We start from the raw sequence: 144,179 nt of genomic DNA on the forward strand, positions 1-144,179 counted from the left end.
ATATATATATATATATATATATATATATATATATATATATATATATATATAAAGGTGCCTTCCTTGCTGAGTTCGAATCTCATGGCCCAGTGATATTGCTATCTTGCACTGATGATTGCGTAAACATGAAACACTAGTGTATGTAGGTAAAAACGAATAATTATTATTTACTTAAATTTTTATATATGTGGCCTAACGAATCCGCACGAGGATGAAAAGCGGAGAATTCTGTGTGGCTTAATTGCCATATATATATATATATATATATATATATATATATATATATATATATATATATATATATATATATATATATAACGTTTTCTTTGACATTTATATTGATTGATTCATTTTATTTTATTTATTTATTCATTTATTTTTCACTCCGCTTTCTTCCGGACCAGGTAGTATCCGCTGAAGTGCACGCGAGTATTTCCCGGGATTTTTTCGAAATGACTTGGATGGCGCAGCGCTTGTTAGGAGAGAGAGAGAGAGAGAGAGAGAGAGAGAGAGAGAGAGAGAGAGAGAGAGAGAGAAGGGGGAAGGACAGCCAGGCGTATATGGTAGAATAGCTATGAAGATATATATATATAAAACAAATCAAATATTATCAAATAATAAACAGTAGAAAGAAAGAGATGTATAGCGGATGCGAAGAGGAAGAGACTGGTGCCCCGGGACGAAGGGAAAATAAGGAAATAGATGGATTCATGTTAGGAGGTGCGCGTGTGTGTGTTTCTAAGAGAGAAAAGGGTAGAAAAGATATACAAGGAGGAACAATACAAAAGTAAAGGAAGAAGCAAAGGCTAGTAACAGAAGAAGCTGCGATGAAGAAGAAAGATGAGGCATAAGCCTTATGCCGCATAAGGAGGAAAGAGAAAACAAGATGGGGAGAAGAGGTGTGGGCAAAGTAAAAAGTAAACAACGGTAGGAGGAAGAAGAGAGAAAAGAGGGATTGGGAATGAAAGGGCCACAAAAAAGGGATACTTGTTTATATTTTTACAGCAAGTCAAATTTTAGATCATCTTGATGCGGAAACTGAAAATAATATCCAGTTTGATAACCTTCAAAAACTGCACACACACACGCTCGCACACACGTACACATGTATAGATGAAAAAATACGAAGGTCTTATGTACGACGTGAAAAGAAATTGGAAGTATAGGAAGATCTTCATCATTCCAGTAATTATAGGGAAAACCGGACTCATGAAAAAGAATTTCGAAAACTACCTGGTAAATATACCCGGTGAATCAAGTGCAAGAGACATACAAACACTTGAATTTAAAAGGACGGTTAGAATCTTTAATAAGATCTCTTGGTTGGAGTATTTGAGATAGCAAATGAATGTCTGGCATCTGATAGGATGCCCCATCCCAGCTAGAACAAAATAACAAAATTGAATACACACGCATGCACGTATAGAGAAAGAACACACGTATATATATATATATATATATATATATATATATATATATATATATATATATATATATGAGACAGAGAGGAAACAACAAGAGTGGAAAATGAAGTCATAAAAACTAGATATTGGTGAACATAGAATGGTTCATTTATTTAATAAAGGTACACAAACATTTAGTGGGGGATAGAGGGGACTCTTTATACCAAGATATTTCGAAGCCTAATGCTTCTCATCAGTGTGTAAGATCTCTCTGTACAGGTGTCAGAAAAAACTGAGATGGCGATACTTTTCCCTACAAGTAAACCCTGACTAAATGTTGTGGGGATACAAATCACTCCTATTTGAGAACTAAGTGGAATCAACCAATCCTATGAATACCACTGGTTTCAGAGACAAGATGGAGACATCCATACCATGTTTAACCGCATGCTACGAACACGTTCCTCTCATACCACTTTAGTGATTCCTGTATTTTTTATGATAAATACATATTATATTTTATACACTTTACACTACTTGTAGTTTCTACCATTTGTAATCGCTAGCACGGGTCTACAACAACTGGCGACGAGGATGATATAGTTGTTGTAGACCCGTGCTAGGGATTACGAATGGTAGAAACCACAAGTAGTGTTAAGTGTATAAAATATATGTATTTATCATAAAGAATACAGGAGCCACTTAAGTGGTATGAGAGGAACGTGTTCGTAGCATGCGGTTAAAAATGGTATGAATGTCTCCATCTTGTCTCTGAAACCCGTGTTATTCATAGGACTGGTTGATTCCATTTAATACTCAAATAGGGATGATTTGTACCCCACTTGTGGTTTCTTTCATTTGTGACCCCTAGCACGGGTCTACAACAACTGGCTGACGAGGACGATTCAAGAACTTCCCGGATCAATCTACAATACATTCCAGGAATGATGTTTTAGATAACGGGTGAAGAATTGCTGTTTTTTTTCAATCCAACACTAGATAGTTTTTAACTTTGAAGTGTTTCTTTTTTTTTTTCTTAACTTTTTTACATCAAGTGGCTTCATGCTTTGTCTGGAGAGATTTCCATTGAGAAAGAATAACATTAGTGTATGATTCACATTCACAATCTTGGCCCGCCAGTAAGGGTCAAAATTTAGTATCTGTTTTGTTCTCGGTCAGGATAGAAAAGATACTTTTTGACTGGAGCAATTTTTATTTTTGCTCTATCAGAGTGCCCCTTTTTGGCGAGATGGCTAGCGCCCCCTAACCCCCCCGCCCCTACATAAACATCAACTGTTTACCCTTATGGAGAGGAAAACAAATAGAGACAACCATAATAGATCGGAGAAGCTTTGAACACTAAATAAACTCGAAAAAAAAACTGCAGATAATGGCGATGAAAGCCATTTTTAACCAGATAAGTGCCACACTGTCTGCCAAGCTCCAACCCTTGTCACATCACTGTCTTGCTGCATCTCTGTGCTCGTTTCATAATTACTAACTTCGAAAGTGCTCCAATAGACTTGCTGCATTTGTAGTCCCCCTCCCCCTCAACATAAATAACCCTGATCCACCTAACTTGCAACAAAATACCACCCTTTCATTGTAAAGGTCCCTAGATGCCAGAAGATTTTCCACTCTGGCGACTTCTTTATACTTGCATCACTTTCATATGGAATTCTCTCCCTGTTCCCAGTTTCCCAAACTGTATAAACATGCAGAAAGTTAAATGTAATGTGAACAAAACATCTTACTACACAATTCCTCGTATAAACCTGGCCTCTATTAATAATGGGACGATTCCAATATTTTCCTGATTCCGATACAATTTCTGATTTTGTACTAAATTACCGATTATGATACAATAAGTGATTCCGATTCATTACAAATATCTAAATATTTAATTATAAACTTGTTATTTTTTGCCGATTACAAAAAACACGCACATGTTAAATATGCAGATGTTTTCTTAAACGTAAAAACACACTTGTGGGGGATGATCTAAAGATTTTAGTTTCCCATTAATTTAAAATCAATAAATATTTATTTTAACATTACTATCAGCAGTGTTACATTTTGTTTGAAATAAAATCAAATATAAAAAGACAATTAAAAGAACCATTTGGGGCATCGGGAAATGAGCACAAATTTTCCGATTCCGATATCCTAAAAAGTTCTGATTTTTTTTTTCCGATTCCCAATTCCGATTAATCATTCCAACACTTGGCCTTTTGGCTAGGAATAAAGTGTAGTATCTGTTCTGGTACTATACATCACCTTTTCTGTTCTAGGTCAGTGGAGGAGAAATCCTTCATAACTTGGAGAATTTTTATTTTTGTTCCTATCCAGAGTGCCCCTTTTTAGGGAGCTGGATTTTTCCCACATTAAAAAGTAGCCTTGTGTTTAACTTTGCCCTTTTGGGGAGGCAAGTGAATAGGAACACTAGCATTTATTACAGTAGCCGCCCCCATTGTGTCAGTGGCGATGCTCCTTATTGGGAGTGAATAAAAGCTGTTTTTTCGCTTGTTTTTTTTTTTTTGTTTTTTGTTTTTTTTTGTGTGTGTGTGTGTTTTTTTTTAAAATTAAGTGAAACTGAATTAAGCGCTGCAGTGAGTTTTCTAGTTAAGGGATTGGGAAGAAAATAGATTAGAAAATATAATTAGAAAATAATTAAGAAAAGCACATAGGAAGACGTTGAAAAAAAAAAGTCAATTTAAATGACAAACAATGAGAAGAAGCGATTGATAAGGAAAAATGAAACACAAGAAAACAAAGGGTGAAAAGAAAGAGTGCATGCGTAGATATCGTTAAAGAGGCGAGAGAAGGAAGTGAGAAGATAAGAGAGAGGAAGATAGGTGATGAGGGAGGAGAAAAAGAGAGAAAGGGGAAAGAAAATGATAGAAAGGAAAATAAAGAGAGAGAGAGGGAAAATGGAAAGACGAAGGGAACGGAGAAAGAGAGAGGGAAAGAAAGGGAGAGAGAGAGAAAATAAGAAATAAATTGAAACTGCATGATATTAAAACTAATTATATATGCAAAAAAAAGTTAGTGTAAAGAGTTAAAATGGACAAATATATTGCATATATGACTAATTTTCGTATAATGTAGTTTCAATTTATGCCAGTCTAAGCACATTCATAGCTTCGCTATAATAATCATTTGCTAATATCTTTCCTCTGATGAAAAACACGCATTCTTTGAAATTCCGCGGATTAAAGAAATCTTAATATTTCTTTTTGAATATCCTGTCGAATAATAAATCCTTGTAAATTATAATTTACAGTCTTGAATTATCTTCTTATATATATTAATGGCCTTGCCAGGCCACTAGGGAGACAACCATGCAAAAAAAAAAAAATTAAATAAACGCAATCAAAATTCATCTCAAAGCAGCAAAACTAAAGCTGGCTTGCCAGGACACTATATATACAAATGTACACAAATTTTGGCATATTTTTTTTTGGTTTGAAAATATAGATTCTTTTTTGTCATAAAATTTTAAACATAAAATAGTATTATAATCTTCAAAACGCTTGCAAATTTTTATGTAGTTTCATCCCATAGAACTAAGGGTATGAGCATTTCAATATTAAATTTGGCTACGAGTATATATATATATATATATATATATATATATATATATATATATATATATATATATATATATATATATATATATATGATAGATAGATAGATAGATAGATAGATAACCTTTTTTTGACAATTTTATAAGTTCCAAATCTCAACGACTATTGATCAGAATGTAACAAATGAAGACTTGTTGGAAAGCTAATGACCTGACCTGTGTAGTGGGCTATCTGACATTTGCCCTTAATGTCACACATTAAGGAGATCATCAATCATCCAGAGCCTATTTCTGGCACTTTTTTTACAGCTATGAAATGTTTCAATCATAGTCATTGGTTTTCCTAGTTTTGCATATGAATTAGAAAATATCTTATATTTCTCCAAAACCTCTGGCCTTGATGGAGGGGAGACTAAAACTTGGTAGTATGGTTTCAAATGATCTGAAATAACAGTAAATGGGAGACTTGATTCCGAATATTTCTCATATGTTATATCTCTCTTCTTTGGGTTTCATACATAAAGTAAATTTCACAGTGCTTAAGGATTATTTGATATTGAAGATATTCATAATTGTACCTATTTTCAAAAGAGGGGAGATGTAACATATGAGAAATATTTGGAATCAAGTCTCCTCTTGCTGTTATTTCAGATCATTTGAAGCAGCCAGTTTAAGTCTCCCTTCCATCAAGGCCAGAGGAAATGTTTTATCTCTATCTATATAATTATATAAATTCAACTGTCTGTGTGCGTGAGTTCGTTCCTTATAGACTCCGAAACGGCTGGACAGATTTTCTTTAAAATTTACAGAACTTCAGTGTAGAAGTCTGGAAGTGATCTTAGTTAAGTTTTGTCTCAGAATACCTCCGATGTTTACCAATAATCGAAACAGTTATTTTAATTTATCTATCATCGATATAGCCATTTTTTCCATGTCATCGCTTAGCAACAATGATAAACAACAACTGTAAACTACTGTTGTTAAGTTGAAAGCATTTTTTTTTTTTTCGTATAACGCGATCTGTAGGTTCAAACCCCGCATGTAAATGTCTTAATGTTTTGGATTTGTTTTTGTTTTTTTTTTCGTTAACCGGAAAGAAGTTTGTATAAAATAATTTTATGAAAGAAATAGTAGGTACTCTAGAGTGCAATGTAGAATAACATATATTTTGGATTAAGTTACTGCATGAAAGCATGTGAAGCTTCCTCCAGGGCGATTTCACGGATTTCGATGACATATTTGTTGATCATCATTCAATCCCGGGCAACATTTCTCTCTATTTTTTTTTCTCTCTATTTTCTTTCTCTATTTCTTTCTCTATTCCTTTTTTTTTTCCATTTTCAATCACTTTCTCCCCATTGTAATCTTTTAACTTTATTTAAATTGCCCCTCCCTTTTTACATTTTTTAATTAAAGTTCTGTGTTTTAAGTTTTTAACTCCAACTTTTAAAGAGTTCCTACCTAAAATAAAAATCCATTATTCATTGAACTTTTGAATAGTCAAGTCGCTGCCTGATGATATCTGTTGTTTGATTGAAACAAGTGGCTATTTGTAGCAGCGGGATGTGAGCATGTTTATATAACAATAAACAAGTATTATCAGCTCTTTTTATTGAGCACTATCTAACAACCTCGTTGAATTCATTAGTCCATTACTTTTGAATATAAAAAACCCGAGTATATATATATATATATATATATATATATATATATATATATATATATATATATATATATATATATATATATATATATATAGGTAAGGGAAGAATCCTTAATTAAAACTGTAAAAACCATAAAATCAATTATACACGGTGACTTGCTTTTTCTTGGTCTTGTAAACACAGAACGATAAATTAGTAGTCTACGTGTGCTATTAATTTTATGTCTTTGCCTTTGAAACTTTTATTGAACTATTGAACTAGGCGAATACCCGTCCCAGGAAGGACAAAATTAACTTTCAAAACACAAAAGTTTCGCACCACTTTTGATGAAAATCAAAGATAAAATATGACGATATGTCCAGCATCCTCATTCCGATTTTGATTAAAACACATGACGTCATTTTGATCCGGGAAAATGTTGGAAATGTAAAGCTTAAGTTTAAGAGACCTTGAAAAGAAATTGAAATTCAAACTATAATTATAATGATTAAAGATTCAATTTAATGCAAACCTGAAACATTTGGATTTTTAATTAGCAGGTTCTACCCATATTATGTCTTCTAAACCGCTTTAGAATGTCTCAAACTAGCTGAAAGTTGGGGAATATTTTTAATGGTGTCTAACATGTATTATTCAAATTTCACAAAAAAAGAAAACTGTTTGCAAAGGGCTTCGTCACCGACTTTGACACCTTGAACAAAACTAAATTAAAATATATGATCGGTCCATTAGTTTAGGAATCCTATAAATGCAAATATATTTACTAATATATATATATATATATATATATATATATATATATACAAATATATAAACTAATATATATTTATATATATATATATATATATATATATATATATATATATATATATATATATATACAAATATATATTTATATATATATATATATATATATATATATACACAAATGTTTAAATTTTTATTTATAGAAATATTATGATCTTTTACTCCTTACATCTGTGTTCCAAAGTTCATAATGATCGGTTCCTTAATTTAGGAGTTACACTGATATAGAAACAAACTTATATATCAAATTAATTTATACAAACATTAATGGCTACATATGTGCATACATGTTTTTGTAATCACCCGTTTCTCTTAAACGGGTGATTACAGAAACATGTATGCACATATGTAGCCATTAATGTTTGTATAAATGAATTTGATATATATATATATATATATATATATATATATATATATATATATATATATATAGAGAGAGAGAGAGAGAGAGAGAGAGAGAGAGTGGGAGATGTTGTTTGTTTTTTGGGGTTTTTTGCGATACGTTTTGAATGAATTCAATTATTTACGAAAGTGCATTTTTGCCTAAATGCGAGTTGGGAATAATTTTCCCTTTAACCAATTTGGTACCCACACCTGGGGAGCGGTATATATATTTATTGTTTTTTAAAATATAATTATCCACTGACACGTGTTTCGTCGTCTACGACTCATCAGAGTGGCTGAATTTAGCGAGATTCAAAATCGAGACCCCACGTTAATGAGCCTGACTTCTTTATCCGCTGGTCTATCTCGCCGACTGTTTTGGATATATCGCGATTTATTTAGATGTTATTCGTTTTTGTGATACGTTTTGAATTCAATTATTTACGAAAGTGAATTTTTACCTAAATGCGAGTTGGGAATTTATTTATATATATATATATATATATATATATATATATATATATATATATATATATATATATATATCTCAGCATACACACATATCTAATTATATATAGGTGTGTTTTTTAGTTTAACTATCTATACAGTAATCTATTATATGCTCTCTCTCTCTCTCTCTCTCTCTCTCTCTCTCTCTCTCTCTCTCTCTTTCTCTCCATGGAATAAAACAAGCACAGACAGTATAGCTCCCTGATATATTTCATCACTCCCAGCTGGTGACAAGAGCTACTAGGATCTCCACCTCTAAAGGAAATGCGTTAACATAAAAGCAGACGAAACGCAGGGTTAACAACAGCAATGAAAAAAGGGACACAAGGGGGGGTGCAAGATCGAAGAACGTAAGGTGGTTTTAAATAACCTCGTTTGGAGATCACATGTTCACCGAATAACACAGGCGCACGAGCGCGTGTGTTTTTCGCTTTTGTAGTAGCAACGGTAGTAGCATCATCGTTCAATTGTCAGATGTCGTTCGGTGAGTTTCTCTTACGGCATACCGAAACATTTTAAGGGTCATTTCATGTCGAACACAAAATGCCCATCGGCGGCCATTAATATAATGAGTTGAACACAACAAGTCGCTATTTAAGTTCAAAGTGTAGTATCTGTTCTGATACTACACTTCAGATTTTCTGTAACCCACTCAGTGAAGAAGCAAATCCTTCTAAACCGAGTTGATTTTAATTTTTGTCCCAATCCAGAGCGCTTTTTTTCAGAGAGCTGGATTTTTCCCCACATTCTAAAGCGACATTATGTCTAACTCTGCCCTCGTGGGGAGGCAAGTCAATGGTGACATTATTTCACCAATAGCTTGGAGAAGGTCGTTCAGTTTATAGTTTTAACAACAGTATCATTGTATAAAGAAGGAACTTCATCTGATAGGATTTAAACAAACCATCGCCGAGTCGAATCACCCTAATTGTGTTGGGGTTTTTTGGGGGGTTTTTAAAATTTGTTTTTTTGTTTTTTTACGGCATATCAACCCTTTTCAGGTTATTTAATGCCGAATCCAGTGGATTGAAGAACATTTTTTTAATAGAATATATTTGTTTTTGTTTTTTTTTGTTTTTTTTTCCAAGTCGGTTTCTATTTAACCCATAGTTGAGATCTTAACAGGTACTCCCACTCCGGATCAAAGTGGACCTGGGACCAATAGCAATTAAGGGGTGGCTCCACATTCCCCAAAGCCCGCAAGCTTGGGCCTCACCATCGGATATAGTTTAAGGTCATATCCAGGACCCCTAATTGTGTGTGTTGACCTGAAAACGACATTCTTCAGTCAACAGAAAGAGAGTCGTCTTCTATCATGATAACGCTCGTTCTCCCAGAGCACTACTGACTAAAGATATTCTAGAAGAATTTTGTTGAGAAATCTTATCTCATCCTGTATATTCTTGTGGGCTAGCTCCCCTGGATTATCATTAATTTCGGGGATTACAAAACCATTTAGATGGACTTAGATTATCATTTTAACACTTTTCGTACTGGGTTCGATTCTAACCTTTTCCAAATATCATTTTCAAACTTATCTAGTTTGCTCTTTCCCTTACTGGGGTCTGCCCCTTTTTACATAACAGGAAGATAAAAATGAGTCCAATATTTAAAAGGTTACATTAAAAAAAAAAAAAGCTTTCGGTGAATTATAAAATTCATGACATGATTAAAAGTTTAAACATTATAATCAAGCTCAAGGGTCTCCTGACTACGATCCGCAGGCAAGATCTGACCCGCTAAAGTTTTTAATTCAGTCAGCATAGCTTTTATATAAAACATAAAAATATTCAGGTGAAATTTTCCTCATATCCTAAATGTCTATCTTAACGGCCCGTGACCTTTCTAGTTTGTGTGTGTATGTGTGTGTGTGTCAGAACATATAATACATGAAACGAAGACGACATACATGTCTGCTGTTAGCCGCCTCTGTCTTTTGACCGCTGCCTGGTGGGGGGGGGGGTATTGCTCAATTATATTGGGTGGAGCCGGACCTGTTTAAAGGAAACGCTTCAAGACAGTGACCTAAGACGAATGAGTATTTTTAATATATATTTTATTCACTCCGCAGGCATCTCGTCACAGCAGAACTGGAGTGAATCTTGGCTTGTGGGTTCTCTATTTGAGATCGTCACCTCCCCCATATGGGTTACCTTTTTAACCCATCTTGCATGTTCGGCGTCTTACAAAACTTAACTGAGTTTATTCAAATCGGAACACCTGACACGTCACGTGACGTCTCCATTCGGATCATTCTGGTGCAATTTATCGGTCACAAAGTTTGATACACGGCAAAACATGTTACCATTCAAATTTTTATTGTCCACTCATCGCTAGATAGATAATTACATAGATAGATAGACAAATATATAGATAGACAGGCAGACGGACAGACAGATAGATGGATAGATAGATAATTAACTACTTCTACCCGCCTAATATCTAACACAGTATAAAACACGCCCACGTCATTTTAAATAGTTTTATTTTGGCCCGCGTAGCTCTAAAATATCAGCAATATGGCTCCCTGTTCTAAAACTCTGGAGACCCCTGATCAAGCTCATAAAATCAGGAAAATGAATTTTAAAACCCGTGAACAGTTTTAAGTGCTGATTTTCGGAGCTTGATGATAACACATGAAACTAATTTGTCACATATTTGATAACCGACGAATCGATAATGCTTTTTTATTTATTTATTTATTTATTAAAGACTTGCCACATTTAAAGGCTAAAAGCCACCTGAGAATAAGGGTTCACGAGATGGATGGATTGCCAGTTGAATTCTGAAAAATGTTATAAGTCCATACTCAATTACAAAGAGGAATTGATCATCCAAGAGGATAGCTCAAAAAGTATTTGGTTACATGAGACTTGAAGATGACTGTGTTCGAAGAGGAACGGAGTTAACGAAATTTTATTATTTATAAAGACTGTTTATAACAAGTATTGGTTGCCATTGGATTTGAATACAACCATGATGCAGCATGCAGGGAAGCTCTTTTGATATTATTAAAAAGGTGGCAAATGAAACACTTACCAAAGTCTTGAATATCAAAATAAGTAAATCACGTTTTTCTCACAATCTTCGTGAAATTCTGACAAAAGATGAAGAAAACTTACCTGAAAAGTAAAAAAAAAAAAAAAAAAGAGAACAAATATTTAGTGAAACAAAAATAAATATTTTCTTGCTTTAGAAGGTATAAAATTGGATATACGTATGATGACAATAATATGTTGATGAATGTTTCATGTTTGCACGCACGTTATCGCCCAGCACCCATTTATTTTCAAACATTAATTACTCTAGCTCTATAAAAGCAAAAAAAAAAGAAAGTAATTTTTCAGTTTTATCTGATGACGTTATCTCATTAAAAATGAAACGCTTACTAAAATAAACTTGTGAAAGTGAAAGATGAGACACTATTGTAGTGAAATTGAATCTTAATAATTATAAAACTCTGTAGAACATCCGGGTGTTCTTGCTTGGATATTATATATATATATATATATATATATATATATATATATATGAAGTTGTTAATCTAATTCTGAATAACCTCCAAATAGGTTGAAATGCAGTCTCTCAATTTTTATCCTTTTTTTATCCCCCCCCTTTTTTTTAGAGAGCTCGCAACTTTTTATGATCTTTTTATGTTTTTTTTTCTTTTGAAGAGCTCCATTTTTTTTATTTTTTTCAATTTCTTTCATTTTTTTTTTTTTTTTTCATTTTCTTTGTGGCGTCGAGGCTTCCGGGTCGCCTGAGGAAGTCTCATTGACTGAAACAGATAGCTGTTTGTAGCGACCATATGTGACTGTTTACCCTCAAATAATTAATAATAATATATCATCACAGTTCTCATCACATTTCAATCAGCGGCCGATTTCTCGATTGGATAAACAAGAAAGGTGGAGATTAATGAGCTCCTGACGATCACTAAGAGAAAATCGTAGCATATGGACTAAACATTAAATTGTATAACTTGGAACAACAACAATGACGCTTAGAGATGTTTTGTTGCCTGTGTGTGGATATTTTAAACTGATTTAGAGACGATAATTTAAGCTGGTTTTAAGTGAATTTGTTGCTGTGGACTTTCTTTTTGCCTCCTCAATTTGAAGTTATTTTTTAAAATTTACGTGAACACGAGAATATTTCAATTAAAAGTCAAATATGAACAGGTAAAATTATAGAGGAATAAAAGGCGAATCAAATGAGGTGTAGGTTGTTTAAACAGTTACATTAAATTTAGCTTAAATTTGCAGTTTTTGAAAAAATTCTTTTGTCGGCACTGTATATGAATACTTCATTTAATCACATAAATTAATATACAAAAATATTTTAAGCGTAAATTTTCAGTATTTACTTCAAAGCCTGGCGAATTTCTCACGATAATGAAACGCGGAATATTTTGGGTAGCTTAATTGCCATATATATTTCAATAATTTATATATATATATATATATATATATATATATACATAGAGAGAGAGAGCGTTCATGAAGTTTAGAGACTATTTTTGTACATTTAAAAATTGTTGAAGACTCTTTAAAATTCAGTATGTTATTGCTATACATCTGATGAAATGACTGACCAAGTTTTTATGATTTTAGGTTCAAATAAACAGCTACGGCAGAAATTGGAACATACCCTACTAAAACCTGATTGTTACAACTGGTGAATTTCAAAAATGCAATCTGGATGTGAGGACACTTTAGAAGAACGATATGCAATAAATTCTATTTTAAATTTGGGGGGAAAATGCCACAGAAACGTATGGATTGCTCTAAATTGCTTTTGGTCCATCTTGTATGAATCGAGCATCAGTTTTTGCATGGCATAAGAGATTCAAGGAACGCAGGAAGTCTGTGAGAGATGATGAGAGATGTGGGAAGAGTAAGGAAGTCAGAACACCAAATAAAGAATTTCATGGATAAGATCCATCGTGTGTCTATAGAGACAAAAAGGGCACAGTTTGATGTCAGTGTGGGAACTGTACAATTATTTATGAGGAATTTAAGATGTGAAAGATTTGCGCAAAGTTTGTCGCAAGGGTGCTCACTCCATGCCACAGACTATTTGACCAAGATGGGCATCAAAACCGATCCTCACCCTCCCTATAGTCCGGATCTTGCTCACTGTGACTCTCTAAACTTCTCTAAACTCAAGGAAAACCTTAGAGGCTGTTGTTATGAGACAGTTGGAGAGATGAAAGAGGCTATGATGGAGACCAATGACATGCTCACACAAGAGGACTTCCATGGGACCTTTCAGAAGTTGTTGAGACGGTACAGCAAGTGCATTGCAGCCAGAGGAGATTACTTCAAAGAGGACTAGAGTTTTATGTGTGCACTATCAATAAAATGCCCATACAAAAAAGTCTGAAAACATTGAAGGTACCTTGTGTATATATATATATATATATATATATATATATATACATATACAGATTAGAACGATAAAATTTTCGCCCTAAAGAAAATACTACCACAGACAACTTTCATCAAAAAAATCAATTTCGGTAACTTGATTATGTAGTAGAGCTGACATTTATACCTTCAACCTTAAACCATGCCTTGATATGAGATTCGAAACTGGGAGCATGCCTTTTCTACAAGCGCTGATGGGAGCTCATCGAATACTCGGTAGATGGCAGCAATCAGACTGGCTTTGGTGTTGTAGAAGGTCATGTTGGTGATGTTCTCACCATATAACCAAACGAAGTAGTCCAGCAGGTTCAGATCGGGTGAGGAGGGGACCAGTGAAAGAAAGGTACAAAGACAAGCCTGGGTCTCTTTGGACTTGTATGCCAGCGCCACGTCCTGCTTCCATTCCCAGGGACTGCCAGTGGGAGCTCAGCGAATACTTGGCAGATGGCGACAATCAAGCTTGCTTTGATATTGTGATAGGTCATATTGATGATGGTCTCAACATATAACCAAATGAAGTAGTCCAGCAGGGTCAGGTCAGGGAAGGAGGGGACCAGTGAGAAAAGGGTACAAAGTTATAGCACTTCGTCTGAAGCCAAACCTGAGTCTCTTTGGACTTGTGGGCTGATTGCACCAGGGGATCACGACACTCTTCAGCAGGTCTACATACACTTTGCTGTCGACTTTCAAGCCAACTTCGAAGATGTGAAGCGGCATGATGTTAGCCTCACTTGAAACCACAACGAAGACTATAACCGTGGCTGAAAACATTGTTTTCATCACCTTGAGCATGTCCTTTTTTGTTGCAATCCAGCAATCCATTTTGAAGGTGTTGGCAAAGATCCTGTTGTCAAACTTGGATCAGTAGAAAGCAGGAGTCATACAGCAGTGCATTTCTGATCTCACGTGCGTAACTTTCAAACATGATAGTAGGCTCCTATCGCTTTTGGGATTTGTACACAACTGGCCAACTAGAAGATGGTCTGCAACAAAAAAAGAAAACCCGTTTTCATCAAACGGAAATGGAATCGTGTTGTTTTTTCTCGGGCAACAATTTTATCGTTTAACTCTGTATATACAGGGTGTCCCAAAAGAAGCTGATGGATTTTAAATTTAATTAATTTCCTCAATATTTAAGTTATGCTTACCAATTTTCATATCTAGATAGATGAGCCTATTCGTGAGTTTTCGAGATATAGTAAGCTATCATAGTCTACTTATTCTAATTTTATTTACACAACTTAATCTAGGGTATGTTTTTCACAAGGTCTAATTTTAGTTATGAAAAATGATGTTACTCAAATGTCCACCATTTTCATTTTCACACTCTTGTGCTCTCTGCAGGGCATTGTCCATTGTCATTGGCTGAAGCTCTTGCACCAATTGAATTTTATATGGAAATTTGCCCTCTGGATGAAGCATTCTGTGAAGAGATGGTCGAGGGACCTCAATTTGGCTTGATCTCCTTCTTACTGATGTGGATGGATCCTCGGCAACACTTTCTGCTAATCTCTGACGATTTTCATCATTTCTTGCTGTACGGGGTCTACCAGATTAAGGGAGATCACATACAAACCCTTGCTTATGAAATTGAGCCACCATAGCTTTTATCGCGTTGAGAGCAGGGGAATTTCTTGTGTTGAATTTTCATCGAAATTCTCTTTGAGTTTCTGATACTGACTCATTCAACCGAAAATACGACTCTACGATAAATATCCGCTTCTAGGTATTGTAACGATTCGTAATGACCTTGGATGTTGGTTGGTTGTTTTTGTTTTACGGCATATCAACCCTTTTCAGGTTATTTAATGCCGAATCCAAAGATTTTGAACAAAAATTTTTTTTGATAAAATATATTTGTTGTTTTCAAGTCGGTTTCTATTTAACCCATAGTTGGAACCCTAACAGGTACTACCACTCTGGGTCAGAATGGACCTGGGAGCAATGGCAATTAAAGGGTGGCTCCACACACCCCAAAGCCCACAAGCTGGGGCCTCACCACTGGATATAGTTTAAGGTCATATCCAGGACCCCCATTGAGGGACTTTTACCCTCTGCAGGGGGGCAGTCGGTGTATTCTAATGCCCCACCGACTGGGCCAAATGACCTTGGAAGGGTTACTAGATGATCTGAAAAAAATAAAAGGAAAATATAAAAAATTAAGAAAGTTATGAATTCACTTTTTCGCCATCAGCTTCTTTTGGGACACGCTGTATATATTAGCAAGGTTACTTAAACGTTGTTTGGATTAAAGTATGTGGTAGAAGCATATGCAACATAATATTAAAGGAGAGTTTACTTTTAAAGCAATCCTGATGTCGTCAGCAAAGATATCTTAACAACTGAGCTGTTCAAATATATGCTAACGCTCTTACCCTAACACTTACCAATAAATTAATTTCATTGCATATAAAAATGTTATGCAATGTAAGTACCTTTATATGAGATACACATTCGAATGTTCCATTACAGGTCTCCCTTTACCTCTCAAACACTGTGTTAGTAAAAATAGTTGGCAACATAATTTCTCTCTCCCGAGTTGACCATTTAAATATTTTATGTTTTTATGTTTCTTGTGGCCTCTTTGTCTTACTGGATTCCAGAACAAGAATTCATCTAGTCTGGTGGAGTGTCCTGCACCGCGCTGTTACCGGAAGTAACATCACTTGGAGAAGGTGCGCCATTCCCCGTAAAAGCCAATGTAGGTTAGACATAGTGATGAGATCTTACTTATGCTGTGAATACTGTTATGGTGAATATTTATCCAAGGTTTCCTTGTACGGAAAGTATCCTTATGCCAGGCTGCCCTGGCAAACCCCTACAAAGGGAGACATTAGACCCTCGAGGATAGTGTTTAGTAGACATTCAAATATATATATGTATACTATGAAATAAATAATGAAGAATAAAATTTATATATATATATATATATATATATATATATATATATATATTTGTTTTTGCGATACATCTTGAATGAATTCAATTATTTATGAAAGTGCATTTTTACCTAAATGCGAGTTGGAAATAACTTTCCCTTTAAGCAATTTTTACCCGCACATGGAGAGCGGTATATATATTATTTTAAAAATATAATTATCCACTGACACGTGTTTCGTCGTCTACAACTCATAGATTCAGCCACTCGGATGAGTCGTAGATGAGGAAACACATGTCAGTGGATAATTATATTTTAAAAATAATATATAACTTTATCATCTCATCAGTACAATAAGGTAAAAGGAAAGGAGAAAATTAAGAAAAACCTCTTTAGGTTTTTTTGGAAAAGAAATTATAGATGAGATAAAATAAATGTAGGTATATACAAATTTATTTGTTGGTTCAATAAGGAAATATGTTATATAAAAAGAGGGTTATAAACGCTATTTAAACACCTAGGTATTTCAAGGGCTAATGCTTCTCATCAGAAGAGGAGAAGGGGACTAGGTAATGAATATAGGAAAATGCGACATTTAGCTTAGGCTACACTAGGATGGAAATGTATAATAATAATAATATTAATAAATAAGCGGCATAACATTTGGGATGTCTCTTGTTGCTACATAAACACGCTATAATCTTATATATCATAAATATTATTAGAGAGACCCAACGTTCTCAGAGATTGAATTATGATCAACGAATGTTTTACAGCTCTGTATTTTTATTGATATTGGAATCGATGAAATCGCTCATTTTTATATCAAATCAGTTGATTGCCTGCTCGGGTTAGGGACCCATTGGTGTGCACCAAGAGGAAGCTTCACAATCCTCTCCAGCATAAATTAGTTTACAATACAATGTTCTCTATTTTGATTTATAAAATCATTTTTTATATAATGGCTTGAAGGAAAGTTTAAAATGTAAAAGTCAAGTATTATGGTTCAGTTGCGCTCTACATAGACATATACATTTTTACGCCCCCCCCCACTGTCATATCAAAGAACCTACTGTTGTTTTTCTATGACTGGCCTTTTCGATTATATTGTAATGAAACTTCTCAAATGCACTCGTGATGTGGCTGTATCAGTTATTAACTGGTCAAAATCGCCTGTTCCTTCTTTCATGGGAATTTTTCGATTACAGTAGAACCCCGAGATATGGTGGCCCTATGATACAGTTTTTTCAAGATACAATGTGGAATATGATATTTTTCTGGCCCCTTGTTACGGTATTTTCCCCTCCTTACATTGTTATTTATAATGACATTTGATTATATACATGTGTATCATATACTGTACTGTATTTTGTTACTATTTTTTTAATATATACTGTATAAAATTGTGCTTAGGCCTCACCATAGAACAATTTCATCTTACAGTCCCAACTCCAGAACAGATTAATGCCGTATCCCGCGGTTCTTCTGTACTTATTATCAATACTTATCAAAGGCATTCTGATACGAAATCTTTCTAAGAACACTGCCAGGCACTTAAATGTGTGAAATTTCATAACACTCGGCTTAACCGTTTTGGAGTCCATAGAGAACAAACTGGCATAGACAAAATTCCTTTTATATAATAATAGAGAATTGCGTGTATAATTATTCACCGAAAATAACTTTCATCACGTATCATACAGAGAATCATATCACACAGTTATCTCCCCCTTTTTTTCATTTTATCCTAGAGGGCCTACATTTCATGTCAGTGCAAAATATAAACACACTAAGATCGTGACCTGCATACATTGAATATACATGCAACGTAGAAGGAAATCTGAAGCACCTCGAAATATCACGTAGAGATTTTTTCTTGCATGATTGCCAAATAAAAATCTGAACGCTGGAAGGAGTTTGACTTGGAATTTTCACTATGAATAAAAAAAATATAATTCTTCCAATACTTTTTTTTTTTAATTTAATTTTTAATTTAACTTTTCTCTTTGTCTGTTTTGATAAGTTTATTATTTTTAACAGGTTGATTTAGTTAACTTGAAGTATTGACTGTAAAATGAAGGAACAACTATATCACCATCAAAACAGCTCACTGTTATTTAACTCAAGAAGACAAATATTCATTTGAAATAGTGTATACACACATCCGTGGCAATTGTTTGATGACCCTGACGTAGAGGTTCAGAAAATGGAGCGTTAGGTGGCTTCATGGCTGAGTTCGAATCTCATGACTGGCAGGAATTGCTACCTACACTGATGATTGCGTAAGCATGAAACACTAGTATCTGTAGGTATGAATAAATAATTTGGATTTAATTACAATTCTTTCATAGTCAGGGGGTAGAACTGCCGACTGTCATCACGACGGTTCTAGGTTCAATCCTCGGCTTGGGATAGGTGTTAGTCTAGCGGCACTGATGAGTTGTGAAACAACGAAACAGGACTGTATGTCGATGACTAAAATATATTTTATAAAGCCCCCCTCTTGGGTTGAGCACTATCATAAATAATCTCACCCGCTACTTAATTTAGCTGAAAAAATGCGATGCTCGCGGTTTGTTTACAAACAAACGTTTGAGCAATTTACGAGTGGCGAACGGATATTTATTTAAATAGACATTCAGACAGATTAGTTGTGGCCACCGCTTCCGTAGTCAGGGGGTAGAACTGCCGACTGTCATCACGAGGGTTCTAGATTCGATCCTCGGCTTGGGATAGGTGTTAGTCTAGCGGAACTGATGAGTTGTGAAACAACGAAACAGGACTGTATGTCGATGACTAAAATATATTTTATATATATATATATATATATATATATATATATATATATATATATATATATATATACACACAGAGTACAAAATAGACTTTGTGGCTTAGTGAGGGGATGCCTTTTTCTCTACCCTGCAACCTCTCTCCCACAGAAGAGACGTTGCGAGCCTATCCTTGTTTTATCGTTATTTCCATGGCAGGTGCTCGTCTGAACTCCAATCTCTGGTCCCCCCTCACCAATCTTTCACGAAAAATACCCGTCTAGCTGAATCCACTGTGAAAAATTTCCCCCACTCTATATCTGTGCCTAAATCAAAACGTGGATTCCATGAACAAAGCTTCTTTCTCAGAACTGCAAGGTTGTGGAACTCTGTTCCGTCTGCCTGCTTCCCACCGGACTACAACTTGGATGTCTTCAAGTCCAATGTTAACAAATTCCTAATGAACCGCCCCTTAATTGAACACTTCATCAAATCTCAACACTAACGTAATGTAGTTGCAATAACTCTTATCCCTGAGTGGCCTCTGGGCCTTGATAAGTGGTGATCACCGTGAAAAAAAAAAAAAAAATATATATATATATATATATATATATATACAGAGAGAGAGGGAGAGAGAGAGAGAGATACACACACACATGGCACGATCACGTTAGCAGATCGGTTCACGCTGGATCACTGAAGTTAAGCAACCATAAGCCTGGCCAGTACCAGATGGGCGTACCGCACCGAGACATAGAAATTTCCAGATTGGTATGTGGGAGCGCATTTAATTCACTGAGAGAATGCATCCTCAATCTTTGTAAAGATATGCATCAAGGGGAAAGAAAACCTAAAAATTAAAAGGTGTAAAAGGTGTACTGTATGCTCTTTTTTGTGGCAGCTATTGCATATTGCACCGGCTGAGATTAGCAGTTGTACCAAAAAGTGTGGTTGGTTCTACACAAGCCTTTATCACTACCACTTTACCACTATAAACAAATCGTCTGCACAGTTTTCTAAACAACTTAGTTGTTGTGATAGAGCTTAAACATCGAAATTAACGGGAGGGTTCATCATCATATATATGGTTCAGAAATTAAAATTTATAAAATGAATAATTTCCAGATATATAAATATGAATAATTTTCATTTGGTTCGGATTGTCCGATAAGTATTACTAGCCAGGGAGGTGTTTGGAGGTGTGTGTTTAGCAAAAAAAAAAAAAAAAAAAACAAAAAAACGTGACGTCTTTGCTGTTGCTCCCATCGCCAAACTGGAAGTAGTGTAGGTTTCAACTAAGGCTAGTCAATCCAAAATAGGGGATGATTTTCAAAAATATCAGTGAAAAAAGCGACCCCTCCATGAAAAAAAGTGCCCAGTTGCGGGTGAAGAAATTAATGTTTTAGCCAATTTTTCGATATTTGACGCCCGAAGAGTCGACCTTCAAAACAATACAAATCTTGTGAAAATCCATCGCCTCTGTCGAAAGTTTTAGGCAGACATGATGGTAGCAAACTTATTCTCGAGTATTACCATTATTTAATATATCTCTGGCTCAAATGAGGCAGACATGAGCGTCACTAGCAGCACGCCCCAGACGGTCACTTCTATGAACCTTCTACAGTCCTGCACATCTGTTGATGACCAGGTCCAGGCTGTGGTGCCCCGAACACCTGCCGGTCCAGACCATAGATGTTCCAGAGCCTTTATTTCCATTGACGCCCATATCCGCATCAGTCCTCTGAGTGTCTGTTTGCCGTTTTAGACTACAGCCAGCCTTTTTATTATCGAGATACACACTGATGGTAAAATGTGTATTCCTTTGCATATCAAGTAATGCCTGAGCTTGAAGCTTTTTATAGTGAGGAAAGATTTTGCACCGAGACAATCCTAATCTCGAAACAACTTTCACATTGAACCAAAAAGAAGAGCAAGTCAACATCATTGGAAGCAGCAGTCGCCGCAGGTTTTATATCAGGGTTTTCCTTCTGCTAGAGAGGTTGCCTTCACCACGGCTTATGGAGCCCTCTCCACCCATCATGCCATTTGATCCATGACTGGGACTTAGGTTACTGGGCACCAGAGCATATTCCACATGTCGGTGGGTCATGTATTCCACAGCTTGTAGGGCCTAAGGCATACATACATGCATACATACATACATTTAAACAGAAAGGTGAGATTTATATTATAGATTATTAATATTTATAGAACAATCCTAACCAGATGAAAATGCTCAATATTCGAGATAAGGCATTGATATTACAAGAAAAAATTAAAATTTTCTAGATTAGGATTTACAACAATTATTGTTCGACACAATGGTTACAAGTTGAAAATTAAAATTTCCTTATTCCATGGAGTTACCAAGAATGGCTTTTATTGTTCCAAGGAAAAAATAATTAGCAAAATGATATTGATAGGCTAGCTATAATTTTGCTGGTTAGCACATAATTTGAGAACTTCAAAATTTGCGAGAAGTCTATATATATATATATATATATATATATACATATATATCAAAATTTAGTAATTTAAATTTTATGGCATGAAGTGGTTAAATTTCAAATCTAGAAATTTTTATTATATGTAAGACAATATAGTTTCAATTAGGAGATATACTAATTGAAATGTATTCTTTGTCTTACATATAATAGAAATTTCTAGATTTGAAATTTTACCACTTCATGCCATAAAATTTAAATTACTAAATTTTGATATATTTGCTCTATCCGGTATATTAAGCAATTTTTATTTAGCTGGGATTGTCTTTGTAATATATTACAGCCAATAATATTTTGTAAGACTAATAATCACTGAATTTCAATATCAGTAGATCTATTGCATTATATTATTCTGATTGTTTTTTTTTTTTAATATTTTAAAAAAGCAATACATATGTTGCTCCCCATTTGGGGGTACCAAATTGGTCAAAGGGAAAATTATTCCCAATTCGCATTCAGGTAAAAATGCACTTTCGTATAAATAATTGAATTTATTCGAAAAGTATCGCCAAAACAAAAACAAACAAAATAACATCCATATATATATATATATATATATATATATATATAGTAGAGAGAAAATGCCTAGACACAATCATTTGTATGCCTAAATTGCATAGTTATTTTTTTTCAAAACTGTTTATAATAAACGTTTGGTCTTATTTATTTGTAATTTTGTTGTCCTATTTCCTATAATAATTTTGTCGATATTGACAGTAATTAATTAAAGTAGTTTAGTTTTAAAAAAAAAAAGGATAAATTACGAAAACCTTTATCAAAATATTATGTTCATTACTTATTAAGAGAGGTAATTCAAATGAAAACGATTCGTTTTTAATGCAATAGATTTATACTAAAAGGTATGTAAGGAAAGCCTAGACAAACCTCAACGACCTACGGCGTGGCGATCAACGTAGAAAAGATCAGAATCATGACCAACGACACCACTGACATCGTCAAGAACATAAAGGTCAGAAGCGAGAAACTGGACACCAGAAACAGTTTCAAATACCTCGCAAAGGTTGTAGCGGATGATGACTTCAAGTCTGAAGTACTTGTGAGAATTGTATAGACAATTACAGCACTGGTAAAACTAATTATCATACGGAATGACATCACATTCAGCTGACAAACAAAGCTGATGCGTTTGTTGTTGTTTTTTTGTTGTTTTTTCCCCCTTTTTATTCAATTTTCTCACCATTTGCTTTTTGTTGATGGGGATGGGGTATTCTACCGGATGCCAGACATTCACCTGCTATTTCAGATACTCCAAACGAGAGATCTTTATAAGAGTCTTACCATCCGTTTAAAATGCAACTGTTTGTATCTCTCATGCACTTAGTTCGCAGGGTATATTTTAGTGTTGGGACGATTAATCGGAATCGTAATTGGGAATCGGAAAAAACATCAACAAATTTGGGGGTATCGGAATTGGTATCAGAATCCAAAAAATTGGTGCCTATTTTCCGATGCCAAAACGATTTTTTATAATTGTCTTTGTTTATTTGATTTTGTTTAAAGCAAAATCTTCCATTGCTGGTAATAATAATAATAAAATAATAAATATTTATGGATTTTAAATTACTAATAAAGCTAAAATCGATAGATCATCCTCCATATGTGTAATTTTACTTTTAGGAAAATATCTGCACATTTAACATGTGTTTTTACAGAAATCGGGGAAAATAACAACTCTATAGTTAAATATTTAGAGATTTATAAAGAATTGGAATCGGTAATTGTATCGGAATCGGGAAAAATATTGGAATCATCCCATCACTAATATATTTGCAAGGTAGTTTTTGACGTCTTTTTCATGAGTTAAATTACTGCTGTAATTACGGGAATGATGGAGATCTTCCTAAGATTCCAGTTTCTTTTCATGTTGTACCTAAGACCTAAGTATTTTGTTTATCTTTTCCCGTCTCAGCTTTGTTCAACCAAACATCATTAGGGACACTGACTTCTACAAGGGTTGTTACATTCTCTTCCTCATTACTTATCACTCTGTCGTGTTTAACAGCTTTGTTTTCGAGGTACTTAGCCATATGAATTGCATAGTTTTGTATACGCGTAAGTCAAGTACTGCGGACCTGGAGAGAAGGATGCAAGCCACAGAGATGAGATACATCCGAACGATCCTCAGCATCTCTGAGATCGCATTACTAATGAGGAAATGAATATCAGGCCCAGACAAGCAGTCAGCCCATATTAAGATTTCTACAGACCATTTTTAGCATGATGGAAATTAACTCATGTTATCATGACCTGAAAGTTTAATGTCTTTGTTGCAGGTATGCAGGATGTGAGACTCAAAGAAAACAATCCCTGTCGTGGACGTGCGTCAGAAGCAGAGATGCGTCATTGAATTCCTCGATACAGAAAAAAATTGAACCGATCAACATTCGCCAGCGTCTGTCGAACAGTTACAAAGCCGATGTACTTTATGTTAGCAGTTGGAGATGGTTGGTTGGTTGGTTGGTTGGTTGGTTGGTTGGTTGGTTTTGTTTTATGGCACATCAACCCTTTTCAGGTCATTTAATGCCGAATCCAGTGATTTGAAAGAAAAAGTTTTTAATAGAAAATTTTTTTTTTTTCAAGTCAGTTCTATTCAACTCATGTTACATGATAAGGGCTGTCCCCTTTTCATGTAAGTATAAAAATAGAGAGATTTAGTTACATGTAAAAATGAAATAGAATAGACGAAATTCGAACCTCGTAATTTAGGTTTAGAAATAGATTACGAGAGATAATTAGCAAATGGAATGTAAAAAAACAAACCATTGTTTAGCTTAGAGATAAAATAGTTTTAAGGAAAGAATGTGCATTGTCAATTTTGTTATTAAATTCAATTGAAGAATGCAACTATAAGATAATTTAATAAACATGTTTTTAACATATTGGAAATATAGGTTACTGGGAATATAGGTTAAAATTCCTTTTGTAAACGAAGGAAAAAGTTTTGGACACGCATTTCCAGAACACGTGAAAGAAGACACATGTTTTAACATGTGTATGGCGTCATGGAAAATGGGAAGTTCTCGATATAGTTAGAAACTTTAGAGTTAAGCGGAGGGAAGTCTGAGAGAGTCTGAGAGAGAGAGTCTGAGGACGACAGACGACAGTCTGGAGTCCAGAGATGGGAGTCGAACTTCTGGAAGCGAGACGCCAGACGGTCACCTTTGAAACATAGAATGTAAAACTTTGAATTCCTGACTAAGAAAACCACGACGGGTCGGAGAAGAAATAAACCCATCATGTGTTTTTATAAACGTCATCTTTGTGTTGTAATTCTACTAAAAGGTTAAGTGATTATATGTTTTATATATCATGTGTTTTAAAATGTCTTTATATGAATCTCTTCATAACACGAACACAGAACGCAGCATCACTCTTAATAAGACTCTAAGACTCACTTCAATAAGACTCCTAAATATAACACCCATAGTTGGAACCCTAACAGGTACTACCACTTCGGGTCAGAGTGGACCTGGGAGCAATGGCAATTAAGAGGTGGCTCCACATTCCCCAAAGTCCGTAAGCTGAGGCCTCAACATCGGATATAGTTTAAGGTCATATCCAGGACCCCGTTTAGAGATGGGCTCGTCGATTTCAGAGTACCTATTTACAATACCTACCCATGGGACAGAGTTAGACACCAGGGTCGTATTATTTTAACGGGGGGAAAAAAAGGAACAGAAATTAAAAATTGTCTCAGTCGTAAAGGATTGCTCCTCCACTCAGAGAGCACAGAAATTGAAGTGCAGTTTCTAAAGAACAGATACTACACTTTAAGTGATATATTTTTTTATTCACATGAAAAATATATAAAATACAAAAAAAACAAATGAACAAAAAATTTAGGCACAAGGCCAACTCAAAAAAGGGGGGGATGGTGAGGTTGGTTAATCAATCTCCTGTCTTTGGGACTTAAACAAAAAAGATTTCTCTTAGTAGCATCTTTTACCGTGTTTACCCATTCGTAATGTTGGAGGTGGGATTTCTACTCAACCCAATTTTTAAAAATTTTTTATTTACACGAAAAAACAAAAATCATGATGATGATAATAATAATAATTCATTTGTGTCGAGGGTGAGGGGAGGGACAAAAAAAAATAAAAGTGTGGTTAGTAAGATCCTCCCCAACCCGTTTAAATTGATAGACCGCCCGTTTCACCCCGGTTTGTAAAGAAACCGGGATTTCACAGGCAGCCTCTTACTAGAGAGGGCGGGGGGGGCTCTATACGGGGGGAAAAAAGACAGGGAAGAAAAGTAAAAAGTGGTGGATGAAGAGTGGGGAATGTTAGTGTTTGATTTCTCCTCCAAGATGGGTCGAATTTCGAGGGGGGGGGGGCAAATACTACACTTTGATTTTGGCCCGAAGGAGCGACAGAGATGTGAGTGACAAAGCACACTCCAGCCATTTACAATCAAGGCATCAAAAGAGGCTGGCAAAAGTGCGTTGAGAATGGTAGTGACTACGTCAAAAAAAAAAAAAATATGAAGTACAAAATGTCGCCTGTTCAAATGGTAACACTCCCGTCTTCATAGCTTTTCAATTTTTTTTATTTTTTAGTTAAAGAAAAGGTTGTATTACTTCCAATAAGTGTTGGCGTTTCTTCTTCATTTTCCATCCTTTCTTCAACCCCGCCCCCTCCCCTTTTTAAAAATATATTCCCCGATCCCCCGTACGTCTCTACATCATTTTATTAGAACCGCCTTCCTTCCGTTCCAATCCGTTCCTCCTTCTTTTGTTGTCAATATCACCTTCAGACTAGCTGATTACAATCTGTTGCATTCCCGCCTACGCAATTTTACCTATTTTCAAACCGTTCGCTTCGATCTCCGCTTTGATCAACTCTCATTTTTTAACAATTACGTTTTTATCTACTTCCAGAATATATTTTCCTTCATTTCTTCGACTCTGCTTTTACGCACGAGCGTGATCAGTTGACTTGGAATTTGTCATACATTTAAACTGTGTATGTAGACCTTGCTTGCGTCTTGTCTTCGACGATCGGGCGGTCCCACCTTTTGAAAAAAGATGACATGTGTGTGTGTGTGTGTGTGTGTGTGTGTGTGTGTGTGTGTGTGTGTGTGTGTGTGTGTGTGGTCTTGGAAGTTTTAACCTTTAAAACTATACAAAAAAAAAAAAAAATTTTATCATTCGTTAGAAAACTATTTAGTCAGTAAGTCATTTAATCACCTGCAATCAATGCATCAACTTGCTCTTTCGAATTCACTGTAGTACCAGTAATAATTTATTTTTTAAGGACCATCAGTTGTTTACCATGAAACACTGTTTCGGGATTTATATTATTTTTCTTTATGTAAATACAGTCATATCTTGCTATGATGTGCAGACCGTTTCCATTATAATTGATCTCATCAGGCAAGAAAATTCAAGAATTAAAAATTAACACGTATAAGAACATTAACTTTGCCTCATGTCAGTCAGTATATTTTCTCTCCCCTAAAATTGAAAATGGTCTTTAACCTTTTTTAATTTTCTTGCCTGATGAGATCAATTATGATAGAAACAGTCTGCACATCGTAGCAAGATATGACTATATTTACATAAAGAATAATAAAAATTATAATTTGCTCTCTTTGATTGAGCACTATCAACGACCCTTGTTGAAATTCAATTAAATTATTCTTAATTTTTTGTCTATCTTTCAACCTGGAATATATATATATATATATATATATATATATATATATATATATGAGGTCCAAATTTCGAATCTCACTAAATTCAGCCACCCTGATGAGTTGTAGACAACGAAACACACACACACACACACATATATATATATATATATATATATATATATATATGGGCGTGGCACAGAGGCTAAGGAATAAGGGTGGAAAGTTGTATGTTTTGATTTCGATTCTAGCTGATAGCACCCAAGTCATATATATATATATATATATATATATATATATATATATATATATATATTAGTTTGGATCTCACTACCATATATAAGGTTCACTATAATAATCAATAGAGAATTGTCTATAATAATAAATACGAAACCTGCATGAATTAAAATATCATATTTAAGCGTATCTTACGACCGGGCAACGCCGGGCGGCCTGCTAGTATTTTATTAAAGATATAATCTTATAAAACTGACAGATGGCTAATGATGATGCTTTTGCAAGAAATTATTTTGAAATTATTTGAAAATCCATCACGGCGTAAAGGATGAATAGTAGCTTTTGGCAACATTGGTGTTTTTTACTTTTTTACTTCCACCTGGACACACGGACACATAATTGCACTTACAGCGTCTGTTAGAATCTTTAAAAAGAAATCTCTCGGCTGGAATGTATAAGATAGTAAATGAATGTCTGGCATCCGGTAGGATACCTCATCCCCCAACTAGAACAAAGTAAGAAAAAAATATGGGGAAAAAGATAACGTAATACCAAGGTCTTGTGTATGACATGAAAAGAAACTGGAAACTTAGGAAGATCTCCATCATTCCAGAGCTCCGGACTTATGGAAAAGAAGTTCACAAACTACCTGGCAAATACACCAGGTGAACCAAGCGCAAGAGAAATGCAAACGATTGCGTTTTAAGGGACCGTTAGAATTTTAAAAAGATCTCTCAATAACAATGTATGAGATAATGGGTGAATATCTGCATCCAGTAAAATGCCCAATCCTCGGCTAGAACAAAATTTTAAAAAAAGAAGAAAAAAAAACAAAAAAAAAAACGAAGCAATGACAGGGTTCTACGACAAACATATACAAGCCATAAAACCAGGTATTCTAAGTCGGAAGACACCTGAAAGGACTGTTCTCTTTATCGATGTAAAATGACCTAAATAGAGCCAAACGAGTAAAACCAACGAACTATCAGGACCTAAAAAACGAGCTATAAATGAAATGGTCCCTGAAAGAAATAAAGATTATACCGACTGTGATAGGGGTAACTGGTCTAATGAAAGAAAAAAAAAATCAAATAAATTATTTAGACGCAATCCCTGGAAAACCAAGCGAAATATAAATAGCAACCCATAAATAGACAGCGTCTATTCTCAAAAGAGATCTCAAATATAAATTTAACGTTTTTTGGATGGCATCAGAGATTCAAGGAAGGTAGGGAGTCTGTGAGGGATTATGAGAAGTGTGGGAGGAGTAAGGAAGTCAGAATACTAAAGTTGATTGGCCAAATAAAGAATATCATGGATAAAGACCGTCTTATGTTTATAGAGACAATAAATGCAGTTTGATGTCAGTGTGGGAACTGTACACACAAGTATTCGCGAGTAACTGAAAATGCAGAGGACTTGCATGAGGTTTGGCCCAAGGGTGCAGTCCACAACTCCATCTTTGTCACAGAATATTTAATCAAGATGAGCATCAAACCAGTTCCTCACCCCCCCCCCCTATACTTCAGACCTTGTTTTCTGTGACTTTTGCTTATTCCCTAAGCTCAAAGAAAACCTTAGAGGCTGCTGTTATGAGACAATGGAGGAGATAAAAGATGCTGTGACGAGGATTATTGACACGCTCACGCAAGAGAACTTCCGTGGAGCCTTCCAGAAATTGTTGGAACCATACAAAAAGTGCATTGTAGCCAAAGGAGATTACTTCGAAAGGGACTAAATTTTCATGTGTGTACTATCAATAAAAGTTTCCAAAGGAAAAACGTCTGGAAACTTATTGAAGGCACCTCGTACAAATAGCAACCCTTAAAGAGACAGCATCTACTCTCAAAAGAAGCCTGAATATAAATTTAATACATAGCAGAATAAAGTATTAGCCCCAGAATGGGGGCCAATTGATCTCTTCAACCTAACTGAAGTAAAACAAACAAACAAACAAACAAAAAAACTGGCAATTCTATTTTGTATAAAAGATTGTACAAAAAAAAAAAAGAACCTACAGGTTATCATTATTGTTTGATTAAATACAATCATTTTTCTAATTGACTCTTACGCTATCTCATCTTCATCAATTATTAGCAAACTCTTATAATCTCAGTCATTCTTCTTTTGTAATATTTACAATGGCTAGAAATGTTCAAACATTATATCAGTATTGTTGTTGCGAGGGTCCTAGTAACAAAGAGATTTAGATAATTGTCTTTCATCTTTGGGTATATAATGACCCATGCAAACAATTAAAATATAAAATGTATAATGACCCATGCAAACAATTAAAATATAAAATGTATAATGACCCATGCAAACAATTAAAATATAAAATGTATAATGACCCATGCAAACAATTAAAATATAAAATGTATAATGACCCATGCAAACAATTAAAATGTAAAACTCGATGTTTGAAATGAAAGGGGTAAAAACCATGATTAAAATATTTATATAAATACTAGCGGGACCAGTTGAAATTCCACAGCAGCATCTTTCATATATAATATATTGCTACTGGGCATTCTGTGGACGTTCAGCATGAATGGAGACCACGTGATATTTCTTCAACCCTTTTCTTAAAACGGTAACAGTATTTATCTAAGTAATCTAGTTAATATAGTGTCAGAATATATCTGGTTATTACTGTTTATCTCCAATATCCTTATAGTAGTCTGTGACATATTTCCATTGTATGGACACCCGGTGCGAATGAAGACCCCACAATATCATTATAACTAATTTAGACAGAACAGATGCTACCATTTGGATTCTAGCTAGAAAACCAAGGAGGTATATTTTAGTTTCACGTACGGCTCAAAATTGGCAGCATTTTTTTTTTTTTTTTATAATTAATTTTTTTTTTTGATATTGTGTCTTCAGTGATCGGGAGATCCTATTTATGAAAAAGGAGGATAAAAGGCGATAACATAGTACAGACATTAAATTAGCATATCAATATACTAATAATTTAATGTTCGTAGTATATTATTACCTTCTAGCCTCCTTTTTAATAAGCCATCAATATATCTAGCATATATCATTATTTATGTATTTCATGGGGTACGGCATAATCATGTTGACACACTGGCTCTCGTCAGATCACTGCAGTTAAGCAACGTTGAGCCTGGCTAGTACCAGATGGGTGACCATTTGGGAATTCTTGGTGCCGTATGTGCTTTCCGCTTATCTCGGCATTGTTTTCAGTCGTCCTGAACCTCCACTTGCCACGGGTATTCAATAATGTTGACTCAGGAGACATGTGGTTGGAGATTGTGCAACTCTTGCCACAAAAATTTCATGTGCAGGCACCCTTACCGTGAGTATCCATAGTCTGTCAAGACTGAAGGAAGCCATTATATTTCATGGGCTAAGGAAAGATTGGAATTCTCACAGTTTTAGGGGAACCATATTGCAATATTTTTCGCATATTATAAGGATATGATCATAATAATTTCGACGATTATATTTATAGCCAGGGGTGATCGGAACGAACCAATCAGATACTAGAATCTATTTGAATTCTCAAATCTTAGCTTTTCTTTTTAACACAGAACAAGCTAGGTAACATACAAATATCCGTGCTTAAGGTCGCCAAGCTAATAAAGAACCTAGATTCCAGTAAAGCAACTGGCCCTGATGGCATCCCAATTATAGTGTTAAAAAAGCTTCAACCAGAACTTGCTCCCATACTTACGAAACTATTTAAGCGCTGCCTTAAGGAGAAGTGCTTTCCGACTCCCTGGAAGACCTCATCAGTTTGCCCTGTATTTAAGAATTCCGGTGATAAGTCATCTCCCTCTCAGTACAGACCAATAAGTCTCCTGTGTGTTATGAGTAAGTTGCTGGAATCCATATTAAATAGAGAAATAGTCAACCACCTCAGCAGGAATAACCTTCTTAGTGACACACAATATGGTTTCCGCTCTGCAAAATCTACCGCAGATGTGCTGACGGTTATATCCCACAGGATTAGTGAATCTCTTGACAAAGGCTTCTTTTCTAGGGCAATTGCTCTTGACATATCTAAGGCCTTCGACAAGGTATGGCATAAGGGTCTACTTCACAAGATTTCCAGCTACGGTATAACTGGAAATTTTTTCTCAATCATTGAATCATTTCTCTCTGATAGGCTCATAAGAGTAGTGGTAGATGGACAAAAATCGGAGGCCTGCAATATAAATGCTGGAGTCCCTCAGGGGTCAATCCTGGGCCCAACTCTCTTCCTGATCTACATCAATGACCTCCCTAAACACATACTTAAATCATTCGTTGACATCTATGCTGATGACACGATCATCTACGGCAACACATCAAAGGCTGTAAATGACAAAGTTCTCTCTGATTCTCTCTCCTCTGATCTCAAGCGTGTGGTTCAGGGGAGGAAGATGTGGCTGGTTACCTTTAATGCATCCAAAACCAAACTCCTATCCTTACATCATCAACGCTCTGATCCCCAGCTGGCATCAATTGTGATGGATGGCTCTCGTCTGGGTGAGACCCCGTGTTTTGACAAGCTTCTGGGTTTGACCTTTACTCCTGATCTGAAATGGAACACATACATCAAGTCTGTTGCCAAGGTCGCTGGAAAGATGGTGGGATCCTTCTACCGCTCCAGAAGATATCTCCCTACTGATGCAATTCTCTATCTATATAAAATCCAAGTACGTCCAAGGATGGAATACTGTTGCCATATCTGGGCAGGAGCTGCTAAAAACAGCCTATCCTGCCTTGACAGAGTACAAAATAGACTTTGTGGCTTAGTGGAGGATGCCCTTTTCTCTACCCTGCAACCTCTCTCCCACGGAAGAGACGTTGCGAGCCTATCCTTGTTTTATCGTTATTCCCATGGCAGGTGCTCGTCTGAACTCCAATCTCTGGTCCCCCTCGCCAATCTTTAACGAAAAACACCTGTCTAGCTGAATCCACTGTGAAAAATTTCCCCCACTCTATATCTGTGCCTAAATCAAAACGCGGATTCCATGAACAAAGCTTCTTTCTTAGAACTGCACGCCTGTGGAACTCTGTTCCGTCTGCCTGCTTCCCTCCGGACTACAACTTGGATGTCTTCAAGTCCAATGTTAACAAATTCCTAATGAACCGCCCCCTTAAGTAAACACTTCATCAAATCTCCACACTAACGTAATGTACTTGCAATAACCCTTATCCCTGAGTGGCTTCCGGGCCTTGATAAGTGGTGATCACTGTGTAAAAAAAAAAAAAAAAGAAAAAAAAAAAGAAGGAAACTACACTCTGCTGATCGTAATTGGATTAATATTACCACTGTTTTCCCCTGGCTATCTTTACAATTCCAAACTTCTCTGACTGGATTGATGCTGCCAATTTTGTTTTTGGACAACTACATATATATATCACAATAGAAAAATGCGAGCATAAAAAGTAATATGGTTAAGCTTTAACATGGAAAAGTAAAGGACTAGTTATTAAAACTGGAAAAGAAAAGGACAAGATATTCTCGTAAAAAATATGATAAATTTATAACTTAAAATATAGCAGCACTAAGAACTGATTATATAATGTCATAAATTGAATTTTTTTAAAAATTCTTAATGCTGCAACATTTTAAGTTATAAATCTATTATATTTTCTATTAGAATATCTTGTCCTTTTTGCCCAGTTTTAACAACTAGTCCTTTATTTTTCCATGTTTAAGTTCAACCGTATTACTTTTTATGCTCGCATTTTTATATTGTAATCCATGATTTTTTCCAGGCTTCCGGTAAATTCACTTGTTCTTTGTTTAATTTCAGTCATTTTTTTTTTGTCCCCATAAACATAACATACACATATGTAATAACAATGTACGCCACTCATCTGCTTTCAATAAAATCATCCACTTACCTCCCTCTCATTCTTTCATTCTCTCTGTTTCACTTGTTACTTCTCTTTTTGCGACAGCAATGAATTAATAGCAACAGTAATCGCTGAAGAGACGCTGCTGCTATGGAAACCAGTCATAAAATCTGTGCCTAAACCTAAATATAGATTCCATGAACCAAGCTTCTATCTTAGAACTACACGCCTGTGGAACTCTCTTCCGATTGGTTGCTTTCCAGCTGACTACAATCTGATTGTCTTCAAGTCCAACGTAAACAAGTTCTTGATGAACTGCCCCCCCCTAAGTAATCCAATTTACAAAATTCCCACTACTTATGTTTACTACGCTATAATCACATTGACTAATGTATACCCATTAACACTTATCCTCGACTGGCCTCCGGGCTTTGATAAGAAATGATTCCTGTGTAAAAAAAAAACCCAAAAAACTGTACTGAACGAAAATTGAAAAATAGATTTTTTACAATATAGCTGAGAAGGTGATCTATAAACTGTAATAATTGTTTGAAATTTGGTCGAAAAATGACTAAGCAGTGAAGCTTTAAAGCAGTTCGAAATGAGTATACTGCCACTTAACCATGGTTGGTTGGTTGGTTGGTTGTTTTTGTTTTACGGCATATCGACCTTTTTCAGGTTATTTAATGCCGAATTCAAAGATTTTGAAGAAAATTTTTTTAATAGAATATATTTGTTGTTTTCAAGTTGGTTTCTATTTAACCCATAGTTAGGACCCTAACAGGTAATACTACTCCGGGTCGGAGTGGACCTGGGAGCAAAGCAATTAATTAAGCTGGGGCCTCAGCACTGGATATAGTTTAAGGTCATATGCAAGACCACTTAACCATGAACTCAAACTCTACCGTGTTTGAATGATAAATAATTGTGTAATTTTCTTTTCACTGCCATAATTATTTGTTCTGTTATTTCTTTTTGGATCATTTTTCAATTATAAGAATAAGTCTCCACTCATGGAGGTCAATCTGAAGGTTGACTTAAACAGCATCAAATCGCCGCAAACCTCGGGATTTTGCTTTCTACTCTTGACTGGATTATTTTCCAATTCATCAGAAACAGAAAATAATATCTCGCCTGGATCCATCAGGACCCTCCGACAACAATCTTCATTATTAATGATAATAAACGTTGGTGTTTTCAAGATTAAGGCCAATAGATATCTCCTGTCTTTGCAATGATCGTCTTTCGTTCTTGATAGCCCCTTACATCAAGTGGCTTCACACCTTGTCTCAAGCGATTTCCATTAAAAGTAAAAAAGAGTGTCTATTTACTTTTTTTTCACGCATATGTATATATGATTGCTTTCTGTTAGTGTGAATATGCAGGTGACAGTTTGTGTAAGTACAGTAGGCTATGCAGACAGTGTGTGTGTGCGCGCGCGCGTGTACATGCTTTCCTTTGTTTAGTCAGTACAAGAGTAAATACACGATATTGTACGCATAAAAGTTTAGTAGGCAGCATGTGTATAATCTACCTTTTGTCAGTGTGTAAAGATATGTGAATAAGTCCATGCTGGACATTACGTTCTCTCCCTACTGCACTATAGCATCTCCACTACTTCCTTCTTGATATACGAAATTAGTGTTGAAATTTTGATTTTATAGGCAATCAGCGGCTCACACTAACGTATTTAATTTTTGAGAGCATGTGGAAAGGATTTTGCGTTTGGCATGGATTTATCCGTTAAAAAATGATTTATATTATTACCTTTGCCATGAGTGTTATGCTTCTTACAGAGTTTATGTACAACCTAGCATCGCTTGACAAATTGTTACTAAACTTGGTCATAATATCAGTCATGGGTTAACTTAAAGCCGATTTTATTTTAGAATATATAGATAAAAGGTTGAAATCGATTTCATGAGAAAAGATGAATGTCAAACTTTCGGCAGATTTGTTCAGCTTAGAGACTTGCTACTTGACCCATATTGTAGCCAATGAAGTCCCGCATTTTATATGATCATGATATTTGACCATGACAGGTTCGGTTCCGTTCATGGTAGAGACTTACTACTTGATCTATATTATAGCCAATGACGTCCTGCAATTTTTATGACTTTCACCTTATTTGACCATGAGAAGTTTGCTCTTGGCGCAAAATTTTATGGAATTCTGACTTTTCCAGATTTGATGTACGGACGCGTTGTTCTTGATAACGGTAATCACCATGCAATTTTCAGTCGGATCAGATTAATACATTTTGGGTTAACAATATTTCTATGGTATAACTTTAGGAATACTTAACACAATATGGATATGATTTTGACCCATCCTTACGTTGCCAGGCAAAAGTATGGGAGGGGGGGGTGAAATCACCCTCTATTGTTAGTTAGAGGAAAAAGAGAGTCACCAATCTTGTAGCAGACGAAGGGTGCCAGCAGTTTGTTAATTAGAAGATTTGAGAGATAGTTGCATGGTCCCCTTAGCCAAGAAATGAGTACACGAAATTTGCTGAAATTATATTTACAACCAATGTATATTTATTTACAGAAATTGATGCAAGTGTAATGTGAAACAGGTCAATACTGAAGAGGTAAAAGCGTTGTGTGGTTATTCTGAGTCTCTTTGCAGGAGTGCAATTGTCTTTTGCAGGAGTGCAAAACAGGAGAGTAGTTTCGACTCGTCTGCATGATTCCAGTTACAAGAAAGAAAGAGAAAGAAGCATACGAATCGGATACAGAAGTGAGATGTGTCACCCCCTTGTGGCTTAGAATGGCATTGCTAGAAGTAAAGGGCGATAACCATGATTACCTTAAAGTCACCGGTTTGTGTTTGTGTGTTTGCTTGCATGTGGAACTTGATTCGCTTACTATACAGTCTCCCAATTTGCTTATGATTTTGTTTAGATATTAGTTTTGACGTGTGACTTGTGTATAACGAATATACAGAACTTAAAGAAACGTTACTCCTCAACGCAAAAGTTTTGGGTGAGGGCTTACAAATCTGACACAAGGACTGAATATTTTTATTAAGCTTCTTGCAAGAATAATTCGTACATAAACTTGTTTTGAGTTGCATATTTTTAAGTTAGTTAAAGATTTAAACAAATGAGTAATAACTAACAAAAAATGTCAGAAATTTCTAGAAAAAGTTGTAAACTCATTGATTAAAGCAATCATTAGAAAAAAAAAACGGAAGACAATCATTAGAAAAAACAGCCAGAAAATTCTAGAAAAATTTCTGTAAACTTAGCGATTAAGAGAATCATTAGAAAAAAAGCCAGAATATTCTAGAAAAAAATTTGTAAACTCATCGATTAAAGCAATCATTTAGAAAACGCTAGAATATTCTAGAAAAAATATGTAAACTCATCAATTAAGACAATCTTTAAAAAAAAAAAAAGCCAGACGACAATTATTAGAAAAACAACCAGAAAATGATAAAAACAAATGTGTGAACTCATCGATCAAGATAATCATTGACTAATCCAGCAGTCAGTCACATGACTGATATTCTCTTTGGGTTTTTTTTTGTTTTTTAAACCTATACTGAGAACTTTCATTATGTGTTGCATATACATTACATTAAAGCCAAATCTATCAACAATGATGGATGGGACCACCAAAGACTCTTTAGTTTTCTTCATTAAAGTCGATTACATCTCAAATCGAAAAAATATCGACGCAAACATAACTTAATGTGCCACATCATTTTAAATTCACCAAATGCCACTTTTTAACATGGCGAGCAGCAAAAGCATTTAACACAGCATTAAACAATGTTATGAGCTCACCATCAACATCATATTCAGTTTAACTTCAGTGTTAGACGTTGACTCTCAGAAATTGACTCTGAAGGAAGCCTATCTCTGGCCAGGTCTTTATTTATCCTTCTTTGTCACAAGTCATCCTCATCACTTTATTCCAGGTTTTTCTTGGCGGCTCCCTGCTACCTCAACTGTTGTACTTCTACTCACTTAAGAAATTATTGCATTGTAGAATGACTGAACAATGCATAATCATCATCGTTTTACAAACTGGCGCTGGCATTGGCATATGATCGACGGCCTTTAAAAATCGACACCTATATGAACCTATCTCTGGCCAGGTTTTTATTTATCCTTCTTTCTCTCAAGTTCATTATTATCATTTCTTTCCATGCTTTTCTTGCCCTTCCCCTGTAATAGTTCGTCCTGCTACCTCAGTATGTTAACCATCTGTTAAACCAAAATCTCTCAGCCAATCTTTGAATGTTACCATACGATCGGACTCTCCTGTTCTGGACACATCTGTCTTTGCTGTTCGGATCTAATCTTCCTCTGAGGTCATCAGATCTAAGTCTGTCTGTAAGGTTCAAATCCATTGTATCATTTCTATTCATCTATAACGTTGTACACTTTTACACATGCTCTAACCAAGGTGTGTGTGAGGTGACGTCACAGCAAGGAAGAAGGAAAAATATTATAAAAATGAAAACATGTGTGCGGACCGAGTATCATGTTAGAGAGAGGACAGGGATGAACGGGTTATGCATGGTGGCCTGAGAGCAATAGGAAAAGATGCATGCTAAATATGGCCAGACAGGGGCAGAGTATCACCTATTTAACATGGCAGAATCTTGTTATGGATATTGGAGTACACGAGTATTAAAATACAGCAACACCAGAGGAAAAGATGGACAACATTACACATGGACTAAAAGCCTGAGTGTACCAAGTTTGAATCCAATTTGTTCCATGGAAATATTTTCATCAAACCGCTATTTGACCTTGTGTGTAATGTAGAAGAGTATGTCGCAAGGAACATAAGACAAGCAATAACTCGACTAGTTTTTTTTTTGTAACAACGACATTTATTTTTCATTCTCCCACCATGCGTGACTTCTCGTTATGGCTATGACGTCACCCACGTCTCTAACGTGCTCTTGTGTCTGTGCATATGTCTTTTTTTATTATCTTTTTCTTTTTCCCTACTGTAATGTCATTTTGCATATGCGTGTCCACCCTCTGTTACACATCTCCATTGTCTCACACATCTTGCATACAAACTGGTTATCATCTCTTGACCTACAACAAAAAATATTAACCTTGTTTTGTTCATTAAATAATTATAGATGTGCTACTAAAATCAACAGTTGGAGTAAAAAACAAAAGACTGATGAGCAGCAAGAATTTTATGACTAAAACCTTATGTAAAACGTAACCAACAAAATTCTATGTTTGGAAATAATTTTTTTTTTATTTTTAATTTAATTGTTTGGCATTACAAATCTTGGAAAATGCAGCATCTGAACGCGAAAACTTTTTTCTAAACTTTAAGCATATACAATCTTGAATTGAAAGCCATGTTTAATTCCAGAAGAGTTTCCGATGGGTAGCTATTCTGTCCAAGTCCTAGAGATGAAGAATTTTCAGTGGGTAGCTGTTCTGTACAGGTCCTGGATTTAATAATTTTGCAAATCCTTCTTGGGTTGACATGAAAAAATTGTGCTGAAATGCTAAAAGATGCAATACTTTTATGGAGCAATTCTGGTTTCTGATTAGTTGCTAGTAGAATGTGGCTCAATTTGATTCATGAGTTTCTATCGCCAGTATCTACAAATAGAACCTTCCAACTTTCAGTGATCATACCCCTATATCAAAAAATATCGCAACTTACAAGCAATTGAAGACGGCTTGTGAATTTGATATCCCCATGAAACTTCCTTATTTGGAGAAAACCAGTTCAACCTATATAGGGTAAGTGCAGTTTCTGTAAAATAGAGAGTTACATTACCTCCCTTCCAAGGGGGAAGTTAAAATGTTTCGCAGGTCACAACCAAATATATAGACTGTTATAAATGTTGGGGGAAATACTTTTAAGACTTGTAGAGGCCTTATATATATATATATATATATATATATATATATATATATATATATATATATATATATATATATATACATCCTACTCCCGTAACAAAAGAAAAATAATGAAACGAATGGAATGAAGGAAACAAAGACTCAATTGCTGGAATAGATAAACGTGTCGTTTATTTACTGTTGAAAGAATGAATGTTTTAGATATAACACGTGTTCATGCCCGCGCGTGTGTAACCATCGTTTTTTGCGGGACTGGTGGTGTAGAAAGAAAAGGAAATGTGTGTTCATCTCACTATCGTTTGTTCGCGCGTGGAAAGAGAAGTGAGTAATATAGTAGAAATGAAAATGATAGTCCAGCGTGTAGACAAAAACAAAGGATAGAGGGTTGACATCAGTAAAGCTGTGCGCCATGTTAGCCGTCAGCTACGCGGTGGTGTTCTCTGGCACAAGTAGTAGATAGAGAGAGAAAGAGTGAGAATGTCAATCCAGTTCACGGAGAGAAAAAGCGTATAAAGTGTACGTACTGTTTGTTAGCCTTTTGTCCCACATAGTAGCAAGTGGCGTTAGGCACGCGCGTACGCACACCTGCCGAAACGGCGGTGGCTGGTGCTTTTCCATCTCACCTCGGAAGGCAAAGAAGAGGGGTTATATATAAACACTAAACAAAAACAAAAAAAAACTCGTGGTCGACAGCTCAAAAAAAAAAAAAAAAGAATTATCAAAAGGGCGAGAGGAGCTAAACAAAGAACCGTGAACGAGAGGAGCTCAAAAAAAAAAAAATAATTTACTGAAAGGAATGAAGGCACTTCTCCTCACCTCTGTTACGTAATTTTCTTCAACAAAAAAGAACATTCTCCAGAACAACCATTTTGGAAACTATCAAACGTGAGGAGAGGCTATATATAAACACTAAAAAGAGAACCTTGGACAAGCAGAGTTCAATAATAATAAAAAATGAATTTACTGGAAGAACCAGAGGAGCTCAAAAAGAATTTACTGAAAAGAATGAAAACTCTTTTTCACCTCTGTTACCTAATTTTCTTCAACAAGAAAAAACATTCTCCAAAACAACCATTTTGGAAACTGCCAATCTTCAACCTGACATAAGTATTACTCTTTATTGTATTTGTAATTATAATTGAATATAATTTGTTTTTGAATGCAATAACTTGTTGGTTTTTAATTGCCTTCGTCCAAAAAATGAAAGGTTGTTCTGCTACAGAAGATTGTTCTTTTCTATAAACAAAAAAATAAATAAATAAGTGTTAGAAATAACTAAATCAAGAAAATTTCTAACAATGCAATCTGTTGTGATCTTGAAGAGCTGATAATAATTAACATAACGCAGTCGTATATTCACAAGAGTGCATTTGCAGAAAGAGTATGTGAGAGAAAGCCTGCATCTGATACTGTGACTATAGCTGCCATCAATGACTGCTTCCGAAATAGTGTAGATCAACGCCATAACACAATCAGAAATCATAGCAGCACAATTAACTCTTACGGTTTCTTGTCCACGACTCCTGTGATTGAGGTCTTTTGTTCCTAATGGCTTTAGGGTGACGGTAGATTCTTGCGAGAACTAATTTGGATACATCACACACTGACACACATTGGTTAGTTTATAAACTGTTGACTCAAAGACGGTAAAGTACTTCTGTGCAGAATAATGGAAGAAGAGAGAGAAATTCTTTTAAATTGTTTTCAATATATCAACTGCTTTTCACCTGCCGTCCTCAATTTTGTGGATGGTATGCAAACACATCTCTCTTATTAAAAGCTCGCTGGTTTAGAACAACTGACAGGTGTCTACCGGAATTCACATAACCTTCCGATCAAACTTCTTCCAAATGTTATCTGACCGTTAAGCCCTGCTGAAAACGTGATTCTCATCATTTACCAATTCTTGAATCAAATTGCTGAAGAATACACACAGCGATTGGTCATAGCAATAACAAATTAATTGGCATTAGCCAATGAAAACGAAATGTTTGTTATTAAATTTGTAACCGATGTCATGGATGACAGTGTATGGAGTTATGACTGTGAGAATAAATCTTCCCCCTCATCCGTAATGACTAATAAAAAAATAAATATAGGCCATGATTAAACATGAAAATTGATTGAAAATAATTTTTTTGTTTTCAACCACACAGACAAAAAATTGCTTTATATGACATACCAATCATATTTTTTATGTAGCATGCAGTAAAAAAATAAAATTATTGACCATAAAAGTATGAAAGGAAAACCGAATTTAATTTATATAAAAGACAAAAATGAATCCTTGTAACTTGAAAATAAATTGTTTTCGCTATGTTTACAGTACTAGCGGGGGTGCCCAGCGTTGCCCGTGTGTTTGTAGGTGTGTGTGTTGAGCACAAAAAAAGTGTTAGTAAGCAGGCAGGCTCGAACCCATGACGCGAAGGTGGAAAAGCAAGCGAAAGAAAACCTGACATCTTACTGCTATGCCAAGACGCAAGCAGAAGTGTTAAGCGTTCAAATTTAGCGATGTCAATCAAAAAGTTGACTTGCAGAAATGGATAGTTAAGTGAATGAGTTCACGCAGGCGCAGAAATGAACGTCTGGCTTTCTGCCGTTTTATTTATTTCTTTCCCAACGATGTTGAGGAAAACCAGCTCCCCACAAAAAGGGGCAGCTCTAGCAGTGTCATAATGAATAGCAATTGTCTGATATGGAGGGTTTCCTCGACGTTGAACAAAGCTGATTGCCTTTCTGGATCTCCCGGTTGGAAGGCCAGGTAGTGGCATTTGCTTCAATCAGAACGAGAAAGACAAACAAACACGGGGAACCAGGGATTTTTTTGAAAGTCGATCAAAATAAATCTAGAGATGATGTCCCTTCGTAAATCATAGATATTATAATCTAGGAAGTATATAAAAAGTTCTAAGAAATAGTACCCTCTTGAGAGCTCCGCCCCTTCCCCCGAAAAATGCCTTTCTCGGACATACAAAAATGCGCGCTGCCGTTTTGCCTTTTATATATACAGTATCGACGCTTACATGTTATAATTTTATTTAACTCTATTATATATTAAAACATTTTTTATGAGATAACGATCTAAAAACGTTTCAATCTTTTATATTTCACATCAACTACATCGGTTTCGTAAAAACGTTCAACAGGTACTGATGGATGTTGATCGGTTCAATTTTTTCTGCACGGAAGAATTCAGTGGTACCCCTCTGTTTCTGACACACGTCTGTGACAGGGATTGCTTTCGTAGAGTCTCACACTGTCAATATCTGCAACAGAGAGATGAAATTTTAGTTTAGTCATCATAACAATGTAATTTGTTCCATTCGAAGGAGATACAAAAAAATTGGAGACATTACTTTTGGAACGGCTTCTCGTATTATGTGACTAGCATCATTTTTTTTCTTCTTTCTCAATTTACTATAACATTATTGAATAGCACATATTTATATTTTAGATAATATTCAACTGGTGCATGGGTGCATGTTTTTTCTTTCCGGATGTCTACAAAAGGCTGCCTCATGACCAGGGCTATGACAATAGCATATTCTTTTCATTGTTTTGACTCTCGAGTATATATCCGACACAATTAATCAACCGAGAACCACATCACTCTATATAAAAGCATATAAGACATCAACGGATACACACCCGAGAGTCAAAACAACGAAAAGAACATGCTGTTGTCCTAGCCCTAGTCATTAAACTTGTATGATAGAAATTAAAACGGAATGAAGTAGATGAAATGAATTGTAGAAATGTATTGCTTAATGTATTTTAAGAAAGCAATAAAATTATCTTTTCTCTTTCGCAGTTCACAATTGTGTGAGTGCCATCCTCACCATTAAATTTTAGTTAACATATTTTCTTGTGTTTCTTTTATAAATAGATATTGTTTGGTATTTATGCCGTGTATTTACAATCTTGTCTTCCATGTTGATTACTAGTGTGTAGATTATTTCCTCAAGATCCAAAACCATCGCAGTTCAAAGTATCCATACTTGTCTTAATCCACATAGAAACAAACCCTCCAGCTGACAGATTCACTGATCTTGTTCGATATTACAATCAGCACACCAGCTGTAGATCTTGCAGCATGAAATCCATATTGTTTGTCACTAAGAAGATTATTTTTGCCGAGTGTGTTAAGCGTGTTGATAGTAAAACCATCACAGTTCAAATTATCTACAACTGTATTAATCCATATAGAAACAAACCTCTGTTGATAGATTCACTGATCTTGTGCGATATTACAATCAGCACGTCAGCCGTGGACCTTGTTGCACGAAATTCATATTGCTTGTATTTGTTGAGTGTGATAATCGTGTAGACGTTCTTTTACTTCTATTCATATTCAGCGGGGTTTTTTTTCTTCTACTTTTCATGCTTCGTTTTCGTGTGGAGGTTTTCACTTAAAAAAAAATTAAAGTTATGGAAAGCAAAATATCTCTACAATTGGAATATTACAGTATAACACAATCATATTTCGGATAATTTTAAACTAGAAAACTTGAATTGAACTGTTTTTGATGTCCCTGCATCCTTTTGTATTCGTAATATAATCGCAACGACATTTTGTTTTTACAATCAACATAAAATTAAACAGTTCTATATTTATAATAGACTAGAAATTAGTGATGAGACTATTTTTATATTTTTCCAGATTCCGATGCAATTACCAATTCGATACTAAATTCCCGATTCCGATTCTCTATAATTTTCTAAATATTAACAATAAAGTTGTAATTTTTCCCCCCGATTACCGTAAAAAAACAACAAAAAAAAACATGTTAAATGTATGTAAAAACACACTTGTGTGGCTGATCTATATATTTTAGTTTTACTGGTAGTTTTAAACCAATAAATAATTATTATTTGATTATTAATACTAGCAGTAGAAGATTTTGTTTTAAATAAAAGCAAATAAAAAAAAAAAACGATAATTAAAAGAATCGTTTTTGGCGTCAGAAAATCTGCTCAAATATTTGTGAGTCAGATATCGATTTCGATACCCTCTCCCCCCCCAAGTTTTTCCGATTTCAATTTCGATTAATTGTCCCGAAATTACTAAAAATACTCCATAGATTTTTTACATGTAATTTGGTCTCATGATGACATCAACGAGAAAGTAAAACAAGATAAAAATACAAAAAAAATAGGAACGTTTTGCATAACGTAGTTTAAGAAAACAATGAAAAAAATAAAAGGCAAAATATCTCTGTAATTTGAATATTACAGAAGAGTTTAATCATATTTCAGATGATGTAAAATTAAAGAATTTGCGTTGGGGCATTGTTTTTGATGTTCCCTGCAGAAGATGGCCTCACAACACTTGTATGACAGAAATTAAAATTAATGAAATTAATTAATTTCAGAAAGCGTTACCTAGTGTATTTTAAGATAAAAGAAATTATCTTTTCTCTTTCGGAGCTCCATATTGCATGAGTGAATTTATTTTTTACCAACGTGTTATCACTTATAAAGGCTCAAAAGTAACTTAAGGATAAGGGTTAATGAGTGTCATATATATATATATGTAATGATGTCATACGTGACGGCATAGTATATGTAAAGAGAGCTGTTCCATACATGGCGTCATAGCCGATGACGTAATTTATGACGTCATGTACGGGGGGAAGGGAGAAATGCAAGTACATATATATATATATATATATATATATATATATATATATATATATATATATATATATACTTAGTTATATTTTTTAGAAAAAAGGATTCCAGTAGAGTGCTCTATTATAAGAACAAAATTCCGAAAATAAGAGCGTATTATTTATATTTTTTATTTACAGAAAAATTATGAGATAAGTCATCGGTACCGTCGGTTTCAGATCTGATCATAAGGGGCCGTTTTAGGTACCCATATCAAGTTCTCTTTAGCCGATACTCATTATTATATATATATATATATATATATATTAGTAAGTTATGAAAATATATATGGCAAATAAGCTACACAGAATATTCAGCGTTTCATAAGCCTGACGAATTCTCACGAAAATTAACCGTGAAATATTCTGTGTAGCTTAATTACCATATATATTTTCATAACTTACTCCCTAGCTCTACCTCTGTATTGAGCACTGTTGAAGTAAATACTCAAATATTTACGCATAAAGTTATATCTCCGTATATTAATTTATGTGATTAAATGAAGTAATATATATAAGTGGTGGCGGGTGTCCATTTAAACAGACATTCCAAGGAGTTACTTACGGGCGTTGCCTTCATGGTCGAGTGGGAGAACTGCCGACTGTCAACACGACGTTTCTAGGTTCAATCCTTGGCTTGGGAGAGATTCTAGTCTAGCGGCACTGATGAATTGTAATACAACGAAACAGGACTGTATGTCGATGACTACAAATATATTTTAAGCCCCCCCCCTCTTTGAGTAGAGCACTGTCGTAAACAATCTCACCCGCTACTTAATTGGCTGAAAAATGCGAAACTCATTGTTTGTTTACAAACAGGCGATTTGAGCACTATAAAAGTGGTGGCGGGTGTCCATTTAAATAGACATTCCGATGAGTTATTTACGGGCGTCGCCTTCATGGTCGAGTGGGAGAACTGCCGACTGTCAACACGACGGTTCTAGGTTCAATCCTTGGCTAGGGACAGATGCTAGTCTAGCGGCACTGATGAGTTGTAGTCTATGACTACAAATATATATATATATATATATATATATATATATATATATATATATATACATACATATATGTAACTCTTGATTCGTTCTAAATCGATAAAGCTATATTTCTACATTACCAATTTAATTGAAATTTTCAGAAAATCTATCTGTAAAGTCAAGGAATGTTTGCATGTTATTAAAATTATTTAACATTGCGAATTATTAAAATATTAATTAAAATAAAAAATATTTTTCTTAAGTCGTTTCTGCGAGACTGCCCGGTTTTATTTCCGGTAACTTCCGTTTCAACTACTCTCGAATTACAAGTAAAAAAAGAAAAAAAAAAAGAAAAAAGGTACTCATGCAGAGAGTGATCCATGCTGAAATAATAACGTTATTATTTAAAAAGCCATTCTTAACATGGGAGGGGAGGGTGTTTTGTACCTATTTTGTACTTTAACCTTACAATTGAATAAAAACATATCATAAAACTTTAATTAAACGTGGAAATACGATTTAAAAAATAGCGCGGATCACTCTCTGCATTAGCACAAAAAAACTATTTTTTAAATTTAAATACATTTATGTATCTTGCCATCTTTTTTAATTTTAAATTTCTTTGTTTATCTTAAGGCTTTTCACTCATTAAACATTACGTTTTAATTGTTTAGTTTCTTTCCCGCCATTTTTTACATAAAAAAGTTTGTTTTAACTTTTTCTAAACTGTTTCATTTTTACGACATACCTCAGCGTATTATAAACACCCTAATCTCCCCATGTTAAAAACGGCTTTCAAATTAAACACGCCCTTCCACAAACCTCGAAAGCCTTTCGTAACATGAGGAGGTTGAGGATGTTCATTCCGAAAGCCATTTTAACATGGAGAGGTTAGGGTGTTTATAATATGCTAGGGCGAGCCGTAAAATTAACGAAGTTGCTATTTATTATTTATTGCAAAAATTGCTTGAAATTTATTTATTTGAAAAAACAAGCAAAATACTATTTTATCAAAGTCCAATGTAGCTTTCATTTCAAAATTGTTTTCTTAAAATTATATTTTTTATGCAAACTTTTCAATGTTTTTACAATTATATTTCGATTCGCAGTAAAAAAAAAAAAATAAAAATAAAAAACAACACACTTTTCCGTTAAAAAAGCAAACAAACAATCATTAAATTAATTTGTTGTTGGCCTTTCAAAGTTGCTTTAATTAAAAAAAATGTATAAAATTATTTATTTGTTCGAAAAAAAAAAAGAGAAAAAAACACACACGCGAAAAAATAAACAAACAAAAAAACTAATAAATGTTTTGGTTTTCAAATGGCGCTCGCCCAGTTTAAACTATTATGAATATGTCATTTCAATTTTCTGTTTTTAATTAAAAAAAATGTTCCATGAAAAACTTTCCCGTTCACATTAATTAAATCGAAACATTTCCAAATAAACAATTATGGATATATGTTAGTTTTCACTTTCTTTATTTACTTTTTTTCATAGTTCTTTCTGGAAGTTTTTTTTTTCGAACAAATAAATAATTTTAAACAATCTTTTGAATTGTCAAGATTCATTTTCTCCAGTAATATCGTTTCTGGAAGTAATACATGATAATTATAGTTTAATTTAACTTTTCCTGGAGTGATAAATACTAATTTTGGTAAATTTATTCTTTCCCTTTCCGGAAACAATCGTTCGACCATATAATGATGTTTCCCCTAGATTTGGATAGCAAGTGCGTGAAAAAAAATGGCGTCTCCAATTTCGGCAATAAAGGGTAGAAGCACCATTTTATTCATTGTTGATTTATTTAAACAGTCCTTTGGAAAATAAATATTTAAAATAAAACAGGGTACTCCTTGGGCGTTGAGTTCCATGGCGACCAGCAGAATTATTTAATGGTCGCTCCCTTAGCCCTCCCTTAGTGAAGACTAACGCATGCGCACGTAACATTTATCATTTATTTACTTACGTTGCCTTCCGCACTTTTGCAAACATTATTTATTTACGTTGGCTTAACTGTTTTCATGAATAAAAAAAGTAACTAAACCTGAATTTGTCACTTTTACAAACATTTATTTATTTACGTTGGCTCAACTCTTTTCATGAATATTGGAAAAAAAGTTTTACTCCTTATGAATATTAAAAGAAAAAAAGTTACTAAACATTTATTAATAATTTCTCACTTTTACAAACATTTGTAATTCATGTATTTACTTACGTTGGCTTAACGCTTTTCATGAATATTAAAAAAAAATAACTAACCCATGTATTGATAATTTCTCACTTTTACAGACATTTTTAATTTACATGAGTGGATAATTTTTTTGTAAATATTTACATTCAGGTCCACCTCCAAAATTTTCTCTTTTAAATGACGACTTTTATTGATAAATAAATAACTACTTCTCTGCAACTTTTATTGATAAATAAATCTACTTCTCTGCAACGGGCACTGAACCCCTCTTTTTTTTTAAATAGTATTTTCGGGTGGGTATGATGAAAACAAATATCAGTTAAATTTTAGATTTTTACCCCCCCCCTCCAAAAATGGTGTTTATTCCGGAAGCTGTTAAGATGAGGAGGTTGGGGGTGATTATAAGGTGGACCTAATCTAAAAAAAAAAAAATACCAAGTTTTTTAAATGATTAAAATAATTTCTCACTTTTACAAACATTTTTACATGCGCACATAAGCAACTATTTATTATTAACGTTTTTTTAATTTTTTTATTTAAAAATTAGTAAATTTTAATGAATAGAATAATAAATCATTCATCATTAATATGTGTTTTTGATTTTGTGTTGAATGAAACTTTTTTTTTTTCATTACAATTTAAATCTTCCGGCATGCGTTTAAGGGTTACGAAATTATCAATAAATCGTTTAGTTACTAAGCCAACGTCAGTAAATAAAAAAATGTTACGTGCACATGCATTAGCCTTGACTAGGGGGGTAAGGGAGCGACCATTAAATAATTATGCTGGTCGCCATGGACTCAACGCCCAAGGAGTACCCAAAGTGGCACTTATGTTATCGTGCTATTTTTTAAAATAGTATTTCACACTAAATTCAAATTTTACAATATCTTTTTCTTTTCTTAATTTGTTAGGTGAAAGTACAGATAACCCGGTCGGTTTCTGTGTGGAAAATCTAGCTCCCGAAAAAAAAAAAAGAGTACTCTGGATAATAAAAAAATTAAAATTGCCTCAGTCTCGAAAGATTTCTTCTCTACTGAACGAGGAAAAAAACGGTGAAGTGCAGTTCACCTTCTGTTTCTCTCCCCTCTCTCTCTCTTCCTCTCTTAGTATCTCTCTCTATCCATCTTTCCCTTTCCCTCTCTCAATCTATATATCACCCTCTTCATCTCTCTTTGACCCCTTTCTCTCTCTAACTCCCTCTATCTCTCTCCTTTCCTCTGTCTCGCCCTCTCTGTTTCTAACTCTCCCCCTCTCTCTGTCTATCTATCCATCCCTTTATCTGTCTCTATCGCCTTCTCTTTCTCTATTTTCCTCTCACTTTCTCTTTTCTATCTATATATCTTCCTCTCTTTCTGGCCATCTCTAATCCCTCATCCTATTTTAGTCTCCTAAATTAATTACAGTGAATAAGGCATTGTCAAAACATGGATAAATCCTATTTTAGTCACTTAATTTACTGACTGTGAGAATAGAAATTATTTGGAAATTACTGCTACCTTGAACAGCACCAGAAGTAACTGGTAAAACCTTTCTAATTAAATTGATTTTGGCAGCCATTCGGTAACAAAATGACATAGTCTTAGCCCTTGCTGCACGAGGAATACCTGCGACCTTGCTGCCAAGTAGAAGAATTATTTATTCTACTTTGAAACATTCAATTTTTCAAAAATCTCATGTTCGACATCTCCAAAACATCCAATATGGGGAAAAATATTGCAGAAATGCAAACTTATTGTTTACGATGAATGCACAATGGTACGCAAAAAATCACTTGAGGCTCTTGGTCGATCCTTGCAAGATTTGCGTGGCAATGTCAGACCATTTGGGAATGCAGTAATATTGCTTGCAGGAGATTTCAAACAAATGTTACCTGTTATTCTTCAATTAACACCAGCAGATGAAATAAGTCCTTGCCTCAAATATTCTACTTTTTGTGCCATGTGAAGACATTAAACTTAACTCAAAATATGCATCTCCAGTTGCCGACTGTTCGATCCGCACATAAATTTTTGCATCACTTGTGGGAAATTGGGTACGGAAAAGTGCCAGCTGATCAGAGATAAGGGCAAAATTCACTGACTTTTAAATTATGTAATTTTATTACATCAAAAGAATAGTTAGTTTAAAAGGTTTTTGCAGATATTCAAATTATAACAATTCCACTTGACTGAGTGAACGAGCTATTCTTGCAGGTCAATACAAAGACGTCCACGCTATTGCTCAATGTAAAATTCCAAGTGAGGTAGTCAAATCCAAATCCATCGACACTGTTGTAAAAGCAGATAAAGTGGTTAATTATCCAACAGCTATATTTGCCAGGGATGTCACCGCATGTATTGCAACTGAAATTTGGCGTACTAATTATCATGTTGTGAAATATAAACCAGTCCAAGCTTTGCAAAGGCACATGGCTTGCAGTAAAAAAAATTAACAAACAATATCATAGAAACAACAATCATAACAGGACTTTTTACAGATGAATATATCTTCATTCCATGCATTCCTATGATTCCACCGGATACATCATTACACTTTAGGAAATTGCACTTTACAATTTTATTGTCGTTTGCAATAACCATCAACAAAGCACAGGGAACAATCTTTACAAATGTGTGGCTTACAGTTACACACTGACTGTTTTTTCACATGGGCAATTTATGGTGCGTATTCAAGAGTCATCAAACCAGAAAATCTCTACATCAGCTAAGACAATGGAACAACAAAAACTGTGTACCCATACGAAATGTAAAATTATAACCTATAAGAAACATGCTTTTTCTCATTTTGGAACTTTTTTCATTGCGCCAATTTGAGCCACAGCAACACGTGGCAGGGTACAGCTAGTGTATATATATATATATATATATATATATATATATATATATATATATATATATATATATATATATATCCCTACAATTCATCCCTCCCCCTCTCCTTCTTTCTCTCTCGTGCATTTGATTCCTGTCTCTCTTGTTTTGTGAAATAAATTCTTTAAAACCGAACAGGCGTTCTCGTTGTTCTCAATCAACAAACGAGGATCGTGAGCAAACAGCACGACCATTAACGAAGATGTTCGAGTGTATAACGTTAGACACCCACGACGATACGAGCATATAACACGTACGGATGTCAATGAATAATCTCAGAATATGATTTCGAAGATCATTGATGAAGATTAGGAAGAGGGTTGGGGTTGAGACACTTGTGCAAGCCTTGTCTAGTCTCACACAAAAACACGCATTCACATTTCAAGCTATATTACTTGTCATATACATACGCGCACACAAAAATACGCGCCCACGTCCACACACGTACATATATTCACGTTCACGTACATACACTCACATTCACGTGTATATGCACACACGCTAACGTACACACATGTACTCACATACACGCACGCATGGACAACGTCATTTCCGCTTTCAATGGAAATCCACACATGCGCAAAAGACCACCGGAAACAAGTATAAAATAAAGAGCAATAACCGGCTTCTTTTTTTTAGGACCAGCTCTCGGGCTGAGAGGTTCGACGAACCGTCGCCTCCCGAAAGGGAGGCGCGTACCTCACATCACTTGCTACTATGTGGGACAAAAAGCTAACAGACCGTATGTACACATTCTCACTCTTTCTCTCTCTATCTACTACTGGTCCCTGAGAACACCTTCGCGTAGCTGACTGCTAACTGACGTGAACCTTCTATCCTTTTCTTTGTCTACACGCTGGACTATCATTCTCATTTCCACTACATCACTCACTTCTTTTCTCACGCGGAAACAAACGATAGTGACCCGAACGTGAGATGAAAACACATTTCCTTTTTCCTTCTTCAATACCAGTCCTCTACAAACGATGGTTACCCCCGCGCGGACATGAACACATGTTATATCTAAAACATTCATTCTTTTAACAGTAAATAAATGACACGTTTATCTTATCCATCAATTGAGTTTTTGTTTCCTTCAATTCCATTCGTTTCATTATTCTTTTATAACGGGATTGGGATTTATATATGTCCTAGTCCCCTACACACTCGAGATGCTGTGTGCTTCTAACTTTTGCCTGTCAATAACTGCTTTTATAAACTTATCAAAAATAAAGGGAGGTAACGGTGGTTCAGTGGTTAACAACACAGACTGACGACCTGCGTGTTCCATGTTCGAATCCAGTTCGTTCCACAAAAAATCACTTTCACTTCTCGTAAGGATCTGATTTCTTTCTAGAAAGAATTCTAACTACAAAAATATTGGAAAAACAATGCCAACAATAGAATCTTTGACGGTAATCAAAAATAAAGGATTCCATAGTTAAAAGGACATGTCTACAGATTTCATACCTAACAAGTTTGTAGAGAAATCCTTTGTGTCAAACTCTATCGAAGGCTTTACATATTATATTTTGGAATCCCTTAAGAATAATTTGTGTATTTATTTTATTTATTTGCAGACTGTTATCTTCATCTTCATAGTTGTTGTTGTTGTTTTCAGTACATTTCGGCCACCTCATCCTCTGGCCTTCTTCAGGTGGTTAACCACAACATGGTAGGGATGCTGAGTCTTGTAACTGTATCCCCAGCAATTACTGCCTTCCATAGTTGTTGTTGTCTCACCACGTTTTGGCCAACTAGTCCTCTAGCCGCCTTTGGATAGGATTGAAACCACTATATTCAGAAAATGCTCACCTGGAATCATACAGACTCAATGCTTATATCCACTGCGCCACGAACCCCAAAGGCCTTAAATATATCAAAAACTATCGTCTTAGAAACAAATCCCCGCCAATAGATTCACTAATCTTGTGCGATATCACATGTCAAGTGTAGATATTGCAGGACGAAATTCATATTGCTTGTCACTTAGATTGTTTTCGGTCGACTTCTCTTCACATCAGTTTGGATTAGCTTTCTTTTAAGACAATTTGTACTTCACCCAGTCTCATGACATGGACCACGAAATGTGAACCTCCTTTTTTTATTGTTTTACTCCAATTACTCTAACCAAACTGAGTTCATTCTATTAATTTTTTTGCAATCCTCCCATAATATTATTTTAACAAAGAGTAATGTTTTTAAGGAGTACTGTTTACTGAGAGTAGTTTTGGATTACTTTTGGTAAAATTTCTTTTTGTGACTAAAGTTTTAGGGAGTAGTTTTGTTTTTTCTGAGAGTAATGCTCGTACCTTCTCTGTAAAATTTCATGTTTCATAACATTTTTATTCTCGTTATCATTATAAAATTTCCTTCTACGAACAATGATTTCTGGAAACAAAGTATTGTGAGAGCAATATATTCTGGGAGAAGTGTTTTTTAAAAATCATGATGGTTTCCTCTCTGTAAAATGTCATTGTATGAGTAATGTTTTTTTAAGTGCATTGTTTTCTGGGATTAATGTTTTTTTTTTTTTAAGCGGAGTGTTTTCTGTGAGTAATGTTTTTAAACATAGTGTTTTCTGAGAGTAATGTTTTTTAAGTGTAGTGTTTTCTGAAAGTAATGTTTTTTAAATGTAATGTTTTCCGAAAGTAATGTCTTTAAGTGTAATGTTTTCTGAGATTAATGTTTTTTAAATGTGTTTTCTGAGATAAATCTTTTTAAGTGTAGTATTTTCAGAGAGAAATGTTTTTATACGTAGTGGAGTCTGAGAGCAATGTTTTTTTAAGCTTAATGTTTTCTGAAAGTAATGTTTTTAAGTGTAGTGTTTTCTGAGAGTGATGTTTTTTTTATAAGCATAGTGATTTCTGACATTGATATTTTTTTAATGTAGTGTTTTCTGAGAGTGATATTTTTTAAATGTAGTGTTTTCTGAGAGCAATGTTTTTTAATCGTAGTGTTTCCTGAGAGTAATGTTTTTTTAAGCATAGTGTTTTCTGAGAGTATTGTTTTTTAAGTGTAGTGTTTTCTTAGAATAATGACAGTTCACTCTTTGTAAAATGCCGCTCTAAAAGAGCCATTCTCAACCTTTCCTTCATCATTGACTCTTCGGCTTTATGTATTCCTCCATTTACCACCTTTAATCCCATACAAAAAATTCATAGCCATCAGAAAGTGTCAGAAAAACAAAAACGTCAAATAGAACCTTTTTCTATTGTTTAGGTTTTGTGTAAAAAATAGTTTTATACATTCATATCACAAAAGAATAAAGAAAATCAAACTTTTTTTGAATAAAAAAATTATCAAGTTAATTTGTATTACGTTTCTTAGACATGACACAATCTGAAAAGAAATAATTATTCCTAAATTATTAGATATTTCAATTATTTACCCCCGACACTATAATTTGTTACACCCTACAAATAAATTTACTCCTGGGAGAAATCTTTTCTAAGACTACTGTAATATATTTTGTAGAGCAATAATAAATGTAAAATAATTATCCTACCTAAAGAATCATATTTAACACTTTATTCGAGTTTTAGTAACCGTAGATGATTGATATGCCGTAAAAACCTATAGAATTACATTTGATAACTTTATTCAGCATAGATGGTTGATATCCATCCATCTTATTAACCTTCATCCTCGATTAGCTTTTGTCCTTGATAAGCGGTAACTTATGAATAAAAAAAACAGTCCTTGTGGATTTTATTTATAAGCTTCATGTTGTTGCTAAGATTATAATAATTGGTTAAGTCTGTATTTACTTGCCTCTCCACGAGGGCAGTGTTAGACATAAGGTCGGTTTTTAATGTGGATAAAATCCAGCTCCCACAAAAGAGACATTGTGGATTGGAACAAAAATAAAAATTATCTCAGTCTAGAATGAATTCTCCTTCACTAACCAAGGATATACTAATACTACACTTTGAAACATTACTTGCACAAAATATAAAAAAATTACATTTAAAACAAATTAGGCACAAGGACATCGAAAGTGTTGGAAAAATGTGGGTTGTTGGTAATATTTGGTCAAAATGATAAAAAATGTCTCTCCTACTCTTAACTTGAATCATACCAGTCACCACGATACCGCATTTATTTTAGGGACCTTCTATTCAAGATATCCCTGAATTGGTTTGAAATTTTTATAGCTAATAAATATTATTATATGCACCGAAATCAATTGCAGTATAATAGGGAGTAGGAGAAAAGAGAAAAAAAAACGGTTAGAAATATCCTCCCAACCTATTCTAAATAATAAAGTCCGACTTAAAAACCAACAAATCAATCTCTAAATGGGAGTGGAACCTAAGTGAGAGAAAAAAAATGAAAGATTCATTTGGAAAATGAGTGGTCCTAGCCCGAAGGACAAGTAAAGTCTTAAATTATAGAAGTGTTGTGTATACATAACAAAAGCGTACAGTATAATTATTAGAACACACTGGTTCCTGATTAGAGCATCGAAGTTAAGCAACATTGAGCCTCGTCAATACTCAAATGGGTGAGCATTTAGAAACACCAGGTGCTGTATGTGTTCTCTGCTTATCTTGGTATTGTTTCCAGTTGTTCTGGATGTTTGACAACTAGTATTAGATAATACCAATTACGGAAAGATATAGTTGGTGATTGTGCAAACCTGATAATCACAATTACATGTGCAGTGACCATTACAGGGGATATCCATTGTCTCTGAAGACTGAACGAAAGCAATGATATATGACAAAAAACAATTGCTTTGAGGGAGAAAGGAAAAAATAAAAACTGGTTAGTACGACTCTCCTGACATTTTCTAATATAATAAACTGCCCATTGTTTTCTGGTTTGTTCTGGAACTGAAAACTAGTAGATCAATCTCTAAATGGCAGTGCAATATAAGTAGAAGAAAACAGAAAAACGGTCGACAGAGTTTAGAGAATGGGGGGTCTTAGCCCGAAGAACAAGATAAGTCAGTGCATCTATCTTACGACGCTATTTTTTTAAATAGTATTTTCAAGTTAAATATAATTTTTACGGTATTTTTTTTTTTTTAAATTGTTAGTTGATAGTACAGAATTGTTACAAAACATCCTCCCCTCCCTATGTTAAGATTGGGTTTCTGAATAATAATGTTATAATTTCAGCGCGGTAACATAGATGCACAAGTACCGAAAAGTCATTCTTGCGTCACAAGGTGCCAAATAAGTTTCCAGACTTCTTTTATACAAGCATTTAAAATTGTCACAGACTCTTGAAAATGCTTGCTGAACACCTTATGTGATAACTGCCCAATGTTTATGATTTCAGGTTCAAATGAACGGCTACGGAAGGAACTGGAATACATTCTGCTAAAGCCTGATTGTCACAGCTAGTGAATTTAAAAAATGCAGTCTGGACGTAAGGACACTTAAGAAGAATGATATGCAATAAAATTCTGATTTAAAATTTGAAAAAAATCCATAGAAACGTATGGAATGCTTCAGACTGCTTTTGGACCATCTTGTATTAATCAAGTATCAGGTTTTGTTTGGTATAAGAGATTCAAGGACGGCACGGAGTCTGTGAGGGATGATGAAAGGTGTAAGGAAGTCAGAACACCAAAATAAAGAATTTCATGGGTAAGGACCGTCGTGTGTCTACAGAGACAATAAGTGCACAGTTTGATGTCAGTGTGGAAACTGTACACACAATTATTCATGAGGAACTGAAAATGCAGAAGATTTGCACGAATGTACCAGCTGTTGTGACAATCAGGCTTTAGTAGGGTGTATTCCAATTTCTGCTGTAGCTGCTCATTTGAATCTGAAGTCATAAAAGTTGGTCAGTCAACTCATAAGATGTATGACAATAACATACTGAATTTTCAAAAGTCTACGATAATTTTAAATGCATGTACAAAAAAGTCTGGAAACTTATTGAAGGCATCTCGTATAACAGTGCTTTGTATTGTTCATGTTATTTGGACAACTATTCTTATCTTGGTTATTTTTACGCTGTTTTAGACGATCTCACCTTTGACCTTCTTCAGGTGCGTCTCGTCGAACTCAGGTACCTATACGCTTATAAAAAACTTCCAAAACATACAAGCAGATGATGCATAATAGATCGTTTTTTAGTCGTTCTACTTTTCGCAGGTGATGGGCAGATATTCTTGGGTCCGTAATTAAAATTTCATAGTATTTTAGATACTAGTTCATTTGAAATTCTAAATCTTAACTTCAGACAAAGATTTCAACGCTGACATTTATGCGTACACAAATACTGTCGACTATCGTGCTTGTTTAAAAATGAAAGCTACTAAAAACAAAAATCAATATAGTCTTGACCTGAAATTGTCTACGTCTTACTTGTTTGTATATATATAGACATATATATGTATGTGGACGACTATATATATATATATATATATATATATATATATATATATATATGTGTGTGTGTGTGTGTGTGTGTATATGTATATATATTTGCGTGTGTGTGTCATCCACATACAGTACTGTTTCGTTGTATCACAACTCGTCAGTGAGGCTAGGCTAGCACCTTTCCATAACCATGAATTGCACCAACAACTATCGCTTTGATAGGCGGTACTTCTACCCACTGGCCCATGGGAGCAGTGCTCGTAAATAACCTCAACAAATGACGCTTTAAATAAACATTTGCCCAACGCTTTTACAGTGCTCGAGATGCTTGTATATTTTCAAACAAACAGCGAGCCACATATATATGTACGAATATAGGCTGAAAAGTAATGAGGCTGTGTGAGCTATGGAGGAAAGAGAGATTATCGGAGTATATCGCTAGCTAACATGATATCTTCTCTTAGTCTATCTATTTGTTTGCCTGTTTTATTTTTCTTGGAAACTTTTGGCCGATCTAACTGAAATTTTGTATGGAATTTTGTGAAGATAAGATAGAGCAAACTAAGTAGTGTGGTATCCGTTTGATGCATAGTAATGGATTAATAGGGGTTGATAAGGATTAGTACTTAGGTTTACTTTTTCTCAGGAACTACTGAGCCAATTTAGCTGAAATTTTGTATGAACCATAGTTACAATAAGGTGCAGCAAACTAGGAATTATGGTATCTGTTCAGTTAGGATTCATACGGATTTGTATTTAAATTGCATTTTTTTCAAAAACTACTAGGCCGATCTACCTGATATTTTTTATAAACTTTTATCATACGGTACAGCAAACTAAGTATTATGGTATCTGCTCGATGCCCAGTTAAGGATTTATATGGATTAGTATTTAATGTAAAAATGAGCACAAATTTAATCATATTCAACTATTAATTTGGCATAAAACACTCATTCTAAATCAAGAGGTTATAACTTTTCTCTACTATTAACGAGCTAAAAAGTCTAGTTGATGTATTCTTAACTTTTTGCAACCATTACATTTTTTCCTCTAATTTTTTCAGGTCATCCATCAATGAGCACTGAAGAAATAATAATGAATAAAACCCAACAGAAGAGATCATCTTCCACTAGATTACAAAGTCGATTTTGAACATCGTCAAAACAAAAAGATGTTCTAAACAGCATTATCTCTAGATATGACTGCAGGACTCCATCTTAAAATTCACCTGACTCTTATACAAGTAGAGAACTGCATTAGGAGTAAAGTACTTTCTCGAGAAATAGAATGATCCAACCATATTTGCAACAACCTTAGTAACAGATTTGATGCAAATCTTCATTTCAGTTCTGGAGTAAATGTCAGTCTTAGTGTAACACAGCACAAACGCACATATGCAAATGCATGCGATATGACGTCACCGGAAGGGAAAAATAAAGACTTTAAAAAGGAGATCATGTTAGAGACGGGAATAACGTTTAAGATCATGTTAAAGGCGTGGATGACGTTCGAGAAGGCAATCACATTGGTGATATCACAATGAGGAAATAAATGTCATTGTTACAAAGAAAAATTGAGTTGAAATTCTTTCCTATTATCTGTTTACTTTGTGACTGCGGCTACAGTGTGTTGGTTCCTGTACAACGTTACATTGGGAGATTACCAAAGGAAGGAATTACTTCAAAATGAGAGTTATTCATTTCAAGTATAATTTTAAAAAAAGATCTATTCTTTTGTTTTCCATGTTTTACATCTTTAATTCAATAAAAACTATAATAATCTATACTATTAATAAAATTCTAAATGTTTATTTATTTATGTGTGTGTGCCTATATACCAATAAAACTTTCGAATGGGTGCACCGAATTGAACAATTATTTTTTCCCCTGACAGGTGTGAGTCCCTAGATTGCCCTTATCTATATATGGTTCGTAACGAACAACGCCGAATCACACAAAAAGCCCAAAATAAGGGTTTGGGGGCCGTTTCGTGCAATTGTCGAAGTTACCTGCTCATGTCAACAGAATTTAGCACTGTCTGTATACAGTCGCGGTAACATCTTTTGGTATACGGACGGGACTTGTGGCGCAATGAATAACGCGTCTGACTACAAATCAGAAGATTCCAGGTTCGAAACCTGGCAAGCTCGTAATAATTTTAACCATCATTTTATCAAACGTTTACTCATTATCCTTACCCTTAAAGTTAGTTAGGGTATTTTTGTTTTTTCAGTGATTTTGTTTTGTGCATATGGGAATTTCCCATAATCCGAGTTCACAGAGTAAGCGGTGATGGTAAGATGATGCTGAGTGTACTTGATGTTGAGTGTACTCGATTTTGTGTTTGACTCGGCGTTGTGCATGCCAACGCGGCACAGCCGCTAGTTAATAAATATTTTTTCAATGATACAGAAAATGGACTGTGATTGATGAAAGTATGATAGGTTATGAAAAGGAGGGGGCTGTAAAGAGATAGGTTTTGATACTCAAAAAATTTACCCTAAGTAAAATATGATGAAAGTAAAGATAATTTTCGTGAAAATATATTTTTTTATATCAATTTTTTTTCCATTCTTAGCCAAGAGTGACCAACAAAATGATGTTTTCTTACAAAGAGAAGATCTATATACTAATATAAATATACAAGAAATAAATGTTACCATAGTCAATAAAAATTAGTTTTATGGTAGAAAAGTTCATTGCTTTGTATTTTTAAGTAGTTTGTAAAAAAAAAATTTTTTTAATTCACGAACCGGTTTGAAAAAAATCAAAATGGCAGCGACTTTGAAATGGAGAGCCTCGTTTTCAATTTGAAGGAGGGGCACATGAGTATTCTGTGTTAACAATTTAAGAGAGTTCCGTCAACGTAAGGAATATTTATAAACATATTTTAATGTTTTCCGTTATTTTGTGCTTGAGGAATATTCGATTATGGCATGTGTAGTCTATATAAAAATTCATTTAAGTAGTTATCGCCTCAAATTTCGTTTTAATTTCGGTTCGCTGAAATTATTTCAAGTAAAAAGCATTAAAAACTATTTCAAAACAAAAAAAAAGCATGAGCTGAACTTTTATTGGCTATGGTAACATTTATTTCTTGGATATTTGTTTTTCGGGTAGTCGTTTGTTGGCTTTTCTGCTAAACACTCTTACTAAATAATATCGACGAAATATCGAAAAACAAAGAAACAAAAACAGTTTTGAAAAATAATGAAGCTTTACTTACTTTAGTAAAATAATCCGAAACAGCAAAATGGGATATTAAAAAAGTAAACACGTAATTACTTTAGTTTTTTAAAGCAAAGAATTGATTAAAAAATATGAATAAGAAGAAAATGGCGCCCTTTTCAAGCAGAACAGCTTCGTTTCAGTTTTACGGTATTGAACGGGGTAGTATTGCGCCGTTGGATTCAGGGTTGTACTATTGTAATGTAAAGAACACGCAGAAAGGGTTGTAATCAACTGAATGACTTCTAGGACACTGACAAAAAAAAGCTTACACAGATATATAAATAAAAATAAAAAGGTTATGTAAATGTTTTTAAAAAAGACACGTAATCACGTGAGCAGGATTTTTTCCTTCTTTTGACACGATAACAAGTAACGTTCTTATTTTTCATTATTTATTTATTTATTTTCGAAAGAGTGCCACGTGCAAGTGGAGAAGGAAAAAAAACAGAGTTATGCAAAATTTGTGTGGAGAATTGTCTAAAGTTCCGACTTTTTTTTTTTTTTTGCTTTCTCTTTAATAAGAACGTGAATTTATTAGGTGAATTTATTCGATATTATTTAACTCAAAAAAATAAATAAAAGCTAACGTGAATTAAGATTAAAGTTAAGGTGTTATTGTGGATCCTCACTCCTTTTAAAAAACCTTGTTAAACTTTGTAACATATTTACATTCTTTGGAGGTCAGGCGCGAACGAACACCCCATAATTTTTTTATACCATATTTCTTCAAACTGAAACATAATTATCGAAGTATACTTACGCAAATAGATATGAAAAGTCTCTATTAAAGTTTGTACCATATTTCCATGAAGTACAGGCACGAACGCAGACCACATAATTTTATTATACCATCCCTATTTAAGTTGAAACATACTTATCAAAGTATTCTTATGCATATCTATATCAAAAACCCTAGTAAACGTTTTTTTTTATTTTTTATTTCCATACTTTGGGGGCCAGGCGCAAAAGCAGGCCCACAATTTTTACGAACCACTGTTCTGCCAGATCAAACATACCCATTCCTGATCCTCGATACATCTTCTATCATTATATGTAATCAGTTTTTTTTAAATAGTCAACCATATACGAGCCTATTCGTGACCACACACACACACACACACACACACACACACACACACACACACACACAGACGTTCAGCTTTATATTATAGATAAAAAAATGCAAAAATAAAAATAAAGAATGCAGTTTAAATTCCCGGGAGGAAAAAAATATTAACTTTAACCTATCGCAGCCTTAGCACCTACATAATCCGACTTTTAAAATGTTTATAATGACAAAGAGAATTCATTTTATATAAGGATGAAGAAAAAAAAAAGCCTTTACTAAAATTGTTAAATAGAAATAGACTTAGCCTTTGCATAAGCCGATTTCTCAAAAGTATTCAATTTTAAAACAGAATTTAACTACATGAGCATGAAAAGAGAAAACCTTAACTAAAATTTTGTAAATAGAAAACGGGGATCATCATATAGTACTGATTTAAAAAGTTAGTGACTTGGGTGCTATCAGTTAGAATCGAAACCAAAACATTTAATCCTCTAGCTACGTTCCCTACCATTTGTAAATAGAAAATGGGGATCATCAGCTGCTTACCATGTAGCTGTTTCGGAGATTGTGGATAATACCACTTCCCCAATAAAAAATGTGTGTATATATATATATATATATATATATATATATATATATATATATATTTATTTGGTCGTCTTAAAATACTGTTTTGGAATTATCAAAATGAGGATTGATAATTTGTATTATTTGGATTTTTCCAAGATGAGAACAGTAGCCCAAATAATTCAACTAATCCATATTTTTAATCTGCTCATAATATTTTTCATCATTAGAATTGACAACCAATCACTAATCGTAAATAGTAGGACCTGTGGAAATTCCACAGCGGACTCTTTCATATGTAATATATTAATGTTAACATTCTGTGGATGTTCAGTGTAAATGGAGATACTTTGATATTATTGTAGCTCTTTTGTTAAAACTGCAAAAGTATTTATCTAAGCTAGAAGAGACGCCCGGCGTAGCCCAGTTGTAAAGTACACTTAAGTATGATATAAGATGTAAGCGTGACACACAAAATAACACACACGCTATTGTATTAATATATAGATAATAAATAGTATTAATATATAGATGCTCGAGAGGCGGCTACTTCAGCTAGTTTGTTATGATTGATAATAAAATTATAGAAGGCTTGCGTGCTCTTTCTCCATTCATCTTCAATATAAATCCATCTTTTTTTTTCTTATCAACCTCATCGCTACACACATCAGCATCATATGCTCTGTTTGTTCAATGTATCCCATAATGCTTTGCAAAAAGCCCTTGGTTGATACAGTTAATAAAACCAACGGCAGGTGTTTAATGCTTGAGTGCATTAACATGAAAGTTGATTGGCTGGTTTATTTATTTATTTATTTTTTTTTTGAGGGGGGGGGTTCTTTCAAACGATTGACATCGGTAGGTGGAGCCTAGTCACGGTAGTTAAGTAGGTGTTTGTTAGCACAGTTTCTAGAATGGTATTTAATTGGAAGTGTTCTTGGCAATTAGATTCTCATGGAGTTGGGGTCGGTGAAAGAGAGTGATGCCTTTAGTTTCTAGAAACAATACTACATATAAACGCAGGGTTGCAGAGTTGGCGTCGTAAGAATATTAGGAGTCAGAGTTAGATATTTTAGTCTCTGCACAATCAACAAACGGTTTGGATATTGGAAGAATTTAAAATGAGGAATCGGAGCTCGAGCCAGATATTTTGGAATTCTAAGAGTCAGAGTCGTAATTCTTAATCCTATGATTTCAACTTGGTGGCAAACCTTGTTATAAAAGATTACCCACATCTTATATAAAGCATAAAAGAATGGTTACATCTTTCTTTTAAATTAGCGTTAATATTCACATAGATACAAAGTTAAAGGTTCGATCCTCAGTATGGGCTACCGAAAAAGGACTTGGGATAAAGTAGATTAAGTACTTGGTAATATTCATTGTAAATACAATTGCGAACTACTTGAAACTTCTACCCGGTTATGGCTGACAGAACGAGAGCATGCTACCTCTGTGAAGCAAATAAAGGGTTCCATTCAAAATTTCGTCCAGATTTCCGAGTTCGACAGAAATATTCTTGGGTTCGACACGATACACCTGAAGAAGGTTAGCGGTTACATCAACCGAAACATTGTGAAAATGATGCTCAAAATAAGAACAGTAGTCCGAAGATTCCAAGTCATATGAATACTGTTGATAATGATGTGCTGGGTGGTTTACGAAGATCATTTGCTAAAAACATGGCAACAGAGAAAGAAACAAAATGCAATTTTAGCAGTAAATAGATTACAGCGATGTTGCAAATGGTGTCCCAGCTAACAACTTCCAGATAATGCAATGAAATTGTAATTAATTTCCTCCACTCTCTATCTGTGACTAAATCCAAGTGTAAATTTCATGAACATAGCTTTTTCCTAGAACTGTCCACCTGTGAAACACTGTTCCTCTGACCTGCTTCCAAGCTGACTAAAATACGGTCGTTTTGAAGTCCAGTGTAAACAAGTTCTTGTTGAGACGTCCTCTTAATAAAATTCTACCCAATTTACACCAGTACGGATTACTCCACTGCCACTTTACATTCATTAACCCTTATCCTCGAGTAGCCTTCGGGCCTTCATAAGTGGTGAGTTCCTTGCATATATAAAAACAAAACAAGCCCAGAGTCAGAGGGGAGCTGAAGAAGATGAAATTAATTTCTATTCAATATTGAATATATTAAATTAGAAAGTCATACTACTTAAATAAACGTCTTCCGACTATCTATATATTAATACGATAGCGTGTGTTATTTTGTGTGTCACGCTTACATCTTTTTTCTTCTTATAACAGATAATTTTACGAAGAATTCTTCATAAGTTTTGGTTTCGGTTTCGATTATAACTTATGGCACTCAAGTCGTTTATTTTGTTTTTATGAATAATTTTATCAAGAATTCTTCATAAGTTTTGGTTTCGATTATAGCTGAAGGAATTCAAGTTATTTATCTATACACATATATTTTTTTTTCTTCATAAGTTTTGGTTTCTGTTTCGATTCAAACTGATGCACCCAAGTTATATAGCTATATTTTTGAAATCACAACTTTATAATATATAAGAATCGATAGAAAACTGACTCTATAATCATATATGCGAAATCAGCATAAATTAAAATATCATATTTAAGCATATTTTATGACCGGGCTATGCTGGGCGTCCCTGCTAGAACATATAATAAGTGCATTGAAAGTGTTTACATATGAAAGAGTCCGCTGTGGAATTTCCACAAGTTTTGCTAGGTATTATATAAATATACTAGAAGGACGGATTCATTCCTGAAGAGAAGTTTTGCAGTATTTTTTATGTCCCCTTGTAGAGATTAAGATTAAAACAATGTAATGTATTTCTATCAAAATTGAAATTAGGATTCTAGACTTGAAACTAGTGATGGGACGATTCCAATATTTTTTTCTCTGATTCCGATGCATTTACCAATTCCGTACTAAATTTCTGATTCCGATGCATTTACCAATTCCGTACTAAATTTCTGATTCCGATTCTTTATAAATCTCTAAATATTTAACTACACTCACCGTAAAAACTCGTGTTAATTTTTCAGAGTTTTGTTTCTCAATACACTTGTGAGCGATGATTTATATATTTTAGTTTTACTGGTAATTTAAAAGCAATAAATATTTATTGTTTTATCATTAATGCCAACAGTGGAAGACTAGCAGGACCCGTGGGAACTCCACAGTAGTTAAAATCTTTTAAAACCCATCAGTAAGAAATTCCTTATTGTTATATTACAAGAATGAGCACATGGAAGAACAAAGAACTTTAGTTTAAACTTTTATTGAAGGTCAATGCGATCGTAGCTGATGCTATTGATATTGTCAGGAAGTGCTGGTGATGACTGATGCAGAACTAGGACATCGGGCAGCTGCTTGGAGTAAGAATAGTGGTCGGTCGGCAGGTTTTTGGGAGTCAGGGACGAAGAAGGAGTAATCTGGATCGCTGTTGCATATGTCATCTGGTATGAGGTCAATGACGGCTGGCTGCTGCTGATATTATGGCTTGGGGCGTTGCTGGCGTTATCTTCGGTGGAGTCAATGACGGCTGGCTGCTGTTAATGCTGTAGCTTGGGATGCTGCTACTGCTGCTATGGCCAGGGCTGCCATCGCTGACTTAGGTGACGTTGACGATAGCTGGCTGCTGTTGCTGCTGCTGTTCCTGTCTTAGGCAAAGTCGAGGTTGCTGTTTAGATTTTTTTCTCAAGTGTAAAAATACACTTGTGAGCGATCGTTTATATATTTTAGTTTTACTGGCAATTTGAAATCAATAAATATTTATTGTTTTATAATTAATACCAGCAGTGGAAGATTTTGCTTTAAACAAAAACCAATGAAAAAAGATAATTAAAAGAATTGTTTTTGGTATTGGAAAATAGGCACAAATTTTTCCCATTAAAATACCGATTTCAATACCCCCAAAAGTCCCGATAACGATTAATCGTTACAAAACTATTTAAAACTTATTAGCATTACACCTTGGTTTTCATCTTAATGAAACAAAAAGTGTTTTGTTTGGGGAATGACTTTTACCTGTCCTGGGACGAGTATTCTATTATTTTTTTAAAGTTTTCTTTTTGCTTTGTTTTTAATGTTGATGGGGCATTTTACTGGTTGTCAGAGATTCAATGCAAGAAATCTTTTTAGGATCCTAACCGTCCCTTCCAGTACAATTGTTTGTATCTCACTTTGCACCTGGTTCACCGGGTATATTCGCCAGGTACATTGTTAAGTTTTTTCATGAGCTCAGTTGCTTCTATGATTACTGGAACGATTGAAATATTCTTCAAGTTCCGATTTCTTTTAATGTTATACATAAAATCTTGGTATTTAGTTCTCGTTTCTGTTTTTGCTCTGTTTAGGCGGCATCATTGGAGACACTGACTTCGACATAAGGTTGCTACTCCCTCCCTTTGGTCTGATATCATTACATATTATGGTAATATACCTTATTCATGACTAAAGGGACTCGTTCAAACAATATGTATGGAAGAGATTATGCTGAAGTTTGTCCTCAGTTTTAGTTGCTTTGAGACTTTGTCAAGAATGAATGGCCAATTGGTATTTAGCAGTTCAATCAGTTCAATTGAAATTGAGCATTTTGGTGGCTTTTTACTTGTTGGGCTGTGTTATTACTTCTGGGTATTCCTATGATGTACACTCACCCAGGCCTTATCTCCCTTCTTTTGGATACAGTAAGTTTATTGCTTACTGTCTGAGGTGCTCTGCCTGGAAATGCTGACAGAGCTGCCCAGGCAATATTTAAAGGGCCAGAATGCTCCTACTTCAGAAGTGGCGGCTTTAAAATTTCCACCTTCTGACTCTGTGTCACATCTTGCTGTGGTGAGGAAGCAGTAAATAACAGTAGCCTCTTCGCAGCTTTAGTTCTTTGAGATTCTGGATTGCTAATTTTTTTTTTTTTATTACATTTTCACCCCATACAAGGCACATTGCCACTTTGGTGTTGGGGGCTACTAACAGGGGCAACAACTACTGGGATACTATGTAGGGATTTGGGCAGCAAGATGTTGGTTCACGTTGCACTTGAACTTCTGAACATCAGTACAGTTGGGGAAGCAGGGACCTGGAATGGAATTCCAAAGTCTAGCGGTTCTGGGGAAGAAACTACTGGAGTAGAAAGATCTTTTACATCTAGGGACTTCTACAATATGGGGGTGGGATTTTGCAGCCTGTCAGGTCTGTCGAGGATGTTCACGTCGTGGGGGGCACAAGTGCTTGCAGTTCGTCAGAGCATTCACCATTATAATACTTGTAGAACAGGCAGAGGGATGCAACGTTTCGTCGATAGGACAAAGGCTGAAGCTTAGATGCCAGTTCAGGGCCTATCAGATTTGCGACTCTCTTTTGAACCTTGTCAAGGAACGAGAGACTAGTAGCCAATGCACCAGCCCAAATATGAGAGCAATACTCCATACATGGGCGAATGGTTGCCTTATAGAGGTACAGCATACTTTCGGGTGTTAGTAGTTTTCTAGCACGGTAGAAAGAACCCACCTTCCTTGCAGCGGCCCTGGCAATGCCCTCGATGTAATTGTTCCAACTCACGTTTCCTGTGAACGTTAGACCAAGGAGCTTGAAAGACGTGCTCTCAGATAAAGAGTCGTTGGCCATTGCTATAGGTGGTAGAAAAGGTTTTTTTGTAATTATTGAATAAAACTAGTTTAGTCTTGGCGGCATTGAACGTGACCATCCATTTTTGTCCCCATTCCACTACAGATTGGAGGTCATCTTCTAGAGTTTCTGCCATTTCTTTAGATATATGTTCATTTGTTTTCCTGTTGTGTCTGTTATAGAGTGTGGTGTCATCAGCATATATACCCATCTCAGAGGAAATTTTGTCGGGGAGGTCATTTATGAATATCAGGAACAGCAGAGGTCCAAGGATAGACCCCTGGGGCACTCCCGCATTTATATCATATTGTTTAGATGTACGACCATCGAGGACAACCTGGATTTTTCTCTTATCTAAGAAGGATTTAATTATGTTAAGTATTCTACCAGTGATACCGTATGATCTAATCTTCCTGAGGAGACCCTCATGCCATACCCTGTCAAAAGTCTTAGATATATCTAGAGCTACCGCTCTGCCCTTCCCCGCTTTGTCCAGTGAATGGTATATACGTTCAGAGATTACAGTTAGGATGTCAGCTGTGGTACAGGCTTGTCTAAATCCGTATTGTTTGTCAGTCAGAAGCTTAGTATCTGTAAGGTGACGGACTAGAGCATGGTTGATTAAGGTCTCAAATATTTTGGCAAAAAGTGGGAGGAGGCTAATGGGGCTATAATTTAATGGGTCAGTTCTTTCGCCAGAATTCTTGAATACTGGTAGCACAGAAGCAGTTTTCCAACAGCCACCAGTTGAGGTTACATTCTCAATAATCAGTCTGGCAGAAACTAGATCATTTAAGTGTCCTTTTATCTATATTGGATCTGGGTAGTCCTGTTATACATAAAACCTTGGCATTTAGTTCTCGTTTCTGCTTTTGCTCTGTTTAGGCGGCATCATTGGAAACACCCTCCTAAGTCTTGTCTCCAGTCTTTTGGATAGAATAAGTTTATTGCTTACTATTTGATGCGCCCCATGCAGGAAATCCCGACGGGGTTGCCCAGGCAATAGTGTTCCTCTTTTAAGGGTGCTGGCTTTACTCTCCCTATCTACCGGCCTTATGTCACATCTTTCAGCAGTATTTTTGTAGTGTTTGAACGAGTCCATTTAGTCATGAATAGGGTAGATTACCATAATACCTAATGATATCGGAAAAATGGGAGAGAGTAGCAACCCTAGTTACATCGATAAATGCACATTCTTGTAAGTATACCAACGAGTTGCCTTGTTTATTATCTGCTCTTCGAGATAACAATACTATGTCAGGTTTAGCAGCTCCGTTTTCTAAGAATGTAGGTGTAGGTGTTGCAAAGTCATAATGGCCGGTGTATGACTTATTTTCAACTGCTCTGATAGATTGTCTTTTGTTTCAGCTCGTTTGGCTCGTTGATCTAGTAGTCTTCGTTTATTTGTTGTTTTAATACCTCATTGCAATACAGCTTCCTATTCCATTATCTTCTTTCCAAGAACCGCAGTCTTGTGGAGCTCTAATCCTGTTGACTGTTTTCTCCGACCTATAATCTTGGTCTTGTCAAGCCTAAGCTCAATAGGCTTCTTCTGTCTTTGTGATAACCATCAAATGGCTTCACGCATTGTCTGGAGCAATTTCCATTTTGAAAAAAAGTTGTTACTGTGCCGAGCATGTGTGGAAGCGCACAAGCGTATGAGTCGGACTTACCTGCAGTGAAAAGCAAACCCGGGACCTTTCGATTACAAATCATGTTTATTAATGAACTACGCCCATCTTACCTCAAAGTGACGATTTAGTTTCGCCCAACAGCTATAAAAACTAGCCGATAAGTGATTTGGCAATTGAAATACACTGCTCTGATAACGTGTCTCGCGTTATTGCATTTTGTATCGTGGCGTGTTGATTCGATGAGATTGTTCGGTGTTGCTTGGGAACGTGTGTGTCGATTCAATGATATTGCTCGTGGTATGGCATATCGATTTGGTAGTAGGGTTCGGAATTGTGTGGACAGATTTGTTAAGGACCGTGCTGTCACTTGTTAAAACAAATACATATATATATATGATTTTCAGAAAGTGAGAGATTATATATAATAAATTCCACAGCCAAACAACGTCGCAACCCACAAGAGTCATGACAGTCAACGAACCAGAAATCCAAGACTCGAGTTTCGCCCTCATTTGGGCTCATCAGTTTTTTTTTTTTTTTTTTTTTTTTTACATGGGAGTCACCACTTATTAAGGCCCGGAAGTCACTCGGGGATAAGGGTTATTGTGTGTACAGTAGTCAATGGGATAATATCGTAGTAATCGTTAGTATTGGAGATTTGATAGTGTCTTACTTAAGGGGGAGGTTTATCAGGAATTTGTTTATGTTGAACTTGAAGACATCCAAGTTGTAGTCAGGTGGGAAACAGGCAAATGGAACAGAGTTCCACAGGTGTGCACTTCTAAGAAAGAAGCTTTGTTCATGGAATGTACGTTTTAATTTAGGCACAGATAAAGAGTGAGAAAAATTATTGATAGTTGTTTCAGCTAGACGAGTGTTTTTCACAAAAGATTGGCAAGGGGGGACAGTTAGACACATCCGAACTCAGTTGTTTGGCTGTGGAATTTATCATATATATATATATTTTTTTTTTTCTGACACTCTCTCTCTCTCTCCCTCGTGTAGCGACAGTTCCCGGTATATATCTGAGCATGTACAGGGTGTGTCACTGGAAACGGATGTTTTTAGAACGTTCCTTGCTCTCCTTGAGTAAGGGATAGGAAGTGAGGAAGGTAGTCTTTAAACCTGCTTAAGATCTTTGTTTAAATATTCTCAGAGTTTTGTTTTCTTTAAAAACATCCGTTTCCCGTGACTCACCCTATATACGCAAGATATTATCATTTTCTTTCTTTTTTTTTGTTTTGAATTACTAAGAAGTAATGTTATATGCTTTAAATAGACATACAAACGTAGTAATTGCTTCAGTGTCTACAAAAAGTAGACAAAAACTTTTAGTGGTTTGAAGATACACTCAACTAGATCAAATAGACGACTCCAAATTTAGTCGACATCTGGTTTATCCTCGACTTCTGACAAAATTCCAAAAATCTGTCCGTCCAAACAGCAAGCACAGACAGATTTCCTGAATCCAACTGAGATGACCAAAATATTTTTATGAAACTGACAAAGTTCATTATTTCCAGCTCCACTTCATTGTTTTGCAATCACAAAGAACAACGTATGGAAAGAAAATGGTCGCGTCTTTTTGGCTTCTTTTTTTTTTCTTCACTTATTGATCTCTCTAAAAGTCCAGAATAGTTAACTGTTTCAGATTAGTAAACAAAGAAAAAAAACAAAAAACAAACACAACTTATGTAATGCCCTTTTCTCTTCCCTGCAACCTCTTCCCCACAGAAGCGATGTTGTGAGCCTGTCTTTGCTTTATCATTGTTTTCATGGCAAGTGCTCGTCTGAGCTTCAATCTCTGGTCCCCCCTCGCCAAACTTTCACAAAAACACTCGTCTGGCCGAAACCACTACCAATAATTTCCCACACTCTTTGTCTGTGCCTAGACCTAAATGTAGATTTCACAAGCAAAGCTTCTTTTTTTTCTTTCTAAACATTTATATACAAATATATTGCTTTTAAATATAATAATACTATTCGTAAACTTTTTTATCAAATAAATTTAATATGCCCAATTATGTTCCCTTAATTAATCAGAGAAATCGCGCAATCTGTAACGACCCTTGCCGACCATTATGTTCTATAACTCGGAGCTTTTTTTAACAGAGACGCGAAATTGGCTGGCACCGTCTACTTTCGGCACGTCCTAACTTAACAATGGCTCGAATTAGTGAATATGAGTCCTTACCATTATTTTATTTTTATATTTCAAATTTTGATCAATTAAAATCATTTCACCTAGGCGGTAGTAAAATGACGAAGGCAGATTTACACACGTAACCGTTTTCTGCTGGACTACTTCTAAACAGGAAGCTATGATGAGCGAGTCAAATTTCTTTATATAAAACTAGCAGTTCAGCCCGGCTTTGTTCGGGCCCTACGTACTGTTCATAACTTTATGTGCATATGTATATATATATATTAAAAGTTTGATTCATGTCCAGATAACCTACATCTAAAATTTCAAGTGTTTAGACCCAAAATTGGCGGAGACGTTTGGTAGAGTCTGTAAAGGGCAACTCTTTCAACTTTGACAACCAAATTTTCGTCCAAAAACTGATTAAAACGCTTGCTACATGTCTGAATACTCTTCATGTAAAATTTCAAATGTTTAGATCCAAAATTGGCTGAATAGTTTACTAGAGACAGCAAAGATCAAATCTCTTGAACTTTGATCCCTTGGCAACCAACTTTTCGGCCCAAAACCGATTAAAATCTTGTCCTATGTCTGAATACACTTTATGTAAAATTTCAAAGGTTTAGACCAAAAGTTGGTTGATAATTTAGTAGAGGCTACAGATCTCATTTTTTAAAACTTTGACCCCATTTCTGACCCCTTAACTTTTATTATTTTCGGCTCAAATCAAGTTAAAAAGTTTGATCCATGTCCAAGTTACCTACATTTAAAATTTCAAGTGCTTAGACCCAAAATTGGCAGAGGAGTTTGGTAGAGTTTTCAAAGGTTAAATCGTTGAACTTTGACCCTTTGACAGCCAAATTTGTGGCCGAAAACCGATTAAAAAAATTTTCCCTGATCTCCATGCTCCTTGTGTCAAATCTCGAGTCTGTAGACTGAAAAGTGACAGAGTACTTTGGTAGGGAAATGTAGACAGACAGACAATTTCACTTTTATAGATATATAGATTATGTTAATGTTTTATTTTAATTTAAAAGTTTGTTGTGTCGTGTTAATCTTGTATCAAAGCTTAGGATTACAGCGATACAGCGATGACGTTGCATGATTAATTCATCTTTCTAGCTCATTTCACCGGCACTATTGTTTTTGTTTTTTTTTTCAAATTCGCAATATTTTGCTTTTTCTTTTAATCAGTGTACAACTCGTACAATAAGACGCACCAGGATGCTATCCTCTTTCTGGAAACTTCGTTTTTACAGCAATGACTAACTTTTTCTTCGGTTTGATATTCCTTTTTATTACTATGCCAATTTCTTTGAAGTGTTGGATTATGCCGGAGCAACATCAAGTGCCTAGATCAAACAGCTGATATGGATCATAGGAGGTCGTACCCTATATCCAAAAGAAATATGCCTTGAGATCGGGTGGGGATTCTGGTCTGAATAAAATTAGGAGAGTCAGTTGGGATTTTATGGATTGGGATCTGATGTTTTTTTTTTTAACCCGGCGAGATGTGAAAACCAATGGAAGAATAGGATAGGGACAGTAGAAAAATGTACATACATTTTGGAGAATGCGTACATTTTTGAAAAAATGGATGGTACAAATGTTGGATTATGACGGAGCAACATCGGTTGGCCTTGCTGATTATTATTATTACAAAGAAAAATGTTAGATAATGAACATCATTATGGTTTTGTAACTTGTGTAGAAAAAGGTATGCAGAGAGAATGTTATTGAAACCAAGAAATGTTTAGTAAATTAGTTTGGTTAACTTAGAAACAATAACAAGGAAAGAATGTAGCGAGCATAAGCAGAGTGAGGTTTAAAACTTACGGATAAAAACAATAAATTAGGCCAGAAAACGTGACTGAAGGTCACGTACTGGGTTTTTGTGTGGTCGAGTGACGTAAGCACAAAGGCATAGTTATATATATACAAGCAGAGAAAGGAGTTATGGAGACAGTCAGTCGGAGTCTGGAGAGGAACAGAGACGGTCTTCAGATTTAAGTAGAGGGGGTCAGAGATAGCGATAGTCAGAATCAGCGGTGCAACTTTCTAAAAGAGGAAAAAATCTCTGGAAAAAAAAGTTGCTGAAAATAAAACCCGAAACTCTGTCATTTTCTTGGGATTAATTTCCATTGCAGCTTTCCGTCAAACAAGATCAAAGATTGATCAGATATGTTCCCGTTTGGCCAGATGTTGAAACCCCGATTAAGTGTTATTCGTCCTTTCTGTTGTAAAGGTATTTATGTATATTCTTGTCCCGTCATAAACTGTAATTAAATGTACATACGCACACGACGAACTTTATATGAACACTGTATACACACATTCCTTGGATATCAAACACACTGTTATATACGCACGAGAAGACACACTATATATCACAACGTTAAAGAGAATAAAAAAATAGACGCAGTTTATATATACTCTCACAACATACCATATTGACGAGTTTTTGTTGTGAATGACTTACAGGAGTGGACCATAGATTGAAGCTCAGTCGAGCACCTGCCATGGAAACAACAATGGTGTAGAGAAATATTAGCACCGTCTCTTCTGCGAGAAAGGGGCTCTAACAGTTAGCACCATTTTACTTTTTAAAACTAGATTTTAAAGAAACCATGTTGCAGCTCTCAGGGAATCAATCTTTTTAAAATGTCTTCCTCATATGGAAAGTTCTTGAAAAGAAACTCTGTTCATGGAAATTCTAAATTAGATGATCACAATGCTAGACGGTCATGAACAAACACACACATATATACACATCATATAAATGACTGTGACACGTATGTACAAACGTATATACATTCTGTATACACACATTCCTTAGAAGAACATTTTATACAACTAGACGATGCATGAATTTAAACACACTCATATATAAATGATATGCGCTCGTTTATATATACCTCCGACAATACAATGGAAGGTAAGTTTTTCCAAATTTCTTGATTCTGCCATCGCTGTATCTTTCTAGGTTGCTTCACACCCAGCTGTTGTGAGGAACGTGTAAATAGTTTCAATTTAGTTCCAATCATTTCGTTTATCTGCTAGTTTGTTTACTCTGATCAGTGCTTCAAAACTTTTTTATCCATCTCTCTAGTGATGTGCCTTCGATAAGTTTCACATTGGAGATCTAAACCCAGTGAAATTAAATTATCTACCGATCTGTATACTTTTCACATTCTAAAACTGTTTTAATTTCTTTCTTTTTTTTACGTCAAAATATTTCGCTTAAAGCGGTCTTTAAACACAGAAAAGAAAAGTCGCTTGTCGCTTAACTTTGTTTTGCGAGACTTAATTCCAGGAAAAACCGAAAAAATGCCTATTCCTAATACTGATCCGAGTTGCAAGGCTCCATCCGAACTTAGGGTTAGTGATAGTACTTAAATTTTTTTATTTTTTTTTATTTTCTCGGCTCTTAACTATTGTGCACTTTCACCATTTACGCTGTTTTTCTTATTTACTTGAATGGACTCCAAGTCAGTGGAAAAGACCAAGAGGAAGGTCAAAAAAAACTCGGTAGAGAAACAACCTCAACAGCCAACATGATTCTACATGACCATGACTAGCCAGGGACAAAACAGAATTGAAGGAGAAACCAAGAGAGATGTGCCTCCTGTAGAAGTGATCAAACACCCTGATGACGATGATGATGATGATGATGATGATGATGATGATGGTGATGATGATGATCCAAAATATTAAAAAAATATTTTTTTTAAATATTAAAAAAATATTTAAAAATATTTAAAAAAAGTGGCCATAGTTGTTATGTTCATATTTACTTGCCTTCCCACGGGGGCAAAATTAGACACAATGTCGGTTTTTTAATATCAACCTCTCCAAAAAATCACAACCTTGATTGGGACGAAAATAAATATTGCCTCAGTTTAGAAGGATCTTTCTTTTGCTCACCGACGACAGAAAAGAAGATACATAGTATCAAAACAGATACTACATTTTACTCCTAGCCAAAATTACAATAAATAATTTTCTTTGGCTTATATACGACATCCATTTGTCTTGGGGAAGGTGAGGGTAGAATAGCATTCCTTTGACAACAAAAAAATATTTGTCTGTTCTAAACTAGACACTGTCACCAAAATACCGCATTCACTTCATGGCTTTAATCCTACTTAAAAGATCAGCAATTGCTTTAATGAAATTTTATGTAGAAAATTAAATTTACGAGAGTAATGGATGGGGGGGGGTGAAACAATCTACAAACAAATAAAAATAAACAAAAAAATCAAAGAAAATGCAGATACAACAGGTTACTAAGAACCTCCCAGCCTTGTACTAAGTGTCAGACCGTCTCTAAATGGGAGTGAGAGCTAAGAGAGACATCAAAAATAAAAAGATTGGAATGGATGGTGCCCTCCAAGATAAAAACAAAATTTAGGAATAGAAGTAGTAAAAATAGATATCTTTCCAAGATAGAAACAACATTTCGGGAAGGAAATGAGCAAAATAAATATGGGAAGTTGGCTATTTTTGGAGGCTCCGACGTACCAGAGTCCGAACTCATTTGAAAGACCAAGGTTGGGATTGGATCAATTGCTATATTTACACTAAATCGTAATGTCATAATGGTAAGATTATCTCAACATATGCACGTGTTATGTGCAGAGAAAAACACATTATAACATTAAATAACCTTTTGACTTTTCAACAAAGGTCACATGGCTCAATGCAAGAGGAAGGTGCATTCAGATATTGAATGGTGGTTCCACTGAGAAGTAAACTTGTCAAACCATAAATGATTATCGAATATGACACATTTGGATGCAACACTAAAAGCCGAATATTCACTTTACACGCTTGAATTGCAGTTTGCCCGCAAGAACACCATAAGCAATAGCTGCACGACATCGCCAGACCAAAGTCGCCAGTCAGAATCTGCCTTTGCATATACTGGCAGCACAGTTCTCAATTGAGAGAGTTTAATGCGTTTGTAGTGCAGCGGATAAAAGTGCAAAGTTATAATCAGTATAATTTGGATTTTTCGAATTACTGTTCTCATCTTGGTGTAGTGGATAAAGAATTTCTTAGATACACTCGTCTGGAGGTTGAAGGCTCAATTGTCAGTGCAGGCAACATTTAAAATACAATTGCAAATTGCTTGAAACTTCTATCTGGTTATGGCTGACGCAATGAGAACATACTACTTTAGTGGATTAAATAAAGGGTTCCATTTAAAATTCGTGCAGAGTCCAAAGTTCAACAGAAAAATTCACGAGTTCAATATAGTACACCTGAAAAAGGTCAGAGGTTATATTGACCGCAACGTTGAGAAAATAACTTTCGAGATGCGAACAGTAGTTGGAATGAATCAATTAACATGAAACGCCAATCCTCAGAAATATAAATGACTAGCCTGGGTGCCTGGCGGTGTCCAGGTGTTTGGAGGTGTGTGTTGAGCAAAAAAAATAAAAATAATTGTTAGTAGGCAGGCAGGCTCGAACCCATACCGTGAAGGAGGAAAAGTACGTGAAAAAAAGTGATGTGTTTGTTGTTGCGTCCATCACCAAACTGGAGGTGGCGAAGGTTTAAATTAAGGCTAGTCAATCGAAAAGAGGGGATGACTTTCGAAAATATCGGTGAAAAAAGGCGACCCCTCCCTGTAAAAAAGTACATAGTAGTGGGGCAGAGTTTTTAAACAATCTTTCACTTGGTGCTTGTATCACTAAGTGAAAGATTCTTATGGAATATTGAGATAATCTGCCCCACTACAGTTGAGGGTGAAGGAATTAATGTTTTTAGCCAATTTTTCGATATTTCTCATCCGAAGGATCGAGCTTCAAAATGATACTGATCTTATGAAAAGCCGTCTCCTCTATAATAAGTTTTAGGTATACATACATACATACATACATACATACATACATACATACATACATACATATGCATGCATACATTTAAATAGACTGGTAAGATTTATATTATAGATAATGAGTTTTAAGTTCCATATTTTGTCCTTTAGTCCTCACATTCCTTGAGAAATTTTTCTGATAAAGGGTGAAGAATTGCTGTTTTCTGGGTTAGCATATATTCATCTATAATGTTAAACACGTTTATGCACTTAGACCCAACACGTAGCAGAGTATTTTGCAAAGAACATAGGACAAGTAATAACTTGACTCCATTTTTTTGTAACAGTGACTTTTATTTTCGAGTACTTTCCCAGATAAACCATCATCTCTCTGTCCTCTTGAATGTCGTTTCAAACGTGTTCTTGAACGTTCTCAATGTCATTGTCGATCTGTGCACACACTCTTTTCATAGTCAATTTCTTTGCACATGGCTTGGCGTTTGTATATTGACGTCTATGCTCTATAACACACCTAACTAACACTTATCGTTGTTTAGTTTTTAATCTTGAAATAGTATTTTCCCAGCTCTTTACATCAAGTAGCTTCATGCTTTGTTTGGAGCGATTTTTTTTTAATATTCCATTTTCACCCCAAACAGGCACAGTGCCACTTTGATGTAACGGGCTACTATCGGGGACGTAAGTAGCAGGGATATTATGTAGGGAGATGAGCAGCAAGATGTCTATTCACATTACAATTAAACTTCTGTATGTCAGCAAGAGTCCCGGAGGGGAGTTTCAAGGTCCAGCAGTTCTGAAAAAGAAACTATTGTAGTAGAAGACTTTAAAATAAATAAATAAATAAATAAATAATAATAAAGGAAAAACATGACAATCTCCTCTTAGGTTAAAGGTTCAATCGTCCCTACAGGCAATACTAAAACTATATACCTTGCCAGACAAAAGTCGCTATTCAGCATTTGACTTACATATACTGGCAGCAGAGTTTTAAAGTCGCAGTTTTTAATAGGTTTTTAATGCAATGGATAAAAGTGCTAAGTGATAATCAGTTCTAAGTGACAGTTTCTCCCTTGACCTTCTCTTTCTTCAGCGCTGACGATCACACTCTGATCTCATTTTGGTCTACAATCTCATCATTGGTCATTAGATAAAGAGTGGGGAAAATTATTGATAGTGGTTTCAGCTAGACGAGTGTTTTTCATGGAAGTTTGGCGAGAGGGGGCCATAGATTGGAGCTCAGACGAGCATTTGCAATGAAAATAACGATAAAGCAGAGACAGGCTCGCAACGTCTCTTCTGTGGGAAAGAGGTTGCAGGGAAGAGAAAAGGGTATCCCCTACTAGGCTACAAAGTCTATTTTGAACTATGTCAAGGCAGGATAAAGTCTTTCTAGCAGCTCCTGCCAGATGTGCTACAGATTTCTGAGTAAGACAAGATGTACTTGAAAAAATTTAGAGATTGCATCGGCCAAAACGTTGTGAGAATAGCATCCAATAGTAGCCCGAAGAACCCAAAATAACTCAAGAATGATGTAGTCAAAAATGAAACTCACAAGTTTCGTGTGAAAACTGAACACCGGTTCTGTTATGACTAAGGATGTGGCAACAGCATATTCTTTACATTATTTTGACTCTTGAGTATATATCCGTTAATATCCTATATGTTTTTATATAGACAGAATATGGTTCTCCGTTGATTAAGTGTGTCTAACTGTGTCGGGTATATACCAGAGAGTCAAAAGAATGAAAAGAATATTCTGTTGTCACAATTATGGAGGAAACAATGGCTGAATTTCTAAAATCTACTTTTTTGCATCTTATAAGAACGAGAGTAAACGGTAGCGATTTGTAATTGAAGTTTGAGTAAATCGATACGAGAGGACGTATTGATCGTTCACGTAAATAAAACAATTCCATAATTAAATAATTAATACCATCTGCAATAAACGACACAAAGTCGACCGATCGATTAATTAAGTAGTAATTGCAGGGCAGATACACTTAGATTGGATTAATTAAGGCCTTTTGCATACTTTTTACTCTGGCATTGTTTTATCACTAGCGGGGCCCATGAAAATTCCAAAGTTATATTATTCATCTAGTTGTTATGTTGTGGGCGTCTGTATAATAGGGGTGGGGTGAATCGTTTATATATTTATGAGTTCTATGATTGTTTAGCGTGTGTTTATATCAAGTTGTTGCATAAGTTCCCGCCGATTCATATAAAAATTTGTTTTGAAACATGTTTTGATATTTGGCAAAGTGTTATATATCATTAAAAAGCACGTATTCTCATTTTTTGTTCATATAATTTTTTCTCGTTTTTTATAACCGTCAAATGGGTTGCCAAGTGGATAAAAAAATCATGTTTTCGACACTTCCTTCTTTTTGCCTTTAATTAAGGTCAAAAAGCGAGTGAAGTGACCAAGGATATTTGTGCCGTATATGGAGAAGACGCTATAGCTGAGAGATTGGTTTACCAGATTCAAACACGGTAATTTTTACTTCAATTACGGTCTGCATTCTGGAAGACCAATGAAGATAGACGAAGACCAACTCAGGGTTCTTTTGAAGGAAGATGGCTATCAGACATGTGAAGAGTTGGGTGAAAAGATGATGTGTGATTTTGCGACAATTTCACGCCATCTTCAGTCGATGGGATTCACACCAAAACTTGGAGCTTCGGTCCCACACGAACTTACTTTTGCTGTTAAAATTCTTTTATTTTCTTTTTAAAAAAATGGCTGGAACTTATGCAACAACCTAATACGTGTATCTATAGCCATTTAGCGCTGTGATCGTCTAATCTAGAATTCGTTGTGTGTACATTTAAATACAGTTCATAACAAATAAGATACATAAACACCTTTACAACACAAATGACACTTAATAATTGGGGTTTCAACATCTGGCCAATCCGGTCTATCTTTGGTCTTGTTTGACGGAAAGGCTCGAACCCGTGACGCAAAGGCGGAAAAGAAAGTGGAGGTATGTGTAAGCGTGTTGGTTGAACAAAAAAAAAATTAATTAAAAAAAGGAAAATTGCGAGCACAAAAGAAAAAAAAAATATGAATAGTAAGCAGACTCAAACCCGTAACGCGCCAGAGGAAAAAGAGGTGGAAAAAACAAACTGTCTTACCGATGTGCCTACCATGGTTGTGACGTCACGTGGGGTTGAAATAATGCCTTTTATGCGACGTCGTGGAAACGACGGTTGACTGATTTACAAAAAAAATGTAAGCGAAAATACCGACCTTCCCTGTCGAAAACTGCCCAGTTGAAAGTGAAGGAATTAATATTTTTGGCCAATTTTTCTCCCGAAGGTTCGAGCTTCAAAATGATACCGATCTTGTGAAAATCCGTCGCCTCTGTCGAAAGTTTTTTGTGCTACATACATACATACATGCATACATACATACATTTCAACAGACAGGTGAGATTTATATTATAGATGACACGAATCTGTTTTTTATTCTGTCTTTAAAGGTCTTTCGCAGTTCAAGGTGTTGTGTAGCACTACATGTTTTTTTTTCTTTTTAAATTCTTTCGTACTTTCTTTAAAAGATCAAAGAGCAAAGTCGCGACTGAATTGCCTAGTGATTCCTACGAACACTAAAATGCAAATGGCTATAATTGCTGCACTCTTCCTTTCGTCGGAATTCGCTTTACTTCTCACTCCCCAAAGCTAGTAAGTTTTCACGGCAACATATGAACTCAAAATATTTCCCAAACAATCAAAATCGTTCCAAAATCCAAAAGTAACAATTACATGTGAATGTAACAATCCAGTGCGACGTTACAAACTTCTATAAAGTGAGGAAACGGGCAGCCAAAACGACTGAGATTTTTAAGCCGGACCTGAAAGACATCAGAACATGCGCTGTTCAACACTCTGGTGTGGGGAGGCAAGTCGCAAAAAGAAAATGACCCAATAACTCACATACTAGCTTCGTTAACTTGTGAACATCTATACAAGCACTAAGAAGGTAAACCAACGCACACACATACACTATGCCACGCTGCCAAAGACTAACATACGTATATTACTTATACATGCATATTTATACTACGAACATTTTGACTTGTGTGTATTTTTTCTACTACCTTTACCAAACGTGTGTTCACTGTATGAATATTTTCAGTATTGAAAGAGCTTTCATATTCTTATTTCTTGTATGGAAATGTTTGGTGATTCTACACTACTAGGACGAAATTTTGTGGTCGATAAATTGAAGTTTTCAGATAAAAAATAATGGCTTCTACTGATTTTTTTCTTTTTTTGTCAATTCAAATAAATCAATATAGTAGCTTCCAAATTATGCAGTCGAAATTACCTGAATATTATTGAATTATTAAACAAAACTTTAATCGTGTTAGCAGGTAAAAAATTGCGGCCATCCTGTTTAAATCGAAACTGAAAATTACCTCCCTTTAGAACTCTTCTGCGTCTCACGATCGTTTTCATCAAATTCTATTTTTTATTTTCTTTAATAAATAATTTTCTACCTTATCGATTTTCGTAATTTTTGGATATAATCATCTTTAAAATATGAGGAATGCGTAGATAGAATTGTTTTCATGTTAAATTCAGTTTTATGATCTCCGAAATTTCGTCCGATTAGTGTAGAAGCACCAAATGTTTTGATATACAATTTCGGTTTTCTTAAATTTTGCGTTCACAAAACTCTGTTTATTTTTTAGTTGGTACCTGACGACACTTCTGTTCTTTTAATGTATCATTTCCATGCGAATTTAGGAAAACTCGTCCCGGGAAAACTCGTCTCCGGAAAACTCGTCCCCTTTCGCTAGGTAGGAAAACTGGTCCCTTATTGAATAAATATCGATTGAAAACACATTTTATGATCGTTCTTGAAGGAGATATTGTTTTTTAAAATAAACTATAGCCCCCCCATAATATTTTTTTAAAAATATTTTTACTTGTTTAATGTTTTTTTGTTTTTTGTTTTTTAAATAAAATCGATTTTCTAAGTGTCCGTTTTCTACCTAACTGGCTAAGTTCTTAGTGGTTTAACTTATTTTAAAGCGTTTATTATGTTCATACAAAGTTAATTACAAATTTTTTTTTGTTCTTATTTTAACGATGTTTTTTGGAGTCATAAAAATAATAAAAAAACAAAACCCAAAAATTAAAAAACAGGGAGCGATTCGATTCTTCGTTACGCTTTTGGTTTTGTTTTTTAATTATGATAGTTTTTTGTTGTTATGTTTTTGTTTTCTGTCATACCAAATGCACTCATGCGTTATTTAAAATTATGATTTTATCAATTATCAACATTTATTGTCGTCCTGTCAAATTTTGCAAATTAAAAGCGAAATATTTTTTTGGCGCGAGAGAGACTCATTTTTAATTTTTTTAATTTTTACTTCAAAATTCTAAAATCAATCATTAAGAGAGAAAGTAATCACTAAATAAATTTATTAATCAATTTTATTGAAAACTCCGCTATCGTTTATCAATAATCTTTTTAATTTCATTTTTTGTTGGTTGCTTTTCGAAGGGAGATATAGATTTTATCCCCCCCTCTCTCTCTAAATTATATTTTAAAAAAATATTAAAATTTATTATTTTCTTTTTAAAACCAAATCTCCCTCAGTAATTTCTTTAATTTTCTATTTTTTAGCGATTATCAAGACCCCCTAACATGTGATATACCGGGCATTATTTCTCGTTCTCCCGTAACACTCGACCGACATGTTTTTTGTTTGTTTTCTGGTTTTTTTTCTTTACCAAATAAACGATTCCAAATAAATTAAATAAACAACATAGTCGGCGAGGTAGAAAAATCGATTTTACCCTTTTATAAACAACAGCATATAAGTAAATTCTTTTTATATTAATATAAAAAAAATATGTGGTCTCGTTTATGAACATAATAAACGCTTTTATTAAAAACACAAAAAAAACATTAAACAAGTAAAAATATTTTTTAAAAAATATTATGGGGTGGGGGCTATAGTTTATTTTAAAAAACAATATCTCCTTCAAGAACGATCATAAAATGTGTTTTCAATCGATATTTATTCAATAAGGGACCAGTTTTCCTACCTAGCGAAAGGGGACGAGTTTTCCGGAGACGAGTTTTCCCGGGACGAGTTTTCCATGCACATCTTTCATTTTCATCTTTTATTAAAAACAATAACTTTTATACCCCAGTTTATATTAAATGTCGGTGTAGTTCTTTGTAATACCTGAGGACGTTATTGCCGTCCAAAATGCCAATTTAATTATTTATCTTTATTCATTTATTTAGGTAAAATTTACAGAGTATGCGCTGTTTTACGGTTGTTGTAAATATGGAACGGAAATTTAAATTGCGCTCCGTTTTAATCTTTTTTTTAATATGCCCCCCCTCCAAAAAAACAAAAAAAAACGAAAGTAATCGAAAGAATAACATTCAGCAATCGTACTTTTTATATATTAAAAAAAAAAACAAAAAAAAACGAAAGATTTTTTTTTAAATAAAATTTTATAAACAAAAACGAAATAATTCAATTTTTAAACAAAAAAAATCAATTTGGTATTTTTTTTTAACATAAGTATATATACCTTTTTTTGTTTTTAACATAAGTACATATACCTTCTTTTTTTGTTTATAACATAAGTATATATATGCCTTTTGTTTTGTTTTTTTTAACATAAGTATATATATCTTTTTTTTGTTTTTTTTTAACATAAGAATATATACCTTTTTTTTTGTTTTTTAACATAAGAATATATACCTTTTTTTTGTTTTTTAACATAAGAATATATACTTTTTTTTTGTTTTTTAACATAAGAATATATACCTTTTTTTTTGTTTTTTAACATAAGAATATATACCTTTTTTTTTTGTTTTTTAACATAAGAATATATACCTTTTTTTTGTTTTTTAACATAAGAATATATACCTTTTTTTTGTTTTTTAACATAAGAATATATACCTTTTTTTTGTTTTTTAACATAAGAATATATACCTTTTTTTTTTGTTTTTTAACATAATATATACCTTTTTTTTTGTTTTTTAACATAAGTATATATACCTTTTTCTTTTTTTTTTTAACATAAGAATATATACCTTTTTTTTGTTTTTAACATAAGTATATATACCTTTTTTTTTGTTTTTTAACATAAGTCTAACTCACAGTTCACATTGGAAATGTCAACCTTTATAGGTTTTCAGTACGTTTACAATGAATAAACACCCCAACCTCCCTATGTTAAAAACGTCGTCTGGAATAGACACGCCCACCCTACCCCTATTAAGAACGGCTTTCGGAATAGACACCCCTAACCTTGTTAGCACACCCGAAAACCTTTAAAAGTTGACATGTCGAATGTTGGATGTGATGTAAAAATGTACCGAATTTAAAACAGAACGAAATTTAAATTTTCGTTCCATTTTTACAACAACCGTAAAACAGTACCAGTTTCGTTCCATTTTCGTTCCATTTTTACAACAACCGTAAAACAGTACAAGTTTTACCTTCATTTATCTTGCTTTTTCACACAACACTAGTGGTATTAACCCTGTGTTGTTTATGTGAAGATATATTGATAATTGGAAATAATTACAAATATAGTCAAATTCCTTAAGGAGTCTGCCCACTACTTGCATGTAAAGCGAGCCTTAAACAGAAGATGATGATGATGAAATGTTGAGGATATGCGTTGCATGAAGAGAAATAATATGAGAATGATATGATGGATGTGTAACGTGAACCTTTAAGACCGGTTTAGTGCTGATTGTTTTAGATGAAGATTAAATCCGAACAGTATAGGGAGATATGTGTAGAACAGGAGACTTCGATGGTATGGCCAGGTTGAAAGAATCGATGAGAGGCTAAGGGTCAGCAGATGTAAAGCAGTTAAGGAACTCAGTCCAATTCGCAGGGGGTAGCCGAAGAAAACATGGGAAAAAATGATAACAAATTGACTTGAGAGAAACAGGGATGAATAAATGCCTGGCCAGAGATAATTTCTCAAAGTCGTCCAACATATGACAGCATATAAACTGAACATTTAAATTGATGATGATGATGATGATGATGATGATGATGATGATGATGATGATGGCTTCAATATGATTGGTGGTATGTTTATTTCTCAAAACCTGAAAGATACCAATAGTTTCAACCAACCAAGAATATTATTCAGTGTACAGATCTCTTCATTGTTGAAGTAAAGATACAAATCTCTGTGCTTCAAGTTGGAGAATAGATAATATAAAAAAAGAACTCGCATATTATCGCAGAGGAGGATGGATTCGAAAGATTAGAGGTTTAAGTATGACATCTCCAAGACTAGAATTATTAATAATGGCAAGAACTTGTAAATTTTATCTGATGAAAGTTTTATCTTAATCACCGATATTTTAGAACCACTCAAATATTAATAGTTCTTTAAAGTGAGGATGCTATTCTAAAAATCAATCTTTCGCACAGAATTTAAGAAAGAAAGGAACTGGTTTGGAATAAAATATATTCATGCTAATAATATAGTGAAAGGAAGAAGCGATAAAATAGGTTAGTCTAAACAAAGTATCGATATCTCAGATTGACTGCTATTTGGGTCTGACACATTTTTCTTTTATTAACTCTGGGCAGTATCATCTCGTCACATTGTGACATGACACTGTTACCAAGCATATAAATTAGTCTGAGGAAGGAAACTATATTGAAAAGATCTCCCCTTCTAATAATTCTTTTCATTGCTAGGACATATACTTAAGTCTTTGGGGGCAGACAATCAAGGGGTTAGCCTCAAGCATGACCAGATCATCATCAGAAGACTGCATACCACTACCTTGAGATTTAATGTGCCATTTGTAATCGTGCCATGTGTCATTGTGTCATATGTAATCGTGCCATATGTAATATTGCCATGTGTCATTGTGCCATATGTAATCGTGCTATGTGTCATTGTGTCATATATAATTGTGCAATCTGTCATCTGTAATCGTGCCATGTGTCATTGTGCAATATGTAATTGTGCCATGTAATTGTGCAATATGTCATTGTACCATGTGTCATTGTGCCATATGTAATCATGCCATGTGTCACTGTGCCATATGTAATCGTGCTATGTGTCATGTTGCAATGTGTTATTGTGTCATATGTAATTGTGCCATGTGTCATTGTGCCATATGTAACCGTGCCATGTGTCATTGTGCCATATGTAATCATGCCATATGTCATTGAATCATATTCAAATTATCTCCCTTTCTTGTAATATTTTTCATTACTATTATTGTTATAGTATGCTATTAAGACATTGAGTCTTTGGGGCATACGATCAAGGAGTTAGTCTCGAGCATCACCAGAGTATCACCAGAAAGCTACATACTCCTGATCTGGGATTCACTGTACCATGTGTGATCATTCCAGGTGTCATCATCAGCGTACGTGCCATAGGTTGGCCACTCAAGTTTTAAAACAATATTCAACTTCAGATTTAGTATTTTCAGAAAGATACTGAAATGAAATATAATATAGTCGTGCCAAAAACATAGTGAAAGGAAGAAAAAGTAGGTTAGTCTAAATCAAGTATCGATACATCAGCCAGATTGCTATTTAGGCCTGACTGTGAAAATTCAAGGAGATGATTTTGTTTGTTAGAATGAGTAGGTATATTTTTTTCTTTTATGATCTTTGGGGCAGTGTTGTGCAGAAGTGTGGGGCGATCTGGTGATGAACCCGGACATTCAATAATTCAAATTATTTCCCTTTTTTTATATCTTCTTGTGTCGTGGCATTATTCATGCCGTAGATGAAATTTTAGTTAGTGTTCTCCATAGGTTGTTAGTCCAATTTCTCTGAAGACACATGATTTGAACTTGGCAGAATACATGGGTTGGGTTGGGTTGCCATTACCTTCTCCAGCGCAGTGTCATCTGACTTGCCTGTTTGCACTTATCCGTTGTCCTTAGATCATCCGCATAGCTGCAGTCGAACAACGTAACTCTTAATACCATAGAACCGTTGATCTGCTAGAGATTCATCCTCCTCCATGGCCATCCAACGTCCTGCTGCCGACTTCATCAAAGTTACCTTTTCCTAGATGCATGCCTTAACTAAGATTAGGGGTGCATCTCTCTCAGTGAATTAATGCACCTCCAGATACCAACCTGGAAATTACTTATAACTTGGTACAGTACATAAACCGCCTAGCCTTCCCAAATGGTCACCCATCTGGTACTGGCCAGACTCATCATTGCTTAACTTTGGTGATCTGGTAGGAACCGGTGTGTCAATATGATTGTGCTGTATTTTTTTCAAATCTTTTTTCATAATATAGAGTGTTTCAAATATCTTGGGCGCATTTCAAGTCTTGCCATTTTAAAATGTTTTTTTTTTATAATATGCTAAATATTTATTCATGTTTTTTTTTAGCACTATTAATGAACAAGAAAAGGCGTTTTAAGACATCTGGAACATCTAAGTCATCTTGAACACTCTGTATTTCTCAGTACTAGGATCTATACCTAACCCACTTCCCTGGGGTCTAATATTGTATGCATAATCGTGTGATTATTGGCACATGCACCATGGTTAGCCACTCATACCTTAAAACAATATTCAACTGCAGTAGTACCTATTTACAATGCCTCCCCACAAGACAGAGTTAGACACCAGGGTCGTTTTTTAACGTGGAGAAAAGGTACAAAAATAACAAATTGTCTCAGTCGTGAAGGGATGCTCCTTCACCGAAAGAGAACAAGAAATGGAAGTGCAGCATCTGAAGAACAGATACTACACTTTGATCTTGACCAAAAACTGCAGTAGTAGCTCGTTAGTAAACATATGTCAAATATCAATTACCCCCCCCCCTGAAAAAAAAATAATGATGAAAACATCTGAAGACTATGAATCACATGATCATCTTTAAATGAGGAAAAAAGAAGTGAAGATGATTTATGAGCGCCATTTTGGTCGTTTATCTTCTGCTGACATTTCTTTGTTTAAGAAGGTATTTTACAAAATGTCGGCAGATTCCTTTTCATGGAGAAAATGTTAACAAAAATGTTCGTATCAGCTGGAATGTTTGTCTAAGTCATATTAAAAAAAAAATGTTCGTCTTTACATTTTTGTATTTATACAATTGTATACACTGAATTGCTAACAAACGGTACTGTGTTTTGCTATCACATAATCTAATAAGGGTTGATATGCCGTAAAACAAATAAATTAAACATTATTCTCCATTCCTAATTGATGGCTTGGTTTTTCAAAGATTTCTAACAAAAGCCGTTTACGAATGGAACAATTATTGAATAGTATGATTTTTAAAGTACGGCACAATCACGTTGACACACCGGTTCTCACTAGATCAGTGAAGTTAAGCAACGTTGAGCGTGGCCAGTACCAGATGGGTGACCATTTGGGAAGGCAAGGCACTGTATGTACTGCGAGGTTAAATACCAGATTGAGAAACTGATGCCGTCTATCCTTCTCTCCAGGGTAGATGGAACTCTCTTAAGCCATGGTAGGCATTCCATCTAGTGATGGTGTCATGATAAAAAATACCGTTGATAGAGCTGGCGAAGCATCAAGTATTTATATATTTATACACTACGCACAATGCTTCAAGCAATTTATCTTTTTTAAAACGATTTTCTTTTATGAAATATTGAGGAAGTTTTATCTATTTATGGAATAATGGAGAAAGTTGTATTTTCAAGAAAACACTTTTATTTACTTCCTAACAGGCCACCCGGCATTGCCTAGTCGTAAAATACGCTTGAATATGATATTTGATTCATGAACATTTTGTATTTATTATATTAGACCCAATATATAGTAATGATTTAAAAAGTAAAAAAAAAAAAAATGACTTGTGCGCCACCATCGAGAATCGAAACTAAGACGTTTAGCTTACGATTTACTTATTCATTTGAGGCTAATGCCTGAGCTATGATGACTTGTTTGCTGCAAGGCTAAAAATTAAAACATGAGCTATTACATTATGCCGTTGTCTGACCTTCTTCTGGCAAATTCTATTTTTTTAATTTTCACACTTTTGCACCGATTTTCCCTGGCTAAAACCCAAATTAAAAGTTTTGCATGGGTCAGAATACCCTATATATTAAGTTTTATATCTGTAGACCAAAAGCTGACAGAGGAGTTTGGTAGGGAAAATTTGCTTAAACAAATATATATATGCATACATAAACATATATAGAAAGAGGTTTGTGTTTACTATAACATTTTACGCAAATATTATGCAAGTATAAATCATGTAGAACGTCTGAATGAATATAATTACATGTAATAGTTAACTACAGATAATCATCCAGTAAGAAAACTGAAAAAGCTAATAGAGAATTGCAGACGAATGCAATTCCAAGAATGGCGACGACCATTGAAATTCATAAAGTAATACATTGAAAAAAAAATGTCTTAATATCCAGAAAACTGCTGGACACACCCGAGTCACTTTGTGGAAATCGCAGGTTGATAAACGCAGCAATACCATAAAAAATAATACTAGCAGTTCAGCCTGGCTTTGCTCGGGCCCTATGTACTGTTCATAACTTGCCTTACATGTGGATACACTTTAGGTAAGATTTCAAATGTTTAGACCAACATTTGTCTGAGTAATTTCATAGAGATCGCAGAAGTCAATTTTTTTAAACTTTGACTCCAATTTTGACCACTTAACATTGATTATTTTGGTCTACAAATCAAAATAAAAAGTTTTATCCATGTCCAAGTTACCTACATCTAAAATTTCAAGTCTTTAGACCCAAAATTGGAGGAAGTATTTGGTAGAATCTGCAAAGGTCAACTCTTTCAACTTTGATATCTTGACAGTCAAATTTTCGCCCCAAAACTCATTAAAATGCTTGTCGCATATCTGAATACCTGTTATGTATAAATTTAAAATGTTTAGATCCAAAATTGGCTAAATAGTTTGCTAGACACCGCAAAGATCAAATCTTTTGAACTTGGCAGCTCAAATTTTCGACACAACCGATTAAAAAGCTTGCCCCATGTCTGAATACCCTTTATGTAAAATTTCAAATGTTTAGACCAGGAATTGGCTGAGTAATTTGGTAAAGCCCCCAGAGGTAAAATTTTTAAAAACTTTGACCCCAAGTTGACCTCCTTAACATTTATTTTTTGGGGCTCAAATTAAATTATAAAGTTTGATCCATGTTCAAGTAACATACATTAAAAATTTCAAGTGTTTAGATTGGTGGAGGAGTTTGGTAGAGTTTTCAGAGGTCAAACTGTTGAAATTTGACCCCTTGACAGCCAAATTTCTGTCCGAAAAGTGATTAAAATAATTTTCCCAAATCTCAATATCCTTTATGTCAAATCTCGAGTCTGTAGACCGAAAATTGACAGAGGTATTTAGTAGGGAAATGTAGACAGACACGTGCACACCAACACATTTTCACTTTTATAGATATACTAGCAGTTCCGTCCGGCTTTGCTTGGGCCCTATGTACTGTTCATAAGGTTATGTGCATATGTATATATTAAAACGTGTGAATATGTAAAGTAATACCTTTCTGTATAATAGTCTTCCTTAACTACCATAGAGAAAAGACAGATATTTTCACTTTTATAGGTAGATAGATAGATTGGATGCAATATATAGTAATGATTTAAAAAGTATTAAAAAAAAAAGACTCATGTGCCGAGAATCGAAACCAAAACATTCAGTTCATGATTTATTTTGCCTCTGCCGTCGATGGCTGGGCTATGAAAACAAGTTTACTACAAGGCTAAAAATTAAAACATGAACCAATAGCTACTACATTATGCATTCGTAATGCCGGCGTTCGACCTTCAACTGGCATATTTCATTTTTTTAAATTTTCACACTTTTGCACCGATTTTTCCGGGCTAACACCCAAATATAAAGTTTTGCATCGATTCAAATACCTTATATATGAAGTTTGATGTCTGTAGACCAAAAATCTAGGAGAAGTTTGGTAGGCAAAATTTGTTAAACAAAAATATATACATATACATAAATATATATGGAAATCAATTCTGTGTTTACTATAAACCTTTTACACAAATATTATGCAAGTATAAATCATGTAGAATATCTGCATGAATATAATTACATGTAATGGTTAACTAAAGATGATTATCTCATTAGAAAACCGAAGCAACTAATAAGGAATTAATTAAAATGAATGTTTAAAAGAATATGCAAATTAGCTAGATCTTTTGCTAGTGAATGCAATTCCACAGCCCATATATAACAAAATTGTATTTTCTTTTTAAATAAGTAGAAAAGTGTAGTATCTATTCCGGCAGATACTGCAAGCTATGACTAGCTATGACTAGCAAAGACCAGATGTGGGGGCAACCCCACATGCCTGACCATTAACCAGCTCCCATTTCCCACCTCTCGGGAGCTGGTCCCCTTTTTCCCTTCCCCCTCCCTTCACTCCTCACATTAAAAATCGGCCTTGTGCCTAATTTGTTCGGTGGGGGAGCAAATAAATACAATCTATTCCGGCAGATACTGCAAGCAAAGACCATATGTGGGGGGAGGCCCACATATAAGACCTTGGTCAATGTAGGGGCAACCCTTCATACCAATTGTCACTATCCAGCTCCCCAATTCCCCGAGGAGTTGGTCTCCATTTCCCCTTCACTCCTCACATAAAAAATCGGCCTTGTGCCTAATTTGCTTGGTGGGGGAGCAAATAAATACCCTGTTTTTCTCGGCGTTCGGGCCGGGATCAAAGTATAGCATCTGGTCTGGCAGATACTGCAAGCAAAGACCACATACCAGATCTTGGTCAATGTAGGGGCAACCCTTCATACTAACAATTACTATCCAGTTCCCATTTCCCACCCACCGGGAGCTGGTCCCCTTTTCCCTCCCTCTCCCTCTCTCCCCACATTAAAAAACGGCCTTGTGCCTAATTTGCGCAGTGGGGAAGCAAATAAATACATACTGCAAGCAAAGACCATATGTGGAGGCAATCCCACGTATAAGACCTTGGTCAATGTAGGGCAACCCTTCATACCAATTGTCACTATCCAGCTCCCCTACTCCCCGGGGAGCTGGTCCCCATTTCCCCTTCACTCTCCACATTAAAAAACGGCCTTGTGCCTAACTTGCTCAGTGGGGAGCAAATAAATACCTTTTCTGTTGTTCTTGGCCTTCAGGCTGGAATCAAAGTGTAGTATCTGTTCTGCAGATGCTGCACATAAGTTAATTGGTCCTTGGTCAATGTAGGAGAAACCCTTCATACTGAGACAATTACTATTTTTTTGGATACTGCCAGAGTTCCCCCTTTTTACCCTTGTTTTAGGGGAGCTGGTTTAACCCCACATTTAAAACGACCTTGTGTCTAATTTTCTTTCGTGGGGAAGCAACTAAATACATTAAATAACTAGAAAAGAGGGGTTTCAATATGAATATCAATACACACAAAAGAAAAACGAATTTATAGGAGTATAGATAGACAGATTACTTGGTTTTCTAAAATGTTCATATTTAACCTAGGAAAATAATGCTTTTAAAATATGTGATTAACTCCCCCTATTCATGACAATATCGAACCTACTGACTTGTTAATTCTGTTTGAAAGCTATAAATGTTTACATCATTACGTGATGGATGAAAAGATGAAGCTGCGATTGCTTTACCAGAATCACGATTCCTATCACTTTCATCTTTGCATGACCGATGACCGGCAATCTGCCGACCTTGAAATGAACAAATAACAAAGGTGATAGAGCAATGCTAAAGATTTTATGTCAACAGAAATAATTCAATTTGGTTTTGAACAAGAACTTCAAAGATAAAGAATGAAATTAAAAAAAGTTCTACAAATATGATTTCACAAACGAATTTGAAGCACCAATTTCTATCGAAGCTGATTATCTTAAGATCACGATAAAACTAAAAATACATTAATATTTTTTTCAAATTCCATTTTCACCCCAAACAAGGCACAGTGCCACTTTAATGTAGGGGGCTACTATCGGGGACATAAGTTGAAGGGATATTATGTAGGGAGATGAGCAGCAAGATGTCTGTTCACATTACACTTGAACTTCTGCATGGCAGTACAGTTAGGAAAGCAGAATCCCGGAAGGGAGTTCCGAAGTCTGGCAGTTCTGGGGAAGAAACTATTGGAGTAAAAGGCTTTCTTACATCTAGGGATCTCTACTGTATAGGGGTGGGATTTAGCTGTTAGTCGGGTTTGTCAGGGATATTTACGTCGAGGGCATTCAAGTGCTTGTAGTTCGTCAGAGCATTCATTATAAAAATACTTGTAGAACAGGCAGAGGGATGCAACATTTCGTCGATGGGACAGAGGCTGAAGCTTAGATGACAGTTCAGAACCTATCAGGTTGGCGACTCTCTTTTGAATACTGTTTAGGAGTGAGAAACTAGTAGCTGATGCACCAGCCCAAATGTGACATACATGGGCGAATGGTGGCCTTGTAGAGGTACAGGATACTTTCAGGTGTAAGTAACTTTCTAGTACGGTAGAGAGTGGATTGAGAATTGTGCCTCAGGTTAAATAGAGAAATAGTCAACCACCTCAGCAGGAATAACCTTCTTAGTGACAGACTATGGTTTCCGCTCTGCAAGATCTACCGCAGATGTGCTGATGGTTATATCCCACAGGATTAGTGAATCTCTTGACAAAGGCTTCCTTTCTAGGGCAATTGCTCTTGACATATCAAAGGCCTTCGACAAGGTATGGCATAAGGGTCTACTTCAGAAGATTTCCAGCTACAGTATAACTGGAAATGTTTTCTCAATCATTAAATCATTTCTCTCTGATAGGCTCATAAGAGTAGTGGTAGATGGACAAAAATCGGAGGCTTGCAATATAAATGCTGGAGTCCCACAGGGGTCCATCCTGGGCCCAACTCTCTTCTTGATCTACATCAATGACCTCCCTAAACACATACTTAAATCATTCGTTGACATCTATGCTGATGACACGACCATCTACGGCAACACATCAAAGGTTGTAAATGACAAAGTTCTCTCTGATTCTCTCTCCTCTGATCTCGAGCGCGTGGTTCAGTGGGGGAAGATGTGGATGGTTACCTTTAATGCATCCAAACTAAACTCCTATCCTTACATCATCAACGCTCTGATCCCCAGCTGGCATCAATTGTGATGGATGGCTCTCGTCTGGGTGAGGCCCCGTGTTTTGACAAGCTTCTGGGTTTGACCTTTACTCCTGATCTGAAATGGAACACGTACATCAAGACTGTTGCCAAGGTCGCTGGAAAGATGGTGGGATCCTTCTACCGCTCCAGAAGATATCTCACTACTGATGTAATTCTCTATCTATATAAAAGCCAAGTACGTCCAAGGATGGAATACTGTTGCCATATCTGGGCAGGAGCGGCCAAAAACAGCCTATTCTGCCTTGACAGAGTACAAAATAGACTTTGTGGCTTAGTGGGGGATGCCCTTTTCTTTACCCTGCAACCTCTCTCCCACAGAAGAGACGTTGCGAGCCTATCCTTGTTTTATCGTTATTTCCATGGCAGGTGCTCGTCTGAACTCCAATCTCTGGTCCCTCCTCGCCAATCTTTCACGAAAAACACCCGTTTAGCTGAATCCACTGTAAAAAATTTCCCCCACTCTATATCTGTGCCTAAATCAAAACGCGGATTCCATGAACAAAGCTTCTTTCTTAGAACTGCACGCCTATGGAACTCTGTTCCGTCTGCCTGCTTCCCTCCGGACTACAACTTGGATGTCTTCAAGTCCAATGTTACCAAATTCCTAATGAACCGCCTCCTTAAGTAAACACTTCATCAAATCTCCACACTAACGTAATGTACTTGCAATAACCCTTATCCCTGAGTGGCTTCCGAGCCTTGATAAGTGGTGATCACCGTGTAAAAAAAAAAAAAGGTCTGAGTATTCATGCACTTTATTTAAGAGATTACTCTCATTTGTCAGTATTATGTCTAAGATTAACTCCTCCTCTCTCTTTTATATATACATCTTTTATATATACACCTTTTATACATACATCTTTTATATATCCATCTCTATCTCTGTTTTTACTATTATATAAAAATAACATTATCTGTGTGTGTGGGAGTTCATTTCCTGCGGACTTGAAAACGGCTGGGTCAATTTTTATGAGATTTCACACGAAGGTACTTTATGTGGCTGGCAGTGCTCTTAGATAGATTTTCTGTTGGAATGTCTTCGATAAGTATCGATGATCAAAATAATCCAATGAAAGAAGGCGATTTGGATCAAAGTTAACACCTCATACAGCAAAAAAAAAAAAATTGAGGGAAAAATAGAAAATGATAAAATAACAAAGTTTTCTTTGATAAGTTTCAGAAAAAAAAAGCATGTATTTGATAAGTTTTATTACCACACAGACAAAACAAAAAGGCCAAACATATAAAATCAACAATAGGTTCTTTTATGTGACAGTGACGCCTCCGAAATTAATGTTTCTGTTTAAAGCACAATTGCACCATGATACTTGACTTTTGTATTTTAAACTTTAATTCAAGTCACTATATATAAAAAAAAATTCTTTTTATAAAATCAACAGTAGGTTCTTTCATGTGACAGTGACGCCTCCGAAATTAATGTTTCTGTTTAAAGCACAATTGCACCATGATACTTGACTTTTGTATTTTAAACTTTAATTCAAGTCACTATATATAAAAAAAAATTCTTTTTATAAAATCAACAGTAGGTTCTCTACAGTGCAATGTAGACTACACTGTATTGTGACCTAAGTCACTGGGAGAGGCGTGTGAAGCTTTCTCCCGGTGCTCTACGATGGGTCCCCAACTAGAGCAGGCAATCAACCGATTTGATTGAAAAATGGTCGATTTCACTGATTTCGATGGCAGTAAAAACATGGGAATGTGAAATATTAATTGATTCATCATTCAATCCCGGGCAACGTCAGATCTCCCGGATAGTATATATGGAGAGATGAAAAAAAAGAACAAAGTTATTTGTTTATCAATGTTTCCTTTTTATTTCAAGACTTCCTCGAGATGATTAAGTTGTAGAAAATAAAATACCAGTACAATATTTGAAAGTATACTTGTGAAAAAGATGTTTTTGTTCTAGGACGAAAAAAGTCGTTGATATTTTGAAATGTGTATAGCGTTTGTGGAGTGAGTGAGAATTTCTAACATCATATAATCACTTAGATATTTAAAAAAAAATATTATGATTATAGATATAGCCGTTAAAATTCAAACGTGGATGTTTAAATGAAATGAGTGTATTTTTGTTTTTTTATTTACTAGCTGTTTAGCCCGGCTGTGCTCGGACCCTATGTACTGTTCATAAATTTATGTGCATATGTATATATATATACATATATATATATATATTAAAAAGTTTGAATCATGTCCAGGTAACCTACATCTAAAAGTTCAAGTGTTTAGACCCAAAATTGGTGAAGGAGTTTGGTAGAGTCTGCAAATGTCAACTCTTAGCTTCAACTTCTGTGCAGCCAAATTTTTCCTCAAAAACTGATTAAAAAGCTTGCTGCATGTCTGAATGCCCTTTATGTAAAATTTCAAATGTTTAGACCTAAAATTCGCTGAATAGTTTGCTTGAGACTGCAAAGATTACATCTTTTGAACTTTGACCCCTTTGATAGCTAAATTTTTGGCCAAAAAGTGATTGAAATGCATGCCCTACGTCTGAATACACTTTATGTAAAATTTCAAATGTTTAGACCAAAAATTGGCTGAGAAGTAAAATTTTTTTTAAACTTTGACACCAATTGTGACCCCTTAACATTTATTGTTTTGGGCTCAAATTCAGTTAAAATGTTTGATCCATATCCAAGTAACCAACATCTAAAATTTCAAGTGTTTAGACCCAAAATTGGTGGAGGAGTTTGGTAGAGTCTGCAAAGGTCAAATGCATGGAATACTGTTGCCACATCTGGACTCGTGTCTCTACCACTATATCAAATCTAATAGCTGCCGCACTATCAGCCAAGATCCAACCTCTGTCCTACTGCCACAATGTTGCATCCTGGTACCTGTTTTACAAGTGCTCTGATAGACTCATAGCACTTGTGCCCCCTCGACTTATATACTGTCAACTAACCTTACAAGCAGCAACATCCCACCCTTTCACTGTGGAGATCCCTAGATAGTGGAAAGCCGTCTACTTTTATAGTTTCTTCCCTCTGACTGCTAGACTTAGGAATTGCCTCCCTGCCTCCTGCTTCCTTGACAGTACTAACCCCCAGAAGTTTAAATGTTATGTGAACAGACATATTGCTGCTCAACTCCCCCGCAGAGTGGATACCAAATAGTAACCCCTTATTTTCCAAGTGGCAATATGCCTTGTTTGGAGTGAAAAAGAGTTTAAAAAACGTATTGTTTGATGTGTTATGTTGTCAGTTGCTTATTAGTAAACATTCTGGATATGAAAGCACAGCCATTTTAAAAGTAAATTACATACGAGCAAAAAGGCTTCCTTACCTGTACTGCATTTGTTAACAAATTTTTGATGCACTTACCTGTAAAAAAAAAGAATTTTTTTTTTTATTAAATGTTATTAATAAACATACTTTATTCAATAATTAACATAAATATTCACGAGTATTTGTTTACATTCCTTTCCTTGCCAGTTCTAATGAATAATATAATCTATATATTAATACCGTAGTACCTTTAACGTACATACGTACGCGTGTCATGGTTTCCAGATTATAAATTATTCGATCGGGAGATCCTATTTATTAAAAACGAGCAGAAAAAGTGATAACATACTACGAACATTAAATTTTTTATATATAGATACGTTAATTTATTATCCATAGTAGGTTATCACCTTCTATCCTCCTTTTTAATAAATAGTATCTCCCGATCACTGAAGACTCAATGTAAAAATATATATATATATATATATATATATATATCACTTTTGGGTCGTACGTAAAACTAAAATATACCTTTTTAGTTTTAGGCTAGGATTCAAAGGTGTTACCTGTTCTGCCTAAGGATGGTATAATGATATCGTGAAGTTTTCGTTCGTGTCGGCCATCCATACAATGGAAATATGTCACAGACTCCTATAAGGATATTGGAGATAAACCGTAATAACCAGATATATTCTGACACTATATTAACTAGATTACTTAGATAAATACTTTTATAGTTTTAACAAAAGGTCTACAATAACATCACGGTGGTCGTTATTCTGGCTGAACGTCCACAGAATGCCCAACAGCAATATATTACATATGAAAGATGCCACTGTGTAATTTTCACAGGTCCTACTAGTAATAGATTAATCAAAAAAACTAACTGTATGTAGTTATACACCATCGCTCTAAGTCTGTCATATTTGCTATAAGTCTGTCTACCATTCAAACGCGGTAGTGTTTGAATATATGGTTAAGTGGCAGTCATTTAAAACTGCGTCCATTTTTCGACCAAATTTCAAACAATTATTACAGTTTATAGATCACCTTCTCATCTATATTGTGAAAAAATGAATTTTAATTTTCATTCAGTAAAACAAAAGTTATGATGAATTTGCTGGTGTTCAAAATCGTGAAAAACAAAGAAGAAAATAAGGAGGTGCGTGACGTTTTTTATGACTGATTTCCATAGCAACCACGCCAGCAGAGAAATAACAAGTGAAACAGAGAGAATGAAAGCATGAAAGGGAGATAATTGGGGGATTTTATTGAAAGCAGACGAGTGCCGTACATTGTTATTACATATGTGTATGTTATGTTTATGAGGGCAAAAAAAAACATGACTGAAATTAAACAAAGAACAAATTCTGGAAGCCTGGAAAAATCATGGATTGCAATAGAGAAATTGTTGCATTTATATTTTTAAAATTCAATTTAACATTATATAATCAATTCTTAATGCTGCAATATTTTAAGTTATAAATTTATTATATTTTTTACTAGAATATCTTGTTCTTTCCTTTTCCATGTTTAAGCTTAATCATATTATTTTTCATGCTCGCATTTTTCAATTGTAATTGTTAGTATGGCTCTGTAAGTTTTCTAAAACTTTCCTAGTTCATGTAAAACATGGCAAGAAAAAACATCTATGAATATTAGATGTAAAAATAAACATAAGAATACTCTATGACATGCAGTACTTTTCTATACAAGTTTTCTTTTTGCTACTTTCAAATCCGTCGAACTCGTTTTTGTAGCTCTACAATTACCGATCGAGATAAGTTAAACGATTGTATGCCCCGAGGCCAAAATCAATTTGGATCTCACCTCACAGGAAATATAACTGATATCCTGGCAAGAAGATCTGTCAACTCATTAAATGAACATTTTGCAACAGAAATAAAAATAAACCAATCAAATTCTTCTTCTCCTCATCCTGACCCGCTTTTTTTTTTTTATATACATTCCAACAGACTCCTCTCTTCTCTCCTAATTTCTCCGTAATTGCTTTTGGAATGAAGAAATCCGACTTTACGACAGGCCGGCTTCTCTATAATGGCTATTCGGAGCCAACCATTATTTTAAAGATCAAAAGGTTTCCAAGCTCGAACAAAGATATCGCCGCTACTCGTTCCGATTAAGAAATGCATAGACGAATTTATGTTGTATATCGTCTCGTTTCTTGGTGGCCAATGTGAGATGATGATGATGATGATGATGATCATCATCATCATCATCATCACCACCACCACCATTTGAAGATTTCTTTTGGTCAGCCGTTCTTTCTGATGGATTGAACACGTGGGTAATGTTTTATAAGTGGCGTGTCTGTCACATCAGACACGCCACTTATGAAGTTAGCCTCCCACCAAAAAAAAAGTCTGACAGGTTCCGTGCAGTCTACCAACTCTAGCCCATGTACGATTACTGCAATATTACATCTTTGTTTCTGAATTTTTGAGATGAGGATTGGTTATTCTTACTATCTGAATTCATCGGAACACTGTTCTTATCTTGAGTGTGATTTTCACAACGTTTCGGTCGATGAAACCTTCGACCTTCTTCGGGTGTATTTTGTCGAACTCGGAAATGTTTCTGTCGAACTTGGGAATTCGGACGGAATTTCGAGCGAAACCCTTTAGTTACTTCACGGGGGTAGCGTGTTCTTGTTCCGTCAGTCACAATAGTATTTTTCGGTCTCCCACACTGAGGATTGAACCTTCAACCTTTAGGAGAATATCACTTTTTGCAATTGATTTTTCCAAGTAATCGAACAACTGCGCCACATGAACCGAAACGTTGTGACGCATTAGATCGACTGAAACTTTGTGAAAATCATACTCAAGGTGAGAACAGTAGTCTGATGAATCCAAATAATACGACTGCATCTTTGTGTTTATTTTACAAGCACTTTCATGGAATGTGCGCCAACGAACTTTATGCATTGGTGCTCTCTCGACGTAAAGATCCTCAACTGACCTAGCAATCAGTAAAATCCTGCCAACCAGCTCTGCTAGTTTAATCGAAAGTAGGTATTATTTTTTCATGATTGTATAAGACTTGAATAGTTTTATTTGCCCACTATGGGACTTGATTTAACAAATAAAAAATGATGTAAAAGTTTCTCTGGTGACTCGAAGATGTGTACAAACGAACAAGTAAAACTTGATAAAAAAAAAAGCGAGAAAGTGACCGGACGATAATGAAATATTTACTTCATCACCCTCGGCTTCATAATAAAGATGTGTCTTTGTCGCACGAAACTCGAGAAAAGAAAAACACAAATCTATTTCCACAATAAAACGTTTCCGTTCTTCTTTTTTGTTTCTATTTTCTATACCGATTTATACGTTTTTCTTTTGTTTTCTTTTCTTTTAACTTCCAGTTTGTGATGATGTCTTTCTTTCTTATTTATTTATTTCGAAAGGTTAAGTAGCACAAATGGGAGGTTAGTTTTCCTCGTGAATTCTTTTCAGATGACGACTTTTAACATTAACGTGTTTGATATTAACAAGTCCAGCATCCCTTTTTTCATCTCAAGAAAAAAAACAAAAAAAAAAAACGGCGGACGTCTACGAGATTTCCCTCGACCTCTATTAAATTCCACAATTTATACTTAAAAAAAAACAACTTTTTTTCTGGTTAATCTCATCGATTACAAACTAAACTTTTTCATACCGAAAACGAACTGGTAAAAATTGAAAAATTGGTCTATGGTGAAGAGGGGGGGTCATCGGATTTTTATCTCTTCGCTAACAGTTTCACGAATGTGCATGCGTGAATCGTTCATGTGAAAAATTACTTATGTTAACATTAAGTAGGTTTGAAAACACTTTTTAAAGATTGTGGCAAGCGGACCTAATGGTTATCGTACTTGACTTATTGTGTTTAGGTTTTGATTTCGATCTCAGCTCGAGTATTTTTTTTTCCTTATAAGAAGTGAACTGCTTATAAAAAGCATAATGCTCGCAGCATATGCCTGCGTTTCTCTATGAATTAAAATATAGTATTTATGCATATTTTATGACTGGGCAACGTCGTGCAGCATGCCAATTTTATATATTAGTGCGAACACTGATGAAGACTAGTTATTTCAATAATTTTTACAGAGGGTTTATATTAGTTTATATAAAAGACAAAGTCGTAATTCAGTGTATATATCTTTTTAAAAGTAAGAAACTACACAAGATACATTTATAAACCAACCTGACGTTATCACATTTTTGTTTCTTTAGCCAATCAAAAATTATTCGTTTTTTTTGTTTAATTAGCGTCCAGGCCCAATTGAAATTTAAAAAATGTATTTTAAAGACTTAATATCGAAAGCAAATACCGTTCCATCATCTGAAATGAAGTTGGAATAAATCTATCTAAAATATAAAGTCAACAGTGTTTTTTTTTCTTTAGGTCATCAGAAATGATAATAATCTGTACTAGCAGGAACGACCGACGAAGCCCGGTCGTAAAATACGCTTAAATACGATATTTTAATTCATGCAGATTTCATATATATAATTATAGATTCAATTTTCTATCGATTCTTATATATTATAAAGTTGTGATTTAAAAATAACAAAATATATATCCAATGGACTTGGGTGCATCAGCTATAATCGAAACTGAAACCAACACTTCGTGGTAAAATTATTTTTTTTCAAAAATAAATGACTTAAGTTCCGTCAGTAATAATCGAAACCAAAATCAAAACTTATGAAAAATTCTTAGTAAAATTATTTATTAATAAAATAGATGAGTTAAGTGCCATAAGCTATAATCGAAACCAAAACCAAAACTTATGGAGAATTATTTATTACAAGAAATAAAGAATTAAACGACAGTCACTCGGGGGAAAAAAGATGTAAGCGTGACACACAAATTAACACACACACTATCGTATTAATATATAGATAAAAATGAAAAAGTTAAATTATGACGTCATTCTATGATATTATATATCAGTGCGAACACTGACGAAATCTAGTTATTTCAATAGTTTTTACACTAGTTTATTAAAAAAAAAGTCATAATTCAGTGTGTATGGCTGCTAAAAAGTCAGAAACTACACAATATACATTTATAAACCAACTTTACGTTATCACATTCAGTGAGACTCCGGACTATGTTACGTTAAAATGAAAGTATCTAATATCCATTTATTTAGGGTCAACATAGAGCAAATTAGTGCATGAAGTTGGATGGGTGGGGAAAATAATTACTTGTTGTTCCATTTTTATTGGTAATTGTTTCAAAAACAACATTGAAACTAGGTCAGACAGCTCTTTCTCCTGTTTTATATTTTATTGAATTAGTTGATAGACCAAGATAGGGAGAAGGAGGAAAGGTAGAGAGAAAAATGTTGAATGCAATTTTTTTTTTTTTCTTTAACTTTTCGGGGTTTTTTGTTTTATTTTTCCTGGGCAACGTTGAGTAGCGCTGCTTATATAATTTTAACAAGAAGTATCGGAGAATAGCCATAAAATTCTATAATAATCTGAGGCAAGACAAGCTTTTTTTTCAATGCAATTAATGAATAAAAAATATATTGGAAATTTTTTTTTTTTAATCTTAAAAATAAATATCCTTAGACACAACAAAAGAAATTCTCAAAACGGAATTTTTTATGACACTTTTGAAGAAAAGAAAAATAAAACTATTAAGCAAAATTTATATTTTATTTTTTTATTGAATTCCCCACCACTCATTCCTAATTTTTTTCTTTCTTCTCTTACAGTTTTTTATGACGTGTCCAATAATGAAAAGATTTCAGTCGAAACTGGTTACTTAACGAATAAAGTTATCTTGTCGGTTTTTAAACTAACACTCCAAATAATAACTCATCTGATATCTCGATACTTGATTTGAAGTAGTCTGCTTTTTTGGTTATTTTTTTTTTTTTTGTATATGCTGTATCATTAGTACAAATATTGATGCTTCCATTTGTTTTCCTTTTTTCAAAATTTCAACCCATTTTCATTTTATTTATATTTTTTCCTTCTTTCTTTTACGTTATCTGTTTTTTTTTCTTTCATTCTGATAGTGATTTTGAATTATTTTTTAAGCAAAGGATTTTCTCATAAATCGAGAATGATCAACAATGCAAAATTTTATTGCATGTAAGAACATGAACTAAAAAGAGAAAACTTGGTATTTCTTGAAAAAGCAAGGATACCAATATAAATAAAGAATACCAATTTAAATAAAGGATACCAATATAAATAAAGGATACCAATATAAATAAAGGATACCAATTTAAATAAAGGATACCAATATAAATATAGGATACCAATATAAATAAAGGATACCAATTTAAATAAAGGATACCAATATAAATATAGGATACCAATATAAATAAAGGATACCAATTTAAATAAAGGATACCAATTTAAATAAAGGATACCAATATAAATATAGGATATCAATCTAAATAAAGGGTACCAATATAAATAAAGGATACAAATTTAAATAAAGAATACCAATATAAATAAAGGATACCAATATAAATTAAAAAAATAAAAAAGCAAGGATACCAATATAAATAAAAATCTAAAAAAGATTATGACATTAAAATTTTACAGAAAAATTTTAATATATATAAAATAACTAATTTCGCATTACAATACGGATTAATGTTTTTACATTAATAATAATAATAATAAAGACCGAGGAGCGAGCACCAACCAGACCTCGGCTGGACAAGCGCAAAGAGAACTGGGACCTTGAGGAGGCTGAGTGCCACTCAAATTCCAGTATAAACCAATGGTCACTACCAGTGAGGAATAAATGGTAAGCGGCTGTTGCGATGATGCAAATTCATTTGCAAATGCTATCGAAGGAGGTGGAGAGAGCTGGAAGTCTGGGGAGACTTGTTGGCACTCAGCTTCCAGAGAACACCACAGGTTTTCAATCAGATCGTTTGTTGACTTGTGTGAAAGCTCCATGTGAGCCAATAATAATAATAGTGTTCAATAAAATCCAATTTTTATTTTTTTTCAGCATAATCATTAACCGACTGTAATTTATAATATAATACCATAATATAATGTTTTTGGTTTCGATGCTAGCTGATGGTACCCAAGTTTCTTTTTTTTTTTTTTTAAATCTTTTGAAATCAGTACTCTCTTTCTCTCTAAGCACAAGAATTTAATAAAATATGTTGAAAAATACTTTAGCAAGGGTTAAAAACATATTTATTATTCGAAAAAAAAACCCACAAAAAATAGATAGTCCTTAATCTGTGAAGTTTTGAAAGAAATACTTTCCTTCTCATCAGAGGAGGGGAGTTAGTAAAATGCAGAATCAGATTTTGCTTTAATGAAACCGCAAGTTCGGAGTAGAACATACTAGCGTAACAATGAAAAACTGAAGCAGAGGGAAAAATGAAAATGATATTCACATCAATGACGAAAATCCAAAGACTGTAAAATCCAAAATGTTGGTAAAAGTGGAGAATCCAAATGTAAAAAAATCCGAAGATATTCCAAAAAAATCCAAAAGACAGAATTCCATGTAATTAATCATAAATGGGTTCAAGGAAAAAAAAGTGAGTACGAAGTCTTTTTATAAAAAGAATGAGAAATTGTCAGGAGAGTTTTGACATGCAGTCGAGGCCGATCTTAAGTTAGAATTAAAGTGAATAAAGATCAATGGTGACTGAAAGTCATAATTAATATTGCTTCTAATTAGAGGCTGTGTGTTTATTATGAAGATGAAATAGACTTCGTAGCCTTGTGGGGAATGTCCTTTTCTCTTCCCTGCAACCACTTTCTCACAGAAGAGATGTTGCGAGTTTGCCTCTGCTTTATCGTTATTTTCATGGCAAGTGCTCGGCTGAGCTCCATTCTATGGCCCCCCCCCAACAAACTTTCACAAGAAACATCCGTCTAGCAGAAAACACTATCACTAATTTCCCCCACTCTTTATCTGTGCCTAAACCTAAACGTAAAGTAGTAATAAATTACATGCAGGTGCGTATAAGCATATAAGCACACACATACACAAAAACATAAATGCATAAGTGCACATATGCACACATTCCAACAAAGTGCAGGTGCTAAGCCAGCCAAACAAAGAGGAGAGAACCTCTAGAAAAAAATGATATAAAGTGCTGAGAAAGTTTGTAACAGATATCTAGTTTATGAAATTATGTATCTAAGGAGTTAATGTTAAAACTATCTAATTTCAATTTGGCCATATTTAAATTCGGTCTGATGTTTGCAATGGAAAGTTAGTTCATTTTTAGAGTCCAGCATATAAAATCACCAATAGGTTCTTTGACATGACAGGAGTTCGTTGGAAATAAATGATTCTGTTTAAAGGATAATTGCACCATGATACTTGACATTTTCATTTTAAACTGAAATTCAAGCCATTATCACTGCACAAGCAGTAAGACCAGGCATATCAATTCAACAGTAGGTTCTTTGATACAAACACACCCCTGTCATATCAAAGAACCTAGTGTTGATTTATATGTTGGGCCTTTCAGCTTGTGTGGTAATAAAATTTCTCAAATTTACTTGTGATGTTAGTCTGTATAAGCTGTTAAATTTGGTCAAAATCGCCTGTTCCTTCTTTCATCAGATTATTTCGATTGTCGATACTTATCAAAGACATTCCGACACAAAACCTATATAAGAACACTGCCAGGCACATAAAGTACCTTTGTGTTAAATTTCATAAAAATCGGCCAAGCTGTTTTCGAGTTTATAGGGAACAAACTCAAAACGTTCCTTTTATATAATAGTAGAGATAGAGATATAATTATTTATTACTGCATATTATTACTACGCACCTATATATTATGTATAATTAACTAGCCTGGGTGTTTTGAGTTGTGTGTTGAGCAAAAAAAACAAAAAAAAAAACAAAGTCATAGTAGGCAGGCAGGCTCAAAAACCCTTACGCGAAGGCGGAAGAGAAAAAAAGAACCTGATCTCTTACTGCTACTCCATGTCGCGACCGGAAGTTTGGAATGTTAAAATAAAGTAAAGTCATTACAACCGATACTATGACTTACAAAAAAGGTGATGCAAAAAACAAAAAAAACGACCTTCCCAGTTGAGAGTAAAGGAATTAATGTTTTTAGTTAATTTTTGGATATTTGTCGTCCGAAGGGCCGCACTTCAAAACGATACCAATCTCGTGAAAATCTGTTGCCTCTGTCGAAAGTTTTAGGTTGGTTGGTTGTTTTTGTTTTACGACATATCAACCCTTTTCGGGTTATTTAATGCAGAATCCAAAGATTTTGAAGAATTTTTTTTTTACTAAAATATATTTATTGTTTTCACGTCAGTTTCTATTTAGCCCATAGTTGGGACCCTAACAGGTACTACCACTCTGGGTCAGAGTGGACCTGGGAGCAATGGTAATTAAAGGATGGCTCCACACTCCCCAAAGCCCACAAGCTGGGGCCTCACCACTGGATATAGTTTAAGGTCATATCCAGGACCCCCATTGAGGGACTTTTACCCTCTGCAGGGGGGCAGTTGGCGTATTCTAATGCCCCACCGACAGGGCCGAAAGTTTTTGGAAGACATACATACATACATACATACATACATATATACATTTAAACAGATAGGTGAAATTTATATTATAGACTAGCGAGGGGTACCTGGCGTTGCTCGAGTGTTTGTAGGTGTGTGTGTGGAAATTCCGAGGGTGGGGCAGGGTTAAAAAAAAAAGTAAGTATGAGGATCGAACCCAAACCCTTGAGGCAAAGTTGTAAATTTAAGTGTGAAAAAAAAAGTGCGACGTTAACCATTGCCCCACCGCAACATGCTAACAGAAACACGTTTGAATTTATTTAATTACTTGGATTTAGCAAGTGCCCGTTTTAATGAGTTAATGAGGTCAAGTTTGACTGTGGGATTTCATTTACTGCTGAACGCTTTTTTCCCCCCCTAAGATGTTATAGGAAAAAGACTAACCCATATGCGGCGAGCGACAAATGTTGAATATTTATCTTCCCGAAATCAAGCAAATTAAATAGACAGGCGAGCTTCGTTGTTAACTATGAGATATTACGATTTATATGTGATATAAAAAGTTTTAAAAAGTTGTTAAGCGACCGACCGCTTCTCTGAAAAAAGTCTTTTGTAAACACACAGAAAAAGGGAACACACATACATACATACATTTTCGCTTTTATATTTATAGATGGTTCCCATATTATGTTAAATTCTATACTAAGTCTGTTTGTTTAGTAGTTGTGAAAATAGCACTGAAGATGAGAACAATAGTCCACAGCATCCAAAGAATACGAATAATCAATCCTCATCTCAAAAATTCAGAAAAGTAATATTCTACAGACATATTTCTAGGCTTGCCTGATGATAACCTTTAAAGTCAATTAAGATGGTATAAGTCAGAAAGTACATTTTTGAAAATAAATTAAAACATCCTGTGTATGAAAAAGACCGCACCTCTTGTAACCAATATTGAAAGGAGGAGACTATATAATGAAAGAATGACAAAGTCTATTAATCGCAAATAATGATTTCTTTTGTAAGGAGTTATGTTTTGAAGGCTATAACAATACAGTCTTGTAGAAAAACACCGTTGGATACGAGACAAAATGAAAAGAATAATGACAGTATTGAAAGCTTTCAATAATTTTCAATTATAAATTATTTACCTACAGACATAAGGTGTCGAATCAGGATGATGTCATGGTGTTATGTTCTTTGAATTTTTCAAGTATACCTCATCTTCAGAAAAAAGAATTTTTCTTTAAATGTACAACCACTTAGTGAAGATATGTTTATGCCCGGAACCGGAAATAGTAGAACGACATTATCGTAGGCTCGCAGAAGTTCTTAAATTATTGTGAAATTTGGGTCGCCATTTATGTTATTATTAAATGATTGTTATAATACTGTACCGATGGTGGTGTTGGCGGCATATAAACCCTTTTCAGGTTATTTAATGGCGAATTCAAAGATTTTGAAGGAAAATTTTTTAATAGAATATATTTGTTGTTTCCAAGTCGGTTTCTATTTAACCCATAGTTGGAACCCTAACAGGTACTACCACTCTGGGTCAGAATGGACCTGGGAGCAATGGCAATTAAAGGGTGGCTCCACACTCCCGAAAGCCCGCAAACTGAGGCTTCACCACTGGATATAGTTTAAGGTCATATCCAGGACCTGTTGGTGATGGTAATGATGATAATAATAATTATTATTATTATTTAACTTAGATGTAATTATACTTATATATTTAATTACTTAATATACACGTGTGTGTATGCATATTTCCTTTTCTTCTGTTTTTCTAAGTAATATCTAAAAGTAAGTTATTTGTTGCCAACTTGTTAAGACAAAAAAGGTAGGCTCCCTCTACTATGCTAGAAAACTGCTCACACCAGACAGCATCCTGTCTATTTAAAAAGCCACAGTTCGTCTATGAATAGAGTATTGTTGCCATATTTGGGTTAGTACATCTATCACTAGTCGTTCACTCTTAAATGGCACTTAAAAAGAGTCTCCAATCTAATGGGTCCCGTACCATCAGCCAAGCTTCAACCTCTGGCTCATTGCTGCAATGTTTCATCTCTGTTCCTGTTTTACAAGTACTTTAATGTGCTTTAATGAAGCGTAGTGCTTGTGTTTTGTAAATACACCTGACTAACTTGAGGTGCAGCAAAATCCAACCCCTTCACTGCAGAGGTCCCTAGATACCGGAAAGCCTTTTACTTTAATAATATATTCCCTCGAACTACTGTGTTTTGGAATTCCCTCCCTATTTCCTGCTTCTCTTACTGTACTAACATGCTGTAATCTATATATAGACGAAAGTGGCGCGTGCATTTTTGTATGTCCGCAAAAGGCTTTTTTCGTGTGGGGGGGAGGTCTCGAAAGGGTTACTATTTTATAGAACTTTCTATATACTCCCTAGATCATAATATTATACTCCCTAGATCATAATATTATACTCCCTAGATTATAATATTATACTCCCTAGATCATAATATTATACTCCCTAGATCATAATATTATACTCCCTAGATCATAATATCTACGAATTGCGAACGGACGTCGTCTCTACATTTATTTTGATTGACTTTTATAAAATTCCCTCTATTCTGTCCTTCCGCATGTTTCTTCGTCTTTTTCGTATAAATAAAGCGAAACTAATAGAAGCAAATCGACTCGCCTAGTCTTCGTGGCCGAGACATTTTGAAGGCAATCAGCTTTGATCAATGTCGGGGGAAACCCTTCATATCAAACAATTGCTATCCATTTGGAGAGCTCCCCCTTCTTGAGGGGAGTTAGTTTTCCACAACATCGTGGGGAAGCAGAAACTGGCCTGCAGCCAACCTTCATTTCTGCAAGTCAACTTTTTCAATCGTTAAATTTCAACGCTTTTCACTTCCTCTCGTGTCGTAGCGTAGCGGTAAGATCTCAGATTTTCTTTCACTTTCTTTTCTGCCTTCACGTCACGGGTTTAAGCCTGCCTGCCTACTAACAGCCCCCCCCCAAACACCCAAGCAATGCCGGGCACCTCTGCTAGTTTAAATATAATGCAAACAGAATCTTGTTTCTCAATTCTCTACATAGTGCCCCTGAAGATACAGTCCCAAATAGTGGCCTCTTAGTCCAAGTGGCAATATGCCTTGTTTGGGTTGAATAAGATTGAAAACTAAACGGACAAAGTCTTTGTAAAGAATAGAACTTCAATGAGTCTGTGTAAGTTCTGTTAAAGTAAAGGTCTTTTTCTGTGAGGAGAAATATGTTTATTTTGGCTGGCGTCGTGTGCATTTTTATATAAGTAGGATAGGCATGACGATATGTGTTTGCACATTAGTGTGCTAATATTTGAAAAAGTGTACGCAAGAGTGTTTTGTTCAGAGCGTGTATATTATTGACCTTTTGTTTAGTGGTCTGTGAAATTCTCTTGTTGCGTCTCTAGAGGCCTTTTGCCATAAACAATCAGGTAGGGTCCTATCGCAAGCAAGGGTGTTATCTACTCATTTTTTTTTTTTTTTGCACTGAATACTTTCGCTTCTCGTATTGGTTAAAAACAAAACTACTTATTGAAGATTTCGTCCAATCGAGAGTTGATACTTACTAACAACATTCACTATCGCTGTTACGTTAAACATGCTTATAATTTTAAGAGAAGTTATCGAAAACAAGACCTTCCAGTTTAATCCATTAACAGAATTATCAATGAAAGAGTTAGTTAGAGTTTAAAGCTTGCCTGTTAGCATGGATTTACAAGAGTAAAGTCATGACGTATTTCATCTGTGATCCAATTAGTGGCTGCTATTAATCTACAGCTGATAGCATGTGGCCACAGTTTAAAACGCAGCACGTGACCTAGAAGATCCTGGCCAATAAACATTCAGAAAATCTTCTTAGTATTAAAGCCAGTCTTCGAAAATGAAAAAAAAAATTATATAATCGAAAAGCTTAAAAAAAAAAAAAAAAAACGAACAGCGAAAGCATAAGGTTAACTAAGAAAATCGCAACACCTCCTACTCCATCTAGTTCCCTCACTTTCCTTCTCTCTTTCTCCTCCTGCCACTCATTAATAAGACTAAAAATACACGCATTTAATGAAACATTCATGTACAAAAAACCCCTAGGAAATCTTCCATAGAAGAAATATCAGTATTAAAAAGACCTTTTTGGTCTTTCTCTATTCTATCGTTATTTGCATGGAATTACCTTAATAAGCTTTAATCTTGTCCCTTCTCATTAAACATTTACAGCAAGACTTCTTCACCCTACCACAACAGTAAATACATTCCTTTATCATCCAGAACGGAATCAACATTACCAGTTCACACTGGTTTCCAAGAAATTTGAAACACCCACAATTTGATAACGAGGTCTTACCTCGAAATTTATGAAACACTGTCATATGCATTAGGATACTGTGTAGAGGTTGTGACTAAATCAAGATTTACTATAAAAAATATTAATTTATTTTTTAACTACTCTGTTTTTTCTCTTCTTAACACAGACATATTTCTATTTTTTGTATTGCGATAGTTTATATAAATCTTTTTTTTATATATACTTGTTTATTTCGAATTAAACAACAAAACTATGCCATCAGTTGAATACGTACGCATGGCACTCAAACATATGTACATGAGAATGAAAGAGGGTAAAGTGGTTTTGTCTGTTCATATAATATCATGTAATTGGAACCATAAAAGATGTTAGATTTATGTGTGTGTAGCCATAACAAAAGCCTTGCCAACTCCATGGCTCCAGTCTATGCTGGATCAATCTTTACCTAAAAATTGTAAAACCAAATGTTTGTGATTAATAAAAAAAAAAAAAATGATAAAGAAAAAGATATCTCGCCAGCATTTTTTAAAATTATTTTCTGTCTAAATTTAGGATTATGATGGGCTGAATAAATAGATAATTGATATTTTTATTCTCTCTTTAACTTAGGCAATTAAATCTTTTATAACAAGGAGACAGCACGAAAAATTATATTAGCATTGTGTGGGTGTGTGTGCACACGTTATATATATATATATATATATATATATGTGTGTGTGAGAGAGAGATAGCACAATTGACTTTTGCATTTTAAACTTTAAGTGAAGCCATTATTTACAGATAATTTTATAAAAATCAACAGCAGATTCTCTACAGTGCAATGTAGACTACAGTGTATTGTGGACTAAGTCACTGCAAGGAGCTTCCTCCCGATACACTGCGGGGATGGTGATCCCTAACTATAGACAATCAGTATATCTTCTCTACTATTATATAAAAGGAAGGGTGTCTCTGTGTGTATGAGAGAGAGAGAGAGAGAGAGTATTTGTTTCCTATGGACTCGGAAATGGCTAAGCCGATTTAAAAAAAAAAAAATTCACACTAAGGTACTTGATGTTTCTGGAAGTGTTCTCATGTAGGTTATTTAACGGAATGTGTCTAATAAAAATCAAAAGCATCTTCCCAAGGTCCGTGGTGCAGTGGTTAGAGTACTTGGAAAAATCAATTGTAAAAAATAATATTCTCCTGAAGATTGAAGGTTCAATCCTCAGTGTGGGCGACCAAAAAATACAATTGCAGATTACTTAGAACATCTATGCAGTCATGACTGACAGAACAAGAGCATGCTACCCCCGTGAAGTAAATAAAGGGTTTCGTTCAAAATTCCGTACAAATTCCCAAGTTTGACAGAAACATTCCCAAGTTTGATAAGCTACACCTGAAGAATGTCTGAGATTACATCAACCGAAACGTTGTGAAAATCACACTCAGGATGAGAACATTAGTCCGATGAATCCAAATAATACGAATGACCAATCCTCATCTCAAAAATGCAAAAACGTTATAATCATTATGTTGTGGGGGACACACACCCTTATAACCGCTTAGATGGACTTGTCCATTAGGCATATAATCAGCAAGTCTAGACCGCTCAATGAGAGCTATCCCGGATGTCGTACAGAGACGACTCCCTACGGACTTACTACCCTTTTCTGTACCACTAACCCTTGCTGGATGTAAATGTTTTTATTCTCACTAAGTCATCGTGTTCCTACTTTCACCATTTCTGCCGCCACTACACATTATTATTATTATTATTATTATTAAATTTTGGTTTTATATATATGTCATCCACAGACAAACTATTGTGCTGTTTCACATGTATTATAGTTGTTCAGTGTGGTAGACCAGTGCCTATCGCAAGCCGGGGATCGAACCAACAACCATTGGTAGTTGGTAGATCTATCCATCAAGCCACTGGAACAGACACAGTCTACAATGATATCTAACAATGCCTTATACAAACACTGAACACCACTCCCACAGTGCTCGATTTGTGTTTTTATTTACAAAGAGCTTTGCATTATTCTAAAGCAGTAGCAAGCAAAATCAATTACCAGATGTGCTCGACCCAAGGAGTGGGAGGAAAGTACTTATATGCACACATAATATTGCATGTAAGAATAGAACAAAATTTGATAAATAAAGTTTGCGGTCTGACCTGATATAAAATTTTAGGTCTTTAAAGGTTGAATAGTATAATTAATATTCACTTCAGCATTAAGTGCACCGACTTAAGAGCCGGACATCTTGAACAATATTTATTGTATCAAATGTACTTTCCATTTTTACTCAATAAACTTATCAATGGAATAATATATACTTTTAGATTGAGATGAGCATATTCAACAACATCTTTACAGATAAACATATCTAACATATCAAATAAAGTTGGCCAAATGTTATGAATTGAACTAAATAGAGGTTAAGCTAACAAATCAAAATTTGATTCTGGCTAGCCAACTTGGATTTGTTATTGCTACCCCAAGTTATTAGCAATAGACATTGCTGTAATATATTTTAAAAAATACTTAATCCAATAAAATGTAAATATTCTTAACTAGTCACCTTAAAAACAGCTGAGGGGATTAATACTCCTTATTTGGGTTGAGAATATTGGGAAGTGATCTACAAACTGTCAATAGCGTATTAAGCAACGCTGTCTGTGTAAACAAATCGAGTGGGGGCATTTGGACGATATCAAAACATCGTTACAGCAGCAGCGATATAGTGTAATGGTGAGAAGCCTTGACTGTCATTTGGGCGGTCAGGTTTCGATCCTGGCTTGAGGCAATGGGGGAGAGATAGAGAACTTATAGATATGTATCTTCTTATGTTCTTGGTTCCATGTAACGCTTCTTCATGTTTTGTCTCTGCAGCAGCTCGTCTGGTCTGCGCATGTGGCTCATGTGTATTAGTTCCCGCATTCAAGGATTTTCCTTAATATTTCAGCTAGTGACATATGGCCGAGTGGTCCTAGACGTTGTATCAAAGTTTACAGTTACCCAAAGGTGCTGAGTTCAATCCTGAACGAAGGCAGTGAAAAAGTAACATTAAAAAACAGAGAATCAACAACCATGTCCCAAAGCCTAGCTGGAGTCCGAACACGGTACCCCCGTAATAATAATAAAGGGTTGGGTTCGAGATTCCTAACAAACCGTTCACCTGACGAAGGCCGGAGGGCAAAACGGCCGAAACGTTGTGACAATTGTGCCCCCTCAACCTACATACTATTGACTAAGCTGACAAGCATCAAAATCCCACCCCTTCACTGTTAAGGTTCCTAGATATGGGAAAACCTTCTTCCCTCGGATTGCTAGACTATAGAATGCCTTCCTCATTCCTGCTTTACTAACTCGCAGAAGTTTAAGTGTAATGTGAATGGACATATTGCTGCTCAACTCCCCACAGTCTCCTGTTAGACATGAAGCGAAATACGTTCCAAGTGGCTTTATGCCTTGCTTTGGTGGGGGGGGGGAGGGTGAAAAAATATACATAAAAGAGCACTAAAGTTTTAAAAAATAAAAAAAAGATAAAACTAAAATAAAACAAAATACGGGGGCCATTCCCCAAGTAATGCCTCTTCTTCGTATTATTTGGATTCTAAAAACTACTGTTATCATCTTGAGTGTCATTGTCACAACGTTTCAGTCGATGTAACCTCCGACCTTCTTCAGGTGTATCTTGTCGAACTCGGGACTGTTTCTGTCGAACTCGGGAATCTGGACGAAATCTCGAACAGAACCATTTATTTACTTCACAAAGGTAGATGAGAACAGTAGTTCGAAGAATCCAATAATCAAGCCTCATCTAAAAAAAATATCAGAAACGTAATGCCTTCTATGTTTATATTTCATCCGAATGGATCAAAGGGCATAATAAATTGCATTGTCACAATGACTGAACAGTTTCATCTCTCTGTTGCAGATATTAGAGTCTCACACTGTCAATATCTGCAACAGAGAGATGAAACTGTTCAGTCATCGTGACAATGCAATTTATTATGCCCTTTGATCCATTCGGATGAAATATAAACATAGGAGGCATTGTTTCTGATTTTTTGAGATCAGCATTGATTATTCTTATTACTTGGATTCTTCCTCGCTTCTAAAGGGGGACCCTCCTCATGTCAGCTCTATCTCCGTCCAACTCGACTCTGGACTCTGTGTCTCTCTCTGTCCCACTAATCTCACTAGCAAACTATATTGAGAATCTGCTTTTCTACTATGACGCCATGTATGGCTCTCAATGTGACCCACTCACATGGCCTAAACATACGTGGTTCGCACATGTTCCCAAATCATTTCTGCAGACAAAGAATTCTCACTAACCTATTTTTCAACATATTTAAATTGCTTTGTTCTTTAATTTCTAGCTGACCTTATTTTAATTCAGTTTCCATTAAAAAAATTGAACAATCAAAATTCCTTTTACTACAACATCTCTAAACTATTTTATGCGAATTGAACAATGATAAATTCTATTTCTGAATCTATTTCTGAACCTTGCTTACAAGGTTCAACTCTCGGTCTATCGGAATATATGAATATATATATATATATATATGAATAAAATAATGTAAAAAAGTGGGGGGAGAAAATAAAAAATAATAAAACAAAAAGAAATTAAAAACAAAAGTAATAATAAAAAAATATGTAAATAAATAATACTAAAAATAAAAACAATCTATAAAGACCATATGCAGAAACAGTTGCTAATGGATTAAGAATAAACCTTACAAGCGGCAAAACATAAAGAAAAGAACAATATATTAAAACTAAAAATGATTAAACAATAAAATATAATATATAAAACATTAAATAAAAAACTTTAAACAAGTAAAAATAATATTAATTATAAATATTAAAAAAAACTATTACATTTATTAAACTTCTTAAATATTAGAGGCAGAACAAGCCTTTCACGGCTTCTTAACAAGAAGTCATAAAAGTGTGACAAGCAAACGTCCATAAAATTCTGATGGAAAACGTATTTTTAGCAAGACAAACGTTGCGACTGCGCAAATCAAATTTCTTCAAATCGACATATTTGGGTTACACACTTTCGCAATTATTCAACCATTTTGAAATCGATTCCAATAAACAATTCAAAAATTAAATCGAACAGCTCGAGCAATAATTACTCTGGAAACCATAACAACAGAAATGTGTTGAATCCTTTATGTTTAATGCTCAATAATTGTGATCTTGTGCCAGACAAATCATTTTAGTGATGTTAAGTAATAAAAAAAAAAAAAATAAAACGACGCAAAAAGTATTTGAGGAGTTACGATATTTTTACTAAAACAGAATTGGTAAAAGTACAGAATAATTAACACTCGATAGCCCCCCTTCCCGCAAAAAACAAAACAAAACAGTAACACGATTTATATTAAACACACTAGAATGAAAGTCTCTATAATAAACTAAGTTTTAACATTTTTTCCACGGAAGTGACTACTAATCGAGGCATAAAGGCCACTCGAAGATAAGAGTTAATGAATGTAAGGCGGTACACGTAATGATCGGTAGTTGTGGAAATGGGTAGCATTTGATTAAGAGGACGGCTCAACAAGAACTTGTTTATATTGGACTTGAAAACGACTATGTTGTAGTTAGCTGAAAAGAAGACCTCTGGTAAAGAGTTCTGCAGGCAGGCAGTTCTAGGAAAGAAACTTCCTTCATAGAATTTGTGTTTATATTTAAGCACAGATAGAGCGTGAGGGAAATTGTTGTAAGTGGTTGCAGGTAGACGAGTATTTGTTGTGTATGTTATGCAGGGGGAGGGACCATAGATTGAAGCTCAGTCGAGCACTTGCCATGAAAATAATGGTAAAACAAAGATAGATCCGCAACGTCTCGTCTGTGAAACAGAGTTTGCAAGGAGGAAAAAACAAAATACACTTTTTCTTGTATTATTATTCATCGAACTACCGTTCTCATCTTGAGTGTAATCGATATAACCGCCGACCTTCTTCAGGTGTATCTTGTCGAACTCGGGAATGTTTCTGTCGTAATATATCAAGTAATAAGTAAAAACATTAATACATACACGTAATCAGTATAGAGATAGATATATTATAATAATTAGTAATATTCATAACTATAAATAAAAATAGGTTTAAGGCTACTAGAATCATCCGCAAGTACTTGGAAAAATCAGTTGTAAAAGTTATATTCTCTTGAAGGTTGAAGCTTCAACCCCCAGTTGCGAAATGCTTAGAACCTCTATCCAGTCATGACTGACGGAACAAGAGCATGCTACTCCCGTGAAATAAATAAAGGATTCCACTCGAAATTCCGTTCAAATTCCCGAGTTCGACAGAAACATTCCCGAGTTTGACAAGATACACTTGAAGAATGCCCGAGGTTACATCGACCGAAACGTTGTGAAAATCACACTCAAGATGAGAACAGTAGTCTGATGAATCCAAATAATACAAATAACCAATCCTTATCTCAAAAATTCAGAAATGTCACACTTTTTTTCTTCTATAAAATCTGTATTCTCGACACTCGACCACCGAATATTTTATTCCTAACCAAAAGGCCAAGGCTGGTGCTACCAGATCAGGTTATCTCAAGATAGTGGCTTTCCAGTCTAAAATGCACCAAACGTTGATGTTTCTTTTTTTCTCTCTTTGAAAAACTCAATCATGTTCTGCAAAGCAAAAAACAAAACAATTTTTTTCTCTACAAAACAACCAAACCAAACGAAATGCCATGAATAAATATTTGAAGAATTTTAAGCAAATATTTTCGCGAAAATGACTGGAATCAGTATTAAATAACACAGAAAGGGTTGATATGCAATTGAACAAAATAACCAAATCAAACACTATTAATAAATATTTAAATATACTGAAGCATGATATATAAAATATTGAAGCATGAAAACTTTTTACCAACATGACTCGATTAACCTGAAAAATGTTGATGTGCCGTAAAACAAAGACCCAAACCAAAAGTAGTTGTATCACGACGTTTCGGCCAACTATTCCTCTGGCCTTCCTCAGGTGGTTAACCATGACGGGATCAGAATGCTGAATATTTTAACTGTATCTTCAGTAATTACTGCCTTCCATAGTTGTTGCCATCTAACCACGTTTTGGCCAACTAATCCTCTGGCCGGCTTTGAGTAGGATTGAAACCACTATCTTCAGACAATGCTCACCTGGAACTGTAGAGATTCAACGTCTCTATCAACTGCGCCACGGGCCCTGTCATGGGCCCAAAAGGACGATCAATGTTGGATATTTTTGTCTTATAAATTCAAGTTTTTTTTTATCTGATCTTCCATTGTCTGGTCCGTACCGAATGGTATATATTATTTAACTAGTCTGGGTGCCCAGCGTTGCCCGGGTGTTTGGAAGTGTGTGCTGAGCAAAAAAAAAAAAAAGTTATAGTAGGCTGGCAGGCTCAAACCCGTGACGCGAAGGCAGAAAAGAAAGTGGTGTGTGAAGGGTATTGGTTGAGCAAAAAAAAAAAAGGAAAATTGCGAGGGCAAAAAGAAAAACAAATTGGTAACAGGCAGGCTCGAACCCGTACCGAGAAGGAGGAAAAGAGCGTGAAAAACAAAACATGACATGTTAGCTGTTTCGCACATCACCAAACCGGAAGTGACGTAGGTTAAAATTAAGGCTAGGCAATCGAAAAGAGGTGATGATTTTCGAAAATATCGGTGACCCCTCCCTGTAGGAAAGTACCCAATCAAGGATGGAGGAATTAATGTTTTTGGCCAATTTCTCAATATTTGTCGTCCAAAGGGTCAAGCTTCAAAACGATACCGATCTCGTGAAAATCCGTCGTCTTTGTCGAAAGTTTTTGCAAGACATACAAACATACATACATACATTTAAACAAATAAGTAAGATTTATATAATAGATTAATGGATAGAGATGTTGAATCTCTACAGTTCCAGGTGAGCATTGTCTGAAGATAGCGGTTTCAATCCTACCCAAGACCGGCCAGAGAATTAGTTGGCCAAAACGCGGCGAGATGACAACAACTATGGAAGGCAGTAATTGCTGAAGATGCAGTTAAAATATTCAGCATTCTTATCCCATCACAGTTAACAACCTAACAAAGGCCAGAAGAATAATTGTCCGAAACATCGTGAAACAACAACTACAAAGATGAGGATAATAGTCCGCACATAAATAAATAAAAATATATAAATTACTCATCTCAAAAAATACGAAACCAAAAGGTGAAGAAAACTCGTTTTGTGTGCATGTATGAATCTGTCCTCAAATGTATATACCCTGCATATTGAACTGATCCAGAAGCTGACCCAAGGTCGTATCAGAATTTTTCGGCAATTTACAATAAGCAGCCAGAAAACAAATTTCTGGAAACATCCGATGACATACTGCCAAATGAGTAACTCAATACAATGAAAATAAAACCTTAGCACAATACGAAAAGACAGAATTTTTAAGAAAAGTATATATTTTGATTTTGGAAACAAATGTCTCGAGGAAACAATTTTTGTTAAATATGAAACAGGGAAACAAACAAAATTCAAATGTTTTTTCACGGAAAAAAATATCTAAGAATTTTAATATATTTTTTTTGTAAGAAAACTTTTCATTAAAATAAATGTTTTGTTGCTTTGTTTTTCTTAATAACGACAAGAATGATTTGTTTTTCCAATGAAACCCCTTTATTTTCTTTCAAAAGAATATTTCAAGAATTTTTTTTTTCTATTAACTCTCGTCTGTTGACAGATGATTGGCTAATCGCATTAGCTTTTTACAGCTGCTTTTCTGTCAGCTTACCGTAAACTTATGCAACCTAGGGTCAAGTTCTGGATCAGTAGCGACAATTATTTTTATTTTTAAGAATTTGGCTTACACTTAAATGTTGCTGTTTTACTTGTTTTATATTAAAACTTACCTTGAAGGTGTGCATAATGATTATTGCTCTAGGAATTTTATGATTTTTACCTGTTAATTTTATGTTAAAGTTAGAAAATATCACGATGTAAAAATGAAAAACAAATCACAGTAATGTAATTTTCTGCAATAATTAGAAATTGCTTCATTTCTTTTTTTTTATTTGAATTTTGATGTAATTTCCTATGCAGATATAAATGTTTAAAGTAATTAGATCATTAGCGTATTATTCATTTGCCTTTAAGCATATTTCGCAATTTGCTTAAAGTTTTTAAAATATTTTGAAGACTTTTTTCCTTTACGACATCTACTGTTGCAAACAGTATTGAAAATTGAAAATCAATCAAATCAAATTCATTGGGGAAAATAGCAAAGTGCGACAAGGCATGTATAAAAGAAAAGTTTGAATATGTGAACGACTATATCGTTTGAATGTTCTGTTCAGTTCGACTTAACTTGTGGATATGTATCGCTGTCTCCTCTGGTAGGCTGTTCCTAAAGAGGCAATTTTGATTAAGAATAAGGCCTTTCTTTTAATGAGAAGAAAATGCTGTGGAATATCTTTTGCTGGGTCCCATGATTACAACGACATGGCGCTGGGTGAAAAACTTCTTGAAATCTCTCTCTCTATATATATATATATGTATATATATATATATATATATATATATATATATATATATATATATATATATATATGTATGTATATACATCTATATATATATAAACTTCTTGAAATTTCTCTCTATATATACATATATAGATAGATGTATGTATATATAGATGTATATATGTATATACATACAGAGTGAGCCAAAAGTAGGTGGACAGAATTGCATTAATATAAACAATACATAAACCTATTCAAAATGCTGTCCGCCTACTTTAAGCTCATCATGTATATATATATATATATATATATATATATATATATATATATATATATATATATATATATATTATATACAGAGTGAGCCTAAAGTAGGTGGACGGTTTAGAGTTATGGTTATAATATAGAATTACATTGATATCACCAATGCATAAACCTATTCAAAATGCTGTCCACCTACTTTTGGCTCATCATGTATGTGTGTATATATAGCCAAAAAACATCGCAGCCACAAGGGCCATAATAGTGAACGAAGCGGAAGTCCAAGACTCGAATTTCGCCCTCATTTGGGCTCATCAGTTAGACACATCCAAACTCAGGATTCGAAACCTGGTAGAGTGCTTGCCTCACATGCAAGGGTCTCGGTTTCGAATCCTGAGTTCGGATGTGTCTAACTGATGAGCCCAAATGAGTGCGAAATTCGAGTCTTGGACTTCCGCTTCGTTGACTATCATGGCTCTTGTGGCTGCGACGTTGTCTGGCTGTGGAATTTATTATATATTAGTGATGGGACGATAACAATATCGATTACCGATTCCGATTCTTTATAAATATTTAACTATAAAGTTGTTATTTCCCCCGGTTTTCGTAAAAACACATGTTCAATATGCAGATATTTTCCTAAACGTCAAAATACACTTGTGTAGGTTGATTTATCGATTTTAGCTTTACTGGTAATTTAAAATCAATAAATATTTATATTTTATCATTATTACCAGCAGTGGAAAATTTTGTTTGAAACAAAATCAAATAAAAAAAAAGATAATTAAAAGAATCGTTTTGGCATTGGAAAATAGCCATCAATTTTTCCGATTCCAATTCTGATTCCTGATTAATCGTTCAAATACTACGACACTCGACCTTTAATGGTTGTTAAAACAATATATATATATATATATATGTATATATAGTCATCCACATACAGTACTGTTTCGATGTTTCACAGCTCATCAGTGCGGCTAGACAAGCAAATACCTCAAGCCAGGATCGAAACCCAATCATCCAATCAGCGCTTCTAACCGGTGTGCTATATGGCTGCTGCTATGTGAGCAGTGAATTAACAATGTTTTGACATTGTCCAAAGTACCTAAGCTCAATTTGTTTACACAAAGATGAGCACCAGTCATTGCTCGGTCGTAAAATGCGTTTAAATATGATATTTTGATTAATGCAGATTTCATATTTATTATTACATTATATATTATATATAGTAATTATTTAAATTATTTAAATTATCTAATAATTTAAACTTATTATTACATTATATATTATATATAGTAATAATTTTAATTATTTAAATTATTTAATAATTTAAATTTATTATTACATTATATATTATATATAGTAATAATTTAAAAAGATTAAAAAAAATGACTCATGCGCCAACACAGAGAATCGAAATCAAAACGTTTAGCTTACGATTTATTTTTGCCTCTGGCGTTAATGACTGAGCTATGAAAACGTATTTGTTGCAAGGCTAAAAATTAAAACATGCATGCGTTACGTCGTCCTCTTTTGCCGGGACGCATTTTTCTTATTTTTTTTATAATTGTTTTTATACATTTTTTTTATACATTTTTAAAAATAATTTTTTTAATAATTTTTCCGTACATAGAAGTTATCCATGGACACATGTTTCTGGTTGACTAGTAATTGTTAACATAGCCGACTTTGGCAAAGATCGTATCTATAACTAAATTATAATATGTAATTATTTCCAAAATAAGTCAGTGTTGTAACCAACACAAACTATGAAACACACAGTCTAGTCTAGATTTGAGTTTCACCCTCTTCCAGCTTATCAATATGACATGTCTGAACTCAGGATTCAAACCCGGAGTAATTTGCATCCGAGATGAATACTTGGCCACAGGAGCTATCATGCCACATACAGGAAAGTCTATTAATTAACACAAACTGTGCAAACCCTTGGTGAAGGTTGACTATAGGATGTCCCTACCTTTCTGAACAAAGTGGATAGTCTTCCAACTATTTTGAAACCAGGCCAATATCTCAAAAGTAGGATTTTTTATACGGCACACATACGAGTTTCCATTAGATCACCGAAGTTAGGCAATGTTTAGCCTGGTCGGTACTAAAATGGGTGACCATTTGGGAATTCCAGGTGATGTTTTCTGCTTATTTCGGCATTGGTTCCAGCTATCTTGGACTTATCTTTGCCACTGGACTCAAGCAGTACCAATTCAGAGAGGTGTGGTTTGGGATTGCACAACCTGTGTCTCACAATTACACATGCAGCAACCCTTACAGGGGGTAGCCATTGTCTCTTGAGACTGAACAGATGCATCGGTAGGATTTTTACATTTGTTGAAACGATACTATCCAACAAGCTAACGCAGCGAAGATAATATTAGATTTATTTTAATGCAAGATACTGTAAATTTATTTACACAATCAGGCATCCTACCTGGAGCATGCTGTGTAATGGCGGAAAACTGGATGGTTACTTTGAATTCATTTTAAAACCAAGCTTCTCTCTTTTCACTGCCAATGCTTAGATCTTCACTTGATCTGTTGAAATGGATACCCCGCTTTGAAGAAGGCTCCTGTTATTGATAAACTTCTAGGATTGATTTTAATGTCTGAGGTGAAGTATAAGAGTTACATGGGGTCTATTGTTAAGGTCGCTAGTAAAAGGTTGGATCTTTCTACTGCTCCAGAGAGTATCTTATCCCTGATGCAACTCTCCGCCTGTATAAGAACCAGATACATCCTAAGAGAAAGTACTTTTGCCGCATCTTGAGAGATGCTGCTCAGAGGACTCTTTCTTGACTCGGAGGAGTACAAAATCAATTTCAAAATTTAATTCTTGGTTGACCTGCACAACACATACCTTCTTTTTTTTTTTTCTATTCGTTCTTTTCTTTTTTCAATTTTTGCAGTGGATTATTATACGGTGGAACGATAATGTCGCCGTAAAAAAACAACACTACAGCTTAATTTTTAAACTTTTATTGAAAAAAATCAATTCAGGTAACTTGATTATGTAGTAGAGCTGACATCTATTAAATGTAGCCGCATTCAACCTCAATCATCGCCTCAGCATGGGTTTGGAACTGGGAGCATGCCGTCGGAAGCTCAGTGAATACTTGGTGGATGGCGATAATCAGGCTGGCTTTATTGTTGTGGGAGGTCATGTTGATGATGGTCTTGAAGTATGTCCAAGGATGGAGTATTATTGCCACATCTGGTTAGGAGCTACTAGGAAGATTTTATCCTGCCTTGACAGAGTTCAAAATAGACTTTGTAACCTAGTGGGGAATGCCCTTTTCTCTTCCCTGCAACCTCTTTCTTACAGAAGAAACGTTGCGAGCCTGTCTTTGTTTTATAGTAATTTTCATGGCAAGTGCTCCTCTGAGCTCCAATCTATGTCCCCTCCCCCTCAACAAACATTCATGAGAAACACTCGTCTAGTTGAAAACACTATCAATAATTTTGCCCACTCTTTGCCTAAACTAAAACGTACATTCCATGAACAAAGCGTCTTTCTTATAACTGCACACCTGTGGAACTTTCTTCCGTTTACCTGCTTTCCAGCACTATAATATGGCCGTCTTCAAGTTCAATGTAAACAAGTTCTTGATGAGCCATTCCCATTAAGTATTCTAATTTACCAAATTTACACTTCTAACGATTATACTCTTTAACCTTTATCCTCAAGTGGCTACTGGGTCTTGATGTGGTGATTCCTTTATAAAAAAAAAGTAGTCCAGTGGGTTCAGGTCAGAGGAGGAGAGGGGCCAGTGAGAGAAAAGTACAAAGTTGGAGCACTTTTTCTGAAGCCAAGTCTGGGTTTCTTTGGAATTTTAGGTCGGCGCTGAGTCCTGTTGCTACACCCAAGGTTTGCCAGCGGTCACTTGTTTGCACCAGTGGATCACCACACTCTTCAGCACATCCAGGTACATTTCGGTGTTAACTTTCAAACTGACTTCGAAAATGTGAGGTAGCATGACGTGACCCTCAACCACACTTGAAACCACACCAATGATCATAACCGTGGTTGAAAACTTCATTGAGTTATACTCTCAAACGAACTATCCAGATTTGCATGTTGCAGGTGCTGGCAATGGTCCCGTTGTCATAACCTGAACTGGTAGAGAGCATGAGTTTACAGCGGAGCATCTCCGATCTCACTCGTTGAACATTGTGTCACTTTCAGACATGATAGAAGGCTCCTATCGCTTTTAGACTTTGTACACAACTGGCCAACTAGTAGATGGTCTGCAACAAAAAAAAGTAAACCGGTATTCATCAAACGGAAACGGAATCGTCTTTTCTAAAGCGACAATTTTATCGTTCCACCCTGTATTGATTGGACACTAATCTACCAGAATATTTCCCCCACTCAAAATGCTAAAAATTCAATATTTAAAGATTTTTAGGGGTGGTCAGTTTCTCATACAGTGTTCTACAAACTCAGTCCCGTGTATTGGAACCAGTCAACATTTGAAAGCTAGACTGTTATAAAATAAGGTCAAATTCACGAAATTTGGTTTTATAAAATGGCCAAATTTGTGAATTTAGCATTTTTTAATAGCAATTTGGCGTTCGAACATCAACTTCATTATCTGGGATCGATTTACTACAACGCTGTATTAGAAACTGATCACTCTATAAAAATCTCTAAATATAGAATTTTTTGTATTTTAAAAAAATTATTTGATAATCTGGTAGATTAGTGTTCGATCAATAATAATATGCTGAAATTTTTTTTTTTTTTTTAATATATAGATATCTGGGGGGGGGGGTGAATTGTACAGGTCCACCCTCTTCTCTTTTCTGCTACAAACTCTTCAACCGGAAGTATGCTCCTTCCATTCCATACCAAATTTCTCCTACACACACCAACCTCTTACATTCTTTTATTCGTTCCAAATTCCCTCTTTTACTAACTCCCTAACCAGAATTATGCTTCTCCCACTTTATCTTTTTAATACCAACTCCCCTCTCCCACTAACTGCCGCACCGGAAGTATGCTCCTCTTACTTCACCCCATTTTTTAAACCAAAAGCGATACAAGAGGGGACATACTAGTGTGCTAATATAAGAATCGAATAATATGTGACGAATATTCTTTCACCTCATGTGATTAAGCAAGATCTAACGAGTTGGCAGATTGAAATGGTACAATGAAGAAGAAGAAGAAAAAAAATCTTAGCCCAAGGCAAAAGAAGAAAGTTCCACGTTTAGCATTAATGACAGTTATGGCAAATATCAGTTTATAGAACTACAACAGAGAGATTCTTTTCGTGATGCAATCATGGCGACCAGTTCTCAAGTGAGGAACCAGGAATATCTCTTCTGTGGATAATTGGCCCAGAGCAATGTTTGAAGGATGCAAGGCAGCATCGGATACATGAAAGAGGGTCTCTGCAAAATCTGAATTTAGATTAAAAACACTCGGTACAGTGTTTTGTGGGTCATTTTTTTTCCCCCTCCGTCTTTGTATTTACATAATGGCTACAAAACAGCATTCACAATGATACAGCATTAACAATATGATCACATAATGCAAGAAACCTATTTATATATTTTGTAGTAGTAGTTGTGGTAGTACTTATTATTAGAAACTTCTTACTGATTCTATATTCTCATGATAATGACGATTGTAAAATATGCTGGGTCAGGGTTTCCTAAAGTGGGCTCAACGGCGCCCCAGGGCTCCGTAAGTGAGGCTGAGGGGCTCCGGAAGCCCTTTCTTAAAAAGGACCAAATGGTTTATATGGAAAAATTAAATGGCTTCATACATTTACTTATTGATCTTTTTTACTGGAAAGAGATATGATACACAACTGCAGGTGTAAAGAGTTTCAGGATGGTTCATGATAAAGAAAAGAAAAACTAAATGCAACAATTTTTGATTAATCAAAAACAAAAAAAAAATGGTTGGAAACATTATCATTAGTTGGTTCAGTTTGGTTGTTTTGTTTTACGGCATGTCAACTCTTTTTGGGTTATTTAATGCTGAATCTAGTTATTTTAGAAACAGTTTTATGCTTCAATGTCTTTATATCTTCAAATATTTATTTGTATGGTTTGGTTTGGTTGTTTTACGGCATATCAACCCTTTGGGGTTATTTAATGCCGAATCCTGTAATTTGTGAAAGTTTTTGTGCTTCAAGTTCTTTATATATTCAAATATCTATTCATGGTGTTTTGTCTGGTTAAGAGGAAAACTGTTTGGGACTTTGCAGAACATGATTGAGTTTTGCAAAGGGAAAGGAAAAAAAGCAATTACATCAAATCCAGTTATTTTGGAAATAGTATTCATGTTGCATCGAATTATTTTGTAAAAGGCTTCTATTCTTCAAGCTCTTTGTGTCTTCAATCGCTAGTTTGTAGTGTTTGGTTTGGTTGTTTTATAGTGGATTTTATTGTTTTTGATTCTTTGTCGAATCATCAGCAGCTGAAAAAGCAAATTAACAAAAATCTGGAGAAAATAAGAGAATTTCAAAAGGTAGATGTTAAACGGGCGTGTGAAGTTAGATCAAGGTTTCCTGAAGTGGGCTCCGTGAGTGAGTCTATGAGCTCCGAAAAACCCTTCTTAAAGAGGACCAAATGGTTTATATGGAAAAATTAAATGGCTTCATACATTTACTTATTGATCTTTTTTACTGGAAAGAGATATGGTACACAACTGCAGGTGCAAAGAGTTTCAGGATGGTTCATGAAAAAAGGAACTAAAAAATAAATTAGCACAAAAATGAACACGCAAAATAATGGTTGTAAACACAAAACATTGTAAAATCACGAACAGGAACAACTAATGAACAAATATAAGTTAAAATGTGCCTAAATCTAAATACAGATTCCATGAACAAAGCTTCTTTCCTAGAACTGCCTCCCGTGGACAACTGTTCCACTGATCTGCTTCCCAGCCAATTACAATATGGTAGCTTTCCAATCCAATGTAAACGAGTTCTTGCTGATCCGTCCCCTTAAAAAATCCAAATTTGCCTAATCTACACTATTACTGACGATTACTATACATTGATTAGCCCTTATCCTCGAATGGCCTTCGGGTCTTGATAAGTGGTGACTCCATTGTAAAAAAACAAACATCCGACATAACCTTTCAGTAGTAATGAGTGATGTTGCTGTTACCTTGCATGCCAGTAATAGTCAAAACAAACACAGTGGTATAATTAACAAAATGTATAGTTTATTAGCAAAAGTATGATACAGAAGTACACGTCATGATTCTAAGACCATAACTGCCATGAATCACTGTTATTTACTTCATTTCTATCACAAGAAAATATAACACAAAGTCAAAAGGGGGAAAGAGTCAAGTCAGCGCTGCTAAAGGAGGAGCCCTCTGGCGTATTAAAAATTGCCTAGGCAGCATCGTCAGCATTCCCAGTTGTGGAACTTCAGACAGTAAGACATAAGCTTACTCCATCCAAAAGATGGGAGGTAAGGCCTGGGAGAGTGGATCTCCTAAGACTACCCAGAACGATGCCTTAGCCTGCCAGATAAAATGCCACTGAAATGATCCAGTTTCTGTTGGACTGATTAGTGAGGTCAGAACTGCAATCATGACCCAACACTAAATGAGCGGTGTGTACCGCTACCATAGCGTTTAGCTGTAACTGTATTTATTGTCTTTATGGAAATTTGGCAAGAAGGAAACTATAAATTGGAGATCAGTCGAGCATTTTCTATGAACAAGAGTACAAGAGTATATTATAGAAGTATGCGTCATGATTCTGGGGCCATAACTGTCACAAACAGACGTTTAGATGTAACAGTATTTATTGTCTCTGGGTTTATTCCTGAAATAAGTCAACTTACTCTATAACAGATACACACTGTGTTTTTTTGTGACCTTGAATCCGGTTTAGGTCTACTAACCTGTTGTGACAATTTCCCCTCTGAAACCCTGAAATTATCCCCGTCAGAGAGAAGTCTCTTCTGCTTAACCACTGTTCTATATTCTATCATTAGGTTATTCATTCTTCTACTAGCTATAATTTCATTTCACTAACACATATCCTTGAGTGGCATTTGACCTTGATAAATCTGTAAAAGTAAATCAATAAAATAAACAGCCAAAATCCTTTTTTGGTTCTGAATTTTTGAGATGAGGATTGGCTATTCGTATTATTTTGATTATTCAAACTGCTGTTCTCATCTTGAGTCTCATTTTCACAACGTTTCAGTTGATGTAACCTCCGACCTTCTGCAAGAACCTATGACTCAGTGGTTAAAGTACCTTGAAAAAAATAATTGTAAATATGATATTCTCCTGAAGGTTAAAGGTTCAATCCTCAGTGTTGGCAACCAGAAAAATACAATTGCGAACTACTTAGGACCTCTATCCACTCATGGCTGATGGAACAAGAGAATGCTACCCCTGTGAAGTAAATAAAGGGTTCCATTCGAAATTCAAGATAGATTCCCGAGTTCAACAGAAATATTTCTGAGTTTGACAAGATACATCTGAAGAAGATTGGAGGTTATGTTGACTGAAATGCTGTGAAAATGACACTTGTTAAGAATAGTAGTCCAAAGAATTCAAATAATATGAATAGCCCAAATCCTTCAATCAAAGGATTAACAAGAGACTTATTTGAAAGCAATTCTAAATGAGGACCAAAAAGACCCTGGCTTTTAACGACACCATTTTTCTGGACAATATTCTTCAATTCCATCTAACTTTTTCCCAGTTGACTGATGAAGACCGCAATAATTATTGAATGAGTATACCACAATGCCTACGGTTTAGTTTCGATGGAATGGTCAGCAGAAAGTAATTATCATGCTCTTGTTGCACACTGGTCAATAACGACTGGCTATTTTGATCAATCGGCACATGCTAGAAACTGTGTCTTGAGTTGACCTGTTTAATTCTATTTGATCCCAATTTTATTGTGTCTTGTTCAGTATATAATATTTATCCAATTTATGTAGACTTATGTAAAGTTGGGTATGTGTATATGTTTATATATATATAGGATTCACGCCTAAATTAATTAACCGGTCATTATGCATTTTTGAACATTGCTCTGAGGCATAAGGCTTGGTAAAGTGAGCTATATTTAGTTTATTTTAGTTTTATGCGAAGGGGCAAAATGAGACTGAATGTCTTTAATGAAAATTCTATTACTGCTGATTTTGGAGAAATTTTAATAATAGGTATTTTAAATTAGTTAATAAATACTTCTCAAATGTCTTTGGAGTATTTTAAACGGATTGTAGGGCTCATGATATGGGTAGAACCTCGCATTTGAAGATTGAAATATTTTAGATTTGCATTAAAGTTGCATTAAGTATGATACAGTATAGTTCACTTGATACACCGGTTCCCGTTAGATCATCAAAGTTAAGCAAGGTTGATCTTGGTCAGTATTAAAATGGGTGACCATTTGGGAATTCCAGGTGATGTATGTGATCTCTGCTTATCTTGGCATTGTTTCAAGTTGTCTAGCACTTCTCCTTGCCACTGGACTCAAGCAGTTCCGATTCAGGAGAGGTGTGGCTGGAGATTGCGCAATCCTTGCCTCTCAATTACACACACAGCTACCCTCATAGGGAATATTCATTGTCTTTGGAGACTGAACAGAGGCATTACAGTCATCAACTAAACAAAACTCCATGAATTTCAATTTCTTCGTAAATTCCCTTGAGCTTAAGCCTTACAGGCATTTTCTAGAAGACAAATCATGTAATGGATTTTGATCAAAATTGGAATAAGCTTTAATATCATTATATCTTGGTTTTATTCTTCTTTGTTAAGAGGCATAAAAGCGATGCAAAACTGTAGTTATAGTAAAAATTGTCTGCTTTTTTGACTTCCAGTTTCGGAACGACAGTGACAAGCAAGATATTGTCCCTTCTGATTAATGATTATCTTCCTTTCAGATAACATGAAGGCCCTCCTCTCCCTTTCCACATGTTATGAATTGCTTTCTGGTTCGTTTGACCATGACTAATTATCCAACCAGCAGAAACCGGAAGTCAAAAGAGCAGGCAATCTTGACTCTAATCAAAGCTGTTCTGTTCATGAATTAATTTTTCACATCATACGACGAATATTCTTCTAGTCTTTCTCTCTATATAATGGTCAATGTTTGTTTCTCTGTTATAGAAATCTGTATATCAACAGTTAGAACGTTCAATTAAGTTTCAATAAGGGTGAAATTTTTCACCGAATATCAAGGCACTAATTGAGTTTTCCTTCAATTTCACCTGGGCTCAAAAGTGTCAATTATCGGTTAGGCTCATAAAGGAACTGAAAAAACGAACTTAATTTTTTTTATATAGATTTTTTTTTCGTTTTGTAAAACAAAAGACTATTTCAGAGAAGAAAATAATTAAATAAGAAATTCCTTTCGATTCAGGGAAGTCGTTTGCTGTTTTATATGAACGTAACATCAACAAATTTTTATTTTTTATATATATACATATACACTTATATACATATCGATATATACATATACACTTATACACACATATATATATATACATATACACTTATACACATATACATAAATACATATATATATATATATAAATACACACACATATATATACACATACATACACATATATATACATAAAAATGTACATACAAATATTTACCTTTTAATTTTTCGCCTTTTGAAATCAGGAACTATGGTCAAAGTACTCATATAGATGCTTTTTATCTATATATGTGTATGTATGTATGTGTATATATGTGTGTATTTATATATATATATATGTATTTATGTATATGTGTATAAATGTATATGTATATATATATATATGTGTGTATGTGTGTATATATATATGTGTATGTGTCTATGAGTTTTATCGAAAAATACTACTATAATATTGTACTTAAACCAAATTTATATTTATAATTTTACTCTATTTTATTTCTATCTCTAACCCATATTCATTTTCTTATCAAGTAAATCCATACCTTTATTTTAATTTTTTCCAGATACATCTGTCTTATTTTTAATGCTAGGTTTATTTATGGTGTCTTTTACATATAATAAAAACCCTTCCCAATATTTGCTGATGAGGAAACTTTGTTTGTTAAAAACACTATATGTAAAAATTATTGTCCGTAACTTGATGTCCACCACAATAAAAACACTGTTTTCTGAAACGATCGTACAAATTATTGATTTTGTTGTTGTTCCTTCTTATGAAACGGATTTTTACTTTAATTATAATTTGATTTTTAAATTATCAATCACATTACTAAATATATATGAATATATATATATATATATATATATATATATATATATATATAAATATTCTGAGGCTATTGTTTTTCAGAGGTTAAGTAACCAATGAAGATTAACGAGGTTAATACTAGAGTGTCAATACCGAAGTAAAGCAGGCTATACACTTTATTTGTTTTTAAATAAGCAGTAATATGTTGCTACACAGTCATGAGTATGTTTCGGTCAGGTCGTTACCAGTAACTGGAGTAATTGTATCGCCTGAAGTGGTCTCTAGTTACTAGTCTCTATATTATTCATTATATAAAAACAAATAAGAGTGTGTATATATATATATATATATATATATATATATATATATATATATATATATATATATATTCCCACCTCGCATTTAGGATAAAATGAACTTTCATATATATAATTGAATTCATTCAAAATGTATCGCGAAACAAAAACAAATAAATACAATCTAGGTAAATTGATAAATATTCAGCAGTCGTGCGAGATAGCCCAGTAGTAGAAGTTTACGTTTCTTTCCATGAGATTCTGCTTTCGAATTTCACTAGAGTTAGCCACTCTGATGAGTCGTAAACGACGAAACACGTGCCAGTGGATTATTATATTTTAAACTATATATATATATATACTAGGAAAAGTACCCGTTGTTGACTGGGTTCAAAAACAGCCTACAGTAAATGGACTCTGATTTATGAAAGTATGATAGATTATGAAAAGGAAGGGTTTTAAAGAGATAGCTTGGAGGTATCAAAACCAAAGCAAAATATGATGAAAGTAAAAATAAAATAGATAAACCTCATAATTTATTATACCATACCTGTTCACACTGAAACACTTATCACACTATTCTGTGGATCTATATTAAAAAAACTTGTTAAACTTTGTGACATATTTCCATTCGAACGAACACCCCCATATTTTATTATACCATATTTCTTCAAACTGAAACATAATTATCAAAGTATACTTACGCAGATAGATATGAAAAGTCTTTATTAAAGTTTGTGCCTATTTCACATCTATGGAGGCCAGACGCGAACGCAGACCCCACAATTTTATTATACCATCCCTATTTAAGTTAAAACATACTTATCAAAGTATTATTATGTACCTATTTACTATACCTCCCCACGGGACAGAGTTAGACACCAGGGTCGTTTTTTAACGTGGAGAAAAGGTACAAAAATAAAAATTGTCTCAGTCGTGAAGGATTTCTCCTCCACCGAAAGAGAACAAGAAATGGAAGTGCAGCATCTGAAGAACAGATGGTATTTATTTGCTCCCCCACTGAGCAAATTAGGCACAAGGCCGTTTTTAATGTGAGGTAAAAACCAGCTCCCCTAAAAGTAGTCAAAAAGGGGCCACTCTGGTTACCAAAAATAATAATTGTCCCAGTATAGAGGGTGTTCCCTCCATTGACTGGTACAAATCATCTTAAGTGCAGCATCTGAAGAACAGATACTACACTTTGATCTTGACCAAAAGGAAAACGTTTTTTTTTTATTTTGAAATTTTTTTATTTCCGTACTTTGAACACAGACCCCACAATTTTAATGAATCATCATGATGCCAGATCAAAGATACCCATTCCTGTGTTCCGATACATCTACTATCATTATATTTGATCAGTTTTCTATAATAGTCAACCATATAGGAGCCTATTCGTGACCAGACACACACACACACACGTTCAGCTTTATATTATAGCTATATCTATATATATGTGTGTGTGTGTGTGTGTGTCATGAATTAAGCTACTTCTTTTGTTCATACTATTGTTTGCGTAGGTAATGTTATTAATCAAGCGACATAGTTGGTCTGCAAAAATGGATGTAGAGAAAGAGTACTGCAAAGACTCGTACAGGATATTAACCTAACTAACCATACACAGAAACCCTAAATTGTACAAATAGCTCTTCTCCGAATTTTAGTCAAATTTTTCTTTAGGTTTTTACTAATCTCATCACATCTCCTTGCTACACCAGGTATCAAAATATAATAAGCGTTTTTATGTGTTGGAACGATTCATCAGAATCAGAAGTGGGAATCTAAAAATCACAGCTATTTAGGGCATCGGAATCGAAAAAATTTTAACTCTGATTCCAAGACGATTCTTTTAATTTATTTTTTGTTTCACATTTAATTGTTCTAGCACTAACAATAAAATGATAAATATTTATTGTTTTGAAATTAAACTAAAAATTAAAATAAAATAGATCATAATAACAAATGACACCAGATAAAATGTCACTGTTAATATGACACAAATGGAAAAATAGAAAAAAAATGGCACAAGTGAAAACTATAGATGAAAATGTCACAATGAGTTCATCAATTACGAAAAAAAAAAAAAAACAATTTTAAAGATCTATTTGTGTTATGTAGTCTTCCCCTTTAAGCTTACTTTTACTTTTGTGGAAATATATGCGCATATTAGACAGGTTTTTACAGTAATCCGAAATTTTAAAATAGCAGAAAATCTATGGCTAAATATTTAGAAATTTAACAAGAATCAGAATTGGTCACTGTATCGGAATCGGTAATTTCGAACACAATCAGAAAATATTGAATTTATTTCATCACTAGTTTTTAATACTGGCACTTTAATACAGTATCTTATGTATTAAGTTCCTTTTTTTTCTGATGATGTTTATATCTAGGCCTGTCGATTAAAATGATCCCTTGTTAATTAACATTACCCACGCAAACTATAGAATCAACAAAAATAGCAATTTAGTGCATACCGTAATGTATAATGTCAAAAATATATTTCCAATAATGAAGTCACATATAGTGCCGGCAAAAAGAAAATCCGCACTTTTTTCAAAAACTGCAAATTTAAGCTAAATTTAACGTAACTGTTTCAACAACCTATACCTCATTTGATTGGCCTTTTATTTCTCTATAATTTTACCTGTTCATATTTGACTTTTAATTGAAATGTTCTAGTATTCACGTCAATTTACAAAAAAAATAACTTCAAATTGAGGAGGCAAAAAGAAAGTCCGCAGCAACAAATTCACTTAAAACCAGCTTAAATTATCTCCCCTAAATCAGTTAAAAATATCCACCAATAGGCAACAAAGCATCTCTAGTCGTAATTGTTGTTGTTCTAGGTTATACAATGTAACATTTAGTCCATATGGCACGACTTTCTCTTAGTGATTGTCAGGAGCTCATTAATCTCCCCCTTTCTGGTTTATCCAATCGAGGAATTGGCCGCAGATTGAAATGTGATGAGAAAACTGTATGAAAGACTCTACAAAAGCACCAAAACACAGGCAGTGTTCATGATGCCCCTAAATCTGGTCGTACTAGAGTTACTTCCAACAGGGAAGAAAATGCTATCAAGATCCGCAGCCTAAAAAACATATTTGAAACGGCTCCCCAAATCTAACAACAGTGTAATCTTGTTAAAAAGTACTCTCTTTCTACTGTCAAGAACAGATTAAAGGAATTTAATTTGCGAAGATATGTTGCAAGACGCAAACCAATGATTTCTGTAAAGAACAGAAAGTGCTGTCTGGACTTTGTCAGATGCAATGAAGATCATAACCCTTCATATTAGTCATAAGTGCTTTTTAGTGACGAAAGCAAGTTCAATAGGCTAAGCAGTAATGGTAGGCAGTAAGTCCGTCGGAGGAAAGATGAAGAATTTAATCCTAGGTGCTCAGTTTCAATGCTGCAAGGTGGTGGAGGTTCAGCTTTGGTGTGGGGCATTATAGTACCAATTGTCAAGGGCCTATAGTTCGCTTGAAAGGTCGAATTAATTCGACCAAGTACATTAATATGTTGACTAAACATTTTCGACCCTATTTTGGTCAGAATTTGGATGATAATCCCATCTCCATGCAGGATAATGCTTCCATTCACACAGCTGGCAATGTCAAGAGTTTCCTGGAAGAGCCTGATTTTCCGTGTTTGGATTGGCCTGCACAATCCCCAGACCTCAATCCTAGCGAAAACGTATGGCATTACATCAAGCAACAGCTACGCAATGATAAAATTTCAACTTTGGAAGAACTTTGGACAAAAATTAAAGAAAAGTGGGATCCCCGGAGTATTGCTGCAGTCTAATTTAAGGAATTCCCACAAGATTGTAGGCTGTCAAATTGCAGAAGAGCTATGCTACTAAATATTAATTAGTTCATTACGTTCCTGTTGTATTTGTGTTGCATTAATGTCCTAAGGTTATATTTAAATAACAATTTTGCATTGTGCGGACTTTCTTTTTGCCTCCACGATTTGTAATTATTTTTTTATAATAGATATGAACACTAGAATATTTCAATTAAAAATCAAATATGAACAAGTCAAATTATAGAAAAATAAAAAGCCAATCAAATGAGGTATAGTTTGCTTTAAGTTATATTAAATTTAGCTTAAATGTGCAGTTTTTGAAAAAATTACAAGTGCGGACTTTCTTTTTGCCGCCTGTGTATATACATATTATCCATGAATGACAAAAAACCTTAACGATTGGAAGTAAGCTTTATTCATCGACTTTTTCTACAAACCTGGATTACACACATTTTGGATTTTAATTTGTATCTTTTAGTCAACAGTATAATTCCGGTTTCTTCATATGGGGACATTGTCTCCTTTCGTGAAAATACTTATATCTCCATATCATTTCCTCTTGAAAATACTTAATCTCTCCATATCATTTCATTTTGAAAATACTTAATCTCTCCATATCATTTCATCTGGATTTTTAATCCTTGACTTTTAACTCATCCTTTTATTTTTCATTTCTTTCCCTCTTTTTATGAACTTTTTTTGCCTAAAAACCTTTTTTCATTTATGACTAGTTTTCATATAATCCTGTTTCAGTTAATGCCAGTAATAGCAAATCCTAGCTACGCTATAATATTCATTTGCTAAAATTTTGCCTCTGATGAGAAGAACGCATTTCTTTGAAACTCTGCAGATTAAGGAAATTTTAATCCATCTTATTTGAGTATCCCGTCGAAAGATTCATCTTGTTCTCAATTCAAAGTTGAGAACAAGATGCTCTGAATAGCAGACATAAATTTCATTTCTCTCGCCTGATGAGGAACACTTGTTTTTTTTAATAAACCAATTTTCTAGCATATTTAGTGTAGCGAGTATGTAATACTTGTCTATATAAATAAAAATAATATATATATATATGTATATATATATATATAGTCATTCACATACCGTACTGTTTCGCTGTTTTACAGCTCATCAGTGAGGCTAGACAGGCAACTGCCTCAAGCCAGGTTCAAAACCCGACCGCCCAAATGATAGTCAAGGCTTCTCACCATTGTGCTATACGGCTGCGAGGGTAATGCATTAATGTTTTGACATCGTCCAAATGCCTCCGCTTGATTTGTTTACGCATATATATATATATATATATATATATATATATATATATACGCACACACGCATAAATGTAAAATTTGAGTGGATGTTCCTATAATGCATATCGTTATTTCGGGATTCGATGGAAATTTTATGAGATTATATTTATTAGACTTTGTTTTTATATCACAATAAATCATCTTCTTCCTCCGAATCATAACAACTTGCGTTTGTTTCTGTTATCCTTTTTCTTACAACTGCGAAGAATAACCATCGAATTTATATTCACATGACAACTTATTATTTTCTTTTGAATTCTATTGAATCAAATTGGCACTTAACGGCATTGGAGTTCCAAATATTTGATAGGAAAATTCTTGCTTGAACGAAGCAATATTTACCTGATAGACTATTCACTCATGGACGAACAACCATTTTTTTTTTTTTTTTTGTTACGGTCGCCACATGGATGTAAATGGCTACTATTTGGGACTACACCTGTGGGAACACTATGTAGGGAGTTGAGTAGCGAGATATTTGTTCATATTACACTTAAACTTCTGCATGTCAGTACACTTAGAGAAGAAGGTAAACGTAAAGCAGCTTGATGAAAGAAACTATAAGAGTAGAAGACTTTTTAAAAATCTAGGGATCTCTATAGTGAAGAGGTGAGAGTTTGCTGCTTGTCATCTTAGTTAGGGGTATTTATGTCGAGGGAGTAGATGTGCTATGAGTTCGTCAGGGCACATTTCAATAAAATCCTTGTAAATCAACCAAATGCAACATGGCACCAATGGGACAGGGGCTTGATTGATAGTGCGAGAAATATTAGGTTGGAAACTTCATATTAGACCCTGTCTAAGAGAGTGAGACTAGTGGTAGACGCACCAGCTTAGATGTGGCAACAATACTTGATGGGAGAATAGTGATTTTGTAGAGATATAGAATGCTGTTAGGTTTTCTAGTAGATTTTCTGGTAGCAGGAGCCCACTTTTTTGCAGTAGCCTTGGCAATGTCTTCAATGTATTTATTCTAATTCATGTTACCTGCGAATGTTAAACCAAGGAGTTTGAACAAAGTGCTCTCAGGTAACATTATTAATCATGGCAGTTGTAACCCGGAGAATGGACTTGCTCATCTAAGCATAATGGTACACCTCAGTTTAATTATAAACGAACTTTCTGAGTTTCTACCTCAATTTGTTTAGTTCTAATTCAATCGTTAAGCTGAGCAATGGCTACTAAATTCAATAAATTGCAAAGAAAAAATAATCGATATTAGTACATTTTGCAAACCGGATTCTCACACATGTACAGTAGAGCTGGACCCAAAACTTATGCAAACCGACTGAATATGTCGAGTGTTGGTTAAGTCGATCAACCAATCAGAATATGACAACAAGTCGATTAGCCTATCAGGTGTGGTTTGATTGTTTTGTTTTACGGCATATCAACCCTTTTCAGGTTATTTAATGCCGAATCCAGATATAGTACATCAACCCCTTTACGTTATTCATGTTGCATCCAGTTATTTTGTGGAAGGTTTTTATTTTTCAAGCTCTTTGTATCTTCAATGACTCGTTTGTAGTGTTTGGTTTGGTTGTCTTGTAGTGGATTTTGTTGTTTTTGTTTCCTGCCTTGAAGAACATGAATGAGTTTAGCAATGGGAGAGGGAAAAGGGTTATAGTATTAATATTTGGTATATTTTAAGTTAGGAAAACAGTTGGGAAATGGCAGAGTTAGGAAGAGAAAAAGGTAAAGGGGAAAAAGAGGAAAAGGTGAGGGCTGTTGCTTTTGTTTTGGGTTTTGCAGAACATAATTAAGTTTTGCAAAAGAAAACAGAAAAGCAAAAAACATCAATGTTTGGTGTATTTTATCTCAGGAAGCCAATGCCTTCAGACAGCCTCATCTGGTAGCACCAGTAACCTACAAAAAGCCGAGTAGACGACTGTTGATAACTTAGAAGAACGGAAAAAAATCATTTTTTAGTTATTAATTTAAAATCATGGAAAGCACACAGGAATTAATCTAACTATGGTGGACGTTACGACAGATGGAGGTGAAAGTCGTAAACAGAAATTGCTGCAGATGTCGGAGAAAGTCGTAAACAGAAGTTACTACAGATATCAGAGCAAGTCGTAAACAAAAGTTGCTACAGATGGAAGAGCAAGTCGTAAACAGAAGTTGCTACAGATGTCGGAGCAAGTCGTAAACAGAAGTTGCTACAGATGTCGGAGCAAGTCGTAAACAGAAGTTGCTACAGATGTCGGAGCAAGTCGTAAACAAAAGTTGCTACAGATGGAGGAGCAAGTTGCAAACAGAAGTTGCTACAGATGTCGGAGCAAGTCGTAAACAGAAGTTGCTACAGATGTCGGAGCAAGTCGTAAACAGAAGTTGCTACAGATGGAGGAGCAAGTCGTAAGGAGAAGTACTACAAATGTCGGAGGAAGTCGTAAACAGAAGTTGCTACAGATGGAGGAGCAAGTCGTAAACAGATGTTGCTACAGATGTCGGAGCAAGTCGTAAACAGAAGTTGCTACAGATGGAGGAGCAAGTCGTAAACAGAAGTTGCTACAGATGGAGGAGCAAGTGTAAACAGAAGTTGCTACAGATGTCGGAGCAAGTCGTAAACAGAAGTTGCTACAGATGTCGGAGCAAGTTGTAAACAGAAGTTGCTACAGATGGAGGAGAAAGTCGTAAACAGAAGTTGCTACAGATGGAGGAGCAAGTCGTAAACAGAAGTTGCTACAGATGTCGGAGCAAGTCGTAAACAGAAGTTGCTACAGATGTCGGAGCAAGTCGTAAACAGAAGTTGCTACAGATGTCGGAGCAAGTCGTAAACAGAAGTTGCTACAGATGTCGGAGCAAGTCGTAAACAGAAGTTGCTACAGATGTCGGAGCAAGTCGTAAACAGAAGTTGCTACAGATGTCGGAGCAAGTCGTAAACAGAAGTTGCTACAGATGTCGGAGCAAGTCGTAAACAGAAGTTGCTACAGATGGAGGAGCAAGTCGTAAACAGAAGTTGCTACAGATGGAGGAGCAAGTCGTAAACAGAAGTTGCTACAGATGGAGGAGCAAGTCGTAAACAGAAGTTGCTACAGATGTCGGAGCAAGTCGTAAACAGAAGTTGCTACAGATGGAGGAGCAAGTCGTAAACAGAAGTTGCTACAGATGGAGGAGCAAGTCGTAAACAGAAGTTGCTACAGATGTCGGAGCAAGTCGTAAACAGAAGTTGCTACAGATGGAGGAGCAAGTCGTAAACAGAAGTTGCTACAGATGGAGGAGCAAGTCGTAAACAGAAGTTGCTACAGATGTCGGAGCAAGTCGTAAACAGAAGTTGCTACAGATGGAGGAGCAAGTCGTAAACAGAAGTTGCTACAGATGTCGGAGCAAGTCGTAAACAAAAGTTGCTACAGATGGAGGAGCAAGTTGTAAACAGAAGTTGCTACAGATGGAGGAGCAAGTCGTAAACAGAAGTTGCTACAGATGGAGGTGAAAGTCGTAAACAGAAATTGCTGCAGATGTCGGAGAAAGTCATAAACAGAAGTTGCTACAGATATCAGAGCAAGTAGTAAACAGAAGTTGCTACAGATGGAAGAGCAAGTCGTAAACAGAAGTTGCTACAGATGTCGGAGCAAGTCATAAACAGAAGTTGCTACAGATGTCGGAGCAAGTCATAAACAGAAGTTGCTACAGATGTCGGAGCAAGTCGTAAACAGAAGTTGCTACAGATGTCGGAGCAAGTCGTAAGGAGAAGTTGCTACAAATGTCGGAGGAAGTCGTAAACAGAAGTTGCTACAGATGGAGGAGCAAGTCGTAAACAGATGTTGCTACAGATGGAGGAGCAAGTCGTAAACAGAAGTTGCTACAGATGTCGGAGCAAGTCGTAAACAGAAGTTGCTACAGATGGAGGAGCAAGTGTAAACAGAAGTTTCTACAGATGTCGGAGCAAGTCGTAAACAGAAGTTGCTACAGATGTCGGAGCAAGTTGTAAACAGAAGTTGCTACAGATGGAGGAGCAAGTCGTAAACAGAAGTTGCTACAGATGGAGGAGCAAGTCGTAAACAGAAGTTGCTACAGATGGAGGAGCAAGTCGTAAACAGAAGTTGCTACAGATGTCGGAGCAAGTCGTAAACAGAAGTTGCTACAGATGTCGGAGCAAGTCGTAAACAGAAGTTGCTACAGATGTCGGAGCAAGTCATAAACAGAAGTTGCTACAGATGGAGGAGCAAGTGTAAACAGAAGTTGCTACAGATGTCGGAGCAAGTCGTAAACAGAAGTTGCTACAGGTGTCGGAGCAAGTTGTAAACAGAAGTTGCTACAGATGGAGGAGAAAGTCGTAAACAGAAGTTGCTACAGATGGAGGAGCAAGTCGTAAACAGAAGTTGCTACAGATGGAGGAGCAAGTCGTAAACAGAAGTTGCTACAGATGTCGGAGCAAGTCGTAAACAGAAGTTGCTACAGATGTCGGAGCAAGTCGTAAACAGAAGTTGCTACAGATGGAGGAGCAAGTCGTAAACAGAAGTTGCTACAGATGTCGGAGCAAGTCGTAAACAGAAGTTGCTACAGATGTCGGAGCAAGTCGTAAACAGAAGTTGCTACAGATGTCGGAGCAAGTCGTAAACAGAAGTTGCTACAGATGTCGGAGCAAGTCGTAAACAGAAGTTGCTACAGATGTCGGAGCAAGTCGTAAACAGAAGTTGCTACAGATGTCGGAGCAAGTCGTAAACAGAAGTTGCTACAGATGTCGGAGCAAGTCGTAAACAGAAGTTGCTACAGATGGAGGAGCAAGTCGTAAACAGAAGTTGCTACAGATGGAGGAGCAAGTCGTAAACAGAAGTTGCTACAGATGGAGGAGCAAGTCGTAAACAGAAGTTGCTACAGATGGAGGAGCAAGTCGTAAACAGAAGTTGCTACAGATGGAGGAGCAAGTCGTAAACAGAAGTTGCTACAGATGTCTGGAGCAAGTCGTAAACAGAAGTTGCTACAGATGTCGGAGCAAGTCGTAAGGAGAAGTTGCTACAAATGTCGGAGGAAGTCGTAAACAGAAGTTGCTACAGATGGAGGAGCAAGTCGTAAACAGATGTTGCTACAGATGGAGGAGCAAGTCGTAAACAGAAGTTGCTACAGATGGAGGAGCAAGTCGTAAACAGAAGTTGCTACAGATGGAGGAGCAAGTGTAAACAGAAGTTTCTACAGATGTCGGAGCAAGTCGTAAACAGAAGTTGCTACAGATGGAGGAGCAAGTTGTAAACAGAAGTTGCTACAGATGGAGGAGCAAGTCGTAAACAGAAGTTGCTACAGATGGAGGAGCAAGTCGTAAACAGAAGTTGCTACAGATGGAGGTGAAAGTCGTAAACAGAAATTGCTGCAGATGTCGGAGAAAGTCATAAACAGAAGTTGCTACAGATATCAGAGCAAGTAGTAAACAGAAGTTGCTACAGATGTCGGAGCAAGTCATAAACAGAAGTTGCTACAGATGTCGGAGCAAGTCGTAAACAGAAGTTGCTACAGATGTCGGAGCAAGTCGTAAACAGAAGTTGCTACAGATGTCGGAGCAAGTCGTAAGGAGAAGTTGCTACAAATGTCGGAGGAAGTCGTAAACAGAAGTTGCTACAGATGGAGGAGCAAGTCGTAAACAGATGTTGCTACAGATGGAGGAGCAAGTCGTAAACAGAAGTTGCTACAGATGGAGGAGCAAGTCGTAAACAGAAGTTGCTACAGATGGAGGAGCAAGTGTAAACAGAAGTTTCTACAGATGTCGGAGCAAGTCGTAAACAGAAGTTGCTACAGATGTCGGAGCAAGTTGTAAACAGAAGTTGCTACAGATGGAGGAGCAAGTCGTAAACAGAAGTTGCTACAGATGGAGGAGCAAGTCGTAAACAGAAGTTGCTACAGATGGAGGAGCAAGTCGTAAACAGAAGTTGCTACAGATGGAGGAGCAAGTCGTAAACAGAAGTTGCTACAGATGTCGGAG

The sequence above is a fragment of the Euprymna scolopes genome, chromosome 12 (genome assembly GCF_053919585.1).
Source record: "Euprymna scolopes isolate OS-2025 chromosome 12, ASM5391958v1, whole genome shotgun sequence".
Lineage (NCBI taxonomy): Eukaryota > Metazoa > Mollusca > Cephalopoda > Sepiida > Sepiolidae > Euprymna > Euprymna scolopes.